At 43.5% G+C, this 144,179-nt stretch overlaps 1 protein-coding gene and 1 pseudogene across 3 annotated transcripts; one reads left to right on the forward strand and one right to left on the reverse strand.

Annotated features, from left to right (window-relative positions):
* Positions 1 to 7,107: 7,107 nt before the first annotated feature.
* WAPL (WAPL cohesin release factor) lies at positions 7,108 to 109,190 on the reverse strand. 2 transcript variants are annotated; one of them, XM_079793576.1, is made up of 19 exons: positions 109,060 to 109,190; positions 104,574 to 105,094; positions 84,454 to 85,497; positions 81,016 to 81,116; positions 43,242 to 43,337; positions 41,118 to 41,270; positions 40,729 to 40,865; positions 38,620 to 38,731; positions 34,327 to 34,554; positions 30,470 to 30,581; positions 30,012 to 30,109; positions 28,517 to 28,593; positions 25,024 to 25,199; positions 24,575 to 24,690; positions 23,042 to 23,206; positions 20,662 to 20,869; positions 17,024 to 17,112; positions 9,955 to 10,050; positions 7,108 to 9,410 (listed from the first exon to the last, which is right to left on the reverse strand). In XM_079793576.1, the coding sequence occupies exons 2-19, from the start codon at positions 105,070 to 105,072 to the stop codon at positions 9,345 to 9,347; spliced, it is 3,573 nt and encodes a 1,190-aa protein (XP_079649702.1). In that variant the 5' UTR covers positions 105,073 to 105,094; positions 109,060 to 109,190; the 3' UTR covers positions 7,108 to 9,344. The 2 variants fall into 2 exon arrangements, with proteins under 2 accessions (XP_079649702.1, XP_079649701.1); XM_079793575.1 differs by having other exon boundaries at positions 81,016 to 81,134.
* LOC307112929 (40S ribosomal protein S3a-like) lies at positions 11,543 to 17,013 on the forward strand (annotated as a pseudogene). The gene is made up of 2 exons: positions 11,543 to 11,591; positions 11,677 to 17,013. The product of its transcript is annotated as a 40S ribosomal protein S3a-like (transcript).
* Positions 109,191 to 144,179: the final 34,989 nt, after the last annotated feature.

The following is a 144,179-nucleotide window of genomic DNA, read 5'->3' on the forward strand; positions in this document are numbered from 1 at the left end:
CCTTAGCTCCGCCCCGCCGGCCTGGACCCGCCCCCGCTGGCCTGGACCCGCCCCTGCTGCCTTAGCTCTGCCCCGCCGGCCTGGACCCGCCCCCGCTGGCCTAGCTCCGCCCCCTCTGGCCTGGACCCGCCCCCGCTGGCCTGGACCCGCCCCCGATGGCCTGGACCCGCCCCCGATGGCCTGGACCCGCCCCCGATGGCCTGGACCCGTCCCTGCTGGCCTGGACCCACCCCCGCTGGCCTGGACCCGCCCCCGCTGGCCTGGACCCGCCCTCGCTGGCCTGGACCCGCCCCCGCTGGCCTGGACCCGCCCCCGCTGGCCTAGCTCCGCCCCCGCTGGCCTGGACCCGCCCCCGCTGGCCTGGACCCGCCCCCGCTGGCCTGGACCCGCCCTCGCTGGCCTGGACCCGCCCTCGCTGGCCTGGACCCGCCCCCGCTGGCCTGGACCCGCCCCCGCTGGCCTGGACCCGCCCCCGCTGGCCTAGCTCCGCCCCCGCTGGCCTGGACCCGCCCCCGCTGGCCTGGACCCGCCCCCGCTGGCCTGGACCCGCCCTCGCTGGCCTAGCTCCGCCCCTGCTGGCCTAGCTCCGCCCCCGCTGGCCTGGACCCGCCCCCGCTGGCCTGGACCCGCCCTCGCTGCCTCCGTTAGAGACTGGGCTCTTGCTCTGCCCAAGGCCTCACTGTTGATCCGCAAATGGTGGCCAAGTTCTCATCGCAGCTTTGCTCAGAGTTGCTTTGAGTTATACCCTGTTCCGATGTTTTAAAACACTTTACCTTAAACTTTGGAAATCGACCCTATTTCCAATACTATTGACTTTCCCAGGGTAGTTTTAGAGGATCAAGATATTCAGTAAAAAGTTCGAGAAGCACTTCCAGTTTTGCATTAGTCGTTCCTATGAAGCTTGGTGAAATGCACTTACCTGTTAAACCCTAAGAACGCTTTCCCCTCACCCGAGGCTGTGTTTATTGGGTGAGAGAGAGATCTCAGTATGTACCCTGACTGGAAATCAACCCGCAAGTTCTGTTGTTGTTAATCCTCACCGGAGGATATGTTTCCACTGATTTTTAGAGAGTGGTACGGAGGGGGAGAGACAGAGAGAGAGACACATTGATTGGTTGCCTCCGCATGCGCCCTGAGGAGGCATGGAACCCGGACCCTTCACTCCGAGGGCCAACGCTCCGCTCCATCCACGGAGGGAAACGGCAGAGCAACCGGAGACCTTTCGCTGCACAGAGGACGCTCCACCTAACTGAGCCCCAGCAGGGTGAGGCTCTTATTACAGGTGCCAGTTACTTACATCATGCCTGCCACTGTCAGTAAATAACGGTAATCCACTGAGCCATTAAAGCTGTTAATGGGGTTCGCTGAGCTCAGCGGGGTTCGCTGCAGCATTGTTGACTGTACCCAGATCAGCATTGGGCACAGCTACCCTGTGCAGGCAGCTACTTAGTAGAAATGCCAATAATGCCAACTTTTGTCTCTTCATTTGATTTTTCTGTCCTTTTAAATTTTTTAATACATATGAACGGAATAAATGTTTTCTCATTTAAGTGAAATCCAAATCAATACAGACTAAACAAAGTTCACCTTAACATCTCCCTTTATCTTTCCCCAGGCATAATCACTGGTATCAGTTTAATAGGTAACCTTCCAGAGTTTTCCTGTCTATGCACTCACAAGTACATGTATGTAACAGAATGCACTCTAGCTGATTATGACACACTGTGCAAGTTACTACACATCTTAAATTGCCCTCTACGCACAGCTCTGCGGAATATTCATACTCACGCTTGTACAGTGCACGTGTTTTCCTACAAGTCCATGTCTAGAAATAAAATGTCTGGGTCAAGAGACACCATTAAATTGATGTCTAAAAGGCTGTAACAATTTATACTCACACCCACAGTGTACCTGTGGCCCAACATCCTTACAAATTGCTATCACCCTTTAAGCTTTAGTGCTGTATGAAAAATTACTGTGGGTCCTTAACTGTAACAATACTGATTGGTGCCTCCCGTGTGTCAGGCGATGTCCCATCACTACTGAAACTTACTGCCTTCATGGGGTGGCATGCTAGTGAGGAAAAGATGATACACAGATAAATAATAAAAATATAATACCTGGTAAGGAGGTGGTGAGAAGTAATTGGATGGGGATGACGGATGAATTCAATGTAAAGAGGATGTGAGGGTCACAATCATACCAAGTTTGGAGCTCAGTAAAAGCCATGAGCTACGAGAGCCTGGTGGGTAAGTACAGGCTGTGGGTGGGAGGGACCGGACTCCCTGTAGACATGTCGGGTCGGACAGGCCTGTTAGACATCCAGGGGAGGGGGTAGGCACTGGGTTGCACACAGGTGACACTCGAAGCCATGCGTTTGGAAGACGGCTTTGGCGTGAGGCAGGCTGGAGGCGGGCGCGTCTGAGACCAGCCTCGGGAGCGCTTGCACAAACGCTGGCGTGGTTTTGTCCTGATGAGTGTTTGACCTGGTTGTCAGGATTCACATTTTTATACATTGCTGGAATCCACTCACTAATATTTTACCATTTCACATGTAAATCACAAAATACTGGATTATAATTTTTCTTTTTTATAATGTTCTTACCAGGTTTTGATATGATGGACAAACTGATCCCACAGAACGGGTTGGCTGGGAGGTGGTTCCCTTTTCCTATCCCCTTAAGAGTTTGTGTAGGACTGTTTTTATTCTTCTAAAAATGGAAAAGTCACCAGTAAAGGTAAATGGGCCTCGTATTTTCTCTATAGGAAGGTTTGTTATTATTATTATTTTAAACATATTTTTATTGATTTCAGAGAGGAAGGGAGGAGAGAGAAACATCAATGATGAGAGAGAATCATTGATTGGCTGCCTCCTGCACGCCCCCCACTGGGGATCGAGCCCGCAACCCGGGCATGTGCCCTTGACCAGAATCAAACCTGGGGCCCTTCATTCTGTAGGCCAACACTCTATCCACTGAGCCAACCCGGCAAGGGCAGGGACGGTTTTATTTTAACAGATTTATGAAGGTATAATTGACATGCAATAAACTACGTATATTTAAAATGTACGATTTTATGTTTTGACATGGATATAACAAATGAAACCATCACCACAAGCGAGTATATTTTACCCCCCAAAGTTTTCTCTTGACCCTTTGAATCCCTCCTTCCTGCAGTTCCCACCCACTGCAATCCACATAACCATTATGTGTATTGTATTTATTTGGTGAAGTGTCTGTTGAAATCTTTTGCCCATTTGTTATAGAGTTGTTTGTTTTCTTATTATTGAGCTTTGAGAGTTCTTTATATATATTCTGGATACAAGCACTTTTCCTGATAGACTTGCACATATTTCCTCCTACTCTGTGGTTTGTGTGTTCATTTTTTGAGCAGTGTCCTTCTAAGAAGTTCTTAATTTTGATAAAGTCCTGCTTATCAATGTATTTATCATTAGAATTCTGGAATTATTGCTTTATATATTTGAGGTCATATTATTAGATGAAGGCAATGTTTTAATATTTTTATCTTCCTGGTGAATTGACCATTTTATCATTAGGAAATTAAAGTGTAATGTTTATGCCCAGCTGGTGTGGTTCAGTGGTTGAGCATTTACCTATGAACCAGGAGGTCACAGTTCCATTCCTGGTCAGGGCATATGTCCGGGTTGTGCATTCGATGCAGGAGGCAGCTGATCGATGATTCTCTCATCATTGATGTTTCTATCTCTCTCTCTCTCTCCCTTCCTCTCTCTCTAAAAAAAATAAAAAAAGAATAATTTCTGTAGATTTTTACTAGATACCTTTAGCTGTTTCAAGGAAGTTCTTGTCCATTTCTACCTTGCTGAAAGATTTTTTTCTTTAATATAGTTGAATTTGTTTTACTAGTATTAATGTCAAATATTCAAATAAAAGATCTCAGCTAATATTTTTAATATTTCTTTCAATATTATTTGAATTGAATGCTTTTTGTGCATCCATTGAGAAGACACCATGGTTTTCTTCCTAGAATCTACACTAATAAAAGAGAAAGATGCAAATTGACTGTACCTTTGCGAGGCCACCAGCCAATCAGGAGTGAGTATGCAAATTAACCCAACAAAGATGCCAGGTTAATTTGCATATGCACCTGAGCGGCTGCGGGCTGGGCGGGACACAGGCATTCTGCACCGCCCCAGCAGCTCTGGGCCTCTGGGCAGCGTGGGAAGGCAGAAAGGTGGCTCCGGGGCCAGAGTAAAGGTGGTGCTGGCAGCCAGGGGAAGGAAGGCCCATTCTTGCACAAATCTTCGTGCATCGGGCCTCTAGGAACACCTGAAACTAAAGGAATAATTAATAGAATAAATTCATGTGTGGTGACTTACTAGTAGTTACTGATTTTTAAAAAATGTTTTTATTGATATTGGAGAGGGAGAAACATTGATGTGAGAGAGTAACATTGATACATTGCCTCCTGTACTCAGAGACTCAGGATGGAACCTAAAAGCTGGGCATATGCCTGACCAGGAATCAACCGGTGGTGACCTTTTGGTACACAGTCAATGCTCAACCAACAGCCACACCAGCCAGGGCTAATTACTGATTTTTCTCATGTTAATTGACCACTGCATTCCCATGATAAACCCAGTTTGGACATCTTGTATTCTCTTTTTATAAATTGCTGCACCCAATTTGCTAACATTTTAAAGGAATTTAGTGTCTATGTTTGAGTGGAATAACCCTGCAATTTTCTTTTTCCTGTTTTCCTTGTCTTAGTTTATATCCATTGTATAGACTTCAGACATGAGACACATGTCTTACTTTTTTTCAGTGCTCTAGAAGTTTATGATTGGAATTATTTCTTGAAAATTTAGTGGAAGTAACTTTCAAAACCATTACCTTTGTGTTATGAGAATTTTTTTCAATACTGAAAATTTTCCATTTCATTTTGTGTCAGTCTTTAACTCACTTTATTTTTCCAGTAAATTCATTAGCATTTATTTATTCAGAGTATTCAGCTAATGTCTTCTGAGGTCTGTCTCTGTACTTATGTATTTGTTTAATTTTAAAAATTGTACTTTATTTCTTCCTTCTTAGTCAGTGTCCCCAAAGTTAATCTTGACCAAAGAATCAATTTTTGCCAAATTGTTTTGTGTTACCTTCTTTCTACTTGTCAAAGGTTTATTCTGTAACTCTTAATCTACCTTTAAAATAGAGTTGGTATTTTAGAATTTTGTCACTTTGGTATTCAAATATAAACATTTAAGGTTAAACAGTTCTCCTTAGGTAGTTTGCTATATCCCACGATTTTTGATACATTTTACTTTTATCATTTAGTTGTAATTCTTAAAAAAAATTCCATTATAGATATGTGTGTGTATGTATGTGTGTGTGTGTGTGTATGTGTGTGTGTGTGTGTGTGTGTATATATATATATATATATATATATATATATATATATATATATATATATATTTCAGAGAGGGAGAGAGCTAGAGAGATAGAAACATCAACGTCCCTACAGGGGTGTGTGTGTGTGTGGCGGGGGGAGGGGGGATCGAGCCCGCAACCCAGGCATGTGCCATTGGCCGGAACCAAACCTGGGACCCTTTAACCCGCAGGCCAACGCTCTATCCACTGAGCCAAACTGGCTAGGGCCCATTATAATTTCTTTAACCCACGATTTACCAAGAGATGTGTTTTAAAATTTCTAAACGTAATGGAAATTTTCATCTGACTTTTGTTATTGTCTTTTAAATGAATTGTTGTGCTGGTTTTTCTCAGTGGTTAGAGCATCAGCCCACAATCTGCAGGGTCTCAGGTTTGAGTCCCAGTCAAGGGCATGTACCTCATTTGCAGGCTCAATCCCGGGCCCTGGCTGGGGCTCGAACAAGAGGCAGCCAATCATCGATGTGTCTCATGTCCATTTCTCTCTCACCCCTACTCCCCTCCCTTCTACTTTCTCTAAAAATCAATGCGAGAAAAATCTCTCTTCCTTTGATTAATTTCGCCTGTTCTACAATTTTTATCAGCTGATTCGTGTTATGTGTGTTTTTACTTGGCTTGTTCCACTCAGCATTATGAGATTCGTCCACACTGCTGATTGAGAGCCCATTCCTAGTTACTGCTAGGGAGTCTTCTATTGCATACATGTATCACAATTTGTTTACCCCATTGCCTGTTGGTGGATACCTGGGTTGTTTCCAGTGTCTGGATATTGTTAATGGCTATAATCAATTTTCCACAAGTTTTTCTGTTGAATGTTTTAGTTTCTCCGAGGTAAAATGGAAATGTAAACTAAACTCAATGGACTCAGCAATATGAAAGGCATTCTTCCAAGTAGTCACAGTAGTCTGTTTAGAACATTTAAAATTCCCAACAGAGTGAAAACAGAACTGTTTGCTAAAAGCTACCATTTACCATTCTAAGTTGGGAACCTCATGCTAATGCCTCACATGCAGTTTTACTTGACATTCACAACCCGAGGTCACACCACATACTATTTCCATCGTCTAGTGAGTACACAGGATAACAGTTCAGGAATTTGCTCAGCCAATAGAATAAACAGTACTATTACTTGAAATGTCTGTCTGTGATTTAGGTCTTTCTATGGTCATAGCCTGCACCATTCAACATGGCTGTACACTGTTGACATAGGAGGGGAGCAGACAGCAAATCCCAGGAGGTCCTCCAACCCAGGTTTGAAGTGAACGAGGTGAGGGAGGGAGAGGTTGAGGCCTCCACTTGTAGTAAAAATGCAGAAAACTAGAACTAAGGGCTGACAACTAAGAGACTGAAAAAACCAAAAAGCAGCTATAAAAACTAAAAAAGAAGAAGTCTTGGGTCATATTCAGAGACAAAAAGACTAAAGCAACTTAATAAGCAAACCAAGGACCCAACTACACCATCGGAAGACGCTGTACCTAAGGCAGCCCAGGTGCTGAGTTAGCATGGCATTCAGGTGAGTGCTACTAAACACATGGAGAAGTACATAATGCTTAGCCAACACTGGTTGTGAAATTTTTACGTGGAAGTTGAAAATGTGGAATTTAAGTGAGACATTAGGCAGCAACATCAAGTCCGTGAGACTTCTTCCTCCCAAACAGTTCAATAGAGTTATGTTAAAGACAACATGTGTATTGAAAGTAGCAATTTTATTTGAGTTAAAATTATTTACAAAAAACCCAAAGACATACTTCATGAAACTGGTACAAACTATTTTTTCCTGCCGTTGGCTTTTGCTCCAAAGATCACAGCTGAGAAATACTGTATAAAATAAGATTGGATTCAGAAAAGTATTCTACTGTTCTAATTTCCAACTGGTAGTATTTACAGAGATATTTACAATGGAAAAAAAGGTTACTTTAAAACTTTAATTTGTAAGTCAGCCTCAAGTACCCTAAAATGCAGAGTTCTCTGAGGGTTAAACACACAAATGTGCTGCAGCTGGTGAGGTGATGTCTCCCCCACCCCCACCAAAATCTGCATCTATCAGTGCTTGACAATTAGTTATTATTTAAATAACAAAACAAAAAACTGTTAAACACCGAGGTAAATCAATTCTCAAATGATTACCAGTGTAACAGAAAAATGTAGTTCGCCCTGATTGTTCTCATCCAAATGTTTTGTATTTCTTACCTGCCAGTCAGCTTTACCAAAAAAATCTGTTCCTTTTCCTAAATCAGTGATTAATAAATATCAATGTATTTTAAAATAATTAAACAAAATATATCTAATTCCATTTTCTGGGTATCATTTCCTGATATGCCTTTAAAATAGTTTGCTAAGCTAGCTTCTGTACTCAGGGCAAGTACAACCTGTCTTTCCCAAGTTACACTGGCACACTATGCTCTCAAAAGGTGATGGGTGGGGTCAGGGTAGGTGGGAGGGAGAAAACAATTTGTCCAGAACCAGTTACTTCCTTATAGATTTCCCAACAATCTGCATTATCAAAAATAGGAAGACATTAGAAGGCAGCCACTGCATTAAAAACATTACAGCTGGCACTGATACAAGAGCCCCGATTTGTCACTTTATACAAGGAAATAACAAAGTCTAAATGACTAAATATTAGACTTTTAGCTATTTTCCCCAGTACACACCAAACTAATATTTTTTATGGCTTCAAGTTTTACAAATCCAATGAAGAAACATGATATGACTACCTGAAAGGTATTTAAAAATATGAATGAAATAGATCTCTAAAAGCCTGTATTCAGGCCTGATCAATTAAAGAAAAAATGTATAACCGGTGGTCTGAACAATAATACAAGAAAAATTTGCAGTGTTGTGAAATTAAATGTGTGTTTTGTGTTCCATGACTGTTTTCCAAACAACACACTGCTCTGTGAAGTAAGAATCTAAATGGAAAAAAAGGGTCTTTTCTACACCAGCAATTTAAGGCTTTGCGTTTATGCATTTGATCCTGTCACTCTATAGAAGAATATACACGTTATCTGGAAACATGAATTCCACATTGGTGTTTTAGCTTCTTATATTTACTGTACTGAGCATTAGAAAATGTATCTAGAGAGTCCTCCCTCAAAACTTAATGTTTCAGGAGCCTCCCCAAACATGAAGCGTAAACTGCCCTGGGTTGTCAATTTTGCTTCAGCCTTTAACAGGGCGCATCATCTTAGATAACAGTCCCTTCAACTGTTACTTGTTTTCTTGCGTCTATAGTTATGTCTCACTATGGTATCATAATGAACATGGTCACGGTCTGAAAAGTGAAAAATAGTTTGACAACCTAAATCAAATCAAGAATAAAAAGTATGCTATTAATCCCTTGTGTCTTTGGATTCCATCTAATTTTAAATATAGACAGTAGTTCAGGGAACAACAAGAAAAAAATTCACAAAATTATTAAAAGCTTTATTTACGATCGGAATCATTCAACAAAAAAAGCAAAAGCAAATGAGCCTGAAAAAGGAACTACGCTGTTGTCTAGAATGTCCTCAGAACATTCGATGCCTCAGTAGCTAAGCTGCCTCTGCACCTGGCTGGCATGACAACAGTGGCTCAACATACACAGCAGTTGCACTAACAGCAGCACAAATTTCCCCCTAAATCTTGCCCAGAGTGAAGCAAGAGAACAAGGGGAGAGTATAAACTCTGCCAAAGTAAGTGTACTTAAATACTGCATGGAATTAACAGCCTGACCCTTTTCCCTCATTTTTGATAGTTGCAGATTGATGTAGTAACTGTCATTTCGCAAATGCAGAATGCATGACGAAGAAATCAGGAGGCCTTAGAAATCCAAACGTGAATGATACTGATGAACGTTCTTGGCATTCTTCAAGGAGGACTTTCATGACTTCTGTCTAAGAGCAGCTCCAGCATGGCCGAGCACCCGCGGCGGAGGTAAAGCAGCTAGCAATGTTCCAAGTACTCAATCACTCTAGAGATAGACTTCTGGCCCGTGGTTCCAACAGCACACTGAAAGCGGGGCAGTAGGATGGGGAGAGAGGAAGCAACAGTTACTAGTTCACAAATTTTAAAAAGTATTAGATTAAAGCATAAATTCTTTAGCTTTACTAAACTGAACACTGTGACTCAAACACACTGAGACTACATTATGGCTTTGATAATATATTTGGCCATTATAACAATTATCTCAAATAGAGCAAACTTATTAAAAGAAGATCCCTGTTGCCCTGGCTGGGTTGCCCAGACGGTTGGAGCATTGTCCCGTATCCCAAAAGGTTCAATTCCGCTCAGGGCACATGCCCAGGACGCGGGCCTGATTCCCAGTCAGGGCCTGTAGGTGGCAGACCCTTCATCGTTCTCATCTCATCGACGTTTCAATCTCTCTATCCCTCTCCCTTCCCCTCTCTCTCAAATCAATAAAAACATTTAAAAAATAATAACAAAGATCCAGTTTTCTTTCCACTCACTATGGCCACAGAATTTTTAGGTCTGCTGGCATTAATGTCTCATACTTATATTTAAAACCCCACAAGCTGCACTGGAAGCTACTTACAGTAAGATTCATAAAGCTCAGGAATTTTTTGAGCATCTCTGTCATTATTGAAAAGTCCCCTTCAGGCAGATACTCCCGCACAGTGGTCACATTGATCTGAGGAAACATCAAAGAAATACTGGTCAGCCCTGGTCAGTGTGGCTCAACTGATTGAGCATCATCCCATGCACTGTAAGGTTGCCAGTTTGATCCCAGTCAAGGTGCGGACGGGAGGCAACCGATTAATGTTTCTCTCTCACATCAATGTTTCTCTCTCCCCCACCCAGCTCTCTGAAATCAGTAAAAACATATTAAATATATATACACACACACACACACACACACATATATGTATGTATTTATGTATGTCAGGTGGTAGAAAACATGAGCTTGCACCTTGCACTGTGTTGATGGTTATGGGGCACATTGTTCCAAACCTCTCCAGTTCAGGGTCCCTGAACTCCTTGGTTAACATGCCATTTCCGCTCTTTCCTCGCTCAGCAGTGCTTGCATGCGTGTGTTCCCATTCCCCATCCCATCCTATCCACAGAAAGAAAGGAAAAAGGCAAAGCTGGCAAAGGCTACAAAAGAAATTTATGTGTGCATATTTACTTTTGTAACCGCACCGGAAAATGCTTAAAACAACTAAACATGCCCTAACTGGTTTGGCTCAGTGGATAGAGCGTTGGCCTGCGGACTCAAAGGTCCCAGGTTCAATTCCGGTCAAGGGCATGTACCTTGGTTGCAGGCACATCCCCAGTGGGGGGTGTGCAGGAGGCAGCTGATTGATGTTTCTCTCTCATCTCTCTCTCATCGATGTTTCAAGGTCTCTATCCCTCTCCCTTCCTCTCTGTAAGAAAAATCAATAAAATATATTAAAAAAAGAAAACACCCAAAAAACTAAACGTGCTGTTGATTATGTGTGTGTGTGTTGGGGTGGTCGGAGAGTGTTAGGAGAGGAGGAAGGAGTGCAGATTTAAAATGTTGCACTTCATGGACACAGACAATAAATAGGGTGGTGAAGGCTTGGGGTGGGAGATGGGGACAGACTAGAAGAGATCAATGGGGGGAGAAGGGGGACATATGTAATACTTTTAACAATAAAGATTTTTAAAAAATAAAATGTTACACTTCAGAATGTACTCAGAGCTGCTTATGTAACAAAAAGAAAAAGATCAAAGAAAATCCCTCGCCTTAGCTGGTTTGGCTCAGTGGATAGAGCGTCGGCCTTCGGACTGAAAGGTCCCAGGTTCAATTCTGGTCAAGGGCACGTGCCAGAGTTGCGGGCTCGATCCCCAGTAGGGGGCATGCAGGAAGCAGCCAATCAATGATTCTCTTCATCATTGATGTTTCTCTCTCTCTCTCCCTCTCCCTTCCTTTCTGAAATCAATAATAAAAATATATTATTTTAAAAAAAGAAAAGTCCTCATGTTCCACAGGTGAATTCAGCTAATTATGTAGGCTAAGAATTAAGTAGATCTTCCCAAAAGGCACGTAGCATAATCTATGCAAAGGAGCATGTCAGGAGCCAGGAGAGATTAAGGTGTTTCCTCCATTTACTGTTAGCAAGAGAGAGTCAAACTACTTATAAACCAGTCTGTTAGGGAAAATGTACGACTTGCTTTCCAAACTGTCTTTCATCTTTGGCTTTCGGGGCAGTGCCATGGGGCTGGCATGAACAAGCGTCTCATGAAAGGCGGCAAAAAAAGGAGCCGAGAAGGAGTGCCCAATCTACTCCCTAAGACAGACCAGTGTGGCTGGAGAGCACCAGCTCTGTCAATGTGAGATACTGGGAAACACTAGTCACCAGAACACAAGGAACCAAAGCCGCATCTGATGTCTCAAGGGCCGAGGTTGTGAAGTGAGCCTAGCTGATCTGCAGGAAGACAAAGTTGCATTTAGAAAATCCAAGCTAATTACTGAAGATGTTCTGGGCAAAAACTGCCTAACTTCCATGGCGTGGATCTTACCCAAGACAAAATGGGCTCCCTGGTCAAAAAAACATGGCAGACCGTCAACACTGCCGATGGTTGTTTGCTCGTCTATTCTGTGTCGGTTTTACTAAAAAGTGCAACCACCAGATTCAGAAGACCTCTTAGGCTCAGCATCAGCAGGTCTGCCAAACCCGGAAGATGATGGAAATCATGACCCAGAGATGCAGACAAACGACTTGAAAGAAGTGTCAATAAACAGATTCCAGACCCCATGGGGAAACACATGGAAAAGGCTTGCCACGCTCCTCATCCGCTCCACCATGTCTTTGTTAGAAAAGTCAGATGCTGAAGAAGCCCAAGTTTGAACTGGGAAAACTCATGGAGATTCACGGTGAAAGTCTCAGTTCTAGAAAAGCTACAGGTGCTAAAGGTGAACAAGCTGATGGATATGAGTCTGTTTAAAATTCAGACTTTTAAGGACTACAAATAAAAAATTTTATTTGTGGGGGAAAAACTGTTCTATTTCAGTATGCCTTTGAAATGCTTTAGATGTTCATAAAGAATAAAAGGAAACACTCTCCTTAAACCGTTCACCTATAACAAAACAACACAAAACAGATACGCTGTCCTGAGGATGGGGGCGGGTGTGCAGGGAGGGGCCCTTCTGGTTTGAGTTCTGTTGATGGGACAAGGGAGGAGAAATATAATTACTTTCTTTTGGGAAATCTGCTACCAGTCCCCTCTCCCTTTTTTAATATTCTTCTGTCCAGGTACTTTTGAAATTATAAAGAAGCAAAATAATGGCACTAAAACACTTTCAGAAAAGATCTAATAAAAAATACGTTGCTAAAACAGCTGTATGCTAAGGTATGCATATCAATTGATGTATTCTCCGTGAACCTCCCACCAAAAGCCACCATAGGCCCCCAGCACTAAGCACTTAAGAGGTTTTACAAAATATTTAAAAAATATACTGACGTTGAGAGCATAAGGGTTGGGGTTACAGTAAAGCTGGATTTAAGAATGTCTCTAGGGCTGAGGCATGACAGTCCAGCGGTGGGAAGAGCTGTGCAGTAGTTACAGAAAGGAAAGGTATGAGCAGCAAGGCCTATCTGGGGAACTTAGAAGTACCCAAGGGGTATGACAGATTGAGAAATTGCAGAAGCAGTTTTAGGTTTGGGGTCTTGTCGCAGTAAACAAAGTCATCATTCCCTAAATGATGTGAGCCAGGGAAGATTGGTAAGAGGAGTTATGTGATCAAATATGCTCTTAAGGAAGTTAGCTATGGTGGCAGTGTGCAAGACTTCAGGAATGGAGAGCGTCGAGAGAGCAGGAAGGACCGGCAGACCAGCAAGGAGACTGACCACTGTGTGCACCTGATGTTTGGTGGGCAATGGACAGTGACACCAAGTCTCCTGGGCATCCGCAGCATGAGGCCCTTCATAAACCAGCATCTACTATATGCAACTACCTGCTTTCTTGTCTCTCTCCCACCTAACACACGGGGCAGCCAACCAATTTCCTTCACATTTGTGCTAGCTTTTTCGGTTAATCATAATGATCCCCAAGGCAACATCTGTCTCTATGAATTCATAACATTCCCCATAATGCAGACACTCTTTAGAGATGAGAGAGAAAACAAATAGGAAAGATGTTCCAAGATAAACCCCACAGGGTAATAAAATAAGTTAATTTCAAGAACCATTATTTAAGAAAAAATATGATTAAAACTAGTGTTTAATAGAATCTCCTAAAATTTACATAGTATGTCCCCCTGCTTTTTTGAGATCCGCCTTCCCTTTGTTGGAAGGGCTGAGCTGAAGAGAGTCTCAGAAAGGAAGTAAAGATCTGGCAGGGCCTCCAGAGCCATGATGAGAAATTTGCTCTTGATCCGAAGAGCAGTTGTGCCAGCAAGGGCCACGAATGACGACATGGGCTAGTGTGCCTTTAGATCAGAGCTGGACGGCAATAAAAACATGGAGAGACAGACAAGAAAGATTCAGAAAAATACACAGGACTTCAGACACATGGACATGGTGGGGGTGGGGGATGGGAGGCAATACAGAAAGCTCGATAGCAAAAATGACAAAGTGTCTGTGGGTGGACAGACCACAGCATGAATGCCTCTCCTAATTAAGCCCTTCACACTATCACCGAGATCCTAACCTCCCGTCTCAGGAAAGGGAAGCGAACCTTCCCACTCCGCAACAGACCGCCAGGCTTCCTTGGCCCCTGAGCCTCCCTTTCATTTGGAAATGGGGCTGTTCTACGGGTGCCTATCCTCAAGAACAAAAAGACAGCCTGGCCAGTGTGGCTCCGTGATTGAGCATCTGTAGGAAGCGGTTATAGGGTTAAGCCTCGGACTGACCTGCTGGCAAAGTCACAAACAAGTCCCAAGCTTGGAAGGGCACAGTCCTCTCAGCATAATTAAGCTTGATCCTGTAACTGCTCCCTAGATCTTTCCTGGGTGGCTAGTGGGCTGTGGGAGAGGCAGCAAGTGCTGCCAAAACAAGTGAAACTTACAAGAACATTGTCAATTGCCTTGTTTGTCCCTGACTATAAATAAAGCCTCAGCTTTGCAGTCTGGATCGGTTCTGTGGCCTCAGCCAGGCACAGAAAGATCCACCCAGGCTCCCAGCTTCATGAATCTATTTCTGCCTCTTGTTTTCTTTTTTTTAAAATATATTTTATTGATTTTTTACAGAGAGGAATGGAGAGGGATAGAGAGCTAGAAACATCGATGAGAGAGAAACATCGACCAGCTGCCTCTTGCACACCCCCTACTGGGGATGTGCCTGCAATCAATGTACATGCCCCTGACCGGAATCGAACCTGGGACCCTTCAGTCCGCAGACCGACGCTCTATCCACTGAGCCAAACCGGTTTCGGCTTGTTTTCTTTATTTCTATTATTTTCTCAATCCCTGGCCGCCTCCATTTAGAACCGGTTCGTTCATCTGTCTTTCCGCCATGTCTGGCCCCCGCCGCATCAGGCCCCCGCAAGCATCGACCTATGAACCAGGAGTTCTTGGTTCAATTCCTGGTCAGGGCACATGCCCAGGTTGTGGGTTCAATCCCCAGAAGGAGGTGTGCAGGAGGCAGCTGATCCAAGATTCGCTCTCATCATTGATGTTTCTATCTCTCTCCCTTTCCCTTCCTCTCTAAAATCAATAAAAATATATTTAAAAAACAACAACAACCTCCATGTGTCCCGCTCTAAAAGCAGACTGTCCCAAAGGCCAGAACCATCCACTTCTGTGTTCCCTCAGCACAGAACTGTCTGGACATTCATACTTCTTATAATTCTATTACAATGATCTAAATCTCACATAGTAGCCCCATTTACCTGGCCAATGAGTAGTTCAAACAAAAGCATGTGGGCCAATATTGGCCAAGATGAGGGGAAGTCTACTTGGTATAGTGGGTGTGAAGGGGTTTTAGAGGGGGGGGAAGCAATGCTCTTAAAAAAAGAAACATACAGGAAGAGGCCACCTTTACCTGCTCGGTACAGGGCCCTGAGGGGAGCTAGCAAAAGAACGACAACATACAGAGGACAGTAGAGTCTAAAGACAGAAATTATCCAAGTCCGTGGTATCACTGAGGCCAGACTCTTCCACGTTGAGCCAGCTAAGCATGGGTTTTATATTATGCTCTTTTTTACTTCAACCAAAGATATGTGAATTGATTTATCATCCATTAGTCAAGAACGTTCTCATTAAACCCAATGTACTATCACTTGGAATGTACCTTTAAAAGTTCACCAAATATTCAAAATAGTCACGGGAATGTAAAGTACAGAATAGGGCCCTAGCTGGTTTGGCTCAGTGGCTTGTGACTGAAGGGTCCCAAGTTCAATTCCAGTCAAGGGTACGTACCAAGTTCCCTTAAGGAGCCTTAACGAGCAATCAGCAGGGACCTGAGGCTACACCCTCCCCCACCCCCATGGGGCTTGACAGGGGACCTCAGGCTGCACCCCCACCAGGTGGGGCTAGACAGGGGACCTTCAAGGTGCCCTTCCCGTCCTGGTGCTGGGCTAGAGGACCTCAGGCTGCTCCCCCAACTCCAGCACCAGGCCGGGGGATCTCAGGCCGCACCCCCCGCCCCAGCACCGGGCCAGGGGACCTGAGGCTGTGCCCCCCACCCAGTGGGGCTTGACAGGGAACCTCAAGGTGCACGCCCAGTGCTGGGTCGGGGGAACTCAGGCTGTGCCCCCGCCCAGCGGGGCTTGACGGGGGACCTGAGGTTGCGGCCCCCTCCCGGTGCTGGGCCGGGGGACCTGAGGCTGCGCCCCCCCGCCTGGCAGGGCGTGACGGGGGATCTCAGACAGTGTCCCCCACCAGGCGGGGCTTGATGGAGGACCTCAAGGTACGCCCCCTACCCTGGTCTGGGCTGGGGGACCTCAGGCCACACACCCCATCCTGGCACCGAGCCAGGGGACCTGAGGCTATGCCCCCTGCCCGGCAGGGCTTGACAAGGGTGGGACTGGCCGGGTCTGGATCTAGCCCAATGAGGGGGGGGAGTGGGGGGGGGCAGGGGCCAGCCAGGTCTGGATCTCACGTGATTTTGAGGTGCATGTGGGTGGGCGGGAACTTGACTCTGTATCCCATGGTGTGCCCCAGACTCTGACAGGAGGAAGGTTTTCATATATATTTTACTAATTTTCTTTCATCTCTGACACTTCTATTATAAAGAAAGGGCAAATAGTAATCTTAAATTATTTCCTCTAATTAATCCCCTTTTAATGTGCACGAATTTTGTGCACCGGGTCACTGGTCCATATATATAAAAGCCTAAGCAACCCAATGACCAGTCAACCAGTCGCTATGATGTGCACTGACCACCGGGGGACAGACGCTCAACGCACAGTATTGGGCTCTCTCCTGTCTATATTGGGCCTGCAGGGATCGGGAATAAACTGGCTATCCAACATTCCATTAGGAGTCTCAGATTGTGAGACCCCATCGGTGCACGAATCTGTGCACTGGGCCTCTAGTACAATATAATTGCAAAATAATGTTTTTAAAAAGTTCACCACATATTTGAAAGTTTTTAACATGAGGGGGAAAATAGAGTAATATATAAGCTAATTAAATAATGGTATGAAGCTGCCACAATGGAATCTTTTCAATACACATAAAACATCGAATTCTTACTTACGGGACTCTCCTGGCAGAGACACCCAAGAAGCAGTGCTGTGTACGAGGCCACAATGCAATCCTCCATATGTTTGCCAGCATGCTGAAGGGCTAAGAATAAACAAAACACTGTAACAGTATATCAAAAAATAAAACCCCACAAATCCAACAACTCAGTTATCATTTCTTCAAAACTATTAAACATTGATAAATGATGCTAGAAAAATGAGATATCCACACAAATTAACAAAAAATAATAACTCAAGTGGATGATAATATAAGAGCTAAAACCATAAAACTCTTAGAAGAAAACACAGACTAGTCCTGGCCAATGTGGGTCAGTGGTTGCAGTGCTGTCCAGTACACTGAAAGGCTGCAGGTTCGATCTCTGGTTAGGGCACATACAGGTTGAGGATTCCATCCCCAGACAGGGTGCATACAGGAGGCAACCAATAGATGTCTCTCTCTCTCCCCTTCCTCGCTCTCTAAAAATCAATTAAAAACATATCTTCAGGTGAGGATTAAACTCAAACAAACAAAAATCACAGACTAAATCTTTGTGACGTTAGGTTAGCAAATAGTTTCTTCAACATTAAAACCACAAATGATTAAGTAAAAAAATAGGTACTTTTGTATTTCAAGTTACCGTATACCATCAAGAAAGTGAAAAGACAACCCTCAGAATATATCTGCAAATCATATACCTAAGATCAGGGGCAAATATCCAGAATAAAGAATGTGTGCAGCAAAAAGACAAACTGATTTAAAACATGGACATTTGGCCCTAGCCGGTTTGGCCCAGTGGATAGAGTGTCAGCCTGCGGACTGAAAGGTCCCAGGTTCAATTCTGATCAAGGGCATATGCCAGAGTTGCAGGCTCGATCCCGTGTGTGTGTGTGCGCGCGCTCGCGTGCACGCGTGCGCACGGGAGGCAGCCAATCAATGATTCTCTCTCATCACTGATATTTCTTTCTCTCTCCCTCTCCCTTCCTCTCTGAAATCAATAAAAATGAATTAAAAAAACAAAACAAAACAAAAATACATGGGTATTTGGATAGATATTTCTCCAAAGATATATAAATGACCATTAAGCATGTGAAAAGATGCTCAACACCATTTCTTAACTAGGGAAGCGCAAATCAAGTGACATACACCTTTACTCCCACTCGAATGGCTGAAATAAGAGACACATAACTCTAAGAAACTGAAATCCTTACATGTTGCTGGTAGGAAATTAAAATGGTGCAGCCACTTTGGAAAACAATTTGGCAGTTCCTTAAAATGTTAAACATAGAATTAACAAATAATCTAGAAATTTCACACAAAAACTTGTACATGAATGTTTATAGTAGCATTACTTATAACAACCAAACATAAACACAAACCCAAATTTTGTCCATCAACTGACAACTAGATAAACAAAATGTGGTATACACATAAATGGAATACTATTTGTCTATAAAAATGAATTAGGGCCCTAGCAGGTTTGGCTCAGTGAATATAGTGTCAGCCTGTGGACTGAAGGGTCCCAGGTTCAATTCCGGTTAAGGGCACGTATTTAGGTTGCAGGCTCAATCGCCAGCCCTGGTCAGGGTGCAGCATGTGGGAGAGGCAACCAATCGCTGTCTTTCTCTCACATCAATTTTCTCTCTCTATCCTCCCCATCCCTTCCACTCTCTCTAAAAAAAAATCAATGGAAAAATATGCTCAGGTGAGGGATGAATGAATGAATAAATACAAAAATAAAAATGAATTAGGTACTGGCACATGCTATGACATGGATGACCACTAAAACATTATGCTAAGTGGAAGAAACCAGTAACAAAGGGCCATATTGTATGATTCCATTTATATAAAACTAGAGGCCTGATGCACGAAGACTCGTGCAAGAATGGGCCTTCCTTCCCCTGGCTGCCGGCATCGCCTTCGCTCCAGACAGGAGCCACCTTTCTGCCTTCCCATGCTGTCCAGAGGCCTGGAGCGGCTGGGGTGTCCTGCCCTAGCCCCAGCTGCTCGGTGCCTGTGTATGCAAATTAACCTGTCATCTTTGTTGGGTTAATTTGCATACCCACTCCTGATTGGCTGGTGGGCGTCGTGAAGGTACGGTCAACTTGCATCTTTTATTAGTGTAGATGTCCAAAATAAGCAAATACAAAGACAAAAATAGATTAATAATTTCCAGAGGCTATGGAGTGGAGAGTAAGGGGTAACTGCTGTTTGTAGGTATGGGATTTCTTTGGGGGGGCTGATGAAAATGTTCTGAAGTTAGACAACCTTATGAATATATTGAAAACTACTCAATTGTTTACTTTAAAAGGATGAATTTTTTTATATCCCCCTCCCAATTTATATGTTGACCTCGGGATATGACTGCACTTGGAAATAGGGTGTTTGGTTTAAAAGGTAGCTAATTTAATTGAGGGCATTAGGGTGGGACCATCTAATATGACTACTGTCCACATAAGGAGAAATTAGAACAAAGCACACACAGAGGGAAGATCATAAAGACATAGATCATCTAAAAGCCAGAAAAGAGAGGCCTCAGAAGACACCTTGATCGTGGGCTTCAGCCTCCAGAACTGTGAGGAAATAAATCCTGTTGTTTAAGACACCGAGTTTATGTTACTTTGTTATGGCAGCCCTCACAAGCTAATATTTATCCCAAATAAAGCAATTATTTAAAAAGACTGCTAAGTGCCCTATCTGGTTTGGCTCAGTGGATAGAGTGTCAGTCTGCAGACTGAAGGGTCCCGGGTTCGATTCCGGTCAAGGGCACATGCCCGGGCTATGGGCTCGATCTCCAGTAGGGGGCGTGCAGGAGGCAGCCAATCAATGATTCTCTTTCATCTCTGATGTTTCTATCTCTCTCCCCCTCTTCCTTGCTCTCTGAAATCAATAAAAACATATTTAAAAAATAAAAAATAAATAAAAAGACTGCTAAGCAATAAAAAATGTTATGCCAAAGGAAACACCAAAATTAATAAATGAGAAAATAAAACAGATTTCTTACAATATCAGAACTAATGACATTAGATTTGGAGAGCATGGGCACAAGAGAGAGAGAGTAGACTCAGAATCCAACATTGTGGTGCTTGCTTCCTAGCTGGGTGAAGATGAACATATTATTTAAATTTTGAAACTTGAGTGACATGAAATAACAACTGGCTATTTTGCAGAATTTGCATGAATCAAGTATCACAGTTCCTGACAACAGTAGATAATGTTTGATTAGTGAAGCCATTACCTTCAGTATATTCCTTACTGTGTTTGCCACCAACTACGTATACCATTTGAGAACAATAACTGTAATTTATGACAATAGATCTCAGTACATAAAGGGAGAACGATAAAATAATCTCAAAGTTTCAAAACTAAAAACTTTTAGGGGTCACATTGTTCAGCTGCTTCTCTTTACAGAGACGTAAGGCTGGCCCCGGAAGGAAAGGCACCATTCCTCACTGCACATGTGCCGTCCTCACTGCCAGCGTGCCAACCAACGCCTGTGCGCACTGAGACAGCAAAGCTGTGTGCACTGAACTAGAGAGGCCATGAAGTAGATTAAATAAAAGATCATGACAACACATGAATTAAAAGTATGTTCTGGAGAAAAAATAAGCCATCATTGAATTTTCTATGTCAATACACTCAAAATAAATGTACCTTTATTGAGGTCAAGTTCTTCCTCCTCCTCCTCCTTCTTATGTCTCTCTTCTGCACCATCAGTCTTTTCTGTTGATACCCACTGTATTTCTCCACTTGTTTCTTGCCACTCTCCACTCTTATCATGCTGAGTGGTGGGAGTATCTTTGATCAACTCATCTGTTTTACTTTCTGCCAACTGGGCTGCTCGCTCTCGCTCAAGGAATAGCTGACAAAAATTATTTTTGAAGAGATTAAAAAAGAGATCACCAACCAACATGTATGTAGCCAAGTATAAAGTTCTATTTGTTTTTCACCATCACTAATCCTGAAAAGCAAGTTGTATGATAAAAAGGTTAAGTATCAATAAAAGCCCTTGTTTGGTTATCCTTGCTCCACATCTTATGAAGGCCAAAATGAAAGTATAAATGCTGCCCTGGCTGGTTTGGCTCAGTGGATAGAGTGTCGGCCTGCGAACTGAGAGGTCCCAGGTTCGATTCTGGCCAAGGGCACATGCCTGGGATGCAGGCTCGATCCCCAGTGGGGAGTGTGCAAGAGGCAGCCAATCAATGATTTTCTCACATCATTGATGTTTCTATCTCTCCCTCTCCCTTCCTCTCTGAAATCAATAAAATATATATATTTTTTTTAAAAAAAGAAAGTATAAATGCTGTTGGAATTCAATCAAGTAAATTAAGTGTCTACTAATGATGCAGGCAGGCATTCTGTTTGTAAGAATGAAAATCTCAGTACTTCCTTTAATTTGAATAACAATGACAAAAAATTCAAGTAAAAAAAGCTATAAACTTGAATAATTAAAACAAAACAGCCCTAGCCAGTTTGGCTTAATGGATAGAACATCAGCCTACGAACTGGAAGGGTCCCAGGTTCAATTCTGGTCAAGGCGCATGCCCGGGTTGCGGGCTCGATCCCCAGTAGGGGGCATGCAGGAGGCAGCTGATCAATGATTCTCTCTCATCATTGATGTTTCTCTCTCTCCCTCCCTCCCACTTCCTTCCTCTCTGAACTCAATAAAAATATGTTTAAAAAACAATACAAAACAAAACCCCAAGCAGAATGGATGAATTAACTGAAAAGAAGAACAATGAATAAAACTACATCATACTAGGTAAAAGCAACATGGCTTCTTTAAAAGAATACAAAAACCAGTAAAAAGTAAAAAGTTTCAGAGAAAAACTCAGAGCTGGAACTCAACTAATCATATTAAAAATGAAGTGCAATTGTCAATGAAAGTGCACAGGGAAAATTCAAAAGGGAATACCCTGAACCTCCTTGCCTTCACTTACCTGATCTTCCCTGGGTGGGTACAGTACTGAACATGCAGAGAGCACTGAACATAATGGTATGATTTGGGGAAAACCCAAAGTTACTAAAGACAACTACCTGATAATCAAATGCAAAGTAGACCTCAGAGATTTGCTTAGTGTACAAAGAGTGGTCTATAAAATTTAATGCCTTAAAAAATAAAATTCAGGTTTTGTATAAAGCAGCATTTCTTAAAATTGGTTCAAGGATCCCCAAGATCCTTTCAGGGAGTCCATGAGGTCAGTGACATTAAGAGGTCAAGTGACTTCTTTCATTCTCTCTGAATATACAGTAGAGTTTTCCAGAATGCACATAAAAGCTCATGTACTTATATTATTGCTCTAGTGCCTAATGGTATGGGTGCCCATGTTTCACAATTTTCTTAGTTTTGATTTCTAAACCAGTAAGTTTGGAAAGACAGAGCACATATAAACAAAATACCTTTAATTTTTAAGAGTATAAAGATCAAAATGTTTGAGATGAGAATGATGGGCTCCTAACTGCAATTCAGGAAAAGATCAAATTGTTGTGGATTACTTTTGAGGGCACAGTTCAAACATTATTAGTTTCAAATAGGCCAAAAGAATTAACAGGTTAGTTAGCAAAGGCTTCAGAAACAATGAAAAGGATGGTTTATTATCACTTCTGCATATATGCAAACTATCATTTAAGGAAATGACAAAGGCAGCTAGGAATTTATGAGACTGGAAAAAAGTAAAAATTGTAATGTCCACTGTTGTCAAGAAACAAGAGGTGGGGCTGAAGGCTGATTCCTAATTTGTGATTAAAAATCTATTTTTGACTCATAAACAAATATGCCTTGTTTATGCTTTTCACTAACAATGCTTAAGGAGTGATTACAACTGTTGAAGACAGTCAGCAGAGAGAAAGTAAGTAAGGGTATTCATTCTGACCCAGTGTATCTCTCACTGAACTGGTGAGAGTGGGAGAGAAGTGGGGGAGAGGGGGCAGGGAAAAAAAGGAAAGAAGGGAGGGGAGACAAGACAGAGAGAAGTGCAACTGATAAGGAAGTTGGAAACATGCAACAAACTGAAGGTGTTAAGTTATTGCTTACCTGCACTAAAGCCTGAACGGCATGAACTTGTCCAGCTATCCTTAAACTATCATCTCCTTCTCCACTGCAGAAGGAAGAATCGAAAGAACACGACGTTTCCATGTTGACAAGACAGTGCCGATTCCGAGCACTATATTCTACTAAATTTATCAGTAGACCTAGGCCCTATAAAAATTAAAACATGCATATTACCACAGGTGAGAATTAAAAGCAAATGAACACAATATACATCACTTTTACTGGTAACTAGAAACCTAATCAGTGCCCTACCGTCTACAAAATAGTTAAAAACTAGTATGTAAGATAATGGTCTTCTCAAAAAATGATTTCACCATTTTAAAAAAAATCTTCACCTGAGGATGTTTTCCCATTGACCTTAGATAAGTTGAAGGGATGGAGGGAAGGAGAAACATGGATGTGAGAGACATATAAGACTGTTTGCCTCACACACACACACACCCCGACTGGGCCTGAAGATCGAACCTGCAACCCAGGTATGTGCCCTTGATGGTGAATCGAACCCCCGAGCCTTTGGTGTGGGGGCAGACACTCTAACCACTGACCCACATTGGCCAGGGCTTGATTTCACCACTTTTTTTAAAATCTCCATTTTTTAAATTCTTATATTTATTATTTGTACATAGGGCCCTTCACAGCTCTTTTGTACAATAAGATCATGTTCATAAGGAATCTACTGAAACCCACAATATCTATATACTAGAGGCCCATTGCAAGAAGAGATTCGTGCAATAGGCCTTCCTTCCCTTGGCTTCCAGCACCGGTTTTCCTCCGGCACCTGGGACTCAGGCCTTCGCTCCGGCCAGTCTGCCTTCTTCATCTTTGCTGCAGACTCCGGCCAGTTTGTCTTCACTGCTCTGCTGCAGACTCTGGCCAGAGTCTGCCATCTTCGTCTTCGCTACGGCACTCCGCCCCTGTAGATCCCTTCGCCCCCCGCCCACCCTCTCATAGCAGGCGTCCTGCCCCGCCTGGCCACTCCGCACCTGGAGCAGCTGAGTGGCCGCCATCTTTGGCCTTCTAATTTGCATACTCCCTCTGATTGGCTGTGGGCTTAGTGGAGGTACGGTCAATTTACATGTTTGTCTATTATTAGGTAAGATATAAAAGCCTAAGTGACTGAACGACTGGTCACTATGACGCACACTGACCACCAGGGAGGAGACGCTCAATGCAGGAGCTGCCCCCTGGTGGTCAGTGTGCTTCCGCCTCTGCAGCAGCACTACCAAGTGGCGGCGGCAGGCACGGCAGCATTGGGATGAACAGGAGCGGCGCCCAGCCAAGGCTTGGGCTCCTCCCCAGCCGCCTGCCACTTCGCACACTACTACATCCCCCGAGGGGTCCCGGATTGCGAGGGCACAGGCCAAGCTGAAGGACCCCACTGGTGCACGAATCCGTGCACCGGGCCTCTCGTATCCAATAATTGGTTCTAACCCCAAAACTAAGATGAAGTTTTCATTATCAACCAAGCACATAATCAACCAACTACTCATTTCTGAAATAGCTGCTTGGACTCACTAGCACTCGAATATCAAATCTCTGCTCCTGAGGTAGGTACTTTGGAACCTGAAGCACACAGTTCATCGCTGTGCCGATCAAGCCATCCTGTTCTCCTGTTTTGGTGCTGCCCCACTCTAAAACAGAAAACAGTGTGAAAGTGTTGCTGGTTCTTCTTCATGATACCAACAACCAACAAACATTAACAAGAATATGAAAAGTTAGAAATGTATAGCTCTTTCTTTTTTGAAACACATTAACTATAATATTTCCAAGCCAAGATACCAGGCTGGTTCTAAAATTACCAACTCCTAAAAGCAGTTGAATCTACTAGTATACATGAATAAGTGAATTACATGATAGCAATTAAAAAAAATCACTATATCAAAAAAAGAAACAAGGGTGTAACTTATTTTTACATGTAAATAAACAACCTTCCAGGGAGAATCTATGTAACACACATTACTTACCATTGTCGTTAGTTAAATTGAGCAGCACCCCAATAATGGCCCGCATGCAGTCTTCCACGGCTTTGCCCACATGGTTAGTGACATTCTGCTGAGGCAGAGGCTTGCTATCAGGCAAGCATATACTGTTCTCAGCACGGTTATACTGCTGAATCAATTCTTCACAATGTTGCAATGCTCTTAAGAGAAAACAAAATGTAGACTATTATTCTAAACAAAAAGAGTTAAATTTAAAACTTCTTACTTGGGCCTTAATGTTTCAAAATCTGTCATACATGCTGCCATATTAACTTACTTTCCTATCCCTATGTTATACTGTATTACCTAGTCAATCATGTACCAAGTATGTCTGGTATCACAATAGCTGCTACAGTTGATTTATTTTGGGAAAATTTGATAATTTAAATTTTTCTAGGCCAAGTTAAATTATAAATTCTATACAGAAGTTTTTATCTCTATTACTTAACAGTTGTCCCCCATTTTACCATTCTCTCCAACACAAATGACTACAACCCTTCTCCAAACAAGCTAAAGTTTTTAAGAGTTAACACTAGACACTTCTGAATTTCACTCAGATGTTTTTTAATGCATGTTCTTAGCAGATAGAGAGTATTATTTATATTAATACTGCACAATAAAATGACCTTGTATAGATGGGTATTAAATACTTCATAAATATTAGAGCAAATGACAGGTCATTTAACTGATGTGTCTCCTGGCAGAATCAAGGTATCAGCTGTACCCAAGGATTCTCAAGATGCTACCCAAAATAACAAGTACATTGAATGTTTACGCAGGTATAATATTTATGAATACTCTCCTTAAATCACAAAGTCCATTAAAAAAAAAAGTCCATGATGACAGATGATGTAAGCTGTCTGCTGATATGCCATGCATTATATATCACACAACACCCTTGAAGAAAACTGTACTATATCTGTTCCCCCTCTAGCTGCCTTTGGTTAGGACGGTATTCCTCATGCCTGATTTATAATAATGTCTTACGTAGATGTTTAGGGATGTTAGCCAGAACTACTATGCTGTTACGGTTCACTCAACTGCCTTAAGTAGTACTGAGCTAAATCACAGTTTGAATTGAGAGGTGGGTGAAGAAAAGTAAGGTATATTATTTAATTTTTCAATATATTATCCCTGCATTTATCAGGGTTTTACAGAAAAGTTTAAAAAGCCAGATTAACTGTAATATTTGTTGGATCTTTCACAAATATCCAACTCTGACCTCTACCTCTACTTCTAAGACATTTGACACAAAGGTCCTAATTACAACAAAAGAGCTAAAACCTGTCCTTATCAGGAGGCATGAAACATATAAGAGACATTTTAAAAGCAACAGATTTAACTTGCAAGAAGACTCCCTTTTTAACAGAGTAAAAAAAACTAGAATACATGCCTTAATGGTATGAAGTGTGATACAAAATTTACAAAATACAAGAGAGATGGAGAAGAAATTTACAGATTAAGAAAATCGATTAGAAAATACTGGAAATTGAATACTGACTGGACATATTAATATTAGGCAATTAATAATTTGTGGGGTATGAAAATAATAATGTGGCTATATTTTAAAGAGTCCTCTTGTATATACTTAAGTATTTATGAATGAAATGATAAATTTGCGGTATGCTTCCAGATAATCTAGAAGGGGGAATGATAGGGTTACAGATGGAAACTGGCCAGGATTGATGATGACTCAACCTCAATGATATGTACATCAAGGTTTATATACTATTTTGTCTCCTTTTGTCATGTGTGATATTCTCCCAAATAAGAGGTTAAAAAACAGATAAACTTGAGTCAGGTAGTAAGTGGGACTTTGTTATTATACTAAGGACTTTGAATATATGTGCAAAACCAGTAAGTAACTACAGAGATTTGCAGTTTGAGATTATTTTTACAAAGCATATATATATATATATATATATATATATATATATATATATATATGCATGCTTTGTAAAATATATATTTTGTAAAAAAAAAATATATATATATATTTTTAAATATATTTTTATTGATTTCAGAGAGGAAGGGAGAGGAAGAGAGAGATATAGAAACATCAATGATGAGAGAATCATCGATCGGCCGCCTCCTGCACACCCCCTACTGGGGATCAAAACCCTGGAACCCAGGAAGGTGCCCTTGTCTGGAATCGAACCTAGGACCCTTCAATCCGCAAGCTGACACTCTGTCCACTTAGCCAAACCAGCCAGGGCAAAAGCAGAGATTTGAGGACAGTTAACCCCCTGTGGTGTTATACTGGACAGGCTAGAATATCAAGAGTTAGGACAGAGAGAGCAGGGAGAGGCTGCTGCACTGGGGAGACAGCATTAGCCTAATGTCATGAAGTGGGGCTGAGTGTGTGTGGAATGGGGGAAGAGGCTACATACAGATCTGGGGGGGAAGATAAAAACAAAAGGGAAGAGGAGGGATAGTGATGTTTATTCATAATAAAAATAAGGCTGATACTTAGTATATGCCAATAATTGTTCTAGGCCAGTGGTCGGCAAACTCATTAGTCAACAAAGCCAAATATCAACAGCACAACGATTGAAATTTCTTTTGAGAGCAAAATTTTGAAAACTTAAACTTCTTCTAACGCCACTTCTTCAAAATAGACTTGTCCAGGCCGTGGTATTTTGTAGAAGAGCCACACTCAAGGGGCCAAAGAGCCGCATGTGGCTCGTGAGCCGCAGTTTGCCGACCACGGTTCTAGGCTTTATGCATATATATTAACTTTTTAAAAAATTAATCTTATTGTTCAAAGTGTTACAGATATCCCCTTTTTCCTCTATTGACTCCCCCTTCTTCCTCTCCCCTATATTAACTCTTTTAACATATATTGTTCATAATATATACAACATACAAGAGACATTTAAAAATCATTTTTAAAGTTTAGAAATATATTTTATACATACTAATAAACATTTTAAATGTTATAATTTAACATATAACATGTATATTATTATTTTTTTAAAATATATTTTATTGACTTTTTATAGAGAGGAAGGGAGAAGGATAGAGAGCCAGAAACATCGATGAGAGAGAAACATCGATCAGCTGCCTCCTGCACACCCCCCACCGGGGATGTGCCCGCAACCAAGGCACATGCCCTTTGACTGGAATCGAACCCGGGACCTTTGAGTCCGCAGGCCGACGCTCTAACCACTGAGCCAAACCGGTTTCGGCCATGTATATTATTATTTTTATTATAACAACAACCTTGAGTAAGTAGATACAATTATTAACCCCCCTCTGAAGAACTTGTAGCAAGGATCCACTTGTAAAAAGCTAGGATCCACACTCCAGTCACTCTGGCTCCAGAATCTGCACGCCTAACTTTTACTGGACTGTACTGCTTCTGGTACACAGAATTCGACAGACGAGGTGTTTTATGGAGGAAGATCATACAACAGTATTTTCTTTAAGCCAATCTAAATGCTTTAAATAAAAAGTGTGATATTTCAGAAAAACTTACTTAGCTGATGAAACAATGAGTTGTGAATCTTTATATGCTATCAAGTAGCTTTGATTCTCTGGATTATGCACTGTTACCTAAAAGGAAAAAATTTGAAATGATTGTGTCAATCCATAACTTCAGTCATTCACATACAACACACTTATAACTAGTGCTCTAAAAGACAAAGATGAGAAAATTCAGCCCTTGTCATGTAAGTAAATAACAACCCACATGTTCCTGCTTTCAAATAATAAAGCTATCGCTTTATTACAAAGTTAAAACATTACCGTTACAATTGCTTGCTCATAATGTATTCTGTGCTATACATTCACTGTAATGACTTACCAAGCACACTGAATGTCAGAAAAGAGCAGTCTCTAACTTATACACAAACTAATCAAGTTCTTAAATGGATTCATTTAGAATTAAAAAAATATATACAGGACTGGGCAAAAGTAGGATTACAGTTGTGAGTACACAAAATAGTTTATTCTTGTATTATTATTAGTTGCATTTTTATTTCCATACAAACAACTGTAAACCTAGCTTTGCCTACCTCTGTATATCTGTTTATCAAATGTACTTGAAGTACTCTAGAACAGAGAAGGTACAATTTCAACTATGCCAAAATTTTTTTTTAAAGATTTTATTTATTGATGAGAGAGAGGGGGGAAAGGAAGAGGAACATTGATTTGTTATTCCACTTATTTATGCATTCATTGGTCGATTCTTGTATGTGCCCTGACCAGAGATCAAACCCAAAACCTTGGTGTATTAGGATGGTGCTCTAACAACTGAACTATCTGGTCAGGGCCAAAAAGTTTTAACTACACTAGATTATGTCCCCACTGATGGTTCAAAAAGAACTGGCTACTCCAATCTGATCAATACACAATCTATGCATCCTGCACTTCACTGGCAGCATAATTTCTCTGAACTGGGTTAAGTTATTCATTAAAGGGAAAGAACAAATATACTTATTATGGCACACAGTTCAATAGTACCATTCTTCAACACCAAATATTAAGAAAATTCTTATTAATTAAAAGAACAAATGAACACCTGACTGCTTTTTACTATCATTTTCCCTAAAGAAGTTAACATAAAGGGTGTCCCAAAACAATGTGTACACACTTTAATAGCTGATAGTTCAATTTTGAAAATGAAATGTATTTTAACAAACACTGCCTTTATTCAAAGTGTGTGAATACAGTTTTTTGGACACCCTATATGTAAGTAGAATTCCACATTAAGGAAAGAACAATAACATTTGGCAATATAAACAAAACCAACATGCAAGGTTTTGTATGGAGCAGCAATATACATATTCTTAAAAGACTAAACTGCTCATTTAACTTGTTCATTAACAATGGTTGCTCAAAGAATGCATCACAATTACAATTTGGACTTTTTAAAAAGTGAAACTCTAGAGATACATAATATAAATTATTTGGCAGTCTCATACACATAATTGAGATTAAATAATTTTCTCCAAACAGTTGTCTATACTTACACTTTCTAGAACTCGTAAACATCTCTCTGCTCCCCATAATGAGGCTACTAGTTTCTCTTCATCCTCATCTCTACTGAGATGATCCACACATTCTTTCACTAGAAGAAAAGAAATGGATGTGTACCAATTAGCACGTCTCAGCACCTAAGTACCTGCCCCCTTCACGAACATTAAAAGCCAACTGTACACATGCTGTGGATATGCTGGAACCTCTCTGACATGAATTATTCTAAGTTTTATACTATGAGATGTTGAAATGTATGAGACTCTAATTTATTGTAATTATTTTCTTTCCATTACTTTCCAAGCATTAATGGCATTTCCTATGAAAGAGATTTGCAAAATCTACTAAAAGGACAGATCTTTTCAAGTGATGAAATTATTTTCAAAATATGTAAATAAAATATATTTTTCATCCTTTTAAATATATGAAAAGGCTATGAGTATATTTATCATACCTTTATCTACAATATGATCCAGACCACCCAAAAGCCGGAGTTCTTCTTTAAACCAGTCTCCTGCTCGTTTAGAAGTAAGGGATAGTAACGTCTCCATAGCTAAATGCCCAGTCTAAAAATCAGAAGTACCATTAATGAATCTTTACTTTTAACAATGATTCTGAGGCAACAATTCCAGAGGTTTTCTTTAGAAAAGTTCACTGCATGCCCATAAAGTTCACTGTATTCTTTTTCTTTTTTCAGAAATTTTTATTGATCTGAGAGAGAAAGAAACATCTACCGGCTGTCTCCCACATGCACCAGACCAGGGACCAGACCACAGCCTGGCCATGTGCCCTGACAGGGAATGGAACCAGGGCCCTTTCAATGTGTGGACGGTACTCGACCACTGAGCCAGACTGGCCAGGGCCATGGTGTTATTTACAATGCAGTAAGTGCTTTTATAAGTGAAACTGGAGTGATTTTAATTTTTATCTGAATAGTCATCAGCTGAAGAAATGGTTTTAACCAATGGTTTGCTTTCATGGAAGAGGAATCTCATTTATCAGTTCAATGAAATAGATACTGGTGGTATTTCCCAGGTATATGCTCAAAAGTGGGAGTGTTGAATTAAACGGTGCCTGTATTTTGACTGCAAATCAATATATACCAGATTAATTTACCACGAAGGCTAAAACAAGTAACACTCTAAGTGTGGGCATATCAGTTGTTCTGAATCCTCAAAATCTTACCATTTTAAATTTTTTTCCTGAGGGTAAAAAATTGTATCTTATTGCTTTGGTTTGTATTGTTCTAATTACAGTAAACTTCAGCATCTTTTCACATATTGTTTCTCTTGTCAATTCTTCTTTCCTTATTTACCTGCTAGGTTGCTTATCCTTTGCTTATTGTTATATATATTTTCTTATTTATTAGATTTACCAGGCTTAAACTTTATACTGCAGTTAGCAGCTTGGATACACATTGTCTGGTTACCATGACAAAACTATATATAATTTCAGGACCACCACTAAAGGAAGCACAGAATAGTAAGTCATATTTATAACAAGACTGAAGTTTTTCTTTATTTGCCTTTAATTATTATTTTTCTTTTCTATTGTATTTCATTCTAAAAGCATATAGCTATCCCCCGCCAAAGAGCAGTCTGAATCTTGTTGCAATAGGAACTTCAGCATAAAAAATTAGCAAAGCTAAAAAGACCTGGTTTTCTTTCCAAACCTTCTTTCCTTTGTAATTTGCAAGTCTACATTAAGTCCTCCTGAACAATTTGGAAATGAATATAAATTGGGTATATAAAAATGCAAAAAAACACACATCTTACCATCAAATTTCAGTATTACAGATTTAGAAGAGATCTAGAACATTTTAGTCTAATCTCTAACAAAGCTGATGTCAAGGTGAAAATATAGAACTGAATTCAATGCTATAAAAACAGATTCATTTCCCCCCATTCCCAGTCTAAGCCCCTGAAAGAATAATTTAATGAGATTGGTTCCGGTATATTAGGCTCATGAGTCACATAGTGAATCTGAAGCCTAATGAGACTTTATTTAGGAAGAAAGGGGACAGTAATTTGATGTTAATATCGCAAAAGCTGGTGAGTTTTTATGCTAAAAAGGGACTTTATCATTTCCTTCTATTGGCATAAAAAGGATTGTGGATATTTTAGGCTATTTTCAATATATTATATGCTAGCATTTTAACACAGCCTACACAATCCAAATATTTTACTTGAAAACTGAAATAGTCCTCAGAGTTAAAGCACAGCCAAATCATTAATCAGAGTATTATATCCAGCTACTGTTAGCTCTGTTATTTAAATTGTACCTGAAAACATTATAATATTAATATTTTAAATTATCTTTCCAGGGCACATCAGGAGTAGCAGTATATTTCAAGGAAGAAATTAAGCAATTAATAAAACAAACAAAAATTATGCACAGGGAGAGTCAATGTACCAACAATGTCTACTTAAGATTTAAAACAATCAGATATTAAGAGAGAAACAAAGACATTCTAAAATCAGCAACTCTGTTCTGGTTTTAATCATGTGAGTAAACTAGTTAACACAATATAAGAAAATTATTATGCTGGTATTTACCACCCTAATAAATTCAACAAACCATGGAGGAAAATCAATAAACAAGTTTATCATGTTATTTAATATCAAATACCTGGAAAGAATTTAATATTGAACAATATGGGAGATAGAACAAACACATAAAGGTATGCAGCAAATAAAAATTATAGGCTCAAATTTATTCTTTACATGATTAAAAGTTTGTATATATTATAAAAATATAAAAAAATAAAGAAAAATTATGAATACACTTTACAAGTAGTATAAAAATAGTTTGGTGAGGTAGAGGGATTGTTTATCCACTATCTGAGCATAAAACAATTCTCTGTCCAACTTTAATACATGAAAGTACTCTTTAGTAGTACATGTCAATTTTATATCCTGCCTTTAAATGTTAACTTGCTTTCCCTTATCAACCCCCACTTTATTCAAATTCCATACTCTACCTTCACCAAAAAGTGCAATATCCCTAAGTCATAGCTAGCTAGCTCAACAATTTTTGAGGCAATTGCTGCAGTCTTCAGTTTAGTAAGCAGTTGGAAAAAAAAACAAAAACTGCTTATGTAGTTTTGATGTTGGAAATACCTGAAAGTCAAGTTACATATAAACAAATAATTTTATTTTTTCAAAATGACAAGGCGAAGTATTTTCTACTAGCCTGGTAATCTTGAGGAGTATTATTGATTATACAAGTAAAAGATAAAAAAAGAACTGGAATTAACCAAAAGCAACACAGTCATTTTAAACTTGGAGATATGTATTGAGCATAAGGGTAGCAGTTAATGGGACACCCTGACAAACTCTAGAACGAGTGAATGCTCATTGAAAATGACCTTGTAGCTTTAGCCGGTTTGGCTCAGTGGATAGAGCGTCGGCCAGCGGACCACAGGGTCCCAGGTTCAATTCCGGTCAAGGGCACGTACCTTGGTTGCAAGCTCCTCCCCAGCACCGGCCCTGGTGAGGGCTCATGCAGGAGGCAACCAAGGGATGTGTTTCTCTCACATTGATGTTTCTCTCTCTGTCTTTCCCTCTCTCTTCCACTCTCCCTAAAAATCAATGGAAAAATACCCTTGGTGAGAATTAACAACAACAACAAAATAATAATTAAAAAAAGAAAAACATTAGAAAAAGAAAATGACCTTGTAAAAATCTCTGAATTCTTATTCCCAAAACCCACAGAGAATAAGTATTCAAATTCCTAATAGCTTAAAAGTAATTTCTACATTAAAAAAAAAAAAAATCGAGCCCGACCGGCGTGGCTCAGTGGTTGAGCATTGACCTATGAACCAGGAGGTCAGGGTTCGATTCCCAGTTAGGGCACATGCCTGGTTGCAGGCTCGATCCCCAGTGTGGGGTGTGCAGGAGGCAGCTGATCCATGATTCTCTCTCATCATGGATGTTTCTCTCTCTCTTCCTCTCTGAAATCAATAAAAATATATATTTTTTAAAAATCGAGAAAAGAATTAATGTGCTGGGGGGTGGGAGAGGTCAATGGGGAAAAAAGGAGACGACATATGTAAAACTTTTAACAATAAAGAATTTAAAAAGAGAGAGAAAAGAATTAGGCAAAATGCAATAAAAATTTTACTGGCAAAAAAATATATAGATGGGCTATAGTTTAGGAATTTCAGGCAGGGAACAGAATTATTCTCAGAACTAAACCTTCAGAAAATCTGCTATATTGTAAACCAAGAGGCTAAATGTCACACACTTGCTGTGACTAAAAACTTTCTGGAAGTAATTTTCATTTTATAATGGAAAGAAGGAAGAAACCCACCGTTATGTTTTCTAGATCAAGATGCTTGTTGTGTACAGTTTCACAGAGCCTTCGAATTTTTTCCTTGATTTTGTTCATGTCTTTTTCATTCAGTAGCTTAGCTGAAGAAGCATCTTGTTCCAGTTCTAGAAGTCGAATCATTAGGTCTAGACTAGCTCTATCAAGATCCATGTTCAAACGATCTCTACTCAATATGTACATGAGGGCAGCTGTACAAAGGGACAGATTCTTCAATGGACAAAAAAAAAAAAATTATGTAATCAATTAGTGGCAATTTCAGGAAATAAGACCATTTTGACATTTATTCACATGGTGGAAACCTTGAAAATGTTTGACTCATTGAAACCCCCACCCCTTAAAATATTCTATAGAAATGTGAATTAAATAAAGTACTGCTGCATGAAGTTGTGCTTTCTGAAGACCTCCCTACATGAATGCTCTAAAGCAAGAATATAAGTGAAAGTACATATTTCTTTAGCTATTCCGTGTTTAATAAGAAGTTTCAGTACATTTTTTCAGCTCTCTCTATGTAATCCTATTTTACAGTACACTTCACTATCATTCTTTATGATTAAATAAAGTCAAATTTCAAAAAATAGATTTCAATAAGTAAAATCAATAATCTGTACCCAGATGCTCAGTGGTTGAGAATCAACCCATGAACCAAAGAGGTCACCGGTTAGATTCCTGGTCAGGGCACATGCCCGGCGTTTTGAGCTCGATCCTCAGTTGGGAGCCTGCAGGAGGAAGTCATCAATGTTTCTCTCTCATCAATGTTTCTAATTCTCGCCCTTCCCCTCTCTCTAAAAATCAATAAAAACATTTTTTTTAAAGTGAATGTGTGTTTTAAAATCTGTACTAGAAACTTAGCTATGTTTTTCTGTAAAATAAACACAACCACGTTTGTGTCAATATATAAAAGTAAAATACCCAAACAAACACATTTAGACTCATTTCTTTAAAATAAACCAATTAGGTCTGGCTGAACCAAGTATCCTACCTAATAATAGACAAATATGCAAATTGACCGTACCTTTGCTATGCCTGCGATTGGCCAGGAGGCGCGGGGGGGGGGGGGGGGGCTCGGGGTGACAATTGGGCCGGCGGGACGCTGAGCTTGTGTCGCCAGCGGCAGCTCGAGCGCAGCGTCTGTGCCATGGCTGTGCTGCGGCACAGAAGGGGCCTCTGGGGCAGCGAGCTCACGTCCCACCGCGGACCATCAAAAGCAGGGGAGCTGGGTGCCTGTCTGCTGGTGCACCAGGCCTTTCAGAAGCCTCCGCCGGGCCGCCGGGGCAGAGGCTTCTGAAAGGCCTGGTGCACCAGCGGACAGGCACCCAGCTCCCCCGTGATCGAAAGCGAAAGCGTGTAGGGGACCCTACATGTGCATGATTCAATCATACACTGGGCTTCTAGTTTAAAAATAAAATCATGTGTTCTCAAAATCATTCAAATCAGGTAGCTGGCATACTTTGCTTATAATAGGTACTAAAACCTATAAGTAATGCAAGGGATATAGTTTAGGTCAGCATTATTTCAACATTTAAGATATACTGTAGTACACTTATTTCAATGCATAAAAACACAACTATGTAAACATTTAAACTTTAAATCCCCCAAAGCAAAGAAATTTCAGACTAAGTGACTAATTAAATGCTTACACAGAAAATTAATTTTGGAAATTAGGATGACACAGTATAGGCTTTGGGAGTCCAATGCCCCCAAGAACACAAATTAATGCTTTAGTCCTCTTATCTACATCTACATCTATAAAACCCTAATATGCAAATAGAACGGTGAACCGGTCGCTATGATGTGCACTGATGACCAGGGGGCGCGCGTGGAACATGGCGGGCATCAGCTGCTGCGGGATGGTGGAGCAGGTGAGCTAAGGCGCCAGACCAAAGCAGGGCGCCAGTCGCTGTCATCAAGGCGATCCTCTGGTGGTTACTGAAAATTCTTTGCTCCTGCGCGTCGCAGTCTTGCCCGGCGCTTCCACCCGCTGCCAGCGCTGGTCCCGCTTGCACCAGCTGGCGGCCTCAATTACTCGACGCCATCAGCGGGTGCAAGTGGTGGCTGTCAGCCCCGATCGCCTCTGAGGGCTTCTCCATCTCCCCCTGCTCTTGAGGGGCAATTGGGGCAGCAGCTGCTGCTTGCACCTGCTGCTGGCACCAGCCCCAATCACTCTGCGCTGTCAGTAGGTACGAGCAGGGCCGGCACCGTCAGTGTGTGGGAGCAGCGGTGGCAGGAACGGGGCTTCTGGCAGATAGGGCACCAGAGGCCAGGCGGGGGTGTGGAGGATGGGCCGAGACCCACTCCAGTGCCCACCGCAGCCTCGCGGCCCTCAGTTCCTTTCAAGGTGCACAAATTCGTGCACTGGGCCCCTAGTAACTGCATAACAAAACAAATTAACAGGTCTCTTCTCTTCCCCCTCATTTTGTATCTGCTACAACTTGGTAATGGAGTTATCCTCACAGAGGGATAAGTACAATGCTTTCAGTTTCGGAAGACTCAAGAATGTCTTCCTTATTCTGCATTTGAAACATAATTTCCCTGAACAAAAATATATAATAAAGTCATCTCAAAATACCACTATTGATAATGATTAGCAATGATTATTTTTTAACTTCAAAAATGTTAAACCTGACTTTATCACATATTTTTAAGAGGAAATGTCAAAGTCAAAATGAAAATGAGGAATTCTTTTTCACAATGAGCTATGTCCCAATTCAACATCCAGACAAAATGCTTTTTAAAAAAGTTCAAAACCTTTTTTGTCATGCTACTGATATCAAAGATTAGTAAAAGATTTTTTTTCTAGTACTTCCTGGTTAGAGGAAATCTATGCTTATAGAATTAAATACAGTGGAACCTTGGTTTTCAAACTTAATTCGTTCCGGAAGGCTGTTTGAGAAGTGATTTGTTTGAAAACCGAATCACTTTTTTTCATTAGAAATAATGTAAATTGAATTAATCCATTCCAGACCCCCAAATGATTCCCTGCTTTAACCTTTCTTATATACAGTGCATGTCTAATGTACTGTTTAATTTATAAATACTTTTTTTAAAATCCTCACATCCGAGGATATTTTTCCATTGATTTTTAGAGTGTGGAAGAGAGAGGGAAAGACAGAAAGAAATATCGGCGTGAGAGAAGCACATCAATTGGTTGCCTCCTGCATAAGCCCCAGCAGTACTTGCCCTTGACCGGAATCAAACCTGGGATCCTTCAGTCTGCAGGCCGATGCTTTATCCACTAAGCAAAACTGGCTAGGGCAACACTTCTTTTCTTAAATTTATCGAACCACCTTAAACGAATCACTTTTAGCATTCGGTCCAGGTAAGTCTTTCAGGTCTGCATGAAACTTTGCTCGTTTATATATCACTGCCAAAATGGCTATCACTGGCTAACTGCTTTTTATTTATCCAAATCAACAAGTTTTTCTACTTCTTCAATTGTCTGTGATCATTGTTTCTTTCGCACCCTTAGCAATATTAGGAATTTTGATGGCCGCTTTGCTTTAAAATTGTGCTAATCATTGGTTTGATTTTGCCAGCAACAAAAGCATTCTCTCCTTTGTTGCCTGAGAGACACTTTTTGTCATGCTGCGGCAGCAGCCCAAAAGGATTGTCAGGTGGAAAACCAAAGTTTGGTTGACAAATGAGACCTTTCTTTCTGTGAACAACTTGGTGGAGAACTGAATTGTTTGAGATGGGGTATCCAGTATGCTATAACTGAATAATGTTTTGTTTTGTTTTGTTTTTGTTAATCCTCACCAGAGGATATTTTTTCCCCATTAATTCTTAGAGAGAGTGGGAGGGCGGGAGGGAGGGAGGGAGGGAGGGAGGGAGGGAGGGAGGGAGAGAGGGAGAGAGAGAGAGAGAGAGAGAGAGAGAGAGAGAGAAACATCAATGTGAGAGACACATCCATTGCTAGCCTCCCACATGCATCTGGGTCTCAGGATCTGGCCTGCAACCAAGGTACATGCCCCTGACCAGAATCAAATCTGCGACCCTCCAGTGTTGGTGGGCCAACGCTCTAACCACTGAGCAAAACAGGCAAGGGCCTGAATAATGTGTAAACAGTATAAACTGACCAGAGGAAAAAATGTCCTGAGAAAATAATCTTAAATGCTTAAGCAAAAACTTCTAGCATGAAACTTTATATTTAGCTAATAAAACTCAACCCATATTTAGGAAATATTTATATCTGAATATACATAAATATATTTGTCAATAACCAAACAGAATAGAATTTTTAAATAATGCTTCTCAAACCCAGAAACTTAAAAATACCTGATGGTGCTGGGAATCATCCAAGGTTTTAAAGACCATTGCTACCATTCCGTGTGCTCTCAGGTGCATTCGAAAACTGGGCATGGCGCATTTAGTAGCCAAGCTAATAACACTAGAAGAAAATAGACTAGTTAGGGAGGCTAAAAATAGCTAGTGCATTGGTATTATATTTGCACAGTACCAAAACAAGGTCATGGGGTGGGATGTCAAAGCGTTGCCTGCACAGATCACAATATAAAAAGCATGGGCAAACCAAATTATTAAAGATTTACTGATATATATGTGATTAGGTATGTTATATAAAACTATATAAATAACAAATGATCATCCTTAGTTTACTTCTTACAGTACTTACTACCATGAAAAGCAAAAAGCCTCAGCTACTTTTCATAATGGCTCCAATACATAAACTTTATATTTGATTGAATATATTCTGATTGGATAATTCAATCAAATCAAGATAGTCAATCCTATATAATAAAAGCGTAGTATGCAAATTGTCCCCTCAACTGGGAGGTGTCTGGGAGTTCGACCAGGGGGCGGGGCCAGCCAGGAGAAGGGAGTACCTGGCTGGCGGCCAGCAGCCGCTAGGGACACTACCAGTGCACAAATTTTGTGCACTGGGCCTCTAGTCTATACTAATAAAAGGGTAATATGCTAATTAGACTGGATAGACCAGACGTCTTCTGGATGTCATTTCGGATGTCCTTCCTGACAAAGCCAGGGTCTAGGTGAAGCTGCCCGGGGTCCCGGGTGCCTGAGGTCAGCCCAGGTGAAGCCGCCTGGAGGTCCCAGCGCCGCGGCCCCCTTCCGCAGAGGTGGTGGGAGAGGGGGCTGCGCAGTCTCGCCCCTTCCACAGAGGCAGCAGTGTGGGCCCGGTCCTGGCGCCACGCCTCCACAGAGGCGGGGGGTTGGGGAGAGGGATGGGTGGGCGGGGAGGGAAGGGAGCGGCGTGATCCCAGAGCCTCCACAGAGGCTGGACAGGGTGTGACTGTGGTTCCTCAACCTCCCACAGCCCCTCGCCCAACCAACTTGGTCCCAGATCACGCCCCCCCCCACACCAGTGGGCGGGGTCAGTGCTAAGAAGCAGCGAGCCTGGTTTCTGGTTGAGCCACACTCCCCCTCACCCTCACACCTGCTCAACCAGAAGCCGGGCTCATGGCCGGTGAGCACAGCAGAGGTGATGTGAGCCTCTCCTGCCTCCGCGGCAGGTGGGCGGTAAGAAGCAAGGGGTCCTGGACTGCGAAAGCCCCGGACTGCAAGAAGGATGTCCGAGTTCCAGCTTAGGCCCAATCCCCGGGAGGTCCTGGACTGTGAGAGGGCACAGGCTGGGCTGAGCCCTGTGCACAGGGCCTCTAGTATATATATAAAAGCCTAAGCGACCACTCAGGTCGCTGTGACACGCACTGACCACCAGGGGGCAGATGCTTAACGCAGGAGCTGTTCCCTGGTGGTCAGTGCACTCCCACAGTGGGAGCGCCACTCAGCTGACTGACGGGTGCCAGACACCGGACTCACGGCTGGCAAGCGCAGCTGCGGTGGCACAAGCCTCTCCTGCCTCCACGGCAGTGCTACCAAGCGGTGGCAGGCGAAGTAGGAGTGGTGTGGCACCTGGCCCGGGCTCAGGGCTCCTCCCTGGCTGTCTGCCACTTCTCGCACTACTACATCGCCCGATTAGTAGGGGTCCTAGATTGCGAGGGCGCAGGCCAGGTTGAGGGACCCCAACGGTGCATGAATCCGTGCACTGGGCCTCTAGTATAGTATGCAGAAGATTATCCAAATTAAAAGATGCTTGGATTTATCAAATTTACTACTTGCATGTTTAAAATATTGGGCTGTAAAAGAACATAGGGATTCTTTAGCATAACACTTCTTTCAAGAATCTGGAAATTGAAGCCTAGATTATGCTAAAAAGATATAAACATCCAACTTTCCTTCCTCCATAGAATAAAATCCCTTATAAGAAATCAATCACATTTTAACATTATTATCACCGACTATAAACTACATCCATAACAAAATCACAAATGTTTAGCTCCATCCATCTGAAAAACTTTAATGAGCTATATAGCATGTATACAATTATCAAAAGTAAAAGTAAGAGCTTACCTAAGGCAACGTGTGTTTAGAGGCTGAGTGCTCTTTAAGCCACTTAACAAATACTCAATGTCATCAGTGAACTCTTGATTTTCACCAAATTCCACCACATCATTGAAGTGCTTCACGTGCTGAACAACAGTATATAACTGCCAAGAAAATAAGTCCATCTCTTTGGTAACTATGAACTGGTATATTTAGTTAAATCTATAGGCTTGCTGCACTGTATTTATTACATGGCCACTGACAGTTGCTTTTAAAACACTGGTAGTACCAGGACAATATAAGTTCGTGACTCAAAGCTGTGAGTATCAGTGTACTGTATTTGTTCAAGACACTAAAATGCTAAACGTTAGACACAAAAACCTATCCATACATAGGAAAACTACAGGACTGCTTACTTCTTTGTCTTCTTTTCTGCATTTTAGTGCGGTAACTATATCTTGGTAGGGCTGAGTAGGTATTGTCACAGTTTTTATCACTTTGGGTGGTGGTGCAGGAGCCTTAAAAACTCCATCATCTTTTTGATTTGGTTCCTTTGAAGACAGTCTCACCTATTAAAAAGGGTATTAAGTTAGTTATTCTAAAAAACATATACATATACATAAAAATAGTAACATGTCCTCTACCTAGCAAATGTATAGCTTAAGATAAAAAGATGGGAGGAAGCCTCTAAAAGGTCATAAGGGACATTTAAAAATTCCATTTACTCCAAGGTAAAATTAATAATATGTTTTACTTACAAAAGATTGCCTCTAGGACTATTAGAAGGAATAAAGAACCACAATTCTATATATAAGCAGCATTGATAAGAAGCTAGGAATTGGATAGATAAACTACAACAGATAGACAAAAGAATTTTTAAGTACAGAAAGCTGTACTTCAGGGTAGAAATAAATAGCAAAGCATATAATTACTAATATGTACAATGATGATTTTATACTGTAAAAGTTTAATGTATTCAACTTAAGAAGAGAGGGAACTAATTATACATTATATTTTAGAAAGATCTCTATGGCTAACTTTTGTTGTTATAAAGAACTCACTCCTTAAAAACAAAAAAGAACTCACTCCTTGATAGCTCCAGATGACTGAGGAGTTACCATTATCTAGAACAGCCATGCCCACCTAAGCATCTCTAAAATCCTGATGCCCCCCGTGACACAGAATTCTTATTATTCAAAAAGTGAACTCTTATTCACGTGGAGGAAGCCTAAAAGATCATTAACTTGGTCAAAACAAGCTTTCAAAGAACCTGGCATCCATGAAAGAGAAAAATAAAAGAATGAAAGGATTAGCTGAAGTACTGAGGAAGAAATCACAAAGAAATTGTTAAAATAATAATGATAATATGAAGTGATATGAAAAAAAGCAAGTTTCAAAACATATAATAGAGAACTGAAATGCATAAATGTCATAATATATATTTATATACTGTACATGAGGCCCCTAGAATCATAAGAAATGCAAAAAATTCAGTTAATAACTCATTCTCGAATTGCCCCCTTAAAAATCAAACTGCCCCTCTGTTGGGAACCACTGATCTAGAAATATTACTGTATATGGTCCTACCAGTTATTCTGAAGAAATTAATTTGATAAGAATATTTTTCAAATGCGTTCTGAATTGAATACTGGAATGCAGGAAAAAGTTCTCTAAAAAGTGAATTAACCACTCAAAGCCACTTTATCATCTATGTAGGATATAATGTATAACACAATTCTAAATACACATTTCAAAGACAGACTAATTTGCCCTTTAAAACGGAACACTATCCTATACAATAAAAGCCTAAAATGCAAATTGTCCCCTTGACCGAGAGTTCGACTGGGAGTTCAACCGCTCGCTATGACGTGCGCTGTCCACGAGGGTGTGGTGTGGAAGATGACGGGCGTCGGCAACGCGACGCTGGCAGTGGGCGGCAGTGGAAGCACTGCCAGCCCCGATGGGCCGTGATGAGCGCGGGATGGTAGAGCAGTTAAGTGGGCGGCGCCAGGCCAAGGGGGTTTCGAGCGGGGCCCAATCGCCCTGCAGATAGCAAGCAGCGGCAGCGGGGCCGCCACCCGGCTCCCAGGTGCTGAGGGAGCTGGGCGGGGGCCTGATGACTCAGGCGGAGGTGGGTGCGCAGGGGCCGGGGGGCCCAGGTGCTGCCCAGTGCCCAGAAGTCAGCTGGGACCTGCCCTTCCATGCCAGACGCTCACACTTTGATTGCTGGCCAGGCCTAGGCACCGCACCTGTGCATGAATTTCGTGCACCAGGCCTCTAGTAATTCCATAAAATGTGGGTCTGAAGTAAAAAAAAATTTTAAGGCTTTTATTTATAACCTAGTAGGACCTGAATTTCTGTAATCCCATCCACAATCCTCACTTTTCCAATGAATTAAACTAAATTTTTATTAGGAAGCCACTAAATTTTAGTTAAGAAGTCCAAAATAAACTGGTAAAGAGGAAAGTCAGAGACATCCAAATTATGAATAAAGATAGCAAATAAAACAAACATGAAATTAAAAAGTACAGTTCACTTACTGTAACACTCTGAGGTTTTGCTACTGGTGGCCCAGGTAGTTCTTCTGAGTCTGGATGGTTCCAATGTCTGGCATTATACACAGCTTTTGTAGGAGACTATAGAAATGAGAAAAAGGTCAACTGTTTCCATATTTTGCATCCTTATGAAACTGTCTCATTTCATAAAATAAAAATCATAATGAATAATTTAAATGCATAAACATATACCCTAGACCAGCTGTTGCCAACCTTTTGGACCTCCGCGGACTACTGGTTGGCGACCCCTGCCCTAGACAGAGCAGATAAACAGTATCTAGCTCATATTCCCACCATGTACCCATGCCTATGGCAGACATGGAGTCACTGTGATATTCTCCCATGAAATTGACAATCAGTGCTCTAGAGGACAACTATTAACAACCAGGAGAAGAAAGTAAACCTCTCGCCAGGCTTGTACTAACTTATTAATCAATGTAAGTAATTCAATATGAATTTTATTGAATTTTATTCCTCATGCTACTGATTCATGCCCCACATTCTTCCAACCATAGGAATCAGGCAGCATAAGTGATAAAGGCCCATATTCATTTAAGTGAAACTGTCAGGGTCAGATGAGTATCATCATTCAAAAGTTTTCAAATTTTATAAAGGTAAATTTTGTACATATGCCTGTTACAAAACATAGAGGGGTCTAAAGCAGTACTATGTAATAACATCCATGATTTCTACAGCAAAATTTATACATATTTACACTAAATAGGATATTGCCCCAACTCAGTTTAGGGTAGTTCACTGGCAAATCAATTTACTATAAACAATGAGAAAAAAACCTTTCAGTTTAACATTCTTTATTTCAGAAATGAGAATAAAGAACTGTGAACCTGTATAATCAAATCCATAGGATAAAACCTGTATAAAATGAACATATTAATTATTCCAAAGGAGACTGATTACAAAGACCAACATTTTGTCCATCCTTTATAAATGATGTTAAATTTTGTTCTTTAACCTTCAAATAAGTGGTTTTAATCTCATTAGAGATTATAGGAGTATGATAATTTACGTATTTTCAGCACTAATACAAAAAAAATAAGAGTACAAGAGGAGAAACATACTTCAAGATTGGCCAAATATCTACATAAAAATATTACCCATCTTCCCTTACAAGCTGCAATGAACTAACATAATTGAAATTAAGCATCATACAAAGGTATCTTTTTATACAAATATTATCTTCAAAATAACCATGTTATAACATCAAGATTGCAGTGTAAACTGCACAAGAACTGTCTGCTTTTTAAGATTTTTTTTTTTTTTTTAATAGAGAAAGAGAAAAGGAGAGGTTGTTCTGCTGCCTCCTACATGTCCCCTATGGAGAACTGAGCCTGCAATCTGGACATGTACCATGACTGGGAAGCAAGTTGGCAACCGTTCAGTGCTCAGGACAATGCCCAACCAACTGAGCCACACCAGCCAGGGCAACAACTGGTTTTTAGAAGATAAAGTTTAAATTGATTCACATATTAAATGTGTTAGAAAATCTTAATGGTAAAAGAAATTCTGTGAAACTTACATCAAGTAGAAAGTCTCTCATTTATAAACAGACCCATTATTCTTACATAACATGTTTGTATAAAGTGATGGTGCATTAGTAATCTAAAAGGCAGTTTATGTACTCACACAATGACTTAATTAGGCCTCTTGAGGCACAACAACACAGGCACTCAAGCATCCACCATATAATCTACATGCTACTAGTTGATAGATCCCTCTTTTAAACAACCTCTAATACACAAACCACTGACCTGTGGAAAGAATAGGTGCCTCAAAGCTCAAGAACTTTCTTTTTAAAACTCACTGATTTCAGCTCAGTTAGTAGGAGTGTCGTCCTTAGCACCAAAAAGGTTGCAGGCTCAATCACTGGTTGGGGCCCATATGGAAGGCAACTGGTCGATGTTTCCCTCACATTGGTATTTCTCTTTCTCTCTCCCTTCCTCTCTCTCTAAAAATCAATAAAAATATATATTTAAACATGAAAGAAAGAAAGAAAGAAAGAAAGAAAGAAAGAAAGAAAGAAAGAAAGAAAGAAAGAGAGAGAGAGAGAGAGAGAGAGAGAGAGAGGGAGGGAGGGAGGGAGGGAGGGAGGGAGGGAGGGAGGGAGGGAGGGAGGGAGGGAGGAAGGAAGGAAGGAAGGAAGGAAGGAAGGAAGGAAGGAAGGAAGGAAGGAAGGAAGGAAGGAAGGAAGGTTGGTTGGTTATCTGGTTCCAGAAGTAACACAATAGCATGTCAGGTCGAAGTTCTAAATTAAATTGACACCCTCCTAGTTAATTGTAAGTGGCAACACACTGAACAGTTAACAAAGTAGACTTAGGAACCATATGGTCTGGATTAAAAGCCAGATAAATAGTAAGCTCTACTACTACTTATTACTCAACATTTTTCTCATCTCTAAAATGTGGTTAATAACAGTACCTACTGCAATGAGTTGTGAAGATTAAATAAATATATGTAAGACACTCAAGAGAGTGCCTGAAACAATATGTGGTATACAAATATTATTATTGATAATACTAATGATAGTTATTATGTAATCATGTGCAATTCCATCTGAGTCCAGCATCTTCATAAGATTATTAGAATATAATGGTCTACCCATCTAACAGAGAGACTTCAATAGACAAATGGAATAACTGACATGAAAACACTAACATTTATAAAAAAGCAGACTGGGCTACATCGATCTAACTCATCTCAAAAGCCGTTGAATAATATCCCTGATGGATATAAATGCAAAATCCTCAGCAAAATACTAGAGAAACAAATTCAAGAACACATTAAAGGATCATACTGCTTTTATTCAAAACAGTACTGTACATACTAGTAAAAGCAATTAGATAAGAAAAAGAAATAAAAAGCATCCAAAATAGAAAGAAATAAAAGGTTCTCTATTCACAGATGACATGATCTTAGATGCAGAAAACTCTAAAGATTACACATATAAAAATAACTTTCGAACTAATAAATGTATTCATCAGGAAAAGTTGTACAATACCAAGTCAAGACACAAAAATCAGGTTCATTTCTAATACAACTAACAAAAAACAATCGAAAAGATAAAATGAAATAAATCCCATTATAACAGCATCAAAAACAAAAAATACTTAGGAATAAACTTAACCAAACAAGGCCAAAGATCTGTATACTGACACCTACAAAACAATGTTGAAAAGAAACTAAAGACACAAATAAAAGGAAAGATATCCTGGATTGGAAGACAATATTGCTCAAAAGTCCATACTACCCAGAGTAATCTACAGATTCAATGTATTCCTACCAATGATATTTTTTACAGTAATAAGAAAAACAAACTTAAAATTCATATGGAACCACAAGCAACCTTAAATAGCCAAAACAGTCTTGAGAAAACAAAAAAACTTGGAGGACTCACATTTCCTGATTTCAAAACATATCACAAAGCTACAGTAATCAAAACAGTAGGATACTGAGATAAAGATAGATATATAGACCAATGAAACAGGATGGAGAGCCCAGAATCTACAGGCATATGGTCAATTGATCTTCATCAAGGGCACCAAAACAACACACTGCAGACAGTCCCTTCAACAAATGGTGCTGGGAAACTGGATTATACAAAAATCAACTCAAAATGGATTCAAGACTTACACATAAGATCTAAAACGGTAAAACTCCTAGAAAAAAATGCAAGAAAAGATACAGAACACTGGTTCTGGCAATAACTTCCTAGATATGACACCAAAAGCCCGAGCAACATAAACAACCATAGAAAAGTAGGACTACATCAAACTAAAAGGCTTCTGCGCTTCTGCACAGCAAAGAAAACAATTGAAAGCGTGAAGAGGCAGCCCAGCCAGTATGGCTCAGTGGTTGAGTATCAACCCAGGAACCAAGATTCCTGGTCAGAGCACACGATGTCTCTCTCATCAATGTTTCTATCCCTTTCCTTTCCTCTCACTCCAACAATCAATAAAACATTTTTTTAAGAGGCAACCTACAGAATAGGAGAAAATACTTGCAGATGATATATTTGATAAGTGTTTACTATAGAAAATAGTTGACCCTAGGGGGACATCTATAATACTCTCAACAATAAAGATAAAATTTTAAAAACATATTTTTATTGATTTCAGAGAGAAAGGGAGAGGGAGAGAGAGAGAAAAACATCAATGATGTGAGAGAATCATTGACTGGCTGCCTCCAGCATGCCCTCCAATGGAGACTGAGCCCACAACCTGGGCATGTGCCCTGACTGGGAATAGAACTGTAACCTCCTCATTCACAGGTAAATGCTCAATCACTGAGCATAAAGATAATTTTTTTAAGCCCTAGCCAGTCAGTCTGTCTGTCAGTCCTGCACCAGGGAGGTCCCCGTGTGTCCACATCCTGCACCCCCATGCAGGAACAGTGATAACTGTGAGCACCTCTGAGAGAAAGCCACTCTCGCATTCCGGCCCGATGCCAGACAGTCCAGTTTCTTCCCGTACGAGTCTGGGTCCCCAGAGTCTCACCTGGAAATGGAGTTCAGAGCAATCGGGAGCTGTATCTCGCTCCCGATTAAAAAAGCCTAGCCAGCGTGGCTAAGCGAATAGAGCTTCAGACTGCAGACTGAAGAGTCCTGGGTTCAATTCTGATCAAGGGCACATGCCCAGTAGGGGGCAAGCAGGAGGTAGCCGATCAATGATTCTCATCACTGATGTTTCTCTCTCTCTCCCCCTTCCTCTCTGAAATCAATGAAAATATATTTATAGGTAAATTGTTTAAAAAGAAAGAAAACATAGCTGACCCTTAAACCATGTGGGTTTGAACTGCACAGGTGTTAATACATGATGTTTTTCAATAAACACAGTTTGCCCTTCATATCTGAGGGTCTTACATTTGCAGATCCAGCCAATAGCATATTCAACCTATGGTGGATAAAAAAAACAGTATTTTTGGATTCCCAACTGAAGATCACAATATTGTCTTTAACCCGCAGTTAGCTGAATCCACGGATGCAAAATACTGACTGTAGTTTTTTTTGGAGAGTTAAAAGTTATACACAGATTTCTGACTGGGGGATAAAGGGATGCAGTTAGCACTCCTAACTCCCGTATTGATCAAGGGTCAACTATAAAAGGAATTCTTAGAATTCAACAGCAAAACAAATAAGAAATGGGCAAAGAACTTGAATTTCTCCCAAAGAAGACATACAAAGGGCCAGTAAGATTTATGAAAATATGCTCAACATCATTAGTCATTAAGAAAAATTCAGGAGGAACCAAGATGGTGGCATAGGTAAACACCTGTACTTGCTGTTTCTCACAACCACATCAAAACAACAACTAAAAGACAAAACAAATGTCATCCAGAACCACGGGAAAGCTGGCTGAGTGGAAGTTCTACAACTAGAAGGAAAGAAAAAAGTGCATTGAGACTGGTAGAAGGTGCGGAGGCGCACGTGAAATGGGCTGACAACTGGGTACGCTGTTGTCTTTTTCAATCGGGAGCGAGATACAGCTCCCGATTGCTCTGAACTCCATTTCCAGGCGAGACTCTGGGGACCCAGACTCGTACGGGAAGTAACTGGACTGTCTGGCATCGGGCCGGAACGCGAGAGTGGCTTTCTCTCAGAGGTGCTCACAGTTATCACTGTTCCTGCATGGGGGTGCAGGATGCGGACACACGGGGACCTCCATGGTGCAGGACTGACAGGCAGCCATTGCTGTTTGCTCTGCCCTGGTGATTCCCTGAGACCCGACCCACCCAATTTACAACCCCACCCAAGCTGTGCATAGCAGCTTTTGAATATGAATGGCCTGTCCTTTAGCAGCCTAAAACCTAACCAACTGCAGGTGGGTCAGAGAGCTCCAAAGCTTCCAAAAGAAGGCCCAAGGCCTGGCAGCAGCAGCCTGGCTTGCTTTACAGCTAGACCTCATCTGGGTACCTCCAAACCCCAAACAAAGAGGAGGAATCTGCAGATCTTTCTGTAGCTCTTGCTGGGTGGCCTCAGGCAGTGACTGACTTTGCACCTCCTTGGAGATCCAAGAGTCAGTGTACCCCAGTGGTCAGTGTGAGACCATACCAGATTACAACTCTCCACATCCATAAGCGACACACTCAAGGGGTAGTAGACTCAGTGAGCACCAAAGCCCCACTGAAGCAAGTTCTGCCCCATAAGGGTGTCTCCAGCACAGCAGGTCTTCCATTGTTGACACAGCTGGTCCTCACAGCCAATTGGCCTGGAGGTCAATTCCTCCCAGTGATACCAATAGCAATCAAGGCTTAACTACAAGACTGTGCACTCAGCCCACAAAGGGGTGCACCAAGAGTGTCCACCTCAGGTGATTGGGGAGGCTGAGCCACTGGGCCCTATAGCACACCTAGCACACAAGGCCACTCTATCAACACAGGGAAGCAGCCAAAATGTGGAGACAAAGAAACATGTCACAAATTAAAGAAATGGAGGAAAGCAAACTACTGGATATGAAGTTCAAATCCACAGATATAAGGTTACTCAAGAATCTTCTAGAAACCTCTGAGGAACTTAGTGAGACCTTCAAGGACCTTAGTGAGAATGCCAAAAAAATGGAAAAGGACCAGTCAGAAATTAAGCATACACTGACTAAAATAAAGAATAATATACAGAAATTCAACATTAGACTAGAGGATCCCAAAAATCAAGTCAAAGATTTGAAATACGAGGAAGCATATAATACCCAACCACAAAAGCAAAAATAAAAAAGAATCCAAAAATATGAAGATAGTGTAAGGAGCCTCTGGGACAACTTCAAACGTCCCAACATCCGAATTATGGGGGTGCCAGAAGAAGAGAGAGAGCAAGATATTGAAAGAAAACTTCCCCTACCTGGTGAAAGAAATAGACTTACAAGTCCAGAAAGTGCAGAGAACCCCAAACAAAAGGAATCCAAAGAGGACCACACCAAGACACATAATAATTAAAATGCCAAGAGCAAAAGACAGAGAGAGAATATTAAAAGCAGCAAGAGAAAAACAGTTAGTTACCTACAAGGGAGTACCCATACGACTGTCAGCTGATTTCTCAACAGAAACTATGCAGGCCAGAAGGGAGTGGCAAGAAATATTCAAAGTGATGAATAGCAAGAACCTACAACCAAGATTACCCAGCAAAGCTCTCATTTAGAATTGAAGGTCAGATAAAGAGCTTCACAGACAAGAAAAAGCTAAAGGAGTTCATCACCACCAAAACAGTATTATATGAAATGCTGAAAGGTATTATTTAAGAAGAGGAGTAGAAGAAGAAGGTAAAGATAAAAATTATGAACAACAAAGTGACAACAAATGCATATCTATCAACAAGTGAATCTAAAAATCAAGTGAATAAAAAATCTGATGAACAGAATAAACTGATGAATATAATAGGATCAGGGGCATAGAAAGGGAGTGGACTGACAATTCTCGGAGGAGAGGGGGTTTGGAGGGTGCGGGAAGAAATTGGACAAAAATCTTACACCTATGGATGAGGACAGTGGGGTGGGGGTAAGGGCATGAGGTGGGGTGGGAACTGGGTGGAGGGGAGCTATGGGGGGGGGGAAAGAGGAACATCTGTAATAATCTGAAAAATAAAGATTAAAAAAAAAAGAAAAATGCAAATCAGAATCACAATGAGTTATCACATCACATCCATTAAGATAGCCAATGTCAAAAGAACAGAAAAAAGCCGAAACCGGTTTGGCTCAGTGGATAGAGCGCCGGCCTGCGGACTGGAGGGTCCCAGGTTCGATTCCGGTCAAGGGCATGTACTGTGGTTGCAGGCACATCCCCTGTGGTGGGTGTGCGGGAGGCAGCTGGTCGATGTTTCTCTCTCATCGATGTTTCTGGCTCTCTATCCCTCTCCCTTCCTCTGTGAAAAATCAATAAAATATATTAAAAAAAAAAAAAAAAGAACAGAAAAAAAACAAATGGTGGCAGACAAATTGGAACCATTTCCTTAAACACTGTTAGTGGGATTTTTTTTAAATGGCTGAATGACATTCCATTATCCACTTGGACTTTGGATTATTGGAGCTGTTCCTGGCTCCTATCTTGAACCTACATTTCTTTTTTTTTTTTTTAAATATATTTTTATTGATTTCAGAGAGGAAGGGAGAGGGAGAGATAGAAACATCAATGATGAGAGAGAAATCATTGATCAGCTGCCTCCTGCATGTCCCCCCACAGGGAATCGAACCCGAAACCCGGGCATGTGCCCTTGACCGAAATCAAAGCTGGGATCTCTCAGTCCGCAAACAGACACTCCATCCACTGAACCAAACAGGCTAGGGCTGTTAGTGGGAATTTAAATAGTGTAGCCATTATGGAACACAGTATGGAGATACCAAAAAATTTAAAAACAGAACTACTACGTGATCCTGCAATTCCACTTTGGGATATTTATACAAAAGAATTGAAATCAGGAGCTTCAAGAAATACATGCACTCCCATGTTCATTGCAGCATTTAATCACAATAGCCAAGAAGTGGAAACAACCTAACTGGCTATCAACAGATGAATCCTACCTAATAAAATAGTAATATGCAAATTGACCGCACCTTTGCTACGCCCAAGCCACGCCCACCAGCCAATCAGGGTGAGTATGCAAACTACCAAAGATGGCGGTTAATTTGCATACACTGAGGGAGGGAGGAGTGAAGGCTGAAGGAAGAGGGAGGAAAAGTGGAAAGCAAGGTGGCTGCCAGAGGGAAAGCCCGGGCGGGGCAGAGCGGGGCGGGCGGCAGCAGAGCGCGGGTGCAGGCGCATCGGCCACAGTGGCGGCGGCCGCAGCGGCCGCTTGCAGGATTCTTCCTGCAAATGGGCTACTAGTGGATAAAGAAAATGTTAGATACATCCATACACCAGAATATTATTCAACCATAAAATTCAATCGCATGCAATAATATGTATGAGCCCTGTGAACCTGGGGGTGCGGGGGGGGGGGGGGGGTGCGGGGTGCGGGGGGCGAGGGGAGGAAGGGGGGAAGACACCTACTAAGAAAGGCTCCTCATGGCTATCTGGGCTCAAATAAAAAATCAGAAGCCGCCCAAGCCAGTTTGGCTCAGCAGATAAGATCGTCAGCCTGTGGACCAAAGGGTCCCAAGTTCCGGTCAAGGGCACATACCTTGATTGCAGGCTCCTCCCAGGCCGGGCCCTGGTTCGCGCACTAGCAAGAGGCAACCAATCAATGTGTTTCTCTCTCATTGATGTTTCTCCTCTCTCTTACACTCTCCCTAAAAGACCATGGAAAATTATCCTCGGGTGAGGATTTAAAAATAAATAAATAAATTATAAGGCTAAACAGCCATTTCTTTCTTTTTTTTAGTAACTCTTTAATATTTTTAGTTAAATTGGCTCATTCTTTAAATCTAAATAAATTTATTTTTTAAAATTTATATGATGGCCATAAATTGAAAAATCAGTATGATTTAATGCTAATAGAAGATAACCATAGAATAAGCAGAATGAAAATACCACGTTATTATGAAATTCTGTCCAGGTGCTTGAGCCTTCAGCCTGCCTGGTCTTTTTTTTTTTAAACAGCCATTTCTGCACAAGGGCCTCACATGCAAATTGCACTTTGTGGAGAAGCCTCTGTGCTAACCTGCCTGCCCCTACACTGACTGCCTGCAGTTTCTGTCATCTGAGCCAGTCCTTAAATGGTTTCTTGGAATCCTATTTCAACCAACAGGATTGAAGCTTTCCTCATTCAATCAGCTACATAGCTCTGACCAATCAGCATGGCTCTATTGGACCAATCAAACTGTAAGGATTTGGCATCCTTATTTGCATGAGGATGGACAGGTCAGGAACCAGGGGTGGGTACTTTTGTCCATATAAGCCAACTCTCCTCTGGCTGGGGAAGCACCTTCTCCACTGAAGATTGAAGACTATAAGACACCAAAAATGAAAATGTCTCACTGGCGCACGGTCACAGAGCAGAGCAGCCTAGCCGAACAAGGGCCTGGCACCAGGGCTGCCTGGCCAGGGAGCAACCTTAGTCATGCTCTTTTCACAGCAGCTCTGCATCACTACTGAGCTGTTCACAGCAGTGCTATATCACTGTTTGCACTGAATACAGTTTCCTTCACCTCACCCCAAATTGGGGATTCATGCTGGCTCTGAATTGGTGTCAACTACCATCATCTGACACTCTTAGGATGTTGTGCTAAATAAGCAAGTCTCAGAGGGACTAATACCGCATGTTACCATTTGTGTAAAATATCTAAAGTTGTCAAACTCATTAAAACATAAAGAATGGTGGTTGGCAAGGGCTGGTGGAAGAAATGGGGTGTTGCTGTTCAATGGGTATAGAGTTTGTTATGCAAGATGAAAAAGTTTGAGATATCTGTTGTACAACATTGTGCTCACAGCTAATAATACTGTATGGTACATTAAGAGTTTCTTAAGAGGGCAGATCTCATGTTGTGGTTTTAACCACAACGAACCATTTTTCAAAAAGCCCTTGAAAACTAGCTATGTAGAGAATAACTGAAAAAGTTATATTAAAAGAACCCACTCACCCCCTGGTGTGGCACAGTGGTTGAGCGTTGATGTATGACCCAGGAGGTCACATGCCCAGGTTGCGGGTTCAATTCTCAGTATGGGGCATACAGAAGGCAGCGGATTAATGATTCTCAATCATTACTGATGTCTCTATCTCTCTCTCCCTTCCTCTCTAAAATCAATAAAAAGATTTTTTTAAAACGTGGGTTTATTATAGGGTTTACTATAGGAAGGGGGAAGAGATGAAGATACATCCTACTTTCTAAAAATTAGTGAGATAAACAACATCTGAATGTAATTATTGCACACTGGGAGGAGAGGACCCAAAGTGCATGACAATGACTGACTGAGGTCTTCACATGATTCCAATATGATATAATTCACATGCACTGAAATGATTTGTATCTGAAAATTACACAACACTATATCACATGCTAATGTCACTCAGTAAAAGTGACTGTGTACAGTATCTGCAAAAAATGTAACAACCAACTTTTCATGGAAAATGAAAGTCATCCTTACCATACCATTTAGCAACCTAGCTAAGTTTTATCTGGATCATTCTGACTGCACCACCAGGCTCATCTTTAATCTTGTTAATTTTATTCTGGTTTGTGAGGCAGACAAAACATATTAACCAGATTCCTCAACCGTTCTCTGTTAAAATATCTGTGAATTGTTTGTTCTGCAATCTATATAAGAAGAATATTTAGAATAAATTAAGTAGAAAGCTCTTTAGAAATATTCTAAGATTGAAATCATTTTAATACAGTTCAGTTCTAGTCATCTTAAATATACTATTCTTTACTATTCAATTATCCAGGGCACAACAAACAAAGAGAACCTCAAATGTAACACACTATTACAGTGAAGGAAAAAATATGCCAAAGACAGGCCTATGAAGGAATCACATATTCATGAGAGAGAATCCAGTTTCTATCAAGATAATGGATAAAAATCTGTTTTTACAATTATAATGCCAAGGCTATGGTTAAACAGAATGGTGTGTTGAATCACAATTATAAGGAAAGAAAATTTCCTTCATGAAAAGCTAAGAAGAAATGACAGTATTATGCTATCCTTCATTAAACTGGTTCCCAAAAGGGGAAAAAATTAGAATAACTGCTTTTAAGTCATATGAACTTTCAAAATAGTACCTGAGTTTTCAAAGAAGACTATGTACTAAATGAGGACAAATACAGTAACCTGATCAGAATTCATCCAGCCTGCTCTGGCTGAGAGTTCAGCTGGCTGGAACATTGTCGGGTTCACCAAAAGGTTGCAAGTTTAATGGGAGGCAGCCGATAAATGTTTCTCTCTCACACTGATATTTCTCTCTCTCTCTCCTTTCCCACCTCCCCTCCCTCTCTCTCAAATCAGTAAACATATCCTCCATTGAAGATTAAAAAAAAAATTCATCCTTCCAGAAAGAAACTCACTACAGACTGATTCATTTGCCTGTCAGCATAACTATTATTGCTCGTCTCACATTCAGTTCTTATAAGTATATCTCTAGTGACACATGATCTCGCTCATCTAGGGGAAATGATGAACAACATAGACTGATGAACAAGAACAGAACCAGAAACAAGGAGGCATCGATCAGACTATTGGGCCTCAGAGGGAGGATAGGGGAGGGTGGGGGGAGGGGGGAAGAGATCAACCAAAGGACTTGTGTGCATGCATATGAGCCTAACCAATGGTTAAGTTCAACAGGGGGTTGGGGCATCCGTGGGGAGGGGTGTGGGATGGGAATGGGGGGGGGGATGAGGACAAATATGTGACACCTTAATCAATAAAGAAATTTAAAAAAAAAATTCATCCAGCTGTTCCCACTCAAGAATATCAGACCAGAATCACACCAATCAGCACGCTCTAAACTAAGTTCTGCCAAAACCAAGAGCTGCAATGCACAAGTGTGTATAGTGTGTGTGTGTGTGTGTGTGTGTGTGTGTGTGTGTGTGTGTGTGTGGATGTGTGGATGTGTGAGGCGGAGGGGTACTTTGGTGGCAATTCAAACAGGAAAATCTGGATTTGGCCTTTTAAAAAACTGTTAAGGATATATATTTTTTTAAAGATGAGTATTAGAAGCTGAGGAAATTTGACGGAGAAAGGTTTACAAAGATTAGGATACCTTTTAGCTCTTCAGAACTTTTAGGCATAACATATAATCTCAAATTGTTCTAAACTATGATAAACTTAAAATAAAATTTCATAGTTTGTTCAGTATTCAGATGATTAAATTGTTTGAGGGAAAACTGCAGATATCTCTAAAGTAAAACCAAGAATGACTGTACTGCTTTAGACATTTAGAATATGTTAAGACAGAGCATTATGAACAGAATATAATACACGGGTAAAAAGGAGGAGTAGAACTGAAAAGTGTCTTTCCTGACTGATGCACTTAAGTTTCACAGATAAACTGTTTAAAGATACAGCTGCTATTTTTAAGAGAAAACTGTCAACTCATACCTACCTGAAAAACAATACATATTACTACTCAGTTGTGAGTACAACTTCAAAAGTGTAATTGGTAATGAAAGTTTTATAAAAGCAAGCCATTGTCACATCAGAATATCACCTTGAAATAGAATCCTACATAATAAAAAGGCAATATGCAAATTGCATCACTCCCCTACGCCCAAGATTGGGCCGGCTGGAGGTGTCGGGGGCGGGGACTCGCGAGTCCCCGACCCCTGCTCCTCCCGCCGGCCTAAACGGCCGATGCTGCAGAAGGACCCATGGGGCCGGCAGAAGACGCTGGTGGCGGAACTCGGGGTGGCCGATTGCGTGGCTGCCAGCACCAGTTTTCCGCCAACAGCAGTTTTCCTCTGGCCACCCCCTGATCGGAGCGCCTCCCGGATCGGAGTTCCTCTCGGGGTAGCCGATTGCGCTGGCGGGAGGTGCTCTGATCAGCGGGTGGCCAGAGGAAAACTGTTGCTGGCGGAAAACTGGTGCTGGCAGCCACGTGAAAGTCTATTGCACGAAACTTCGTGCAATGGGCTTCTAGTATAAACATAAACACTTAACTTCCAGATAATAAAAAAATTTACTTTGTGAAATACAACTTAGCTTTTTATTCAACTAGAGGCCTGGTGTACAAATTAATGTACCGGTGGGGTCCCTCTGACATGCCTGCAGGGATTGGGCCGAAACCGGCAGTCCGACATCCTACGAGGGGTCCCAAATTGTGAGAGGCAGCAGGCCAGGCCGAGGGGCCCCACCAGTGCACCGGGCCTCTAGTATGCATATAAGATCTTTGGTTAATCTCTTCTAGCCCTCCCCGCTTCCTTCTGAGATTCATTAGTCTGCTCCATGTTTCCATGCTGTGCGTTAAGCGTCTGCCCCCTGGTGGTCAGTGTGCATCATAGCTACCGGTTGAATGGTCGCTTAGGCTTTTATATATATAGACTAGAGGCCCAGTGCATGAAATTTGTGCACGGGGGGGGGGGGTGTCCCTCAGCCCAGCCTGCACCCTCTCCTATCTGGGAACCCTCGAGGGATGTCTGACTGCACAGTGCAGTCGGACATCCCTCTCATAATCCAGGACTGCTGACTCCCAACTGCTCGCCTGCCTGCCTTCCTGATTGCCCCTAACAGCTTCTGCCTTCCAGCCTGATCACACCCTAACCACTCCCCTGCCAGCCTGGTTGATGCCTAACTGCTCCCCTGCCAGCCTGATTGCCCCTAATTGCCTCCCCTGTTGGCCTGGTCAACCCTAACTGCCCTCCCCTGCTGGCCATCTTGTGGCGGCCATCTTGTGTCCACATGGAGGCAGCCATCTTTGACCACATGGGGCAGCCATCTTGTGTGTTGGAGTGATGGTCAATTTGCATATTAATCTTTTATTAGATAGGATTACAAAAGATATTAGAATAAGCCATGATGAAAATTATCAGCTGAAAAGGGTTTCAGCATTTTACAATTAAAAATACCATTCAATACTAGTATATAATGAACCAGTTATATTGGGAAGATGACTAACATACTTAGAAATATGAAAAGAGAAACTAAACACATTGAGACACCTGTGCTTAAAGAATATTTATTTTCCTTTAAAAATATTTAGCTGGACACATGCTTGTCCCAATTTTCCAACATCTCTTGCGGTTTGGGTACATGACTAAGTTCTAGTCAATGATGTATGAACAGAAGTGAGGTAGCCTCCTGGCTCCTGGCCTTCTAGATTGCCTCCCCCTTTTCATTCCTTCTGTTTTTAAATCCTCTAGAAATGGTAGAACACCACACAGAGGAAGCTGGTTTCCAACAATACAGCAACTTGAAAATAGTCCAGAGATAAACACCTAAAAACTGGTTAAGCCAGAGAAAAACGACCTATTTAAAAACTAATTTGAAATTTCTTTTACAGCAACTGAACCAAATCTTAACCACATCAGAATAATTTCCCATTGAAACTAGGACCAAATAATAGGGATGTGCGGACTATACAAAATTCTACCAACACTGAATTTGTATACAGCAGGTCCTCTAATAACATCGTTTCGTTATAACATTGATGAAATGTCTATATCAATTAACCTATGGTAAAATTGGTTGTTATACGTCTTTTCACTTAAAGTTGCAGAATCCTACCTAATAAAATAGTAATATGCAAATTGCCCGCACCTTCGCTATACCCAAGCCACGACCACCAGCCAAAGCCATGCCCACCAGCCAATCAGGGCGAGTATGCAAATTACCCAACAAAGATGACGGTTAATTTGCATACGCTGAGGGAGGGAGGAGTGAAGACAGAAGACAACTTAGAAGGAAGAGGGAGGAAAAGCGGAAAGCAAGGTGGCTGCCAGAGGGAAAGCCCGGGCGGGGCGGGGCGGAGCGGGGTGGAACGGGGCGGAGCAGGGCGGGCGGCAGCTGCCCGCGGGTGCAGGAGCAGCGGCTGCAACGGCGGTGGCAGCGGTAGCGCATGCGGCCGCAGCGGCCGCTTGCAGGATTCTTCCTGCAAATGAGCTACTAGTCTATTAATGATGTTAAGTGAAGACTTAGTGTATATACATAACCTATCCACATATAACCTTAAGGAGAAACAATTTAAAGGATATAAACAACATGTAAGAGAATGGAGAAACTAAAGAAAAAATACAGTCTAAGCCAACTTTTTAAAAAACTGTAAATAAACACACTCTAAAAAACCTAAGAGAGTGATTTCCAAGAGTTATTACTAAAGAGTGCAAAAGAGCATGAGGGAAAGTGAGAACATTTGTAGTAATTTTTATTAAAAAAACCAAAAAGGATAAAGCAGAAAACGGTGAAGTTGATTTAGGGGTGGATGATGAACTGGCATATACCTCAGTGAAGTGACCCTTCACTGAACGTAACTTTTTGTATGGTTTTGACTTTTGGAAGCATGTTAATGTTGTAATATTAAAAAAAAAAAATCAATTAAGATGGAAGGGAGGGAACTAAAGCTGAAAGCAAACCAGAACAAATAAACCTATCCATAATTCAAATGAGTAATAAACACAACGAAGGGAAGACAAAAAAAGACAAACCAAGAGGCAGGCAGATAACTAATCTAAGTAACTATGAACACAGTATTTAACTTTGGACCCTCAGTCAGGGACATGGTTCAAGTGTGGCATGTGCAGGATTGCAAAAAAAATCTTGAATACATTAAATGTATTTATTGTAGAGAAATAGACAAGTTCTGTAACTATTTCAAATGTATGATAGGTTTGAGTCAGGGTTAAGACAGAAGGCAAGAAAGAACCCTGTGGGGATGGATTAGTATTTGAGATAGCGTGAATTCATGATTTCTGGAACAAAGATGTACATAAGCAGGAATCTATATGCATGTGTGAATATATGTGAATGTATATGTTTCCTATCGCCATCTGCTAAATGGGCCAAGGAATAATGAGTACATCTAAAGCCCAGAACTTGATCTCTACTACCATATCCCACTAAATGGAACCAAGACTCCTCAGAGAATAGGCCTGATTCCAGGGTTGGAGCAGAATAGGTACAAGATGAACCTGGAACATTGTATTATGCCCGAAAAAGTAATTAAATGCTCATATAATAATGAAGGCATGTCACAGGGATGAAACAGCCAGCTTGAAGAGGCCCCACTAGCCAAACCAAGACAAATTTAACTCCAAAATAACTAATGAATTATGAACCTTAAAAAACAGAACAAAACAGGGATTCATGAGTTCATACTAATAGAAGAAAAATAATAAATAAATAATGGGTGAAGGGTGGGTTCATGAGTATAGCAGTGCTGAGAACTGATGAATATAGAAGGAAAGTGAGAGATGGAAAATAATTATTTTGAATGCAGCATAGTAAACAATACAACAGGAAATGTATACTAAATCCACAGCCCAAAAACAGAAGGGTTGTGGATTCAATTCCCCAGTCATATAACTGGGTTGCAGGTTCAATTCCTGCCCCAGTCAGGGCACTTCTGGAGGCAACCAATTGATGTGTCTCTCTCACATTAATGTTTTTCTGTGTCTCTCTCTTTCTCCCTCCCATCCACTCTCTCTAAAAATCAATGGGAAAAAAATATCCTCAGGTGAGGATTAACGAGAGAGAGAGAGAGAGAGAGAGAGAGAGAGAGAGAGAGAGGAAGGGAGGGAGGGAGAGGTTAACAGCTAAATACCCCACTCTAGACTGAATCCTGTATCAAGAGAAGAGAAATGCTAAAGGACATGTTAAGTTTACTGAAGTTAATTACTGTGATGGGAACATGTAATTGGACTAGGAAATACAGTGTATTTAGGGTTAAAGGATTATGATATTTATAACTTACCAGTAAATATTCAGAAAAAAATACAAAACACACAAATACCGAGAAAAATAACATAAGAAAGCAAATGTTAAGCAGAACCCTCTTATAGTTAGTGGGATTATAACCCAGTACTGTCACTATGGAAAATAGTATGAAGATTCTTCAAATATTAAAAAGAGAACTATTGGCCCTGCCTGGTGTGTCTCAATTGGTTGAGTGTCTTCCCACGCACCAGGAGTCACCAGTTCCATTCCTGGTCGGGCACATGCCTGGGTTGCTGGCTTGATCTTCGGTAGGGAGTATGTAAGAGGCAGTTGATTGATGTTTCTCTCACATTAACGTTTCATTCTTTCTTGCTCCCTCTCCCTTCCTCTCTCTCTAAAAATCAATTAAAAAATATTTTTTTTAAAAATAGAGAACACAGTACTGAGGCTGATGGCAAATGTCGGTTAAAAAAAAAACCACAGAACTGCTGTACAACCCAGAAATTCCACTTCAGGGTATAATTTAAACTGTAACTTAAAAAGATATATGCACTCTGCCCTGGCTGGTTTGGCTCAGCAGATGGAGCGTCGGCCTGCATACTGAAGGGTCCTGGGTTTGATTCCCGTCAAGGGCACATGTCCGGGTTGCAGGCTCGATCCCCAGCAGTGGGTGTGCAGGAGGCAGCTTATCAATAATTCTCTCATCATTGATATTTCTATCTCTCTCTCCTTCTCCCTTCCTCTCTGAAATCAATAAAAATACTTATATTTTTAAGAAGATGTATATACATCTTTTTCATATATATATATATATAATGTGTGTGTTTATATAAATAGAATATTACTCAACAATGAAAAAGAGACCTAACTGGTTTGGCTCACTGGATACAGCATTGGCCTGAGGACTGAAAGGTCCCAGGTTCGATTCCGGTCAAGGGCATGTACCTTGGTTGCAAGCACATCCTCAGTAGGAGGTGTGCAGGAGGCAGCTGATTGATGTTTCTCTCCTATCGATGTTTGTAACTTGCTATCCCTCTCCCTTCCTCTCTGTAAAAAAACTCAATAAAATATATTTTAAAAAAAGAAAAATAAAAAAGAATGAAATCTTGCCATTTGTGATAACATGGATGGAGCCACAGAGTATTACATTAAGTGAAATAAGAGAGACAAGAGGAAGAGAAAGACCTTATGACTTTATTTATATGTGAAATCTAAAATACAAAACATATGAACAAACAAAATGAAACAGAAATAAGCTCGTAGATACAGAGAACAAACTGATGGTTAGGGGGAGGAGATGGGCAGAAAAGGGAAAGGGGATTAAGTACAAACTTCCAGTTATAAAATAAGTCACAGGGATGTAATGTGCTGCATAAGGAATAGTTATTAACTTTGTAATAACTATATATGGTGGCAAATGGTTACTAGACTAACTGTGGTGATCACTTCACAAGGTATGTAAATGTTGACTCACTATGTTATAGACCTGAAACTAACATAATATTGTATGTCAACTATAATTAAAAATAAAATTTAAAAAAATAATCAGAATAAGAAGTGTTCTTTGTACTATTTTACTTTTGTAACTCTTTATAATTTTGATATATTTCCAAAGTAACTTTTTAAAAAATATATTTTATTTATTTTTTAGAGAGAGGAAGGGAGAGGGATAGAGAATTAGAACCATCGATGAGAGAGAAACATCAATCAACTGCCTCCTGCACAACCCCTACTGGGGATGTGCCCACAACCAAGGTACATGCCCTTGACCAGAACCGAACCTGGGACCTTTCAGTCCGCAGGCCGACGCTCTATCCACTGAGCCAAACCAGTCAGGGCCCAAAGTAACTTTTTCAATCTTATATTATTTCCAAATAAAAAATCTTTTTAAAAATTTAAGTTCTCTCAAAAAGACTTGTAAAATATAGAGTATAAGTCATGTATTATTCTATCAGTTAATATAGTTTTAATTTCCATGAAGCAACTTGAGCAAATGCAGACAAGAGTAAAAGTAAAAGAAAGTAAGAAGTAAAAAAGTAATAAAAGATGAATATAACCTTTATACAGGCAATTTTACAAAGTGGGAAGGGATAAAGATATCCTTCATTTATATTCTGACATTAAATATTGTTAATTAAATAACCCACCAATAACAATACTTCCTTGTTTGAGGTATAGAAAAACATTAAAATATAACACATAGTTGGCCCAAGGATAGTAACGAGTTTTGTTTTTTCTTTTTCTTTTTTTTTTGTTAATCCTCACGGGAGGATTTTTTTCCCATTGATTCTGAGGAGTGGAAGGGAAGGGGGGAGAGAGAGAGAAATATCAACACATTGATTGGTTGCCTCCTGTACATACCTAACTGGGACCTGTGGATCGAGAATGCAACCCAGGTACATGCCCTTGACCAGGAATCAAACCCAAGACCCTTCAGTGCACTAGCCAACAATCTAACCATTGAGCTCACCAGCCGGGCCAAAAGTTTTCTATTTTTAACTAGTGGCCCGGTGCACAAATTCATGCACAATTTGAAAATAGAAGTGTCAACCAAATTCATGATCGACAATGACAGATCAAAACACACATGTGCGACTAGCGCCAGCCTAGAGCTTTATATGTATCACGAATGCACGAGTCAACTTACCCTTTTATATATATAAACTTCCTTAATTAGACCTGCTTTCTGATTTAGCTAAATCAGAAAGCAGGTCTAATTTTTTCTAGCCCAGTGAAGCACCCCAACTTCTCTTTCAGGTAATTGTCAGCAACACAGCAGTAAATATCAACACGAAGCAAATTATTATTGTAGATCACGCAGGGAGGACAAAGGATAAAATATTTTTATTTATTTATTTATTGACTTTTTACAGAGAGGAAGAGAGAGGGATAGAGAGCTAGAAACATCGATCAGCCGCCTCCTGCACACCCCCCACTGGGGATGTGCCCACAACCAAGGTACGTGCCCTTGACCGGAATCGAATCTGGGACCCTTGAGTCCGCAGGCCGATGCTCTATCCACTGAGCCAAACTGGTTTCGGCAAAGGATAAAATATTTAACTGAGCAGTGTTTGATTATATTCTGCACAGTGAGAAAAGCTGAAGTCATTTTCAAGGTCCACCATTTCTTACTTCTTTTCAGTTGGGTCAAGTTTCTAAGCTTTCTAAATCTCCGTTTTCCAGCTAATGAAAAGAAAATAGAATTCCACTGAGTCTCCTATCTACCTACTCCAGGACTTCTGTGAGGATCAAATGAGATGAGGCACGGGAAAAGGCTTCATAGACATTTGGTTAAAGTGTAAAATGTTTCCACCTGGCTATAAAGCAAGTCATGTTCCCAGGCTGAAGAACCTGCAAGGAGGCTAGTCACTAGGGAGAGGAAGCTGAGTGTTGCTATGTGATGTCATTACCCGGCGCCCACAGCCACCGTTTCCAGGCTGGGCTGGGCTGTGGGCCAAATTTTGAGTCATGGGGTCTTAGGATCGGCTGTGATTTGGTGGGATGTCACTCCAGGGTGGTGGCGGGGCCTGTGTCCCACTTGGGGAAAGCCGAGTGTTGTTTTGTCAGCTCCAGGTCCACAGTGCCATTTCTCTGTAAATGGCCAGTGCGCGTCATGTCAGCTCCTGCGTTGAGCATCTGCCCCCTGGTGGTCAGTGCGTGTCATAGCGACCAGTCGGACACTTAGCATATTAGCCTTTTATTTATTTAGATAGATAGATAGATAGATAGATAGATAGATAGATAGATATAGATATAGATGATTCTTCCTAAAAAGCAAAGAGATACACTGACAACCTCTGCTCTGGCTTTTAAGAAACTCACAGTTATATTTCTGGAAATGTATCAAGACAAAAAGGCCTGAATTTAAACTTCCTCTCATTCTATTCCTTACTTTTTAAAACAATTTCCTCATTTATTTTCAACCTGGTTCTACCAAATTTACATATGTGCGCTATTCTAAAATATTTTTTATACAGGCAGCATATAAATCATAACTATGCATGAAAGGATACAACTGTAGTTCAACTTTATATGAAATTCCAGATCAAGTCAAAAGCAAGGCGAGAAGAGAAAAAAAAACCCAACAAGAATGGGTTAATTTTGGAGATAATCATTATATTCTTAAGTCCTCATGAAAGAAAAAACAACACTTTATAGACTACAAAGGTATAGAACATAGCGATTATCCTAACATATGAACCTAGGCTTTCCATTTCTAGACAAGATGAAATAACAGAGACCAAATTCACCTTTCCACCTAAAACTAACTAACTGGACAAAAATCTCAGAAATGGTTTCAGACAACGGACATCAGGCAACTCTATGATACCCGAGGAGGGGGAACACTTGAGGTAAGCACTAATCTTGCCGAGGGAGATGAAGGTGGCTGGAGTTCCTCCGAGAGCTGCATAAAGAACTTTGGAGATTTACAGAGGGTCTTGCTCAACTATGTAGCTAAATACTGTGGGGAAAAAACACAAAAAACACCTGAAGCAAGGAAAGGGACTTGCCCCACAACAGCAAAGGAAACAATCCCTAGACCTTTTCCCCCCAGGGACAAAAAAGCTCACGTTTCTACTAGCCACAGTAGAAAATCTTGTAATTTCAGGGGAACCGGGTAATATATTTTGGGGGATAGAGGAGGTGAACCCTAAAGGCTCCTCTCCCACTTACAATTGAAAAGCCTCATAAGGATCAAACAGCATTGATGCATCTCAGAATAAGCCAAAACTTAACATGGAAATATCCAGTATCAAACAAAGTAAAAGTTTAAATGACCGGCATCCAATAAAAAATTATCAAGCATACAAAGAAGAAAACATGGCCCACAATAAGAAGAAAAACCAATCCATACAAACAGACCCAGGAACTAAAAAGATGATAGAATTAGTAGACAAGGGCATTAAAATAACTAACTATACCAGTTTGGTTCAGTTGGTTGGACAACATCCTGTACATGGAAAGGTCTCCGTCCAATTCCTGGCCCAGGCATGTGCCTAGGTTGCGGGTTCGGTCCCAGGTTGGGGCATGTGCAAGAAGCAACCAACGAAAGTTTCTCTCTCTCCCCTTTCCTCTCACTAAAATCAATAAGCATGTCCTCAGGTGAGGATTAAGAAAAACTAACTATATCCTATACAGTATTCAAGAAGGCAGAGGAAACAATGAATATGTTAAATAGACAAGAAAACTATATAGACCCAAACTAAACTTTCAGAGATGAAAATTATAATGGCTGGAATTAATAGCTGATAAGACACTGCAGAACATCTTGAAAATGTAGCAACAAAAAATGATCTAAAGTGAAACAGGAAAAAAACTAAAAAAATAAAAATGATGGACAGTATATCCATGCACACTGGGGAAGTTCACCCAGTCCAATAAATGTATTTGACAAGGCAACAATTAACTATAACTGTTCAACTCTGCTCTGCCATTCATGAAGCTAGAAAAACAAGCAGGAAAAACCAGCTAGAAAGTGAACAGGAAACAATACTGTTCCAAGGCCATGCTACAGCTGGGTGGTTATAGAAGCACTCTTCTGTGACTACTATTACTGCTTGCTTACTCACAGTGCCACTGTTTACTAAAACCATAAGCTGTCAGAAACTTTGCTGTTTCAAATCATATCTGTAAGATTAACATATCCCACTCTCTCTTGGAGAATCTAAGCCACTTTGGAGGGATGCAGAGCTTCAAATAAAGGGTTTCTGAACACAACATTCCACAATTACTTTAACATCATAGTTCCCAAGTAAACAGGACTCCTGGGCCCATTTTGCAGCCCTGACCTGATTGGAGCCCTTCACAGATAGCACCACTCTGCTCTGAGCCTCTCAAACAATTTCACTTAAATTTCATCTAAAATCCCCGTTACCCCCAAATCCTACAAAATCTTTTTTTCTTTGGTAAGATTCCCTGAGGTTCCTCTGGTATATAGAATCCTTTATTGCAATAAGCAGCCTGATTTGATCAGACTATAGATTTTGCCTGTTAATCTTGAGCTGACTGAGAGAGGTAGGACAAGTGCAAACTGGAATTTCCAAAGGGAGACAGAGACAAAAAACATTTGAAGAATATTGTCTGAAATCTTTCAAAATTTGATAGGCTTACCAATTTTCAAATATACATATAAAATATTTAGTACCAAATGACAACTCTTAGCTGAAAGATACTTCCAAAAATCCCAGAAATGAACATTTATGAACTCCTTGTATATCTCAGATACTGAGAATTTAAAGATGAAAAAAATACAGTTACCATCCTCTAAACTCCTAGTATTATACATCTTATGTTAATTTGTGGTCATCATTAGCATGAAGTCATCAGAGTATCAGTAACAGTTGAGCAAAGAGTTTGCTGAATGTTTGAATCCCAATGAACCATAAATATTACTAACTGGAAAAACAAATTTCAAACTATAAACACTGTAATACACACATGTACATACACAGTCTTTGGCTAAGTGTCAAATGTATGTCAAAGTTCTCAGGCTCTTGATTAACGTAGGACTATATTTTCTCATTTCAAACTCCATTCAACTTTCAAACTTTAAAGGCACTTGAACTAAAGGAAATAAAAACATTACTAGTACTTTTATTCCACATTAAAATCCTTCCAGAATAAAATATTACAGGAAAAGACCCCCACAAGATTTAGACTATATAGAATGAATAATATACATTTTCCTAAGTCTCTAGGTAATACAGATCAATGATTTAAGTACCTGGCTTAATACTTAATTTGAATGCTATGTATATAAAAAGAAGATGGATGCTTCTGCTTTGGAACAAACACACTGTGGAAATACTAAGACTACTCAAACATTTTCATAGAGGAAAAATATTCTACTTCACCAGACACCCTTTTTAAGACAATTATCTATTCCTTTTTGTATCCCCAGCACCTGGTACAGTGAAAGGCAGGTAATATCCTATCTAATAAAGAGGGAATATGCTAATTGACCATCACTCTGTCACAAAGATGGCTGCACCCACAGCTGAGGCCAAGTTCCCATAAGGAGCCTTAACGAGCAATCAGCAGGGACCTGAGGCTACGCCCTCCCCCACCCCTGTGGGGCTTGACAGGGGACCTCAGGCCATGCCCCTCACCCAGCAGGGCTTGACAGGGGATCTCAGGCCACGCCCCCCACCCAGTAAGGCTTGACAGGGGACCTCAAGGTGCCCTTCCTGTCCTGGTGCTGGGCTAGGGGACCTCAGGCCGCTCCCCCCGCCCCAGCACCAGGCCGGGGGACCTCAGACTGCACCCCCCACCCGGCAGGGCTTGACAGGGGACCTCAGGCCGCACCTCCCGCCCCAGCGCCAGGCCAGAGGACCTGAGGCTGCGCCCCCCTGCCTGGCTGGGCTTGACAGGGGACCTCAGGCCATGCCCCCCACCCAGAGGAGCCTGACGGGGGATCTCAAGGTGCACCCCCAGTGCAGGGCTGGAGAAACTCAGGCCACGCCCCTGCCCAGCGGGGCTTGATGGGGGACCTGAGGCTGCGCCCCCCTCCCGGTGCTGGGCTTGACAGGGGAGGATCTCAGGCCGTGTCCCCCACCTGGTGGGGCTTTATGGAGGATCTCAAGGCACGCCCTCCGCCCCGGTCTGGGCTGGGGGATCTCAGGCCACGCCCTCCATCCTGGCGCTGGGCCAGGGGACCTGAGGCTACGCCCCCTGCCCGGCAGGGCTTGACAAGGGTGGGAATGGCCGGGTCTGGATCTAGCCCAATGCGGGGGGTGCTGGCCGGGTCTGGGTCTTACTCGATTTTGAGGTGCATGTGGGTGGGCAGGGACTTGACTCCCGTGGTGTGCCCCAAACTCTGACAAGAGGAAGGTTTTCATATACATTTTACTAATTTTCTTTCATTTCTGACACTTCTCTTATAGAGAAAGGGCAAATAGCAATATTAAATTATTTCCTCTAATTAATCCCCTTTTAATATGCACAAATTTCGTGCACCGGGTCAATGACAAAAAACAGCCAACTAAAATGAACCCTCTTCCTACCCAGACTCTGCCAGAACACGCTCAGTTTCAACAATTCTTTGGATCACCCAACTAGGAGTTATAAATGGGGAGCTGTGGCTTTTTACTTTTACACTTTGGCCAGTATTATCATCAGCAAACCAATGGCTAGAGTCTCTTTTCCTCCAACTTCACAACCATGTTTTAGGTTTCTATCTAGTATGTGAGAATACAGTGAATCTCACACTGCCATCTTGATGACTAGATTCCAGATGGACAGTAAATCCCAGATACAGAACAATTTTTTTTAAGTTTTTCTTTTTTATTGATTTCAGAGAAGAAGGGAGAGGGGAGAGAGAGATAAAAACATCAATGTTGAGAGAAAATCATTGATCGGCTGCCTCCTGCACGCCCCCCTCTGGGGATCAAGCCCACAACCTGGGCATGTGCCCTTAACCGGAATTGAACCCCGGGCCCCTCAGTCCACAGGCCAACACTCTATCCACTGAGCCAAACCAGCTAGGGCAGTAGAACAATTTCACAGAAAAATTAGGTGCTTCATGAGTGTGAATCCTAACTGCTAGAGAAGGATACTACGAGGAAACATCTGTTCTTGGGTGGGAAGAGGGACTACTTACCCTTTAAAATCTCTTCAACTGTAAGATTCTGTTTTTAAGTTGACAATCTCTATAAACTCATTTTATAAAACAAAAAAAATGAGTTTATATATAAAGCTACACTTAAAACCTCAGCTTTATGCAATTTTTAAATACAACTAAATCTGTAATTATGTTACATTAACAATCAAATTTTAATTATCCAGGAACACACTATCCAGTGTCATACTGCATGACAGAAGGGAAGAAAAAAATAAAGTCCAGAATGTTCCTTTGAGAGTCAAACAAAAGATAGTGCCAGACAGGCCCAGCATTAAATCACAGGGAAATTATGAAAGTGAAGATACAATATATTTGAGAATTGAAACTAAGATTGACATTATGGTTAGTTTCATCTATGACCCAGCAGCAGTCTTAACTGACAAAATAAGATGGCCAAAGTCCCATGTAAAATATAACCCTCCTTCAAACAGTAAAGATTAGTTAGGATGATTATACAAGTAATGCCTTATAAAGAGGGCAGACACAGCAGCTGAACGAAAAGCTAGAAATTAAACGAAAAGCAGGGCAGACAGAAGAAATGACCTAAGTAGATCAGCACGTATATGGCAACTGCAAATAACAGAATACAGAGAAACTGTAGCCAGTGATCAGAAAGAGGACGGTATTTTTTAAAGCATTAAAATTGCCAAATTACCAATAAAACTGTATGTAGAAACATGTAATTATATCCAGGTATGTCCCAACCTAATCTCTCAAACTTTTCACTTTTCTCCCCAGCAAGTGACTTTTCTGAGTAATCATTTCAACTATGTTCTTATCAGAAGTTTTCTTCACCCTCATCTTCCTGCCTCATGTGTTCCTAGCCAGTCCTCAATACTGTAATGAACAACAGACCCCCCACCCCCCACCCCCCGTGAGGTGTTGGGAGAAAATCCTCACACCGGGCATACTTAGAAAGGTAATGTTTTCTAACATGAGGAGGTGGGAAGAGGGAACTCTTGGCTAGTGCACTAAAGCTAAGAAGATGGCCTGTGTGGTCAGGAAATTGGTTTTATGTGAGGATTGAGCAAATACGTAAACATGGTGAGCATAATGGGAACCAGATTTCTCACTGTTGGCAAAGCAAAATGCGGAACGTGGAAAGGTTAGAATAAAATATGTGCGGCTGAACTAGAAATGGAGGTATCATATTGAACTCATGGTTCTAAACATATATAGAAACACAAGTGTATGTGTGTGAGAGAGAGAATATGCATGTAATTTTCCTACCTCTATCAACTCAAAAATAGGCCCAGAAACAATGACACCCCATAAAAAATGACCACACCTCGTGACTAGATCTTTTCTAAATAACATTCTCCCACTAAAAGAAGACAGGGGTCCTTGGAGAAATGGCTGAATACAGGGCATGTATATGACAAGTCTTGAACATCTCAGTATGTCAGTAAGAAAATGCAAAATGGTGGAGCATACTAAAAGTCAGTTTAAAGAAACATCTACAAGCCAAATCATAAAAAATATCTTATTATCTAACTATTGTTAGTACTACCAGTTAAATTACAGTAACAAATGATTGAATAAAACAAATCTGCCGAGGCCGGTTTGGCTCAGTGGATGGAGCGTCGGTCTGCGGACTGAAGGGTCCCAGGTTCGATTCCGGTCAGGGGCATGTACATTGGTTGCGGGTACATCCCCGGTGGGGGGTGTGCGGGAGGCAGCTGGTCGGTGTTTCTCTCTCATTGATGTTTCTGGCTCTCTGTCCCTCTCCCTTCCTCTCTGTAGAAAATCAATAAAATATATTAAAAAAAAAAAACAAACAGAAATCTATGTTCACACTGACATAAAGGCATAGATATATGAATATATAATGTTTATATATTGTATAATGAATACATAAACACAAACTGAGGGATACTCCACAAATAACTGATCTTAACTCTTCAAATATGTCAAAGACATGAAAAGAACAGGAAAGACACAGTTGCTCCAGATTGAAGGAGAGTAGGGACTTGTGACAACTAAATACACATGATTCTGGACTGGATCCTGGGCTCTTTAGGATATTATTTTGCTATAAAGGTCACTATTGAGACAGTTGATGAAATTTGACATCTGTGGATTAGACTGTATTACTGTATTAATGTTATTAACTTCTGGATTTTGATGGGTATATTGAGATACTGAGATACTGTGTTTACAAACTACCGTACAGTATTTAGGAGAAATAGGCATCAAGTCTGCAACTTACTCTCAAGTCATTCATAACCCCTAGATGGGAGGGGCTTCCATTTTGACCCCCATAAGACTTTTTGGTTGAAACAAAAAGTGGGGGAGGGATGTTGCTACTAGCACTTAGTGGGTAGAGGCCAGGGCCACACTTCACAACATCTCCAGTGTTGAGGGAAAGCCTGATAGGTAGGGAAGAAAGCTCCTGCCACTATAAGGACGGGCTACCTCTTTACCATTAAAAAATAAAGTCATTAGTGTCTTAAAGACCCAGATATTGCCACTGATCTATCAGCTCCCTGATGGTGTTTCTACTGTAATAGAGAACTGGAACAACTGCTGAGAATATTTTCTACACCCACTTACCTAGCACCCTCCACCACCAACTTTCTTTTTTCTCTGGAGATTTGGGAGATAGCCTACATAAAAATTCCTTGGGAAATTAAGCTGAGTTTTGCACAGAAAACATGAATCTTAATTTCTTATATATAAAACAAATCTATCATTTCCACCATATTAATTTATGCCATCTAACTTAATGCTTAAAACTGGATCCCATTTATTTCCTCTATTCCTTTACACTCTTCAAAAATCAAAAGGGCCCAGCCGTGTGGCTCAGTGGTTGAGCACAGACCCAGGAACCACACAGCTGATTCCCAGTCAGGGCACATGCTGGGATTGCGGGCTTGATCCCCAGAGTAGGGGGCGTGCAAGAGGCAGCCAACTGATGATGTTCCTCTCTCATGGATGTTTCTTTCTATCTCTCTATCCCTCTCTTGCCCTCTTTCTAAAAAATAAAAAATTTAAGTCAAAAGGTACAATTTCCCCTTATTTCTGTTTCTCAATGTTCTCTTCTTTTTAACACCTTTTAAGTAGTCTTTTAATGTCTTGAAGGCAAATGGATGACCTATTTCTTATAAGCGCTAGGGATTTTATACTGCACTCTTCCTGAAGTAGGCTTCTACATTCCTTGCCTACATATTTCCATAAAGATACATAACTTCCCTGGGGTCTAAAATATTTTTAATTCCTTCTTATTAAAGAACTATAACACTAAGGATCAAAATTTCATTTTTAGAGCTTACTGGTCCATCTAAAATTTAAAATTCAGATATAATTCCACTTAAAATTAAAAGGGTCTTGAAAAAACATTTCAGTTGGAGGTTTAAAAGGAAATTAAAACCTTTAATAAAGCAAGCCTCTTCAGAGAATAAAATGTTGTTTGGCACTATTGTTTTAAGACAGGGCTTTACCCACATTACATCTTTCAATGAATTCAATCCCACAGCTCTTTTGGTTTTATAAATAAGCACTATTTCTTCTGACATTATCTATCAACAATAAATAGGTCTTCTGCTTACTAGGTTGCACGACCTGATTTACTTTAGGCCAGAGAGATTCCTTCAAAATCAGGTCAAGTACATGTACACTGCTGCCTTCTATGCCATTTAGTAGAAAAAAAAAACAAAAAACTCCAATATTAAGTTTAAAACAAAGTTAAAAAACTTAAGATAAATAAGTACAAATGAACTCAAATGATTATTGAATTAACATAAGTATATATGATAAAATTAGTTCAAATCTTTGGAACAAACACATCACTATTACTTCATCCTTAAGTGAAATAATAGAAAGACAAAAAGAACTGGAAAGAAATTTTTATTCTTCAACGTAATATTGATATTATAATAATCTTAGCTTATTTTTCAACATATTCCATAGCTCTGTTCAGTGAAAGAGCCGATAAGCAATGAATACACCCAGCACTCAGATCTGGTGTCTAAGTACTAATCCACATAAAAAACACAAGGACCCTTGATTAAATAGATGATTCCATGATTGAAACAGGTAAAGTACAAGATGAATCTGGGTAATCTTATATGCAGAAAGCAAGGGAAGTGCTCAAAGATGATGGGGTTATATCAAAGGACACAAGAGATAGCTGGAAATGGTTCATACTAGCTAAATCTATTGTAAGCATAGTTACTAAGTAAAAATTATTGAGTCTATAGTGATCGAGAGGGTGGGGGGAAGGGAGAGAATTCTTTTTTATAGAATTCAAGTTATTAAATGTGGAAGAAATAGCAATTAGAAAACTCCATTCTCCAACTGTCAGTGTAATAAATGATACAGGCAAAAATCAACAATGGCTGCTAAATTGAACAGTGGGAGAAGGATATTCACATGGTAGCAGAGCAGCACCCAGAAGCTTACTGACAAATTAAATTGTAAAAGGAAAAATGTACCTATATTTTGGAGAAAGCTGGTGATCACAACCTTCACTAGGTGGTCAAGGCAATAATAAGAGTAGAATAGCAATGTGTTGTGTAGTTTCTGATGTGAAGCAACATATACAATATCACTTTGAAGCATTCTTGCCAAATTATGTTTAACCTGAACCTAATCAAGCTTATCAGACTTAGCTTCTAGTGTTCTCTGACACTGTATTACTTTAATGGTGTAACAGCTTACATGACATCATCAGGAAACTAGAGGCCCATGAAATTTGTGCACTGGGGCGGGGGTGGGGGGCCCCTCAGCCCGGCCCCCGCCCTCTCACAGTCTGGAACCCCTCGCTTATTACCGCCCGCTTGCTCACTGCTCCTTAGCGCTGCCACAGAGGCAGGAGAGGCTTCCACTACCACCACTGCGCTCGCCAGCCGTGAGCCCGGCTTCTGGGAGCGCACTGACTACCAGGGGACAGCTCCTGCGTTGAGCATCTGCCCCCTAGTGGTCAGTGCGCATCATAGTGACCGGTCATTCCACCATTCAGTCAATTTGCATATTAGGCTTTTATTATATAGGACTAGAAGCACAGTACACAAAATTTGTGTGTGGGGGGGGGAGGGGAGGAGGAGGCAGGGGGTGTCCCTCAGCCCGGTCTGCACCCTCTCTAATCTGGGACCCCCTCGGGGGATGTCCGACGTCCTTGCAGGATCGGGCCTAAACCAGCAGTTGGACATCCCTCTCACAATCCGGGACTGCTGGCTCCTAACCGCTCGCCTGCCTGCCTGATTGCCCCTAACCGCTTCTGCCTAATCACATAAATTCTGTCAGTTCGATCGCTCCCCTGCCGGCCCGATCGCCCCCAACTGCCCTCCCCTGCCGGCCCAATCGCCCCCAACTGCCCTCCCCTGCTGGTCTGATCGACCCCAACTGCCCTCACCTGCCAACCTGATTGCCCCTAACTGCCCTCCCCTGCAGGCCAACTTTGTGGCAGCCATCTTGTGATGACATGACGGCGTTGCGTGAGGGCGCGAAAACCACCTAGGATTTTATTAGTGTAGATAATCACATAAATTCTGAATATGGAACATTCTACAAGACAAATATCCTGGGCCCTTAAAAAAAATCAGTTCCATGCGAAATTTTTAAAAGATGAGGAGAGTGCTCAAGACTAAAAAGTACTATAATCCTATCACCAGTTAGGTATGAGACTGTCCTTTTTCTTAAGAAAAGTATACTATCATACATACATACATACACAAATACACATACACACACACACACACACACACACACACACACACACACACGGAGAGAGAGGAGCCATATGTGTGCAATTATGTAAAAACTAGTAGCCCGTTTGCACGAAGATTCGTACAATAGACCTTCATTCACCTGGCTGCCTGCACCAGTTTTCTGCCGGCACCGGGGACCCAGGCCTTGGCTGTGGCCACCACCTTCTGCCTTTTTCAGGGTCGGGGCTTGGCCCCGGGCGGTGGCCTTGGGCTCAGCGGCACCCAGCATCCCTGCTACTGATCGCAGGAGCTTACCCCCAGTGGTTTCCTGCGATCGGTGCAGGCTCCCCGCTGGTGCCCAAGGCCGGGAAAGCCTCCGCCCCAGGCTTTCCTGGCCTTGGGCTCGGCGGCACCCAGCATCCCTGCTACCGATCGCAGGAGCTGACCCCCAGTGGTTTCCTGCGATGGGTGCAGGCTCCCCGCTGGTGCCCAAGGCCCGGAAAGCCTCCGCCCCAGGCTTTCCTGGCCTTGGGCTCGGCCGCACCCAGCATCCCTGCTACCGATCGCAGGAGCCGACCCCCAGTGGTTTCCTGCGATCGGTGCAGGCTCCCCACTGGTGCCCAAGGCCCAACGTCCCTGCAACTGTTTCCTGGTGGGCGTGGTTGGTGGGCGTGGCTTGGGCGTAGCGACGGTGAGGTCAATTTGCATATTTGTCTATTATAAGGTAAGATGTTAATTGAAAATCAATCTAGATAGAGAGGTATGGGTATTCATTGCACTGCTCTTTCACGCTTTCTATATATTTTAACTTATTCATAATAAAAGGTTGAGAGTGAGGAAAATAAGTAGAATGTTATAAATCAGGATCCACAAAACTTTCAGAGTGTCTACAAAACCAAAACCATTTTCACAATAATAATGTTAATTTGCCTTTTTCACAATGTTGACATTTGTACAGATAGTAAAAGCATGGTGGGCAAAGCTGGTGCCTTACCACATACCAGGGTAGGGACGCCAAAGGGTATTAAGTAGTCATATTCTTCACTGCCACATACTTCACAGTTAAAAAATGACAGTTTCACATTAGAAAAAGCCCTTGATGAAAGATGAAAAATTATTAATTTTATCATATCACAACCCTCGAAGGCTCTAATATGCTGTGTGACAACATAAGTATGATTCAACACTTCTGCTGTATACAAAAGTATCTGTTGTGTTAAAGAGAAAACATTACTGCTCAAATTGCCAGATAAACTAGCCACTTTTTTTCCTGGAATACTACTCCTTACTTGAAAGACTGACAAACTATGCTTACATAGACTTGAGTATTAGGCAGATCATTTTTTTCAAAAATGAACAAAGTGGGCCCCCCTCACCATCAGTCATTTTTCTTAAAGTCATTTCTACCAACGAAAAATTTCAACTTTTAAGCAAAAACTGAAATCCTGGAGAACGTTTTTATCTACCACTGTGAACTTGATAGCTTCCCAATACCTAAAGGCTTTTCAGATGAATTTGGCAGTGATAGTATTGTGATATTTTGATACTGTATAATGAGGTGTGAGCCCTTTTGCATGAATCAGTGTAACTAGAATTTTCCAAATGACAAATGTATGATGTTACAAAGCGGGCATATGTAAAAGGTCCATTCAAAGTGCAAGACAAATAAATAGATTTTAATGTAACAGCTTGGAAAGGTCATTAGAATGGTGTTAGATTTCAAGCTGCAACTAATCTATACATATAAAAGCCTAAGCGACCATTACGGCAGAACGACTAGAACGACTGGTCGTTATGATGTGCACTGACCACCAAGAGGCAGACGTTCATCGCAGGAGTTGCCCCCTAGTGGTCGGTTCACTCTCACCAGGGGAGCGCCCTCAGCAGAAGCCAGGCTCACAGCTGGTGAGCGCAGCTGCCACAGTGGGAGCCTCTCCTGACTCCATGGCAGCACTATCAAGCGGCAGCAGGCATAACGGGCTGGGATGAGCGTGAGCAGCATGGGTGCCCGGCCCCGATTCGGCTCTTCCCTGGCCGTCTGCCATTTGGCACACTGTTACATCCCCCAAGGAGTCCCGGGTTGCAAGAGGGATGTCCGACTGCCAGCTTAGGCCTGATCAAAGTGCCGTTCTCTGTAAAAGGCAGTCAGTCTGAACAACTCAGTGACTCAGGGAAGCACAGGGAACTCAGAGTGAGCCTGCCTCCACGCTTGACTCACCCACTCAATGGTGTTCACAGGACAGACCGCGGTGACCCAACCCGTGCATGTGCAGCGGCTGCTGAAATTCAAGCAGCAGGCTGTGCAGCAGCAAAAGGCCATCCAGCCACAAACCAGCAGTTGGACATCCCCTGAGGGGTCCCGGACTAGGGACCCCCCTCTCCCAGTGCATGACTTTCATGCACTGGGCCTCTAGTCTTTAATAAACTCCCATTTGTTGAGTTTACAATTATGTGGAAAAAATCTATTGAAAATACCACATAGCTGTGTAAGGCTGAATTTCTTCATATATTTCAACCAAAACAACATAATGAAATATACTTAATTCAGGGGATATGAGAATTCAGCTATCTTTTTATTAAGCCTAACTATTATTTTCTTTTCCTTTCTTATTTTTTTGTTTTTAGAGAAAAGGAAGGGAGAGGAAGAGGGAGGGAACATCAATTTGTTGTTCCACTTATTTATGCATTCTTTGGCTGATTCTTGTATGTGCTCTGACCAGAATCAAACCTGAAAACTTGGCATATCAGGACGATGCTCTAACTAAGCTACCCGGTTAGGGCCTATTAAGCCAAACGTTAAAGAAAGTTGCAAAAAATGGAAAACAATGTTATTCTACTCACTATTTTTTAAAGAATATTTATTTCATAAAAATATTGTTAACATGTAATGGGTTGTTGTTATTTTTAATTTAGAGAAGGTAGGAGAGGGAGAGGAGGAGGGGGAGGTAGAGAAACACTGCTGTGATCAACTAACATAGATTGGTTGCCTCCCACATGAACCCCAATCGGGGACCGTACCTGTAACCTGGGCATGTGCCTTGACTGGGAATTGAACAAGAGACCTTTCTGTGCATGGGACAACACTCAACCAACTGAGCCACACCAGCCAGGGCAGGTTATTGTTACTTTAAAGTGACATACTAGTAAGTATTTTTGAAATATTTCACGTCTCTAATTTGATAAATATTGATATAACATATAATCAAAAGCTCTTTGGGATTCTCAATAATTTTTTTAAGATTGTAAAGTAGTCCTAAGACTAAAAAAATGATTTAACTGTTTCTCTGGAAATCAATACATGCCATATACAACTTTCAATAAACCAAAAACGTCACCTAAACATTAATGACTGTGGTCTTTACACTACACTACCTTGGCCCCTGGCAAGTTAGCTCTGTTGAAATTAACTTAATCACCTTTTTTATTTCTTGTGGGAGTTGGGCACCTGGAGTATAGCACAATTACTTTGACAAGATTCCCAGCTCTTTACAAAGGTAAAAGAAAAAAATAAAATGAAGCCATAAAAAACCAGACACACTCATTCTTTAGTTGCTTAAAATTGGCCAATCTACAAAGATTAGACAATTTCAAACTGATTTTCAGTAACAAATACATTTACCACTCTAACTAGCTATTTAAGTAAAGAAACCTGTATATATAAAAGCCTAAGCAACCGTTACGATCAGTTGACCAAACGACCGGTCGACCAAACAACCAGTCAACTGATCACTATGACGTGTGCTCAGCCAACCTCCTGCGGTCCCTCCCTGCCGGCTGGCCAGATGGTCAGTGCGCTCCCACAACCAACCTCCTGCGGCCAGCCCTGATCGCTAGCCAGGCCGAGGGACCCCACCCATGTAAAAGGTCCATTCGTGCACTGGGCCTCTAGTTTTTAATAAAAAGGCAAAGCCAAGCAAATTATTCTCAAAATCTATGCTGAACTACATTAAAATGACTTATATAATGCATTAAGAATGAAGTTGAACCCTTAACTTACACCATATACACAAATTAACTCAAAATGAATCAAAGACTTCAATGTAAGATTTAAAACTATAAAACTCTTAGAACAGTTGAAAAGCTACATGACATTCAATTTGGCAGTGATTTCTTGGATATGACACTAAAAGCACAGATAAGAAAAAATAAATTGGAGTTTGCTGAAATAACTTTTGTACATTTAAGCACACTATCAAGTGAGTAAAGAGAGAATTCACAGGATGGGGGAATCTATGTGAAAAATTATATATCTAATAAGGGGTTAATATCAATAATATATAAAGGACTCCTCAACAATAAAAACAAACAACTCAATTCAAAAATAAGCAAAGTACCTGCATAGACATTTCTCCAAAACAGATATAGAAATGACCAGTAAGTACACGAAAAGAGGCTGAACAGCACTAGTTAGCAAAACAAACCACAAGCAGATACCATTTCACAGCCTTTAGAATAGTTATTATAAAAAAACCTCAGGTCCAGCTGGTGTTGCTCAGTGGTTAAGTATCAATCCATGCACCAAGATGTCACCATTTTGATTCCTGGTCAGGGCACATGTCCAGTTTTCAGGCTGGATCACCAGTAGGGGGTGTGCAGGAGCCAGCCAATTGCTGTTTCTCTCACTGATGTTTCTCTCTCCCTCCCCCTCTCACAAATCAATAAAAATGTATTAAAGACAAAACAAAACTCAGAAAAGGTGTGCTGGTGGTGATGTGAAGAAATTAGAACCCTTGTGCATTGCTGATAGGAGTGTAAATGGTACAGCCAAGGTGGAAAACAGTTGGGACAGTTCAACAAAGATCTACCATATGTCCCCAAAATTCTACTCCAAGGACAAATCCAAAAGAATTAAAAACAGGGACTCAAATAGCCAAAAGGTAAAAACAACCCAAGTGTTCACCAACAGATGAATGGCTAAACAATGGGATGTTATCTATACTAATAAAAGAGTAAGATGCAAATTGACCGTACCTTCATGACACCCACCAGCCAATCAGGAGTATGCAAATTAACCCAACAAAGATGGCAAGTTAATTTGCATACACAGGCGTCGAGCAGCTGGGGGCAGGGCGGGACGCTTGCATCATCACCATGGCGATGGTGCAGGCATTCCGCACCCCCACAGCCGCTCCAGGCCTCTGGGCAGCGTGGGAAGGCAGAAAGGCGGCTCCGGCCAGAGCGAAGGTGGTGACGAAAGCCAGGGGAAGGAAGGCCCATTCTCGCACGAATCTTCGTGCATCGGGCCTCTAGTTCAGCTATAAAAAGGAATGGAATTTTGATATAGGCTACAACATGGATGGACCTTGACAAGATTATACATAATAAAATAACTCACTTACACGAGATACCTACAATAGGCAAGTTCATCCTATATAATAAAGAGGTAATATGCAAATTGACCATCACAACCTCACACAAGATGGCCTCCCCGTGTGGTTACAAGATGGCCGACACAAGATGGCCGGCAGGGGAGGGCAGTTGTGGGCGATCAGGCAAGCAGGGGAGGGCAGGTAGGGGTGATCGGGCCAGCAGAGGAGGGCAGTTGGGGGCGACCGGGCCTGCAGGGGAGGACAGTTGGGGGCGACCAGGCTGGCAGGGGAGGACAGTTGGGGTGACCAGGCCTGTAGGGGAGGGCAGTTAGGCATCGATCAGGCTGGCAGGGGAGTGGTTAGGGGTGATCAGGCTGGCAGGCAGAAGCAATTAGGGGCAATCAGGCAAGCAGGCAGGTGAGCGGTTGCGAGCCATTGTGAGAGGGATGTCCGACTGCCGGTTTAGGCCCAATCCCACAGGGACATCCAGCAGTCGGACATCCCCCTAGGAGTCCCAGATTGGAGAGGGTGCAGGCTGGGCAGAGGGACAACCCCCCACCCCGCCCCAGTGCAAGAATTTCGTGCACTGGGCCTCTAGTAGAAACAGAAAGTAGAATAGCATTTACTAGGACTGGAAGGAGTAAAGGAAGAGTCATGAGTTATTGTTTAATGGGTACAGAGTTTTTGTTGGAGATGATTAAAATATTTTGGATTACACAACATTGTGAATGTATTTAATGTCACTAAATTGTATATTTGTATATAATAAATATATATTATATGTTTATTGAAAAAATGGTTACTTTTTTAAAAAAATGACTTACATTTATTTTTTGCAAGAAAATTTAATTGCCTTAATGTTTGTTAGTATTTTTCAAATAAAAATATTAAGAGTTGAGCCCTCTAATAAAAATAATGCGAGTCACTGATAATGCTTTACTTACCCGTTTGGGGCCACTAAAAATCTTTCTGGTATTTTCCTTTGATTTATCTCCTTGTTTACTTGGGGGCTTCTTCACACTTTCAGGAACACCAGGCAAGTCCTCTGTAAAATCCAAGTTTTCTGAAATGGTAATCAAAACTATCTAGCTTTCTAAGATTTCAAATTATCTACCAAACAATCTATGGACATTTGGTGGGGAGGGGAGAGGGGCAAAAACAATAAAGGAATAAAAGCACCACACGGTTAATAAAATACTGCCAAAAATATTATCTCATTCTCCCATTCTCACCATACTTGTCACTTGTCCCACCCCCACCATCAAGAAAAAATTCAGAAACCTACTTGCTCCAGTTTTTATTTTGTATAAATGGCAAAATCAATTCTTTTACAAAGTAACTGCTGGATATCTATGAACACTGACATTGGTATGATCTAGTTTAAACACACACACAATATCAAGTGGTATCTATCTTAAACATTTTCCTAGAATTTAAGGACACAATCATGTTGGGCTTCAAAGAAGGCCCACTTACATCTACAAAAATACATTTAAAAATAAAATTTTTAGCCCTAGCCAATTTGGCTCAGTGGATAGAGCGTCGGCCTGTGGACTCAAGGGTCCCAGGTTCGATTCCGGTCAAGGGCATGTACCTTGGTTGTGGGCACATCCCCAGTAGGGGGTGTGAAGGAGGCAGCTGAATGATGTTTCTAACTCTCCCTCTCCCTTCTTCTCTGTAAAAAATCAATAAAATATATTTTAAAAATAAAATAAAATTTTTAAAGGATTACTATCTTTGGCAAAAGATACAAAATGACCAAATACAATGTACTTAAATGATTTGGGGGGGGGGGGGGGTCACACAAACTTAACCAAAAGATCAGATGAATTCCCAGATAGCTATAAATTTTTATTTTCAAGCTTAAAAAAAAACACAAAAATAGACTTTTCTCCAGGCCAAAATTTTAAAATGTTTGCTACTCCTGTATAATTATATGAAGACTCAAATTTCAACTCAAATGGTCTCTAATTTAAAATGGTCTCTAATTTGATTTTTGAATCAACCTGAAGTTTTTGAAAGGGAGCCTAATGGTTTCTCATTTTAAAGTTGAAAAAATTACATATCCCAAGATGTAAACTTCAGCCACAGATGTTCAATTGCAGATTAAGATAATTTGCTATCAAGGTTAGCAGACATTGTTACTTATCACCCCCACGCCACCCTCCCAGAGAACAACTTTAAAGCTTATTGTCCAGTCAGCTCTCAGAAACTAGCAAGGTTCCTGCAATCATCAGTTCTCCAGAAGAGATTCAAGACAAAATTAATAATTCTGACAATACCTTTATTTTATTGCAGTGGGTGAGTCAGGAGTGAACCCTTAGATACTACTCCTGTATAATTCTAGTTTTAAAGATAAGAGTGACTCAAATCTAGCAAAACTATTTTTAGGCCAAATAAAGCAAAAAGATGGGTAGTCTCAAGTATGACTATGAGAAAACCTATGTGGGAGAATACGATTAGAATTCTAATTTACCATGACACCTTCTCTATGACCCTAACAGGACAAAAGCTTTATTTAAGAAGTGAACGGATACAGAAAAACTATATTTAGTCAAATACAAATAAATATAGCTCCTGTAACCCAGAGGCTTTCACATACTCTTTCTCACTCAGCAGTCAATCCACTTCACAAAACCCTTGTCAGGTAATGACTTAATTATAGCAAAGCTAACCTACTTCTTGTGTCTCTCACAGTAGAGGCTATCAACTCCTTGAGGACCTCTAGTCATTACTGGTCCTGCTATCTTAAAAGATAAATTAAATTTTCACCATTGAGGATGAAAAAATACTTAACTATCACTTTTTAATTTTATGAAATCAATTTAAGAGGGTAATTTTTTACAAAAATTTTATGAAGTTTGTTTTTAATGTTTTCATTACTGATCTTAAGAGAGCGAGGAAGGAAGAGGAAAGAGAAACATCTATGTGACAGGATAATAACATCGACTGGCTGCCTCTATACACCCTCTATTGGGGATCCAGCCCACAACCCAGGCATGTGCCCTGACAGGGAGTCAAACTTGCAGCATTTTGGTGCCTGGGACAAACTCAACCAACTGAGCCACACCAGCAGGGGCTAAGAGGATAATTGTTAAGATTAAGATTTAATCTTAATTTTAAATTTAATATTTCTTTAGAATGTTTTAAACATTTATTAGTTGATTAGTTTTGAGCCAAATGCAAAGGGTTTTTATCAATTTTAATTTTCTAATATTTCCCTCATTACAACCATCCACTACAAGCATGTCAAACTCAAAGGCTAAGACGGGACAAATAAACAAGATTTAAGTTTATGTGGCCACAAAAAACAAAAGCTTCAATTTTCATAGAAATGTAGAGACATGCTGAATACAAAGAGCTGAAATGAATGAGTAATTATTAACATAAAATAGACCATTTTAATAAAAATATTTTTTCTTGAACATTAACTTACCCAACACTGAATAACTGCATAAATTAATAAGTGTAATGCAAATAAACCTATTTTTCTTGTTTTCCAAAAGCGAAATATTTCCTGTTGCGTACACCCAACAAGTCAGTCCAAGACCAATGACATGGCAATCGGCTGCTAAAATATTCGCTGCTAGTATTAGTGGAGAGAAATGGTGCTACTGCGCATAAGGCGCATAAGGGAAATGAATGCAACACGATTATAGTCATCAGTCATTAGCAAACGTTGTAGTTCCTTATCAATAATTATGTATAACAGGATATTGTAAAAATTAAGTTACGAAATTTTTATTCAAACATTTCTTACATACTGTTATATTGGCTGGGCCGCAAAAATATTTGTTGTGGGCCACATGCAGCCCATGGGCTGCGAGTTTGACATGCTTGATCTACTATCAGTGTAATTCTAAATGTCCAAAATCTATCCTTATGTCTCAAATGCCGAACACACACTTTCTTTAAAATTCTCAAGTGCTAATAGTAGAATTAAAAAACAAATATGGCGCTAGCTAGTGTGGCTCACTTGGTTGGGCATCCTCCCATGCACTGAAAAGGGTGCGGATTCAATTCCCGATCAGGTCATAAGCCCAGGTTGCAACTCAATCCCCAATAGGGGGTGTGCAAGGAGGCAGCCGATTGAAGTTCCAGGTGTTTCACTCTCTCATAAAATGTTTCTCTCTCTCCCGCTCAAAATCAATAAAATAAATAATAATGAAAAGATTCCACAATCTACAAATTGGCTCCTTACAATATGAAACTTGATTATTAACATTTAAAATGTTATACCTTTGAATAAGCTAATCTGTAGTTCTAAATAGTACTTATATTAAAATTAAACATGTTAAAATTGAGTATCTAGGAGGAAACTAAGTAGCTGCTGATTTAAGCCTGAAAAGCACTTAATACAAAAAAATTTTTTAAAGTCTTACCTGCGTTATTAGTAATAGACTGACTGTCCTGGGAATTATCATTACTTTCTGGAGCAGGATGCAAGGAGGATGGAGCTGTTTTAGTTCTTTTTTTGCTTGTCTTTCTTTCCACTTGACAGTCATCATCTTCATCATCTTCACTTTCACTGAGATCATCAAAACCAAAATACTTAATTTTGTAATTAGAACTCCCTGAACCTCCTTCATCACCTCCTGTCTCATCATGAGCTTCAAAACCAAAAAATTCAAGTTTAACATCCTTTTTGGATTTAGTATTACTAGGTCGAAATCTAGTAGTGGTCTTAGAAGTTGCAATATCTGCCTTTTTTCTTAGGCGGCCAGCTTCTCCCAAATCGGCAGGAGTTGATACAGTGAACTCATCCATGCTGCGTTCCATAGTATCCTGTATGGTAACATTACAAACTGACAAGCAAGATGGATGTAAAACAGTGTAATCTCTAGTCCGTCCAACTGTCCCTCTAAAACTGGTCCCACAACTTACACTGCCTTTCTTTGCCTGATTCAGGCCATCTTTACTTGACTCACTGTTTGCTTTGGCTAAGGCCTGACTGGTGCCGTCTAATAGCTTATCAAAATTGGATGTTCCTTGTGAAGATTTTGCTTTATTGACCCTACAGTACGTCCTACAATTGCTTGGCCTAAGAACACTTTGCATGATGTCTTCTTCCTCAATGGCTTCGTTCAGATTTTCCAACCGACTTTTTAAATCCTCATCCTTCATTTCCAAAAGAGGATCGCTATCCAAATTTAAGATACAATCTTCTGATCTGACATCTTCGAAATCATTATCCCACTCATACAAACCAGTTCTTACAGATCCCTTAATCAGAGATATTTCTGAAGGAGATTCTGACCTTCTTCCAAGTTGGGAGTTCCATGTATCATTTGTTTCCTTGATTTCATCAGCTTTGTATCCAGAAGCCACTATAGTTTCTGCATTGGGTTTCTTAGTACTGTCTTCAGCATTTTTGTAAATATGGTGACTATCCTTTTCATATTCGTCACTAAAATTCTCCACTTTATCTATAAAAATTAAATAAATCAAGGATTAAAAGCGAGTGACATCAAAGTAAAAGTTAACAAGTAACAGTATATGTGGCTAATTAATACCACAGAATCAATTAATCTTGAAATGATTGCAATAATTTTAAATTGAGACATTAATGTTTACATAGATGACATTTCTCCTTACACCTTTTATATATATCATGTCTTCTAGTGACCTCTTCCTAGGCAACCAAGTCCCTTAAAATTATTACCCTAAATTCATGAGATTTCAGTTGCTAAGCAACTGGATCAATTCAAAATGACACTTAAATGACTCAGCCAAACCTCCGAGGTATAAAGGGTTTTTCAAATTAAAACATGCTTAAATTAAAATGTATTTAGAATAAAAGTAGGATAGCACAATAAGTGAAAACATTCCAGTGTGTCTGTATTTCTCTGGGATAAGACTGCCCATAGACTGATCAGCTCTGTCTAGAAAATTGTCCCAAGATCAGGCTTCTTTAACTATTTCGGCTTTCCATTCTTTCTTCAAATCTTAAAAGCCATATGACTTCAATAGTTTTTTGGGTTTTTTAAACAGTGGTTCTGAGGCCCAAATTAAGTGACTACAGTAAGTTATTTATGCATATCAGTCAGGAGTAAATCTTAAACTCCCTATTCATTTTGTGCTTGAGGAATTCATTATTGTTGTCTTTAGTTTTTATCATCAGAGACATTTTTGCTAACCTTTCTAAATGAGAGACAGAAGTATGATTCAAACTGGTATTATGATTAATTCTCCCAGGACTCACTGGTAGAAAAACACCGGCAAATATCTATGCCAAAAAATAAAACTCGTCCTGGCTCGTGGGTTAGATTCCTGGTCAAGGACATGTACCTAGGTTGCAGGTTAGATCCCCAGCCCCCATCAGGATGTGTGTGGTAAGAAACCAATCAATGTGTCTCTTTTATAATGATCTTTCTTTCTTTCTCTCTCTCATCCCCCCTTCCCTCCCTCCCTTTCATACTCTTTCTAAAAATCAACAGAAAAAATATCCTCGGGTGAGGATTAGGAACAAAAAAAGGTACCTACAATTGTTAATGCTATCCAATGGGTTTAAATATAATTTAAGATTTGTATTTACTTACCTTTAGAAGGCATCTAATTTACAGGTATATCTGTTTTATTCTTAGACTAGAAGCCCGGTGCACGAAATTCGTGCACGGCGGGGGGTTGTCCCTCAGCCCAGCCTGTACCCTCTCCAATCTCGGACTCCTGGAGGGATGTCCGACTGCCTGTTTAGGCCCGACCCACCAGGATCGGGCCTAAACAGGCAGTCGGACATCCCTCTCAAAATCCAGGACTGCTGGCTCCCAACTGCTTGCCTGCCTGCCTTCCTGACTGCCCCTAACCGCTTCTGCCTGCCAGCCTGATCACCCCCTAACCACTCCCCTGCCAGCCTGGTTGATGCTTAACTGCTCCCCTGCCAGCCTGTTTGCCCCCAACTTCCCTCCTCTGCCAGCCTGGTCACCCCTAACTGCCCTCTCCTGCAGGGTTGATCACCTCCAACTGCCCTCCCTTGCAAGCCTGGTCCCTCACAACTGCCCTCCCTTGCAGGCCGGGTGCCTCCCAACTGCCCTCTCCTGCTGGCCATCTTGTAGTGGCCATCTTGTGTCCACATGGGGGCAGGATCTTTGACCACATGGGGCAGCTATATTGTGTGTTGCAGTGATGATCAATCTGCATATTACTCTTTTATTAGATAGGATAGAGGCCTGGTGCACGGGTGGGGGCCAGCTGGTTTGCCCTGAAGGGTGTCACAGATAAGGGTGGGGGTTCCCTTGGGGTGTGGGGCGGCCTGAGCGAGGGGCCTGTGGTGGTTTGCAGGCCGGTCACGCCCCCTGGCAACCCAAGCGGAGGCCCTGGTATCTGGAATTTATTTTCCTTCTACAATTGAAACTTTGTAGCCTGGGGCGGAGCCAAGCCTGCTGCTCCCTCCGGGGTGGCAGCCATTTATGTGGCAGTTAATTCACCTTCTACAATTGAAACTTTGTAGCCTTAAGCGGGTGAGCCCGGCCAGGGTGTGCGGAAAGCTTTGCTTCCCCTGTTGCCGCCGGCAACCCTGGCCTGCTCTCTCAAGCTCCATTCTGCCGCCATTTGTTTGAATTTGTTTACCTTCTATAACTGAAACTTTGTAGCTTGAGTGGAGGCTTAGGCCTGCAACGGCTATGGAAAGCTTGGCTTCCTCTGTTACCTGGGAAACCTTGCTCTCTGTGGCTGTAGCCATCTTGGATTGGGGTTAATTTGCATACTCGCCCTGATTGGCTGATGGGCGTGGCTTGGCTGGTGGGTGTGGCTTATGTAGCGGAGTGATGGTTAATTTGCATATTACCATTTTATTAGAGAGGATATTTCCTAGCTGAAGGCAAAAGGAACTATAGTTTTCATAATCTCAGAAGTACCAATCATTTAAGTATAAAATACTAAAAAACAAAAATTAAAAGCTGACTATGACATCTCTTACTTTTAAAAGGCATGGAAGCAAAACTAAGTATAAAAATCAAACCTAATAATAACTGCTTTTATAACAAGTGGAAAGAGCACTGATAGCTGAGACTGGAAACTAGTATTGCCCTGGTTAAACTAGTTCTTTAGAGCTCAGGCAATACCCCTAACTTTGGGAGTTTTCCTGAAGGCTCCAATTTTCTCACCTGTTCAAAAAGGAAGCCACTGACCCAAACTACCTTATACTGTTACTGAAGGAATTATTTATAAATAAATGCCTATGGGAATGCTTAGTATTTAGCTATACAAAGGCCTATGAGATGTCACTGAATTCCATACTACATCATATTTGTAACTATATAGCATCTCACTGTATTAATGTCACAAATTTATTGAGGCTGCTTATGATTATTTTATGAAATAAACACCTCTGACTTAAAAAATTTAAGTGAATAATAAACTTTATTATCCATGTTTTTAAAAATTACTATTCCCATTTCCCTTAAAATCAGAAAGAAGAATCCATATTATGTTTTAACAGTAACTACTCTCATAACCAGGCTACCTTACATATAAGTATTGTGAGCCTCTCATAAATTTGTTTTAAATGCAAAGAATAATAAAGAGCCCTACATAATTAAGTTGTATTAATAAATATAATTCAATTATATAGCATAAACAGTCCTACAAATGAAATACTGAAGTACATTACATATTTAAACATCTAAAATACACAGATAAAAGCCAATTTAATCAACAAAAGTTCTGCATAAGAAAAGCGTCCAAGTTCTCCACAAGAGTATTTCAACATAAAAATAAATGCTTTCTACAGTCCTTGATCCTTTAGCTCTCCAGTATTGGTAACTATACCTTCACAAGATAAGGCAAGGCTATCTTACCCTAAAATGCAGACCAACAATTCCTTTCAACTGCCCTCCTCCCTTAAACATGCCAGCTTCTCGGTCAGATAAACCCATTTAACATCTCAAAACATCAAGTATTTTAAAAAGAGGTAAATAAAGATGTTTTTTTAAAAGAGAGGCTAAGTATTACTCTTTTTAAATCTAAACTATATACATATATATAATACATGTATATGTTTATAAACAAAATGCACTTCTAGCTCCAATAACATTTTAGGAATTAAGTGGATAGTGTCAGCTCTACCATTTAGTGGCAAAAATGAGGTCTTAAGTTCAGACAGTTCCTTCACCTAATGAAACCAACTAATAAAATCCATCTCAGGGCAGGTTGAACAGATAAAAGAATGTAACAACCCTGGCCAGTGTTCCCAGTGGTAAGAGCATGAATCTGGAGGTCATGGTTCAACTCCTGGTTCAATTCCAGTTCAGGGCACATACCCAGGTTTCAGGCTCTGTCCCGAGTAGGGGGCGTGTGGGAGGCAGACAATCAATGATTCACTCTCATTGTTGATGTTTTTTTCTCTCTCCCTTCTTCTCTGAACTCAATAAATATTTATAAAAAGAGGTTTTTCTTAAAAAATAAAAAAAGAATGTAATACTAGAGCATCACACAAATGCACATTATCATAACTATTACAACTTTGCCAGAATACAGGATATATTTTTAATAATCTATTAATAAGACTTAGTGGAATTTAGCCTGTAAGTTCACCAATATTCCCTTATGTTCTGTATCTATCAGCTTCATGCAAGGAATCCAAAACCACATTCTAAAGCCTACTGTTTTTCCTCAGGCTAGAGGATGAAGACTGGATGTATAGAAAGTTCAGTACAAGACTTAGCCAAGCACCATCTGCAATCAGATACTTAATGCCTTTTAACATCACTACATTTTAGCATCACTAGTTACTCAATATTTAATATATTAGGTAACACATAGGGAGGGAATTGATCTTAATGAAGACTACATGTAATCTGGAAATTCTGAGTAGCATGGGGTTGAACCACACAGCTAAGCCAATAACTAGATGTGTAAATATTTGACAAGTCATATTGCTTCACTAGGCCCTATTCCTGCTTACCTAAAAAACAGTGAGCAACTTCTAAAAGATTAATTAAATGCCCATTATTTTCTTAAGGATTCTTAAGTTTGAAGGAAAACAGATGATTCCCTTAAAATAAAAACACAAACATATCAGTACTTGCAGTAATAGGAGTGTGTATACATAGTTTTATACAGGAAATTAAACGGTGAGATTATTTCAGGCTTCCATGAGTGAAGTGAATTCTCTGAAGTATTTTAAAAAGTGGGAAGGGAAGAGAGGCTCTCCCTCCCTGTAGAGTACCCTTGCCTTTCCCTTCCCTCTCCCTCCCCTAGGCACTTTACCATCGGCACATACATTTATAAAGCTGTATGCATCTTTGTGTGTGTGTGTGGGGGGGGGGGCGGGGGGCGGGGAAGCACGAATCCAGCTTCAATTCATAGCCAATCTTATTTTATTTGATCCCCACTTATTTTCCTTTTACAATGGGTTATTTTGAAGCAAATTCCAGACATTGTATTTTATACATAAACTAGTGACCCAGTGCACGGATTCATGCACATTGAAAGGAAATTAATTAGAAGGTGGCCTGGTCGCCCCTAACTGCCCTCCCCTGCCGGCGTGGTCACCCCTAACTGCTCTCCCCTGCGGACCTGATCACCCCTAACTGCCTCTGTCTCAGCCCCTGCCACCATGGCTTTGTCCAGAAGGATGTCCGGAAGATGTCCGGTCTAATTAGCATGTTACCCTTTTATTAGTATAGACTAGTGATGGCTGCTAAAAAACTGAATAACTACAGTAGATAAACCATATTCTTTTATTGCTAACCTTCATTTTTACTTAAATAAAGTGATTTTTTTTTAATCCTCACCCAAAGATATTTTTTCCATTGATTTCCAGAGAGAATGGAAGGGAGGGAGGAGGGTGAGAGAGAAAGAAATATCTACGTAAGAGGACACATCAATTGGTTGCCTCCTGCAAAACCTGACCTCACCTAAGTGAGGCTACTGACAGTATTTATTCTAACATTTTAGAGAGAAAGGAAGAGAGAAACATTGATTGGTTGCCTCCCATACGTGTTCTGACCTGGGATTGAACCTGAAACCTAGGTATGTGACCAGACCAAGAATCAAACCTGTAACATTTTGGTGTTTGGGATGACGCCCCGGACAGGGTGGCATTTATTTTTATTAAGAAACACTGTCTTTGAGTGCCAACTCAAGACCCTGATTGGTTGTTAATATAAAATATACAGTATACACTGTCTATATTCCAAAATAATCCTAAATTGCAAGACAAGTCTGGCCCCAAATGTTTCAGATAAGGAAATGTGAACCTGTCCCATTCTGCAGACAAGGGACAACAGACCTAAGTTACTGGCTGACAGTCAAAAGTGGTGTTTTCCTGGAAAAAATAAAGCAACTTAAAAATAAAACATTAGAAGCAACTCAAAAGTCTAAAATCAACAAGGGCCTGGTTAAGGAATTTATAGCACACATAGAAACTGACATACCATGCAGCAGTATTTTAAGTAAAAAAGGAGGGAATGTCAGAAAAAAACTTTTGAATTATCCCTTTAGATACATTAAGTGAGAGAGCAAGATACAAAACAGTATGTTATCATTTTGTGAATTTAAATACACACACATGTAATTGCTTGTATGTACACAGCATATATCAGAAAAGCTGAAACAAGTAACAATAAACAGTCACTCCGGGGTGAGTGGGAAAAAGGGCTGGGAAGCTATAAACAAAAATTTTAAGTTAAACAAAAATAAAGATATACATATCCTAAAACTTTTTAAAAAATTAAACCCCCCAAATAAACATTTTTCTACCTTGCAGTTGGCAAAGTCCAGTCTGATAGGAGGAGTATGCAAATAAAACAAAAAGTTGCACTGGTAGTGGGAAATTTGGCAATATCAACTGAAAATTTAAATGAATGCCCTTTCAATTCCACTTCTAGAAACATCTCTTACACTGAGACATGATACTCAAAAACATAAGTAGAAAGATGATCAACGTAGCATTTATTTGTAATAGGAAAGGACTAAAAGCAGCCAAAATATCCCTGAGACTAAAGTAATGTATATCCATAAAATGAAAAACCATGAAGCTGCTAAAAAAGAACGATAGATCTAAAAATATAGGTAAGTGCACATCTTAAATATCTTTCCTTTCCTAAGTGTTTGTAAAGGCACAATACTCTATATACATATATTAAATATGTATCACACACACAATCATGCTCCCATTTGTGTGATGTGTGTAAGTTTTTTTTAAGACTAAGATGTGACTGGCCAGCATGGCTAAGTGGTTAAGCATCAACCTATGAACCAGGAGGTCATGGTTCAATTCCCGGTCAGGGCACATGCCCAGGTTACGGGCTCCATCCCCCAGTGTGGGTGTGCAGGAAGCAATCAATGATTCTCTCTCATCATTGATGTTTATGTCTCACTCTTCCTCTCTGAAATCAATAATAAAAATATCCTCTCTAATAAAATGGTAATATGCAAATTAACCATCACTCTGCTACATAAGCCACACCCACCAGCCAAGCCACACCCACCAGCCAATCAGGGCGAGTATGCAAATTAACCCCAATCCAAGATGGCTACAGCCACAGAGAGCAAGGTTTCCCAGGTAACAGAGGAAGCCAAGCTTTCCATAGCCATTGCAGGCCTAAGCCTCCACTCAAGCTACAAAGTTTCAATTACAGAAGGTAAACAAATTCAAACAAATGGCAGCAGAATGGAGCTTGAGAGAGCAGGCCAGGGTTGCCGGCAGCAACAGGGGAAGCAAAGCTTTCCGCACACCCTGGCCGGGCCCACCCGCTTAAGGCTACAAAGTTTCAATTGTAGAAGGTGAATTAACTGCCACAGAAATGGCTGCCGCCCCAGGGAGCAGCAGGCTTGGCTCCGCTCCAGGCTACAAAGTTTCAATTGTAGAAGGAAAATAAATTCCAGATACCAGGGCCTCCCCTTGGGTTGCCAGGGGGCGTGGCCGGCCTGCAAACCACCACAGGCCCCTAGCTCAGGCCGCCCCATGCCCAAAGGGAACCCCACCCTGATCCGGGACACCCTTCAGGGCAAACCAGCTGGCCCCCACCCGTGCACCAGGCCTCTATCCTATCTAATAAAAGAGTAATATACAGATTGATCATCACTGCAACACACAATATAGCTGCCCCCATGTGGTCAAAGATCCTGCCCCCATGTGGACACAAGATGGCCACTACAAGATGGCCAGCAGGAGAGGGCAGTTGGGAGGCACCCGGCCTGCAAGGGAGGGCAGTTGTGAGGGACCAGGCCTGCAAGGGAGGGCAGTTGAGAGGGAACAGGCTTGCAAGGGAGGGCAGTTGGAGGTGATCAACCCTGCAGGAGAGGGCAGTTAGGGGTGACCAGGCTGGCAGAGGAGGGAAGTTGGGGGCAAACAGGCTGGCAGGGGAGCAGTTAAGCATCAACCAGGCTGGCAGCGGAGTGGTTAGGGGGTGATCAGGCTGGCAGGCAGAAGCGGTGAGGGGCAATCAGGAAGGCAGGCAGGCAAGCAGTTGGGAGCCAGCAGTCCTGGATTGTGAGAGGGATGTCCGACTGCCCGTTTAGGCCCGATCCCAGTGGGATCGGGCCTAAACGGGCAGTCGGACATCCCTCCAGGAGTCCCAGATTGGAGAGGGTACAGGCTGGGCTGAGGGACAACCCCCCGCCGTGCACGAATTTCGTGCACCGGGCTTCTAGTATTTTTTAAAAAGACAAAACAAAACAAAAATATATTTTTTTAAAGTTTCCTTACTCTGCCCTGCTGGGTGGCTCAGTTCATTGGAGCATCATCCTATATACCAAAAGATTGCAGGTTTGAGTCCTGGTAAGGGCACATACCTAGGTTGCGGGTTCAATCCCTAGTCAGGGTGCGTATAGGAGGGCAACCGATCAATGTTTCTCTCACATCAATGTTTCTTTTTCTCCTCTCTCTAAAATCAATTATAAAAACAAACACACACACACACAATATTTTCGGGTAAGGATTACTAAAAAGAAAAGTTTCCTGATGCTTCCCCTCCCGGGAGCACGCCTGTGCCTCTCCCTTTTCCTTCCCCCTCTCCACCCGCCAAGTACGTTACCATTAGCTTCCACACTCCCAGGCTGCAAGGGCCCTGCCTTTACCTCTATCACTTGTTTCCTAGGCCCATTTCTTTTAGAAATACTTTTCCTACCTCTGTAATTTACCCAATAAATGTTCTCTTACAAAAAAGAAAAAGCAAAGAAGAAAGAAAAGAAGTTTCCTTACTCTCAGGCTTCCATGGGTCCAATCCATGAGGAGCCCAGCAGGACAAAGAGCCGCCAGTGCCTTCCTTAGGAAGCCCTTCCTCAGAAGGTAGCTTCCTGTCTGACTCAGACCATCCTTTGGTCCCTGTGAAATGGGTGACAGCTTCACTGCAGCTAACCTGGCCAGGGTACATCCCTTCTGCTTTCCCTAATATTCTTCCCACATCTTTGTAAATAACCCGTATATAAAAAACCTTACTGATATTACATTAATTGGGGCATAACTTCTGTTTCCAGTTGGGACCTTGACTGAGAAATCAAAATGAAAACTTTAAAAATTTATTGGGGAAGGGGGGGAAATGTCTGAAGTGGGATCAGTTTTCAAAAACTGTTCAGATGATTTATGAGCCCAGGTTTGAAAACTGCTCTAGGAAAATTTGGTTCTAGAACCACCATGCCTTTCACCATTTCTCTGGGTCATAATCCAAAATGTAAACACATCTTGTCATCTACCTTCTCCTATACTCTAATACTCAAAATGTATCTGTACTTCTTTTCAATCTCATAATCCAACAACCCACCACCACCACCACCCACCCCAGAACCCCAGAGTATCCAGCCCTGAGTGATCCGCATACTCACATATATATGGGAGTTCATTCCCACTACCATTTCTTGTCCTAGCTGAAAACTTAACTAAGAATGCTCTCCTCCCCCGCCCTCCCCCCCCCGACACACACACACACACACACACACACACACACACACACACACACACACAGCCCTAGCCGGTTTTGCTCAGTGGATAGAGCATCGGCCTGAGGACTGAAGGGTCTCTGGTTCGATTTTGGTCAAGGGCACATACCTTTGCTGCAAGCTGCAGGCTGGATCCCCTTCCCTGGTCAGGGCGCGTACAGGAAGCAACCAAGAGATGTGTTCTCTCACATCAATGTTTCTCTCTATGTCTCTCCCCCTCCCTTCCACTCTTTCAAAAAAAATGAATGGAAAAATATCCTTGGGTGAGGATTAACAACAACAACAACAAAAAATGTCTCCTGAGTATCTCAGAGTGGGATGGTTTTAGGGTCACTGGTATGCTGGCTCTCCAGAGCATCTTTATAAAACTACTAGAGGCCCAGTGCATGATTGAATCATGCACGTGTAGGGTCCCCTACACGCTTTCGCTTTTCACGGTGGAGCTGGGTGCCTGGTGCCGGAGCAGACAGGCACCCAGCTCCCCCACTTTTGATGGTCCATGGCCGCTGAGGGGGGCAACCCTGCTGTTGAGAGGCGCAGGGGGCGGGACTCCTGCCCCCTGCGCCTCTCAAGGGCCAGATCCGTGGCCGCTGAGGGGGCCTGCCGGGGACACCCAGCTGCGCCTCTCAACGGCTGCTGAGGGGGGCTGCCGCGGACACCTGGCTACCCTGCTGTTGAGAGGTGCAGCTGGGTGTCCGCGGCAGGGTAGCCCCCCTCAGTGGCAGCGGATCCGTGCCTCTCAATGGCCGGATAGGCCACCCTGAGTCCCGCCCCCCAGCCTCCCGCCGCCCAATTGTGGGCGTAGCGGAGTGATGGTAATTTACAAGTTACTCTATTATTAGATAGGATTACTCCACTATCCTTATAAAAGCCAATTCTTTTGAGTCTTGTGCCACCTAGGTGGTTACCCTCCAATCTTCTCCATACCTGTCATCTAACAACCTCTAATTCATTTAAGAATTTTACACAAGATTTATAATCTACCTCTTCATGCCAGTTTTGCTATCATCCTGAATTCCACCAAATCCAAACTCCCCTAACCTCCCAGTTCTTTAACTTCCTATCAACAGTCTTCTATATTCCATCTCAGCCACTAGTTCTCATTTTCATCAGAACCTTCTGTCCTAAAAGGCTTTATTTCTTAAGTATTAAAATCAAAGAACCCACTTTTAAATCACAACCTACCTACTATCCAACTTGACTGTTCCAGTAATCCCATTCTTGTTTTTATTTAACAAGACTCTCAGTATACTGACCCCTCTTTCTCTCCTTCCTCTTATCTACCAGGCTTGTTCAGTTACTAAACATTTTAAATCCCCCAGTCCATCACTTCAATCACTTTCTGGGCAATATCCTAAATTCTCTTTCTTCTGTATCTGTTCATTCCACATCTTGTCAGATAAAAATGCCAATTTGGGATAATTCTAATTATCCTACCCAATATTCTATATTCTGTGTAAGTTCTAACTAATAGGACCTACTGAGGGGATGGGAGGGAGAAGGGAACACTTTCACTCATACAACAGGTAGATTAGTGACCATGAATTTTTAGTGGCAAACTTCAACTGAGACCCCAATAATGTCCAGACATCCTCTGGGCAGTTTCTTCTCCCCTTTCTGCAATGTTTGAACTCTTTGCTTTTCCCTTCCAGCCCCCACATTACTCCTGCCCTCCCTTCTCCCTTTCCAAGACAACTTCTGGCATTGTATGGGAGGAAAAAAATGCTTCTGTCCATAAACCACCTTATATTCCATCCTCCCACTAAGCTCACATTTTCACCCATCTTTCCTCCTGTCCAGGAAATGCAGCGTCCCTTCTCCCAAGACCACTTTCCCCCTATGCTTCCAGGGTCTTTCATACAATCAAATCTTCCAGAACCCCTCATATATCTCTAGCTGCCCTTTTGTTGTTGTTAAGCCTCACCAGAGGATATTTTCTTTTTCTTTCTTTCTTTCTTTCTTTCTTTCTTCTTTCTCTCTCTCTCTCTCTCTCTCTCTCTCTCTCTCTCTCTCTCTCTCTTTCTTTCTTTTGAGAGAGTGGAAGGGAGGGAGGGAGGGATAGAGAGAGACAGGAGAAACATCCACTGGTTGTCTCCCGCACTTGCCCATTGGGCAGGGGATCAAACCTGCAACCCAGGCACATGCCCTTGAGCAGGAATCAAACTCTGACTATTCAGTCCAGTCCATGGGCCGATGCTCCAACCATTGAGCCACGCTCACCAGGACTTTAGCTGCCCTTTTAATTCTCCCCTCCAAGCATCTTTAACAACTGCATATACTTGTTACCTCTATTTCCTCACTGTGCTCTCACTACGCAGGCAGCTTCAATCCAGTATCCACACTCCCATGCCTACTTTGCAGTCTCTGGTTCATTGACTTTGCAGAAGCATTACAATTCAGCTGATCCTCCATGACACAACTGTCTGCTGGCCTCCATAAAATATCACTTGCTTGATTTTCCTTCGTGTTCTAGCTGCTCCTATTCAATTTCTTTCTAGTTTTTCTCCCTCTTCTCTCCATCCATTAACTATTACAAGTTCTTCACAGCTCAGTTGTTTTTCCTCTCATGTTCTCCTTAATGACTAGATCTAACCCTATACTTTCAAGTAACATTTATACACTTAAACTCAAATTTATCATCTCCAACCAAGATTTCTTACGAGTTCCACACCAGCAGATCCTAGTAAGAAAATCTTCTACAAGAAATTAAAGTTCTACTTTAAAACAAAATGAATTTAATTAAAATTACAGCGCCTCCTTCAAGATTTATATACTGTTGAATTTTCATTTGTACACAGAACAAAAATTAGAAAAGATGATACTTATTACTTGTAAAAATAAGGTCAGTTACAAGTAGTTTGAACATCATTCTTATTATTTTTAAAAATAACTTAGAGGCAAGACAGAATCTATATTTTGTTCTTTGTCAAAATAAAGTTATTTCCAACATCAAGTCAAAACTGATCATACTGTGACAGGCTGTTAGTTGAAATATAAGGCTTTAAATATAATAAAATTAAGATTATTCACATCAGAATACAGCAGCACTTTGCATGTTTCTCAGATCTTGCATTTAATAGTCCAAGTTAGTTAGCCTCTCTAAACTGTACTTTAATAAAATGGGAGTAAAGCCTGCCTTACATAGTTGTGATTAAGGATCAATCCTATATAATAAAAGCCTAATATGCAAATCAACCAAACGGTAGAACGACCGACTGGTAACTATGACACACACTGACCATCAGGGTGCAGACACTCAATACAGGAGCAGCCCCCAGCCTGCACGCCTAGGCCAGCCAAGACGGGTGACAGCGGGGAGCCCCCAATTACCCCACAGATTGGCCTTGATTGCTGGACAGGCCTAGGGACCCTACCCATGCACGAATATCATGCACTGGGCCTCTAGTTGATAGATAAAGAGCTCAGCACAAAATAGGAACTTAATAAATAATAGGAATCTTACCCACTTCTTTTTAAACCTTTTTATTAATAGTTTACATTCTCAATATCATTCTGTATTAGTTTCAGTTATACGGCACAATGGTCAGACAATCATAAACTTCACACAGTGCTTTCCCCAATATTTCCAATACCCACCTGGCACCATATATTGACTATATTCCCTATTTTACATCCCTCTATTTGTAACTACCAATTGGTACTTCTTTTTTTTAATACTTTTTTTATTGATTTCAGAAAGGAAGGGAGAGGGAGAGATAGAAACATCCATGATGAGAATCATTGATTGGCTGCCTCCTGCACGCCCCCTACTGGGGACCAAACCTGCAACTCAGGCATGTGCCCTTGACCAGAATCAAATCCAGGATCCTTCAGTCCATAGGCCGATGCTCTATCCACTGAGCCAAACCAGCTAGGGCCAATTGGTACTTCTTAATGCCTTCACCTCTCACCCAGCCCCTCAACCTCCCTCCTCTCTGGCAACTATTAGTCAGTCTGTATCTATAAGTCTATTTCAATTTTGTTTGTTCATTTATTTTGTTCTATATTCCACAGATAAGTGAAATAATATGACATTTGTCTTTCTCTAACTGAAGTATTCCATTTAGCATAATACGCTCTGGGTCTATCCATGCTGTCGAAAGGGTAAGACTTCTTTTTTCGTTTTTATGGCCGAGACTTAGGCACTTCTCTTAAGAGAACTTGATTTTAGTTATGACTTAAGTATAGTTTATTCAACAAATACACTCACTATCTAAATTGAGGCAAGTAACTCTTGCTGATACTATACTTTCAGAATTCTTTAATAATTGTCATTAATCACCTGTACTTTATCCAATGAGCAGATGACAATCTTATTCCAGGTCACAAGTTCCTGGCCTACTTTAAGCTTTCAGAATAGAACAATCATTTCCCTTTCTAAAAATCATCTCAGTTCTAAATCAAAGTTAACTTCCTGACAGTAACATCCCTCTAACTTACACATATTTTCAGTACAGCTTTAGCAAATGGAAGAGATTTTACTGGCTACAAAACCAGTCATGCAAATTAGAAGCCTATGCAGTAGTTATCTCAATATTTGGCAGGAGGTGTAGACTGAATCCCAGCTGGCTGGCAAGTAAAGTGTGCCAAAGTAGAAATATAAGTCTTTGCATACTTTATTCTAGACTCCAGATTAAAAACCTAGAGTAGATAGCACAGATGGAAAATGGAAGTAGCCTCATATAAAAGGCAAGAGAAGCTTTCTTTCACCCTTAATGCACACAGCTCTGGATTCTACACTAAAGAATATTCCAAGATCTCTTAAAAGGGCAAACCTTTAAGTCCTATTAACAGTCATTTTTAAGTGGCACACTTGTTTGAGAACTCACTAGTTTTAATAGCAACTGCAACTAAGTATTTGCAAATGAAATAGGAAATCCTAAATCTGCTTTTAAATAATGCAGGGGTAGAGGATAAAAGATGGAAAGAGTAGTGTATAAAATAGATGAAACAAGATTTGCCATACACTGGTAAGTTTTTAGTTTAGTTTTTTAAAATCAAGAACTAGGACATTTTACCAATTGAATTGTTTTTTGCAGTTCTCATTCAGTTTGTAATTTTGCTTCTTGTTCCCTTACCCATCAAGCATCTATTAGGAAAATGGCAACCATTATGTTTTACCATGACCATTCTGAGTTACCTCTTCAAATAAGCCACAATTTTTAATATACTATCCAGTATAAAATATTTAAAACGAATTTTAATAGCACCTAAAAATTAACCACAAACTCCCCTAAAGAGCAAGAGATCACTAATGTCAAGAGAAATGATATAATAAGTTTAAGCTTGAATAAGCCCTTTACACTGATATGATGTACAACGGTCCCCCCACCCTTATATGCAGTTCCATTTTCCAGTTTCAACTGTCCACAATTCACCAGAATCTGAAATTATTAAATGGAAAATTACACAAATAAACAACTCCTAAGTTTTATATTGTGTACCACTCTGAGCAGTGTGGTGAAATATCTCGCCGCTCCAGCCTGCCAGGACATAAATTATCCCTTTGTCCAGCATATATATCCACACTATATATGCTACCCATCTATTAGTCACTTAGTAGCCTTTTCGGTGATAAGATGAATGTCATGGTATCACAGTGCTTGTTTCAAGTAAACCTTACTTCCAAAGCAATTCACGTAACTTTTATTACAGTATATTGTAATAATTGTCTTATTTTATTGTTGTTGTTAATCTCTTACTGTGACTTAATTTACAAATTAACCTTTACCATAGGTAGGCATGTATAGGAAAAAAACAATATATAGGGTTCAGTACTATCTATGATTTAAGGCATCCACGGGAGGTCTGAGAATGTATCCCCTGCAGATAAGGGGGGACTACTCTAATTATACAGTGAAAAATGATCTCAATGAACAGGAACATTTTACTGGAAGGATGCTATGGAACTTAACTTGTACATTCTAAATATGCTTGATCATAAAATTTCTCAAAAATTCTTGAATAAAACGCCTGAAGCCTATGTCTTTAACATGACCTGCAAAGGATTTCAGAGATTCCTGAGACCTAAGTAGGTGTACAAACACTTTTATCTGAAATCCAAAATTTTATTCTCAAAAGGATCTCTAATTCAAAAAAGTTAGGATCCACTTTAGACTTAGGATTCCTTTTATCAAAAACTTAGGTTTGGCCCTGGCTGGCGTGGCTCAGTGGTAGAGCGTGGGTTTGCACACTGGAGGGTCTCAGGTCTCGGTTTCGATTCTCGGTCAAGAGTACATACCTGATTTGCAGGTTAGATCCCGGTCCTGGTGGGGGTGCATGCGGGAGGCAACCAATTGAAGTATCTTTCTCACATCTATGTTCTCTCCCCTCCCTCTTCCTTTTCACTCTCTCTAAAAATCAATGGAAAAAATATCCTCAGATGAGGACTAATAAAAAACAAAAAAGAAAAAAAACTTAGGTTGGAGTTTCTAAACTTCTACAAAATCAGAAGGCTTTCTGAATGAGAATAAAGGCAATGACAACCTGACAGGCATAATGCAAGAAAAGAGTTTAGATACATGGGGAATTAAAAACACACACACACAAAAAAAACTGATACATGGGGAATCCAAACTTTACAGGGGAGAGGCAAAGGAAAAAAAGGTCATAACATGTAATATTCCCAGAACTATAACCAACTTGTAAACATACGAACTTATAAATCTTTTATATAAAAACAACTTAGGCTAAGACTACCATGAGACTTAAAAGCACTCCCTCAAAGTTCCCCTCTTATTGTACAGGGGCTGCCAGTGTTGCTGCAGCTCTGGATGGCCCAAGGAGAGGAGGAAACAAAAATGAAATATTCACAGTATTACACCCCATAAGGGTGCCTTGTAAAGGAAGAAGATGGACAAGATGTTCGTGAACATCTATTCATGTGTATTTTAGTACACATTTTCTTCTCACAAACCCATTATAATGGAGTTTGGATTCCCAGTCAGGCCACAAAGTGTCAACACCAAAACTACAATTCAGCAACATGAGCCTAGGAAGATAATATTTCACTTTTACAGAAAACTGTTTCTAGTTCCCACCAAACAACTTCACATGGCAGTTTGGACATATACACAATACAGATGTAACACCAGCAAAGCTATATATGCAGTTGCTGCCTTTGAATATTTAACTTTCAGTTCCTGTTCTGCCTCTACATCGGGGTGGAGAATCTTTCTCTGCCAACGACCATTTGAATATTTATAACATCATTCAATAAAATTCACTTAATATAAATTTATGTTGCTATGAAAAAGCTCCTAGATTTATTGAATTTCGAGTCCCACCTGCAGTTGCCTTGGCAGGGCCAGACCCAATGATTTTGAGGGCCGTATACAGCCCACCCGCAGGCTGGACAGTCCCTAGTCCTACTCTACATAAACATTCATCCTCTTGCTACCCCTCTGCCTGCCAGTGATGCCCTATTCTCCAAAAGACAGCACTTGGAGAAAGAAGCCTATGTCAGCCTTCCATGACCAGTTTTACCACTTCCCAAGCCTCACCTTCCTTCCTCCAGCCTATCTGCCCCATGTGGATCAACTATCAGAGGAGAGAAAGATATGACTGTAAAAACACTATACAACTGAAGTGAAACAGCATTCCCAGAGCCTTAGCACAGTGGAGGACACACAGTAGCTGCTCAACATATTGAAAACGAATAAATTAATCTCATCCCAATTCTGCCACTAGCTCAGTGATGGCGAACCTATGACACGCGTGTCAGCACTGACACGCGTGGCCATTTTTGATGACACGCGGCCGCTGAGGCGGCCGGATGCCAAGGATGAAACATTTGCTGCTCCTGAGGATGAAACATTTGTGAAATAATGTTTTTTCCTCAAAGTGACACACTACCCGAGTTATGCTCAGTTTGTTGGCGAAGTTTGACACACCAAGCTCAAAAGGTTGCCCATCACTGCACTAGCTGATCTAGACCTCTTCATCTTGGCTCAATTATAATACATTTTTAAGAGCTGATCTGGGAAAGTTTTTATGCTCTGCCGTTTTCTGAAAAGTTATGAACAATGCTTCAGGGGAAATGTGAGCAAAGCATAAAGACAGCCAAATGAGAATGAACCAGGAGGATCAAGGGAATGACAATAACAGCTGGCTCATCCTCTAATCCAGCAGCCGCCAACCTTTCGGACCTCACAGGCCACCGGTTGATGACCACTGCTCTAATCCAAGGGTGAGAAAAAAGTGAAAAAGGAAAACTATTCAAGGCAAAGACTTTTATCATATTGTTTGAGACCCCCGATATTAAAAGCCTCAAAAAACAAATTCTTCTCAAGAACTGAATACTAAGAAAATTTTATCTTTAACTTTTCAAAATATGAGATCTACATAACCTTTCATATTATATTACTAAACTTTGCCAGTAAGTCAAGAACTAAGGTTGGCCATCCTTGTCCTATTGCTGATAAGGTGCATGCTGTCTCCCCTGCCACCTCCAATCTTAGCTCTTCAGCCTTTTTTTTTAAATCCTCACCAGAGGATATGCTTAAAGAGAGAAAAGGAGGGAGGGAGGAGGGAGGGAGACATCGATGGGGTTATTTCCTCCACCAGGGACCTAACCTGCAACCCAGGTATGTTCCCTGACCAGGAATTGAACCAGCAACCTTTCGGTGCACAGGATGACACACTCAACCAACTGAGCTACTCCGACCAGGCAGCTCTACAATCTTTTAGTTAACTGCACTTTTATCATTTACTGTAAGTCTCAATTCCTTTACAAAAGGAGTAGGGATACACAACTGATAAAACATACTGTTTTAGGAATGAACACTAGATGCCAGATTTACAAATTAACATTTTAAAAACACATCTGATTTTATGGATTAAAATTTATTAATAGAAGTTGCTACCTGTGCCAAACAGACTACAAACTAGTCTCAATTTGCAATGAAGTTTACTTCTTCAATGTTTGTACTCAGTACCTCCTTAATCTAAATTAATTTAGAAAGCCTAACACTCCTAAACCTAATAGTCGTTGTAAATGCTCATCTCATTTTCATTATCAATAACCATCCAAATCCTCCACAGTAATAAAAATTAGATATTGTATAATCCTAACCCAACAAAAAGAGATGTTTCTGCCCAGCTGGTGTGGCTCAGTGGTTGAGTGTTGATCTATGAACCAGGAGGTCAATGTTCAGTTCCCGGTCAGGGCACATGCCGACGTTGCAGGCTCAATCCCCAGTGTGGGGGCGTGCAGGAGGCAGCCAATCAATGATTCTCTTTCCTCTCTCCCTCTACTTTCCTCTCTGAAATCAATATATATATATACACACACACACACACATATATAAGGTTATATGAGTGTAATCATGTAATTTGAAACAAACAAACAAAAAGAGATGTTTCTTATTGGAACTGGAGTTAGGGATTTATGAAAGACTGTTCCCAAAATGAATAAGTCTGGAAACATTACCCAAGTTGTTGAAGTAAAATTTCAACCCCCAATTGGTTTCTTTAAAGTTTTTAAATCTCTTCTATGAAATTATTTGTAGTCCCCATTAATCATAAAAGTAGAAAGAAAACCCAAGTATAAAGAATTTAAATCCTTTAACTAAATGGCTTACATGAAGCTCTTTAGCTCACAATAAAGAAAATCAAAACTTACCTAAAGTCATTAATTTAGCACAACTACTTTTGCTTGCATCGTCTTCTAAGACTCGGTTTGTGCTCTTTTCTTTCTCAAGCAAAGTATCCTCCAAATGTAAGCATTTATCAGCTACAACACTGTCTTCATCCACCACATGACTAATTTTGCTATTAGCTTCAAGTACAGAAGTGAAGTCTTCCAGCTGAGCAGCTTCACTAGTTTCTGAATGAGAGGAACCCTTACCCTGGGCTAAATTCTTTGAAGAAACTGGTAGAGATTCATCATCGCTATCAAATCCAAAAGGATCGCCAGTATTTTCTTCTTCCACCTTAGGTTTCTTCGGAATTTCTTGGATATCTGATTTGAAATTGGGCCTCTTCTGCCCTAATTTAGCCATAAACGTGGTCTCTCCCCATTTTGTGCTAAGGGTGGTCCGTTTGTTGGAAAAGACTTCATCAAATTTTGAACTGCCATTTCCGCCTTTCCTACTGTATGTTTTCCCAAATCTGGATGTCATTTTGACACCTGTTTCATATTCTCTGTGAGAAAAAATAAAGAAGAATATATATAATCACCAAATACTTAAATGTTAACATTGAAAATAAAATTAAGAACCCAGGGATTCTCCCCATGTGACTTTTCAACATTCAAGATACAAATCTTGCCCTAGCCGGTTTGGCTCGGTACATACAGCCTGTGAACTGAAAGGTCCCAGGTTCGATTCTGGTCAAGGGCACATGCCCTGGTTGTGGGCTCGATCCTCACTGGGGGGGCTTGCAGGAGGCAGCCGATCAATGATTCTCTCTCATCATTGATGTTTCTCTCTCTCCCTCTTCCTTCTTCTCTGAAATCAATAAAAAAATATTTTTAAAAAAGATGCAAATCTTTAAAAATTGTTAAATACGGGGGGGGGGGGGGAGTTTGAAAGAGAGGCTAATTTTTTACTCTGATTTCCATGTCAAATTTTTTGTTTTTAATCTTTACCCGACCATATTTTTTCATTGATTTTAGAGTTGCTGAGAGAGGGAAAGACAGAGAGAAATATCGATGTGAGAGAAACACATCGATTGGTTGCCTCCTGCATGTGCCCTGACCAGGGCCAGGGCTGGTGAGGAGCCTGCAATGGAGGTACGTGCCCTAGACCAGAATTGAACCCTTCAGTCCACAGGCCAACACTCGATCCACTGAGCCAAACTGGCTAGGGCCCATGTCAATTTTTTATATTCATATGCTGTTTACAAAGTAAGACTATCCATCTTATAATACAGCATACACAAAACCAACTTCTAGTGGAACATCAATTTTATTTTGTTTCAAATGAATCTACTTACTATTCTTAACAGCACTTTTACCTTTAAAAGGTGATCTTAAGGGTGATTTTCCCTAATATAAAATCTTAAGCACAAAATATTTACATTTTTCACCCAGCTGGCCTGGCTCAGTGGTTGAGTGTCCAGTGGCTCAGGGGTTGAACACCAACCTATAAATCAGGAGGTCATGGTTCCCAGTCAGGGTACATGCCCAGTTTGTGTGCTTGATCCCATCCCTAGCGTGGGGCGTGCAGGAAGCAGCCGATCAATGATACCCTCTCATCATTGATGTTTCTATCTCTCTCTCCCTCTCCCTTCCTCTCTGCAATCAATAAAAATATATTAAATATACATATTTACATTTTTCAGGATTTCAGAAATATCAAATAACTGACTAAATTTAGTTCTTTGAAATTTCAGAACACTTACTAACATGAGGGAGAAAATCGGGAAAATTGTGCAATTTTCTCATATATTAAAACATGCAGCCTTTAACCCAACCTTAAATTCTAATTCTTGGTCTAATATAATTTTGAAGTGACTTGAAAAATACTCATTAGCCCTGGCCAGTGTAACTCAGTGGTTAGAGTACCACACAGAAGGGTCTCGAGGGTTCAATTCCCAGTTAAGGACAAGGACCTGGCTTACAGGTTCCATTCCCAGCCCTAGTCAGGGTGAGTAGGAAAGGCAGTCAATCGATGTGACAAGCAAGTTTCTCTCTCTCCCCCCTTCTCCTTCCCTCCCTTCCACTTGCTATAAAAATGAATGGAAACGATATCCTCTGGTTAAGAATAACTATATATGTATATGTGTATGTATATGTATATGTATATGTATATCTATTATTTAGTTGGTCATTTCCCTAAGCACAAGTAACCATACTTATTCTCTCATTCTTAACCCTATAGGCCTGTGATCATTGCTGAGCTACATTTTTTGGAGCTGGTGAACTCCAGCATATTACAATGGTCCTTGGATTATTAAACGAAGCAACAGAAACATGTAACTTTATTTTCCTCTTCGCTTTATAAAAAATAAATGGTTTCATCTGAATTATCTACATTTTAATAACAAATCTAAAAAAAATTTCAGGACAGTAAATCAGAAGAGTCAAACATTTTTAAAAAGAAGTTACCATACAGTACTCTTTAAACTCTACCAACTCTTTTCCATTTCTTTGACATTCTAAAGTTTAAATATAATACTTAAATATAACTAGAAAAAAATGAACAATTGCCTAGGGGCTTGAAAAAAATCTTCATCCTGGAATGATATCATTCAACTGGAATGATATCTGACTTACATATTTTTGTTTTGATTTTTCTTTTCTGGCATATTTTTAAATATACTTGATCTATCCTTTAAATGTTTTCCCTGTATTAACTTAATCACTATAAACTTAGTTTTCTATATATTCAGTAGAGAATTTCCCCCTCTCATGTTTGATTAGAGGCCAATTCTAATTTGGCAAAATAATAATTTAGTCATCATACACACCTGAACTAAGAGTCCATAAATTATTTGAAAACCCTTTAACATATCACAAAACTTTTTACTAGGGGAGATCTTTTTTCCCTTCTACTGGAGATTTAGACTAAAGAATCTTATCGTCTTTTTTAAGTACTGCCTAAACAAAATTAAGTATATTTGGCAGCTACAAGAATTACAAACTGAGGTGATTTTGATTTATTTTCATTCCTCCAAGAATGTAAAGCCTTGATCTACAGACCTACATTTACACACAGATCCCAACAAAGCTGGAATGTTCTGGATACACTTACACGGTAATGACCTAAAAATGTTAACTGAAGGCCAAACCAAAAATCTAGACTTGAGATCCTTTAGGCCCATACCAGAAAAACTCATTGCAAAAATGGTCCTGGAACTACAAAGCATTCAATGGTCCTCGAATCAGCTGCAAGCTGAAAGTCTGAAGGTAAATATTTAATGTTAAGGAGTTACTTTAAAGGTAAGAAAAATCATGCTTGTATCTTTAAAAATAATTTGTCTTTTAGAAAGATATACTAAAACACTGATGAAATGATGTCAAGGATTCTCTCACTTCAAGGGGTGTGGAATGTAAAGTGTGTAAATGAGAAAATTTCAGTGGAGTTAATAACTGTTAAATCTGAGAGTACATGAGAGTTCATTATATAATATCCCCTACTTTTCATTTCCTTTACAGTTTTCCATAATGTCTTTTTTTAAAAAGACACTAGACAGCCCTGGCTGGTTTGGCTCAGTGGATAAAATGCCTGCGGACTGAAGAGTCCCAGGTTCGATTCCAGTCCAGGGCACATGCCTGGGTAGTGGGCTCCGTCCCCGGTGGGGGGTTGTGCAGGAGGCAGCCAATCAGTGATTCTCTCTCATCATTGATTTTTCTATCTCCCTCTCCCTTCCTCTCTGAATTCAATAAAAATAATATTTTTTAAAAGGCACTAGGCAGATTATCGTCATGGCATTACGTAAGCCTACAGTGTAAAGTGTGTATACATTAAAAAATAAGTATGCGGACATACCTGACACTATTTTAAGTACATTTCAAGTACACAGGCTATGTTGCTCAGGCTTCCACTTCCAAAGAAGGAATGATTCAAAACTAAGTCTTTTCGGTCGCTGGGCCTTTTCCTTCCTTAGCCAAAGTCAATTTTCAGGGAAGTACGCTAAGTCCTCACACTTGCCCCCGTCCAAATCTAGAGTCTTTCGGCTCCCCAAGGTTTTAGGGGAGTCCCTTTAGGAAATGACGCCGGAAGGGGCAAAGCTAGCCCCCCAGAAACCCTCACCTGCGGCTGCCGGTGCGCCAGGGGGCAGCGCGAGCGGCGGCCCCACTCCGGCCGGAGCTCACGCAACTTTCCTGCTCCCCGCCCCCACCGCCCAGGAAAGACGTCGCTCCCGACGCCCCGGAAGCCTCGGCCACAGAATCCCGGGCCGCCGAGGCCTCGGAGGCGCCCGGGCGGAGGGAGAGGGCCAGGACTCGGGCTGAAACGGCACACTCGGCGCGGCTAGGGCGGGAAGTAAATCAGCAGCCACCCGGAAAGAACTCAGAAAGGGGACAAATAACAGGGAGTTCGGGTGTCCCTGCCCAACTTCCTCCGACCCGGGCGGGGAGACAGCCAGCCTCCCGTCACCCGCCGGAGCCAGCCTCCCGCCCGCCGGCTCGCTCCGGCCCAGGCAGCCGCCCAGACCGCACTCACCCTCGGCGCCTGGCGGGTGCTTTAGCCTCGGGCCGCCTCCGCCTCTCCCAGCCGCAACGGCCCACGGCGGGCGCCGGAGTCCCGCGCGGAAGGACAGGGCCCGCTGGTGCGCGAGGAGCGGCGAGGGCTCCGCCGCCGTCAGACCCCGCGACTCCGCTCGCGGTAAATAGGAAACCGGTGAAGGGGGGAGGAGCGGCGGCACCGCAACTTCCCTCCGGGCCTCGAGCGTCCCAGCCGGGCCTGGGCCTGGGCCTCCCGGGCCGCCGAGCCCGCTACGTGCCGCCGCTGGGCCGCCGCCGCCTCCTGCGCCGCCGCTTCCGCCGGTGAATGGTCAGCGCAGGAGTTTGAACAGGGCCCTGAACCATCTCAACGCCATTTGCGCTCCGGCCCCCACCTCCTTCCTCCAACAGCCGCTCGCTCCGTCACTCGCTTCCCACAGGCCCCGCGCGGCGCCCGACCCCGCAGCCAATCGCGCGGCCGCTTACTCAAACCGCCGCGCAGGCGCCGCGCCGTGCCCCGCACGCGCCCGCGCCCGCCATTGGTTGGGCCGCGGGGCCCGACGGGAATTGTAGTCCCGGTCCGCGAGGTGGCCGGGTGCGGAGAGCCCCGCGCGGGAGCGGGATCGGCGGCGGGCGGAGCAGCTCTCGCGGTCGTGGCCCGCCCGGCTCGGGAGCCAGTTCCAACCCCGGCCCGCCGGAGACGCACGTGGTGCGGGAGGGCCGGGCGCGGTGCAGGCAGCTGTGTCAATCGTTTCCCCTCCGGGGACCGCCGGTGTCTGGGGACGGTGGGTTGTGCAGCTGCGCCGGGCCTGCTGCGGCCGCGGCTCGGGGCGGGGAGGCGGGGTGGGGGGAGCTCGCGTCTCAGCTGCCTCGCGGGTCCGGTCGGCGCAGGTAACGACCGCGGGGCCGGGAGGCTGGGTGCTGGGCACCCGACGGCCGCTTTTTACTGCGCGGCCCTTACCTTCGCAGTTCTCCCTCCGTCTGCCCCGCGCCCTTGCAGTGAATGAGAATATTGGGTGGTATTAAGGAATTATCGTTAACCTTTTTGGGTGTGATAACGATAATGTGGTTATGTGGTTTGTTTGTTTTTTTAAAAAAAAGGCGTACTAAAATGTTGACGGGTAAAATGATACGGTGCTGGTGCCTAGAATGCACTTTAAAATAATTCCTACAAAAACTGAGGAGGCCCGGCGGGCGTGGCTCAGCGGTTGAGTGTGGACCTATGAACCTGGGGTCCCGGTTGGATTCCCTGTCGGGCACATGCCCGGGTTGCGGGCTGGATCCCCGGTGTGGGGCGTGCAGGAGGCAGCCGATCCAGGATTCTCTTTCATCCCTTCCTCTCTGAAATTAAGGAGAAAAAAAAAAAACTGAGGAAGAATAAAATAAGCCAGCGGGAAGTTTTTCATTGTTGATGCTGCGTGATGTGTATACACGAGCTCATTATTTCGGTCTCTCTACCTGCATATCTGTAACTTTCCGTAATAAAAGGGTTAAAGAAATGAACGAGTGATTGCTGGGAAAACAGGGAGGTGGGGTAATGATTTTTCGCTGTTTAATCTTTTGTGCCACTTAAGGTTTTTCTGATCAATATATTACTTATTCAGAAAAGCAGAGAGAGTGTGTGCTGAAGAGCAACTCAGTTTCTCCTGAGCGGCATGACTCACCTGCTCCGCCCTGGGTCTGGTGGGTCTGGTGGGTCTGGTGGGTCTGGTGGGTCTGGTGGGGTGGCTAATGGAGATCCTCCTGGGAAATTAGAAACCTGCTTATTGCTTTCAGTGAAAGGCCTGGCTCCTCTTCCACAAACAGGTAATTGCTCTGAGGGCACCCAGAAGATACCAGGTTCCTCCGTTCTGTTCGGAAAACTACATGAAGAAGAAATCGTTCAGAGCTCCCGCAGCCCTTCCCAATGGGAATTTAAGGTGGATCTTAGCATGGTTGAAATGGTTTACCTTTCTGCTGCTGCTTACAAAGTTAATGTTCTGACATTTATAATTTCCCAAATGCTATATGGGTACTTTCTTTGGTTCAAAATAAATCAACTCAGGTAGCCCATGTGAATGAATGGCAGTTACAACAAGTCTGTACATTCCACTATGGTTGGTGTATACATAACTTTTTTATTTGGGTCAGTTTTGTCTTTTTAAAAAATAAGCATAGAATCTTGTTTTGTCAGTTTGTTTGAAGCTGCCCTTACTATAATTATTTAAATGACAAGTGGTGGGTGCTAATTAAGGGGTAATTATCAGAAGCGGAGGCTGAGATCAGAAAACCGGAAGTGGTGGTGACAGTTTGCAGATCTTCCTGAGAACCCTCCCGGGCCGAGGCCGGCCTGGCTGGTGCTGGGAACTTGGCTGGGGCAGTGAGTGCACAGCTGACGTGGAGAGTTAATTTTTGTAAAGAAGTAGACAATCTGTGGAGCCCTTTTGGGGCTTTTTGTGGTTATGTTAAGTAATGGAACTAGTGGTGTTAAATTCGTGTTACTCAAAGAAAGATCCCAGTCGGCAGCATGGGCTTAACCTGGGAGCTTGTTGGCAGCACAGCATTCCTGTCCCCACCAAACTCCACTGAGTCAGAACTGCCCTTCAGCGGGCTCCCGCAGGGGACTGGTCCCCAGTAAAGGCTGACAAGCACTGGTTTAAAGTGCACCCATAGCATCTGGCCACAGCCTGGACTTTGCATTTGGATGAGGGAAGGGAGAGGGAGAGCATTAGAGTTTACTAGGCATCAGGTATGATGCCAGCGCCTCTGGGAAGCCTCATTTGCATCCCTTCCTGAAGTTATCCCTGTTTTATGGGTGAGGAAATGGAGAGGTTGGCATTCGCTCGAGGTATTGCAACTACTGGGAGAATCAAACTTTTCCTTAAACATTTTATTTCCATTATTACTTGTACACATTCTTGAATCTGGTAGAAAATGGTACATGATTTGAAAAGTAAAAAATTGTGTGTGTTTAAGTATATGGAAGCTTAGTATATGAATTCCGAGCAGAGCTGTGCTCGGCCTCTCCACCCTTATATGCCCCCCGCCCTCTCCCCGGCTAGAGACAAGCGGAGAGCCTGCCCACGCTAGGGCTCCTCCTGGAGGAAGTCCAGACTCCAGACCTACAGGCTGTACCGGCACCTTTACCGTTTACCTCCTTGGCTCCAATGTAGCAAGCAAATGCCTTGAAGGCCCCACCCCCTTCCCTTGACTTGGCCCTGAGTTCCACACCGGAGTGAGTGAACTGGACTCCGGTGTGGATAACACCTAGGCAAACAGCTTTTTTATTTTTATTTTGCTTTTGTTTCTTAGTTCCCTCAGTTTATAATCCGCCACTTAGATTGGTTCTCTTAACCTCTTCAAATCTGCCTCACACACAAAGCAGATAGCCAGTAGGTGCTTCCTTCTTTGCTAGAATGGCTCTATGCAAACCCTCAAATATCTGATTTCCCCCTAGTAAATGCCATATTTATGCCATAAACAAGTCCTGGCTCTGAACCAAGCTTGTATGCTTTGATACAGCAGACTTCCCTCCTGTGTGCTGCGTGGAGCAGGGTAGAATCCCCATGACCTTGAGTTCCACTCAGGTGGATTCATACTTTGCTTTAGCTGAGAAAAGAAAATCCTGCAAACACAGCTAATAGGAGAATCTGTTCGCCATTATTGTGCCTTTGTTCTAGCCCAGACCTGGGGACTGTCAGAACTAAAGTTGCTAAATAGAGCTGTGTAGTCTTTTTCTGGCAATGTTAGTAAAATAAATTACATCTTAAAAACTCAGTTCAGAGAACTAGAAGTCAGAAATTACCACATTCGTTACCGAAATTCTTCCTTGTCATAGAAAGTGGAATAAAACTATAAGTCGTACACTTGGACGTTGTGGTTATGTTGCAAGACCCTCCAAGAGGTGGGCCAGACACTGCCCTTTCCCTGACACTCCCAGCTCCTCTGCTCTGCCCACAGTGGGCAGATGTGACTTCAATTAATTTCATCCTGACCAGCCTACACACACACACACACACACACACACACACACACACACCCTGTTCCCAAATGCTCACTACTCCTACTTTATTTCTCTCCAGGCCGTTTATGTTCTGGTGTAACATACCACATATTTTGTGTGTCTTACGTATTTATCTTCCCTAAGAGGGCAGGAATCTGCCTGTCTTTTCTGCTCTGGCCCTAGCACCTAGAAGAGTGTGTGGCACATGGTAGATGCTCAACAAGTATTTGTTGATAAATGCCCCCATTTGTTTTCTTTTTCATGTAAAATTGTAACTTAAAAGGAAAGTGACTTGAAACAGTAGTTTATTACATAACCTGTGACCCCATAAATTGTTGATGGTTTTCCCAATGGACAGGGGAAATGGAGTTACCTTTTGTTCTTGCTTTGGATAGGTTTTCGTTCTGAGAATTGAGAAAAGGAATACTACTATAATCCCAATTACCTTGTTTTTCAGGGTAACTGGAATGTGTTCTCTGGAGATGGTGATTTCCTTTGGGAAGTGAACTGTCTAGGTAGTTGAAAGACCAGGCTAGAGAAATTCCCTGGGGACATGTTGCCTGACAAGGTTTGGTACCCACAGATCTCTAAAGCTCCCAATACCTGACTTTTATCTTGGAACAGCTCCCTTTTCCCCAGGGTTTTCACCTCTTCCACCCTCCCCCCAAAAAAGCCCTCCATCACCAAGAGGAAAATCCAAAGTCCTTAGCAGTCTACAAGGGCCTACATGATCTGGCCCCTGCTACTCCCATCCCTTCCCACAGTGCCAAGCCTGCCCCTATCTACTTCCAGAACCTGCCAAACCAGCTCCTGTCAAGGCCATTGCTGTTCCCTCCACTCGCCCTGGAGACAGGCACATGACTCCTCACCTCTTTCAGGTCCTCGCTCCTGTCTGCGCAGCAGTGCCACCCTGACCGCGCTCTGTAAGCCCAGCTCCTCACCTTGCCATCCCAGTGCTGCATATCCCCTCTACCTGTCGTTTTTCTCCAGAGGAGTCATGTTTGTTTTGCATGTTAACTTGATGATTTTTTGTTTTTTTCCACTAGAATATAAACTATGAGAACAGAGATTGTTGGCTTTTGTTCATTGCTGTATGCCCAGCAGATCTAGAATAGTGTGCCTTAAATTGTTGACCGAAAACTTAAGTTGTGATAAACTCTTCTGTATCTGTGCGGATGTTTTTGTGTGCTTGACCTATCAATAATTGCAAAAGATAGGTTGAAACCTCCCACTATAAGAATCATTTTGTCAATTTCTCCCTGTAGTTCTATTTTTATATTTTGAGGACAATATAATGACACATATATTAGTAGTGTAAAATCGTTATAACTTCCTGGTGAAATTGAAAGCTTTTTAAGTAATAAGGGAGATTAATTGCAAAAAATGCCTGAATTTCCCATTCCTCCCTGTTTGCACATCTTTTGCATTGTGACTTTGCAGCTGCTCTGAGAATCTGGGCTGACCTTGTAACTGGTGTTGGCCAAAAGAATGTGGCAGAAATTACATAGTTCTGAGCCTGAGCCTTAAGAACCCTTGAACGCTTCCACACTCTCTCCTGGATCCCTGCTACGTGGAAAAGAGCTGAGGTCATCCAACACCGAGCCACAGCCAGCAGACCCCAACACGCAGGCCTCACCAGGATCAGCATGGCCGCCCACTGATGCACGTGTGAGTCCATCTGGGACCAGAAGAACTGCCCAGCTGACTTACAGACTCATGAGCAGTAATAACTAGTCATTATGTTAAGCCTCTGAATTTTGAAATGGTTTGTCCTACAGCATTATTGTGGCAATAGATAATTGATGGTTAATGCCTCCTCATTTGGATTTCAGCCTTGCAAAGGCTCTCCCAACTGCCCAGGCAACCTAACTCAGCTTCCCAGTCTCTGTATAATTTGGGTGCATTACTTTCTCCCTATTACTTATACTCTCTGAAATGACTATGCTTCTTTATTATCTGTCTCCCACCTGGACTGTAAACTGTGTGAGGGCAGAACCGATAGCCGCTCTGGTCCCTCTCTGTCCCCCGGGCTGCAGTGCCCACTGAGTGCTGGAAATGTGGCCAGTCCAGCTTGAGCTGTGCTAAAAATGCAACATGCCAACTGGGCTTCAAAGACTCAGTACAAAAAACACATAAAGTACCTCAATGTTTATACTGATTAAGTGTTGAAATATTTTCAATATATTAAGTAGAATATGTTATTGAAATTTCATCTCTTTTTACCTTTTTTATGCAGTTACTAGAAGAAGTAAATCTGGCTTACATTGTATTTCTATGGGAGAGTACTGTACTGATATAGGAGTTCAGTAAATATTTATTGAAGGAAAATATAAAATAGACTTACTGACATAAATGAGCTATCGAGCCAGGGGTCATGGGGCGGGAGGAGGAGTAGGAGTGGGCCAAGTGCCAAGAATGTTCAGGGTATTGAAATGATTCTGTCTGACACTATGATGGTGGGTCCATAATATTATTATGCATTTTTCAAAACCCGGAGAAAAGTACAACACAAAAGTGAACCCTCATGTAAACTATGGACTTTAGTTAATAATGTATCAATATTGGCTCATTAATTATAACAAGTATACCACACTAATGCTAGACATTAATAATAAGATGTGAGGGTGAGGATCGAGGCAGTTGGGAGCCCTCCATATTATCATATGCTCAATTTTTCTGTGAACTTAAAACTTTTTTAAAAAGTCTTTTAAAAAATGAATCCACTCATGCAAGCCACCAGAATTGTATTTCTAAACATAAATTTAATAAACCACTTCCCTCTTTAAAAACTTCAGTGGCTCCCCACTGTCTCCCAGAAACAAGTATGCATCCATTGGTATTTGCATTGGCATTTACAGCCTTTTGCCACCCTACTACACCCCTGCTTCCCACCACCTCTCCCCAGCTATAACAAGACGACTCAATCCAGGGTCTCAAGCCTCCATTGCTGGACTCAGGCAATCCCCTCTGCCTGGATCATCCTTGATCTCCACTTGGACCTTATCCTATCCTACACTCTCCCATATAAGTCAATCATGCTGTCTTTCTTAGTTCCATGGGTTCTAAATTAAAAGTAGATACAGAGCCCTAGCCAGTGGATAGAGCATCAGCCTGCGGACTGACGAGTCTAGTGTTTGATTCCGGTCGAGGGCACATGCCTGGATTGCGGGCTCGATCCCCCATGGCGGGGGGGGGGGGGGGGGGGGGGGGATGTAGGAGGTAGCCGATCAATGATTCTCATTGATGTTTCTATCTCCCTCTCCGTTCCCTTCTAAAGTTCATAAAAATATATTTTTAAAAGTAGATGCAGAAAACCAGGCATATGCCACTTTTTAGTAAGTTTGGAAAGTGAACAATATGAGTTTATATATTAATCTTGGAAATGTTAGAGAAGTCGGACAACCACGGGCGGGCTAGGTGCTAATATTCTTAGGATGGGGACAGGGGAAGCAGAACAAGGTACTGAATGTCAGTGAAGACCTGCCTGGGCTCAGCTCCTGTGCCGGAGGCAGTGGGATACCCTCTGGAAGCAAGATCCACCTGAGCAGTGCGGTGGTGTTGGCTCCCCTCCCGGCCACGATGGGGGAGGCCTCTGGGCTGTCACCTGCTCCGAAAGCCAATCTGCCTCTGAGCACGGCGCTCCCGAGCCAGGATGCCAGGGTGATTCGGTTTCAGGTATCACTTCCAGGGCCGGTGACGGTGTGCAGTGACGCTACCCTCGCTCCCAGCTTCACTGTGGAGCCGCAGGAGAGCTTGCAGGAACAGGTGAGCAGGCTGCCAGGCGCTGAGCTTACAGTGCAACCTCTCTGCATCTGTCAGGGTGTTACAATATCCCACCACTTTGCTGATGGGGAACTTAAGGAATACTGAACAAGTAGATGACCTGCTCGAGGTTACCCAGCCACTTTCCACGGGTTACGGCATGAAGCATGTGCTGTCCTTGGCCCTAAATATGCCAGGTAGAGGCGCCCCATCCTTCTGTCCTTTCAAGCAGGGGGTACAGACCTGTCCCAAGGGGTGAGGATCCAGTTGAGACCTTGGGGGTATTTAGAGGAAAATGGCCTCTTTTTTTCTCTAAAAAAGGAGGAGTTGGGAATGGCCTGGAGCCTGCGGGAAGGTATAGCAGACCTGGGAGACCATGTAGAGGGGCAGACCAATGTGTACAAAGCTAGGCTTAGTCACCAATGCAGGCCACAGTGCTTGTCTTGACCAGGTCACGTACAGTCTCTTCCTACCGTGCCCAGTGGGTTCCCTGACGGCACCCAGATGCCCTCACTGGATGGAGGGGGCGGGCTCCTCCGCTACAAGCTGTTCCTTGCGTATTCCTCAGCTGGCTCACGGCATCCACAGGGCCCTTGGCACAGGAGAAGGAAGAATTGGATTTCTAAGAAATGCTTATGAATAACCTAGGCTGGGACTGCTTTGGGTGCCAACTCCAGCCTTTGGGTGTAGGAGGGCTCCTCAGCGGGCCCCACCCCTCTGGGTGCACCCCAGCCTGGCCCATAGTTCGGGTGTTCGGCAGCTCTGAAGAGTCCCCGGGCTGAGGGGCTTCTCCCAGGAGAGCAGGAAAGAATCCCGTCCTTTGTGTGACTTGCTTCCTTATGTGTGAGTGGTTTGGGCTCCCATGGTAGAAAAATGATCATTCCTCTCTTGGGCTTCCCTAGCCTGAGGCACAAGCTTTCGGAAGGCCAGACACCACCTGCTTGGAGGAGGTAGTGGATTAGAGAACCTGGAAGCTGAGGAATTGTGGGGGCCTGGCAGCGTCTTGGGACCATGATGGTGCCTGGGAGGGCTGCAACCCTTCCCAGCACACAAACCCCGGGCTGGGAGTTATTCCTGCACAACTGGAACCCCATAAGCAACCGGGGAATCGCGTGTCCCACTCTGTTCTCGCCCCGTGAGAATGGATGGAGAACAGGTGGGGTGCCCTTTCTAGAAAGAATCGAGTCAGTGACACGTTTGATCACAGATTAATCCACGGGAAGGGCTTCGAAAGTGCCTGGCTTAGTGCCTGCGCTTCCAAAGCGAGCACTACCCTGCCGCCACTCCGCCCAGGAGCGGTGGGCGCTGGGGCCCGGGCTTGGCCCCGCCCACACGGCCAGGCCCGCCCTCCGCCCTTGACCTGGTTTCCTCCGGGCGAGGCGGGGCGGGGCTGCGCTGCCCCAGCCTCAGCCTGTGGGTGCCCACGAGGGCGGCTGCGTCTGCTGATGGGAAAACTTACCCGGCTCCTGGGCTCGGGCACGGGGAGTCTGGGAAGAGCGGCCGGCTGTGTAACCGTCCTCCCGCGTTTGTCTACGTGTCACCTGCCTCTCTTGACCCAACACATGTTTATCCGGTTCCCACCCAGCCCAAACGCGGGTTCGGTTTGTCTGCTAATCCAGAGCCGCTTTCAACTAGCCAGACCGGCCCCGGGGAGCTTCCTCTCCAGTGCACGTGCTCCTGCGTGGGTGGACGAGCGGAGCGGGCTCCCGGCGCCCAGGACTCGCTTTTCCCTGGGAAGCCTGCGTTCGTTTACCAGACGGTGGCGCCGCTAGAGGCTGCCTTGTGCTGGTGACCTTGCGGCCCCGTGCTGGGCAGGTCGGTGGCTCCCAGGCTGCGGGCTGAGCGCAGCCGAGGGCAGGCGGGTCTTGGGGCTCCCGCCGGCCCCGCCCTGGAGCTGCAGGGGACCGCCTGGTGGCTGCGAGACTGGCCTGCCCGCCTTCTGGGCTTCGATCTCCTCGTCTTACGCTTTTGAGCCCAAAAGTGCTTAGCCACGTGCACTGCACCAGCCCGAAGAGCGGACACCCGCGCCTCGGTGCCTCCGCCACCGCATCCCACCGAGGGCGGCCAGTGCGGCCGGAGGAGGTCCGTGTGGGCGCGCACCCGCCACGGGGAGCGGGCTCTGGCCCCCGCGGCGCTGAGCGGCGTGTCTCTGCATCGCCCACCCGGCGCGGCTTGGCTGCGCTCCGCGCTCTGGTCTCCGCGCTCCGCCCGCACCGCTTCCTCCGTCCTGCTGAGGCCGATGGACACGGAACCTCCTCTCGGCCCCAAACCCCTCGGCGAGCCCTGGGAGCACTCGACGAGGTTCCAGTCCTGCTAGCTGCGTGCGCCCTCGGCTTCCCTCCGGACCCGCCTCCCGGGAGAGGGAGTGTTTTCACTCGGGTCCCCGCTCGCCTCCGCCGTGCGCTCTGGTTCTCTGGGATCACAGAGACACTCCCAGAGTGCCCTTGGGACTGTGGGAAGGGAACTGGGTGTCGGTTCTGATGAAATGAGGACAACACCCGTCCTCGTCCTCTCCCCAGGGGTCTCGGAGGCACCGGTGCGGCCCGGCCCTGCTTCAGGCGGCGATAAGCTAAGATCAGGCGCCGGCAGCTTGGCAGGAGCCGCGGGCCGCGGGCGGTTACGGAGACTCCCGGGGTCTCGGCCATTGAGAGCGGATACCCACCCCCTTCAAACTCTGTGCCTTGAAAAATGCACGTGGTCTCCCAATTTTGCACCCAGTTTCAGGCTCCAGCCATGAAATTTGTCCAGGCCCAGCTACAAGGGTTCGGTTCCAGGACCTTCCAGACCGCGCTGCCCTGCTCACCCTCCTTTCCTCTGCCAGGCCGGCCCGGGCAGGCACCGGGGCTGCGCAGTGCAGGGTGCTGGTTACCAGGGCTGCCTAGTGGAATGCCCGCCCTTGAAGTGCTCTGCCTCACAGCCCTGCAGCCAGGGCTCCTGAGAAAGGGCTGTCGCCACAAGGACTATCAGAGACAGCGAGGCCAACCCCCACGGACTTAGGGCTTAGAACCCACAGAAAACCAGCTGATCCAACATGGCAACTAAGTTCACCTTGTGGTGACCCCGGCCTCATTTTACGCTCATTGTAGCACATTAGCACACCAGCCACACCCCCTCCCCAGCCACCATGACCCAGAAGGAAAGCCCATAAACGGACACAAAATGGCCAACAGGGCTCTTCTACCGAGTCTCCAATCCTTTCCCGGAAAAATCCTGAGTATGCCTCCCCTTTATAGAATGCCCTTCCCCTTATTAATTAAACCTCAATACGAGAATTAAGCCCCTCCAGGGAGGGCTGCTCTGTCTGTGGAGTTCCACTCTGTCACTTCACCAATAAGCTCTCTCTCACTGTAAACTCTGTGCTGGCTTGCATTTGAACCCACCGTGGGCCATGGACGCGAGGAGCCAGACCCCTGGGACGCCTGCACCACTGCAGCCTCTGGTTGAACCTTCTGTCCGGGAGCCTGCTGCCTCCTCGCCTGTGTCTTCATTGGATTCCGCTCGTCCCTGTGACTGACATGCTCTGGGACAGAGCTTCCACTTTGCTCTTCTCTGTCCCCGCCCCACCGTGAATCCAGGCATCAGTGAGCCACTGGGAGCTGAGCCCCAGCCTCTGCCGAAGAGGTCAGCCCTGTCCAAGGCTGCCAGCGGAGGCCCAGCCGCACAGAAGAGGTCAGCCCTGTCCAAGGCTGCCAGCGGAGGCCCAGCCGCACAGAAGAGGTCAGCCCTGTCCAAGGCTGCCAGCGGAGGCCCAGCCGCACAGAAGAGGTCAGCCCTGTCCAAGGCTGCCAGCGGAGGCCCAGCCGTCACAGAGCAGCAACAAGCCCTTCCCGCTGTGCCGTCTGAATTCCTGGCCCACAGAAACCGGGAGGCAGGAAAAGATTACGGTTCTAACCCACTAAGTTGGGGGTAACTTCTTATGCCACAGAGATGACTGACACACGATTGCCCCACTCAGGCCGTGACACCTCGCTGAGCAGCTCCTCTGGGTGCTGACCTCCTCGCCCTCTGGGGCTGTGACACCCGTGCCAGCCCAGCCCCGGTGTTAATGCCCCTCAGCCGGCTCAGGGTCTGACTCCATGCGCGGCAGCCCTCCCACACAGATGCTCTTGCACAATTCAGGTGCAATGCCCCACTCTGTGCCTCCTTAGCTCCTTCCTGTTCAGGCACAAACGCCTTCCTTGCTTTGTTCTATCTTATGTCTTCAGGATGGATTTTTAAGGAAGGCAACGGAAAAGAAGAGAAGAGAAGGGAAGAGTAAAAGTAAAGGAAGCAGAACAAGAAGAAGAACTTACAAGCTTGTGTTTCTCGATCTCTTTCCTCAAACTGTCCAGCTGAGTTCAAAGCAATGGAATCACGTATAGTCCTTGAATTCCTCATTTCCTACATGATGTGTTTGGTGGCAGCCACGGGTCCCCAAGAGCCTTGTTTCAATTTCATTATTGAAAAACCTACGGAATAGTTATATCACTAACTTCATCACCATGTGCCATTGAAAGTTCCACCCCTGAATAATTATTGTGTTAGTTACCTATTGGTGCATAACAAACTACAGTTTAGGGACTTAACACAACACATACTTATTATCTCACAGTGTCTAGGCAGGAATCTAGGCACAGTTTATCTGTTCTCTTTATGTCAAGGTAGCAATCAAGGTATCAGTAAAGGCGTGGCTGCTGAAGGACCCATGTTCAAGCTCACTCACGTGGTGGATGACAGGATTCAGTTCCTTAGAGCTATTGGGCAGAAATCACCCTCTGTTCTTGTCATTTTGACCTCTTCAACATGTCAGCTTACTTCATTAAAGTGTGCAAACATAGAAGGCAATAAGCAAGATGGAAGTCCTATCACGGTCTTTTGTAACCTAATCATGGAAGTGATATCTTTTGTTAGAAGCAAGTCACTAGGTCCAGGTTACACAATAGCCTGAATAGCAGGAGGGGAAAACCTTTGTGAGCCATCTTATTTTTTTTTTTGTTAATCCTCACATGAGGATATATTTTTTCCATTGATTTTTAGAAAGAGTGGTAGGGAAGGGGAGAGACAGAGAGAGATGAGCATTGATGTGAGAGAGAGACATGAATTGATTGCCTCCCACATGCACCCCTACTGGGGCCGGGGATTGAGCCTGCAACCGAGGTATGCGCCCTTGACTGGAACTGAACCTTTGACCCTTCAGTCCTGGGGCCAACGCTCTAACCACTGAGCGACCAGCTAGGGCTGGGAACCATCTTAAAGACTGCCTACCACAATTATCTTCAACTCTATCAAGGGACGATGACCAATCTCAGATTCTCTCCATTCCCCTGAGACTATTGCTTACACCTCACACCTCATATGAACACTGTTCTATTCAGGGTTCTTCATTGCAAGATTAAAAACCAATTTGGGTTGCCTAGCTGGTGTGATTCAGTGGTTGAGTGTCACCCATGAACAAAGAAGTCACTGGTTCAATTCCAGATCAGGGTATGTGCCTGGGTTGCAGACTCAATCCCCAGTAGGGGATGCGCAGGAGGTAGCCAATCGATGTATCTATTTCTTCAATGTGTCGGTCTCTGTATTCCTGTATTCCTCTCTCTTTCTCTCTAAAATCAATGAAAACATTTTTTTAAAGTTATATCTTTGACATATCTTACTTATCCATTAAAAGAAACTTGCCCAACTGGCATGGCTCAGTGGTTGAGCTTCGACCTATGAACCAGGAGGTCATGGTTCGATTCCCGGTCAGGGGAAATGCGCTGGTTGCAGGCTCATTCCCCAGTGGGGGGCGTGCAGGAGACAGCTGACCAGTGATTCTCTCTCATCATTGATGTTTCTGTCTCTCCTCCCTTCCTCCCTGAAATAAATAAAAATATTTTTAAAAAACAACACACACAAAAAAAACTCAATTTGGGTTAACTTAAGCAAACATTGTCCCTGTAAAATTAGGCTTAGAGTTTTAAAAAGTTCTTAATATTCTCAAAAACTATCACTTGACATGTAGGGAACACTTTATGGTGTTTTGAATGAGCAAATGAGAAAATTAATGTATAAATGAATGAATTAGCAATTTCTCTGGTAGTAGGTGGATGTTATCTGTGGCATATTCATCTTGGGAAACTTTTTAAAATGTTTGTTCTTAGTTGTTACTCTTACAAAATCTCGTTTTTGACTGGGCTCAGACTTTGAGCAGATGCTCTAGGAGAGGATGGCTACAACCCCCCCCCCCCCCAGCCCCGCCTTCTGACCCGGCACTTTCCTTTAGCCTCCTTCGTTCTCTTAGCCCAAAGTTCGGCACATTCTGCGGCCTCTTCATTCTTTTTCTTTTCTTTTTTTTAACAAGCAGCACTTATTTTTTTTTTTAATGTTTTTATTGATTTTTAGAGAGAGAGAAAGGGAGAGGGAGAGAGAGAGAGGAACATCAATGATGAGAGAGAAACATCATCAATCGCTGCCTCCTGCACACCCCCTACTCGGAATTGAGCGCTTAACCCAGGCATGTGCCCTGACCAGGAATCGAACCATGATCTCCAGGTTCATAGGTCAACGCTCAACCACTGAGCCATGTCAGCCAGGCAATTTTTAAAAATATTTTTAGAGAGAGAGAGAGAGAAACATCAATATGAGAGCAACATATTCATCAGCTTCCTTCTGCATGCCCCCTACTGGGGACCCATCCCACAAGCTGGTATGTACCCTGACCAGAATTGAAACTGTGACCTCCCGGTGCATGGGACAATATCCAACCAACTAAGCCCCTGGGCCGGGGTCAGGGTGTTTGTTGTTGTTTTAGGCAGGATGCCTATATTCACTCACTTGGAAAGTTGTCAACAATGTATTACTTAGTGGAAAAAAACCAAGTTACTTTTTCTGAAAAAGAATTCGGGTACATTTAATTCCAAGAAGTAAACTTTTAAAGTATCCAGGAGCAAAATCTTGGACTAGATCATGGTGGAGCTAAAAGTGGGGGAGTTGGGAGTTTGTTGAGAATGAGAGAAGAGCCGTCTCCCGGGACAACTGGACCCGCGGAAGAGAATCCATACCGGTGGCTCCACTACCGCTCAGACGGGAGGGTCTCGATGTCCTATTGCGGGGTCACACACGGGCCTACAACTCTGGGGCTGAAGATAACGGCCCTGGCTGTGTTAGCATTCGCTCTCTCTTCCTGGGTTCAGCCAGGCCGTTCCCATGCAGTTGTGGGCCAACCATGGCTGGGGTCCGAGGCTTTCCCCGGCCGGTGTCGCCGGGATTTCAGGAATGAGCCCCGGGAGGAGAGAGGCAGGCACAGCGGGTCCACGTCCCTCCCGCGGTCCGTAAGTGCTGGAGACCCAGGACCGGGCCAGCCGTGTGCGGGGGCAGGAGAGTAGACGCCTCTCCCGGTGGGAAGGGCCTCCAAGAACGTGTGCAGGTCCAAGAATATAAAACCGCCCCAGGAACCGTTAGAGGGATGCCCTGGGCACGGCAGCCAGCCCGCGGGACGGAGGCAGTGGCCGCGGGGGAGCGGAGTCCGGCCCAGCCCAGCGCCCGCCGGTCTCGGTGCCCAACCCGCCCACTCGCCGGGCGGGCTCCTCGGGGCGGCGCGGGCGGACTTGGCCAAGGACGCGGACTGACTGGTTTCCCGGCCGGCCCGCCCCTCACTGACCCCGGTGTGGGTGAGTTACTCCCGTCTCTTCGGGAAGGTGTGGGTCATGAAACAGGTCCGCCCCGGGGTCCGGAGGACAAACCCGGGGACAGAGAGCTGTGTGAGGCCCCAAGGGGGCGGCCCGGGGAGAACCTGGGGTGGGGCGCCCTGGGGTGCTCCCTCCGTGGGCGTCTCCTGCTGGGGCTCCTCCTGGGCCAGACCCCCGCGAAGCCAGGCGCGAGCTGCTGCCGTCTCGGCTGTCTCTGGGCCCACCGCGGGCGGAGCGGGTGGAAGGCGGAGACCGGAGACCCCCAGCTCAGGGATTCAGTAGAAAAATGTATGAAAACTGCCGGCCCCAGAGGAGGCACTCCGCAGACCTTATTCCAACGCCCAGCTTAAGATGCAGAAAAGGTGCGTGTCCAATTCACCGGGTTTGTGTGCTGTTAAAAATGCACACAAGCGCTGGCCAGGGTTGCTGAGTGGTTAGAGTGTCTGCCCGCACACCAAAGCGTCTGCGGTTTGACTCCCGATCAAGGGCAGGTACCTGGGTTGCAGGTTTGATCCCCAGCCGCACCAGGTAGACAACCAATTGATGTGTCTCACACTTATGTGTCTCTCCCCCCCACCTTCCTTTCACTCTCTCTAAAAAAATCAATGGGGAGGGGGAAAGGAGGGACCTCTGTAATGATTTCAGCAGTAAAGATAAATTTTTAAAATCAATGGAAAAAATATCCTCAGGTGAGGATTAACCAACATAAATAAATTAAATAAATAAAATACATACAAGTGCCCCTAACACAGACATTTAAAGTGCACGTTCCCATTCCCCCAGGAAGGAGGACAGGCCGGCAGTGCCTGGCGGGTGGCACACCACAGCCTGTGGCCGCACCTAGAGGCTGTGTAACACATGGGAAATGTGTGTGTGTGTGTGTGGGGGGGGATATTCCTCCCCAACCACGTGTTATAAACCTTAGTGATGGTTTTCAGCCAACTGTGACAGATTTGTCTAGGCCTCCTACAATTTGGACACCATATTTTTAATCACACCCTTCTCAGAACTCATCTGAGGATGGAACCAGGCAAAAAGCGCCAGCAGAGGATCCAGAATAAGTTTCAAAAGGATAGTAAGAGATGCTGCTTGACAGAAATGAAAACTGATATAGCAGAGATCCTGCACGCCCCCGTTATTGCAGCATTCCTCACAACAGCCAAGCTACGGAAACAACCTGGTGTGCACCCACAGAGTGTTCCCAGGCCTGGGTGCGGGGCGGGAGAGAAGTTGTTTAAGAGGACATATCTGTGCCCAGCAGGGGTGGCTCAGTGGCTGAGTGTTGACCTATGAACCAGGAGGTCACGGTTTGATTCCTAGTCAGGGCACATGCCCGGGTTGCAGGCTCAACTCCCAGTAGGGGGTGTGCAGGAGGCAGCCAATCAATGACATTTTTATTTCTCTCTCCCTCTCCCTTCTCTCTCTGAAATCAATATAAACATTTTTTTTAAAAAAAAGAGTACATATTTGCAACTAGCAGATAAATTGTCCTGGGGACCTCAACTCAGTGCAGTGATTATAGACAACTGAATTATAAACATTACACTTGCTAAGAGACTAGATCTTCATTGTTTCCACCACTAGAAGAAGTGGTAATTATGTGACATGCTAGCTAATGCTACAGTGGCAATCATATTGCAATATAAGTGTATCAAATCAATATGTTGTACAATGTTAAATGCAATTATGTATCAATTTAAAAAATGAGAACAGCCCTGGCTTGTGTGCTCAGTGGTTAAAACACTGGCCCTCACACCAAAGGGTCACTGATACAATTCCTAGATAAGGGCATGTACCTGGGTTGCAGGTTCAATTCCCAGCCGGGGTCAGGGAGCTTTCCAAGGCAACCATTTTTTCTCTCTCATCTCTCCCTCTTTCTCCTTCTCTCCCTCTTTCTCTTTCTCTCTTCTGCTCTTCCTCCCTCCCACTCTGTCTAAAATCGATGGGTGAGGATTAACAAAAAAACAAAAACAGAATGAGAACTGACATTTGGTTGTCACTCATCAGGCAACCTCAATGAAGTGTCTGGCTCACTGTGTCCTTCCCTTTGGTTACTGGAAACACAGTAAGAGCACATGCATAATGTTTTTTAAAATCACCTAGAATGCCACACCCCAACAGCAACTTTTGAGGGCGAGTGTGTTTCTGGCCTTTGTTCCTGCAACTTCATATTATTATGTAACTAAAGATCACTGTCTCCAGAAGGTCTTCAGGCCCTCTCTGTAATCACCTAGCACTTGAATTAGGGCCTTGCCCATAGGAGATGACCAGCAATAACTGACCCACCTCCGCGGCAGGCCAGCTTTTCTTGAGGAAGCATCTGCTCTTCTCAGCATCCTGCATGGACCTGTGAAGCCCCAAGGTGGTCCCCTCACCCCCAGCTCAGGGTGTCTGTGCCTCAGTCCTCCTTTCTGTCTCAGAACCTCTCATGTATGTGGGGTATATATGTATGTACATATGCATGTATTGAATGTGATTATTTTTCCTTGCTAATCTATTTCATGTCCATTTGATTATTAGACAGCCCGAGAACCTTGAGGGTAAAGGCAAGTTTGTTCCTTCCACACACTATTATTATTATTATTTGTTGTTGTTGTTAATTGTCAACATAAGAAACATTCAAACCCGTGAAGAATTTTTGTGAGTTTATTTGAGCCAAAACTGTCGATAATTGTCAGGAAGCCAAAGCTCAACGGATTGAGATGATGCTCCAGAGAATGGCAGTTTTGCACCTTGTTTTATACATCACAATCAAAGGAGACATAAGTGGGTTACATGAAGCCCATTGGTGATAGATTAGGGAGGCGGGAGAAGGTAAAGAAGGGAAACCTCTGGGATTGGATAAAAAGTAAAATGATAGACACATACTTATTTCACTTAGGTGGGTACAAGATAGTTAACCGTCAACAACTAACTCGATGATGAGGGGATTTGTAGTCTCTGCAGGGGTGCCTGTGCTTTGAGGGGTCTGAAAAAAGGAAAATTACTTGGACATTCCAAGGATATGTTATCGTGGATGCAAAAAGACAACAGACCGGCTCAGTTAAGGTAAAGGTTGACCTTTGTCAGGGATGGTCCTGGCCTAGGACATGACTACCCACCATCACTGCTTTTAGTTTCAGACCATCCTCTGTGGTTACTTTAGGCCTCTGAGTTTGTAAGAAGCCAGGCAGGCCTTCCTCAAGCTAATCATGTTAGCATGTGGCCCCTTTTCATCCACAAAATCCTCACCCAAGGATATTTTTTTCATTGCTTTTAAATTTATTTATTTATTTTTAAAATATATTTTTTTATTAATTTCAGAGAGGAAGGGAGAGGGAGAGAGAGAAACATCAATGATGAGAGAGAATCATTGGTTGGCTGCCTCCTGCGCGCCCCTGGAAGAGTGTGCCCCTTCAGCATCGCGGTCTCTCTCTGCCAAATGGTCGTTGTCAGGGCAGCGGGTATCAGTCACTGCAGCTGATCGCCCACCTGGTTTTGCTGCTGTTCTGGTCCCGGAGCTGAAATACAACTGAGGTCTAGATGTTCTCTCCAGGAAGGTGACCTCTGTGTGGGCTATAAATTACTCAGCCAGTTGTTTAGCTCTGTCTCCGTTTCTCCATTCCACCTGCCAAAGAATTTCCCTAGCTTCTTAGCATCCTGCTTCCCTCCCTCTTCCTCTCCCCCCTTCTCCCCCGTCCTCTGTCCTTTAAGATTGATAGGACGTCTGTACCCTCTTCTCTCTTTTCCACCAGAGGTACAGGCCTGGAGACCCCCACTGGGTTGTGGATTCCCTTATTTGGTCTGATTTCCAGCTAGAGAACACATGCACAGTCCAGATGCATGGATTGTCTTCTGTAGAGTATACCACTTATGAATACACAATCATTTGTTTATCCATTTTCCTGTTGATGGACATTTACATTGTTTCCATATTTTGACTCTTATAAACAAAGCTATTATGAATATTCACCTACAAGTCTTCGTGTGAGTACATAATTTTTTCTCTTGGAAGTGTAATTGCTGTATTTTATGGCAGAACTATGTTAAATTTAATTTTTTTAAAACTGCCAAACTCCCAGCCAGTGTGGCTCAGTTGGTTGAGCATTGTCCCATGTACCAGGAGGTCACTGGTTTGATTCCTAGTCAGAGCACATGCTGATTGGTGTTTCTCTCTCATTGATGTTTCCCTCCCCCCCCCCCCCCCCCGTCTCTCTCTCTCTCTCTCTCTCTCTCTCTCTCTCTCTCTCTCTTTCTTTCTCTGAAATCAATAAAAACATATTTTAAACACACACACACACACACACACACACACACACACACACAAAACACCGCCAAACTGTTTTTCGAATTGGGTTTAACAATCAACACTAATACCAGAAATATATGAGTTTTGCTTCACCTCCATCATCATAAACAACTGTCAGTCTTTTTCATTTCAGTTGGCCTAGCGGGTGTGTGGTGGATCTGGCCGTAGTGTTGATTTGCATGTCCCTGATGATAACAGGTGGTCATCTTTTCCTGTGTGCATTGGCCACTCTTGTATCTTCTTTGGTGAGGTTTTTGTTCATATTTCATTGGGATTTTCCCTTATCCCATTTTTCTTAAATCTGTCAGAGTTGGTTTCTGTTGCTGATAACTAGTAACCGTGAAAGAAGAATTTAGAATCCAAGAATAAACCCTTACATTTATGGTCAATTGATTTCAGCAAGATGCCAAGACAATTCAATGGGAGAGAAAGTGTTTTCAACAAATGATGTTGGGACAACTGAGTATCCACATGTAGAAAAATGATGTCAAATATCCACCTCACACCATATGGAAAAATTAACTCAAAATTAATGGTAAGAGCAAAAATCACAGAAAAAGAAAACACAACGAAACCTCCATGACCTTCACTAGTCATGGCACCAAATGCACATGAAAACAGGGGGAATGAAGAAAACTGGACATCATCAAAATTAAAGCTGTTGGGGATTCAAAGGACACCATTAAGAATGTGAAAAGAGCCAAAACCGGTTTGGCTCAGTGGATAGAGCGTCAGCCTGCGGACTGAAAGGTCCCAGGTTCGATTCTGGTCAAGGGCATGTACCTTGGTTGCAGGCACATTCCCAGTAGCGGGTGTGCAGGAGGCAGCTGATTGATGTTTCTCTCTCATCGATGTTTCTAACTCTCTATCCCTCTCCCTTCCTCTCTGTAAAAAATCAATAAAATATATTATTAAAAAAAAAAAAAGAATGTGAAAAGACAACCACAGAATGCCAAAAGGTAATTGCAAATTACATGTCTGATAAAGAACCAATTATATCCAGAATATATAAAGAATTCTTACAAATTAACAGCAAAACAATCTAATTTAAAAATGGGCAGTCCAGGCCAGGTAGCTCAGTTGATTAGAGCATCGTTCTGTTATACCAAAGTTTTGGGTTTTATTCTGGGCAGGGCACAGACAAAAATCAACCAAATAAGTGAACAAATCGAAGTTTCTCTTTCTCTCTCTCCCTCCCTCCCTTCTTCTCTCTCTCTCAGATAAATAAAAAATTAAATTTAAGAAGATGGCAGAAGGCTTGAATATACATTTCAGCAAAAGAGATGATGTTATGAATAAATATGGGGAGACTAGGTCCTAGTCACTAGGAGAACCAGGCCTGGAAAACAGGCAGCTCTGAGGAAAGCTAAGCAGCCAGAGTCACAGCAAAAATCATGCTGTAGCCCTAACCGGTTTGGCTCAGTGGATAGAGCGTCGGCCTATGGATCGAAGGGTCCCAGGTTCGATTCCGGTCAAGGGCATGTACCTTGGTTGCGGGCACATCCCCAGTAGGAGGTGTGCAGGAGGCAGCTGATCGATGTCTCTCTCTCATCAATGTTTCTGGCTCTCTATCCCTCTCCCTTCCTCTCTGTAAAAAATCAATAAAAATATTTTAAAAAATCATGCTGTAAAATGAAACCAGGATGAGAAATGAGGCCGCTGCTGCATCTACGTGGTCTGACAACATGGGCCTGAGACATCGCCACTGGCAGCCCTGACTCTGCTAACGCTGGTGCCAGGTCCCTCACTCTTCCAGGACCTGGATGGCACCCGGGTGCCGCCGATGACCCTAGAAAGGGTTCCTCAGACCAGACTCCCCTTCAGGTTCTGGAGAGGACGACGGATGGCCGAGCTGTGTCGTATGTGCCCATCCCGTTTGCAAAGGAAGCTGGGAGAGAGCGTATCTGGCCTTCGTGGCTTCCTCCGTGGAAGAGGGTGGTCGCAGACTTCCACCCGGACTCAGAGGTGGGCCCCAGTGGTTGGCAGCCTTGAAAGGAAGTCACAGCTCCAGTTTATGGCCTACTTTTCCTCCTACTTACAGAACACATGTTCTGGTTTGTTCAGTGTTTAGTAAGTTGGAATGGGTGCTGGATAAAGATTTATACTGTTGAGTGCCTACATTTTGTTGTCTTTCTTTACTAGGTGTTGGGCTTTGTTCTCTATTCCATGAGGTTACCTGCAGTTCAATTTGATCCTTTTGAGGCTTTTTAAAGAGTGTTGTTAAAGTTGTGAATATAGAGAGACAGACGATAACCTAGGTCTTTCACTGAGGCATGGCCCCTGAGGGCCTCTGCTGAATGCCAGTCACCGATCTCCACTCTGGCTGTCAGAACTCCAATGAGTTTCAGTCATCTGTGAATTTGGGAACCATTCAGCTCATCGCTTCCTGGCTGCTCTCTACCCAGCCTTGTGGAGTGTTATCCTATGTATTCCCACCTTAGTATTCAGCAAAGATTCATGGAGGTACCGATGGAGATTTCTGGAATTATTTTTCTGCATAATTCACTCCTCTGAACTCTGCCCTGCCATTCCCAGCCGCCCTGGCCTCTGTCTGCCTCTTCGTCTCAGCAAGATGGTTGGGCTCTGCTCCCCCTTCCTTACTCCACAGTCTGACACGTGCCTCCGGCAGAAAGCCGTGGTGATCGCAGGGCCCAGTCCTGTTTCCTTTCGCTCAGATATCATAGTTGCGTGTTGCCTGTAACTCAGTGTCTGAAAGCAACTGTTCCATATACTTTGTCGTTTTGTTTTTTGGTGGGATGCTAAACCTGGTGCTTTTTATTCCATCATGGCCTGACATGAAGGTGGCCTGACATGAAGATCTGCCATGAGTCCTGACAACTGTTTCTCAACTTTTTGTTTTGTTTTTTGCCATGCAGAAATGCCGGGATATTATATAATCCATCGATGGACTTCTTATTCTGACTTCTCAAGTTCGGAGGGCTTTGAAGTTAGAAATAACTTCTCCACTCCAAACGGAGGAGGCCTCTGGGCCATGTCTTCATGCCGGTTCTAACCCTGTTTGCCACGACAGTCCTGTCAGCGTGAGTTGAACCTTCTCACCTCTGATCAAGGTGTCTGCCCATCCCCAAGGCAGGGGAACTTTGACGCCATATGTGTGAAGTGGAGTTGATTTGGCATTTTGTCTGCATTTTATCATACAAGGTATCTGCCCTGAGTTCTTTTGTTTTATTTTTGTACTGTAGCCCTGGCCAGTTTTGCTCAGTGGTTAGAGTTGACCTGCTCACTGAAGGGTTTCTGGATTGATTCCTGGTCAATGGCACATTCCTGAGTTTCAGGTTCAATCCCCAGCCCTGGTGGGGCAAGTGCAGGAGGCAACCAATCAATGTGTCTCTCTCTCATCAATGTTTCACACACACACTCTCTCTCTCCCCCTTCTTCCCTTCCACTTTCTAAAAAAAATCAATAGAAAATCAGGTGAGGATTAACAAACAAGCAAACAAAAGCAGCCCGGCCAGTGTGGCTTGGTGCTTGAGTGTGGCCCTAAGAACCAGGCGGTCATGATTTGATTCCATTGTGGACTCGATCCCCAGGGGGGGTGTGCAGGAGGCAGCCAATTGATGATTCTCTCTCATCATTGACGTTTCTATCTCTCTCTCCCTTTCCCTTCCTCTCTCAGAAATCAACACAAATTAATGTACTGTGTAACTTTCCAGATTTTGGATGTGTATATAGATTTATATTTTTACATAGAAGAACTCATAAGGAACATACTAGTGTTTTTTATATATTTTTTTTTATTGATTTTTTTACAGAGAGGAAGGGAGAGGGAGAGTTAGAAACATCGATGAGAGAGAAACACTGATCAGCTGCCTCCTGCACACCTCCCACTGGGGATGTGCCCACAACCAAGGTACATGCCCTTGACTGGAATTGAACCTGGGACCTTTCAGTCCACAGGCCGACGCTCTATCCACTGAGCCAAACCGGTTAGGGCCTGTTGTTTGTTTTTTATCCTCACCTGAGGATACCCTTTCCACTGCTTTTCAGAGTAGAAGAGAGGGAGGGAGGAAGAGAGAGAAACATTGACTGGAGAGAGACACATCGACTGGCTGCCTCCAATATGCACCCAGACCAGGGGGGCAGGGAGCAAACTGCAATCCAGGTACGTATCCAGACCAGGAATCAAACCGGAGATCTTTTGGTTCGCAGGCCGATGCTCTAACTACTTAGTACACCGGCCAGGGCAGGAACATACTAGTTTTAATCAGTTTTTTTGAGGTCATATTGGCATACATCAAGAGGTATGGATCTTTCTTATTTTTTAAAAATAGCTAGGTGGTGTTCCATTGTATGGTTATACCATAGTTTAACTAACCTCTTTATTTTAATTTGTTGATTTTAGAGAGACAGAGGAAGGGGGGAAAGAGAGGGGAAGAGAGAGATCAATTTGTCATTCCACTTATTTATGCATTCATTGGTTGATTTTTGTATGTGCCCTGACCAGGGATCATACCCGCAGCTTTGGTGTATTGGGACGATGCTCTAACCAACTGAGCTACCCGGCCAGGGCTGACCAATCTACTCTTGATGTACTATCCCAGTGGTCGGCAAACTCATTAGTCAGCAGAGCCAAATATCAACAGTACAACGACTGAAATTTCTTTTGAGATGAAAACCGACTTCTGCGCATGGGCCACGAAGTTTCAATCGCACTGTACGTGCGTGCCCGCACGTGGTATTTTGTGGAAGAGCCACACTCAAGGGGCCAAAGAGCCGCATGTGGCTCGCGAGCCGCAGTATGCCGACCACTGTACTATCCTAATATATAAAAACCCTGGGTCCATCACTACCAGAGGCCGGACCAACCAGAAGTCAGTTCTGCAGTCAGCGCTGGGTTGCCGTGGTGACCCAGCACTGACTGCTGCTGCTACAAGCCGGTGACTACAGGGGCCTGTGAATCAGGCCCAGAGAGAGGCCTGAAGAGAGAAGCAGGGTCTGATCCGTAGCCTGTGTGGCAGCTGTTGATCAGCACTTGCCTCTCTCTTTCTCTCCAGGCCAGGCCAGCAGTGTGCCTCCATTTCTCTCCAGGCCTCCACAGGGGCTGCTGATCAGCCCCGCCTTTCTGATCAGGTCCTTTTGATAGGCCCAGAGACGCTGACTGGCATAGAAACTGACCAATCAGAACCAAATTGGCTGGCAGAGGAGGGCAGTTAGGGGTGATCAGGTCGGCAGGAAGAGCAGTTGGGGGCGAGATCAGGCCAGCAGGGGAGGGCAGTTGGGGGCAACCAGGCCGGCAGGGGAGGGCAGTTGGGGGCGAGATCAGGCTGGCAGGGGAGGGCTGTTGGGGGCAAGATCAGGCTGGCAGAGGAGAGCAGTTAGGGGTGATCAGGCAGGCAGGCAGAGAGGTTAGGGGTGATTAGGCAGGCAGGCAGGCAGAGGCAGTTAGGGGCGATCAAGCAGGCAGGCAGGCGAGCGGTTAGGAGCCAACAGTCTATCGCTTCTCGGCCTTTTGGCTAAGATCAAGTGTAGGAGCCAACAGTCCCAGATTGCGAGAAGGCAGTCGGACATCCCCCAAGGGGTCCCTGATTGGAGAGGGTGCAGGCTGGGGTGAGGGAAACCCCCCCTCCATGCACGAATTTCGTGCACTGGGCCACTAGTATAGTAAATAATGCCACAAGGAAGATCCTTGTACATATGTTTCTGTTTAGTTGGGTAGGTGCTTCCACAGGATACATTTCAAGAAGTGGATTTGCCTGATCAAAGAGTATACATATTCAATATTTTGAAACTACTGCCAGTTGAAAGGACTGTTTAAAACTATATGCGTAGTCATAGGAAGTGAGGGCCAGCTATCCCTCAGTAACCCTCAGCATTTCCTGACATTTTCTGAATTGTACTTTTCATGTGTTTTGCCCACTTTTCAATTGGGGTACTCATGTTTTATTTGATTTACATGAGCTCTTTATGTATTAAAGATAATGCACAACAAAGGTACTGACAACGCCAACAATACACTCTGAGGGAAAGATCAGGCGCAGCTCGCTGGCCTACGTTCACTTCTCAAATTCAACAGTAAATGTGTGTGTTGGGGGAACCCTCCCGCCCCTCCCGCCCCGGCCCACAGCTCCTTGTAGACTGGAGAACGCAGTGACAATCTGACTACAGTGTGTGGCACCTCAAAGCCCCAGCCAAGTGTGTTTCCTGGTTTACTGCTGAGGGCCCTTTCATCCATACGGGAGAAGTAACTGTTTAGGAACAAACAGGGCAAAGGCAGAGGGGGCGAAGGACCTGAAGAGTTTTATCTCCCTCCTCTGCCTCCGCTCCCCGCGGGCACCCTCCCCCCCCTTACCTGTAGTTCCCTGCGGGATGTGTAAATAAAAGCACTGTTTAAGGACAGGCTGTGCGTGCTGTGCCCTGTTGGCATCGTCATGGGTGGAGCGATCTCTAAAAGGTGAGCTGGGCACCCGGTGTGGGTGGAGGCGGGTGTGAAGAGGGGCCCCTCAGCGCCCGTGTCGGGTTGGACACACGCAGCGCCCCTTCCGGGGACGGGGAGGCCAGGCGCGGGGAGGCCCGCAGGAGGCCCGCGCCTTCAGCCGCCCAGCTCCCCTGCTTTGGTCCAGGAAGCGGATTTCAGTTCACGGGCAGGACGGGGTTTCCACGCCAGGATGGATTACCTTCTGAAAAGAACATCTGGAAACATCTTTGTTCTGCCTTTAAAAACGCAATTAGCATGTGTCTGTTCGGGGCAGAAATGGGATATTGGGGACGAGTGTTATTGGAATAAGCGCTCATATAGGATTCAACCCTGTCTCTGCTTACCCGGCGCAGGCGGGTCCCCGGGCGCAGCGGGGTCCCCGGGCGCAGGGGGGTCCCCGGGCGCAGGGGGGTCCCCGGGCGCAGGCGGGTCCCCCGGGCGCAGGCGGGTCCCCGGGCGCAGGCGGGTCCCCCAGCCGTAGGGGTGTCCCCGGGCGCAGGCGGGTCCCCCAGCCGCAGGGGGGTCCCCCGGGCGCAGGCGGGTCCCCCGGCCGCAGGGGGGTCCCCCGGGCGCAGGCGGGTCCCCCAGCCGCAGGGGGGTCCCCCGGGCGCAGGCGGGGACAGGCAGCGCGACCCGCTGGTTCCTTTCCCGCTGCGAAGCGCGGCTGCCAGAAGGTACAGGCCCCTGGGATGACCTGTTCCCCAAGGGCAAAGGCCCCGGCCCCTGGGGCCTGCCGGCCCGGGCCAGCGGAGGGTGCTCCTTCCCGCCCGCCGGAGCCCGGAGCCCCCGAGGCGGGCCAGGGCGGGCCTGCTGCGGGCGGTCACTGGGCCCAGCCCGGCTTCCGACCGGCCTTCGCTTCCTCCACGTCCGTGCGCAGGAAACGCCCACCGCGGCGTCACCGCCCGAGAGAGAGCTGCCGGGTCGGCCCGGGCCGCGAGCGAGGAGGCCGGAGCCTCCATCTCGGGCCCCTGCCTGCGCCCGTGCTTCCTGAGGCGGAGGCCAGCCCGGCCACCCCGCCCCCGGCTTCCCCGCGCCCTCCGGGACCCCGCCCCGCCCCGCCCCGCCCCGCCCCCAACTCCAGGCTCCAATGCCTCCTCCCCCCCGCCCCCCGTTGGGACCTGTGGTTGAAAGAATTAATTACGTCCATTATTGGAGCAATGAACTAGTTACCCGTGTGCCCACTTGACCTGCCGTGGAGGCGGCACCTATCCCTCGTGCCTCTTTCCACGCTAAAGGCCAGCGCGGGCCGGCTCGCGTGGCCGCCCCACTCCGCGTGGCCCGTGAGCGCTGCTCCCTTTGTGCGGAGCCGCAGCGCCGCCCAGCGGCAGGCAGCGGGACTGAGGCTCTCACCGAGGTCCCTCCGCCCTGCCCCCTGCTGGTGGTAGCCGCTTACTGCAGGAGTACAAGGCGACCAACTTCAACCCTAGGGCCGCCTGCGCCCCACAGCCAAGGTCAGAATGGGGAAGAACAACAGAGAGCCACGCCCAGTGCCTTTGGGATCCTTGGGCCAGAGACGTGGCTCCAAGTCGCTAAATCTGCCTGAGGCTCAGGTTCTCCTCCAGCCCGGCTGACCTTTCTCCCTTCCCAGCCTATCAGAGCTCCCAAAGCCAGCTCAGACCCGCCTTTCCGTCCCCCCTCCTATTTGCACACGCAGGTCTCTAGCTTACACAGCCTGGATGCACATCCCAGCTTTGCTGCTACCTGTTGTGAGGCTGCAGGCAAGTTACTTCACTACATTGGCCTCAGTTTGTTTATCTGTAAAATGGAGACGAATAATTGTACCTGCCTGGCCAGGTTGTGAGGAATAAATGAATCCATACAGGTGTGGACAGAAAAAAAAAGGCCACATATTAACTTGACAAGCTCAGGGAAGGCCTGCATGGCAGTCTTGCAAATTTAAAGACCTAAAGTAACCACAAAGATGGTTTGAAATTAAAACTTTAACTAAAAGCAGTTATGGTGGGTAGTCACGTCCTAGGCCAGTATTTTCCCTGGCAAGGTCAATTTTTACCTTAACTGAGCCCATTGTCTTTTGGCATCTAAGATAGCATACCTGTGAAATGTCAGGGTGACTTGTAGCTCCTCCCGCCCTCAAGCACAGTGGAAGGGATCCCTTCAGGGGGCAGCGCCCAAGCTGGGGGCCCTGAGCAGTTCAGGTGCCAGCCAGATGGTCACAGGAGCCTCTGAGACGGACTCACCCAACCCAGCGCTAGCGTGGAGACTCCTGCTGACCTTCGCCAGGTCCCTGGCCCTCTTCGGAGAGGCCGTCCCAACCGTCCATTGGGGCCACTCCCAGGAGGCTCTGTCACTCCTGCTTCTGTGGGAACCAGAGGAGCCCTTCGCTGAGCTGAGTGTTGTGGCTGCGCACGGTGGCCGGCACACCCAGGCCGTCAGACCCCACACGGTGTGCAGCGGGCACAAACCACTGCCAAGAAAGAAACCCAGAAGCCGTGTCTTCTGCGGGACAAAACAGCCAGTTTCCTCTATGCCTCCTGGGTTTACTGACATGTGAAGCTGCCAAGACTATGAAAATACTTTTCTATATATTTTCAAGGACTTTGCGTGGCAGTCAGCCTCCAAGATGGCCCCTATGATTCCTGGGCCTAATGTTCACAACCTAATAACATCCCCTTCATCGTGCCAGGGTTAGAACAATGTGGCGAAAAGAATATGGTAGAACTAGAGGTGTCACTGCTGAGAGGAGGCTGTAACCCGTGTGCCTTCCACCGGGGCTCTTTCTCTTTTGGGCCACAGTCTGGGTGACGTTAGCTGCCATTTCGTTAGGACTTCCAGAAAACCTACGAAGGTGCCCCAGTGAGGAGCAGGGTCTCCAGCCAACAGCCCCAGGAAGCGCGGCCTTCCAGCAGCCACCCGGGTGACCTTGGAAATGGTCCCTTTCCATGCGAACCTTCGGATGGCTGCAGCCTGCGCTTCTATCTTCACTGAAGTCTCCTGAGGCACTCTAAGCCAGGACTCACGTTGAGATTCTTTTCCTTTGCGCCTCTGATCAAGCCAGCACACACCTTCTCCAGGGACTTGACGGTGCGGCTGGTGAGCGTGATTCGAATGCGGTGACTCGCCACCTCTGGCTCCGTGGGTGTCGGCGAGAGCGAGCAGCGGTGAGTCAGGAGCGGGCGGGACAGAGCTGCACTGCAGCAACCAGGTCTTCCTCAAAGAGCTATGCTTACCTTTTTGGTAAATTGCCAAACTATTTTCTACGGTGGTTGTACCATTCTGTATTTCCCCCCAGCAATGCACAAGGTTCCAGTTCTTCCACATCTTTGCCAACATTTTAAAAAAATCTTTATCGTTGAGAGTATTATAGATGTTCCCCCTTGTCCCCCCATTGCCCCCCTCCCCCCTGTTCCCACCCCACCCCAGGCCTTCACCCTCCTATTGTCTGTGTTCATAGGTAAGATCTTTGGTTAATCTCTTCCCACCCCTCCCCCATCCCTTTCCCTCTGAGATTCATCAGTCTGTTCCATGCTTCCATGTCTCTGATTCTATTTTATTCACCTGTTTATTTTGGTCATTAGATTTCTTGTTTATTTTGACTTTTAGATTCAATTGTTGATATGTATGTAGTTATTGCCATTTTATTGCTCATACTAGAGGCCCAGTGCATGAATGGGTGGGGTTCCTCGGCCTGGCCGGTGATCGGGGCTGATTGGGGCCATCTCACCCAGTCCCAATTGGGGCCATCGGGCTGGCTGGGGGGAGGGACCGAGGGAGGTTGTCTAGTGGTGGGAGATTGGCTGTAGGAGCACAGTGACCACCAGGGGGCAGCTCCTGCATTGAGCACAGTGCGCATCATAACAACCGGTTAACTGGTCGTTCGGTCCCTCGGTCACTTAGGCTTTTATATCCATAGATTTTTTATTTCTTCCTCTCCTCCTCCTCCTCCTCCTCCTCCTCCTCCTCCTCCTCCTCCTCCTCCTTCCTCCTCCTCCTCCTCCTCCTCCTCCTCCTCCTCCTCCTTCTTCTTCTTCTTCTTCTTCTTCTTCTTCTTCTTCTTCTTCTTCTTCAAGAATCCTCTTCAGCATTTCATGTAATACTGGTTTGGTGGTGATGAACTCCTTTAGTTTCTTCTTGTCTATGAAGCTCTTTATCTGACCTTTAATTCTAAATGAGAGCTCTGCTGTGTAATCTTGCAGGTCCTTGCTATTTATTACTTTGAATATTTCTTACCACTCCCTTCTGGCCTTCAAAGTTTCTGTTGAGAAATCAGCTGACAGTCATATGGGTACTCTCTTATAGATAACTAGCTGCTTTTCTCTTGCTATTTTTAAGATTCTCTCTGTCCTTAGCCCTTGGCATTTTAGTTATGATGTGTCTTGGTGTGGGCCTCTTTGGGTTCCTCTTGTTTGGGATTCTCTGCGCTTCCTGGACACGTAAGTCTATATATTTTTTTTTCACCAGGTAGGGAAACTTTTCTGTCATTATTTCTTTTTTTTCTTTTTCTTTTTTTGGTTAATCTTCAACCAAGGATATTTTTCCATTGATTTTTAGAAAGCATAGAAGGAGGGGGAGAGACAGAGAGAGTGAAACATTGATCTGAGAGAGTCACATCAATTGATTGCCTCCTGCACATGCCCCTACCAGGGCCAGGGATTGAGCCTGCAACCAAGTTATGTGCCCTTGACTGGAATTGAACCAGGACCCTTCCCTCAGAGTGCCAACACTCTATCCACTGAGCCAAACTGGCTAGGGCTGTCATTATTTCTTCAAATATGTTTTCAATATCTTGCTCTCCCTCGTCCCCTTCTGGCACCCCCATGATGTGAATGTTGGTACACTTGAAGTTGTCCCAGAGGGTCCTTACACTATCTTCATATTTTTGGATTCTTTTTTCTTTTTGCTCTTCTATTTGGGTGTTTTTTGCTTCCTCATATTCCACATCATTGATTTGATTCTCGGAATCCTCTACTCTACTGTTGAATCCCTGTAAATTATTCTTTATTTTAGTTAGTGTATGCTTACTTTCTGACTGGTCCTTTTTCATGTCTTTGACTTTCTCACTAAGATCCTTAAAAGTCTCATGAAGATCCTTGAGTGACCTTATAACCATAGTTTTGAACTCTGTATCTAGTAGTTTGCTTGCTTCCATTTCTTTCATGTGTGACATGTTTCTTTGTCTCTGCATTTTGCTGCTTCCTTGTGTTTGTTTCTATGTATTAGAGCTGCTATGTCTCCTGGAATTGGTAGAGTGGCCTTGTGTAGTAGGTGTCCTTAGGGCTCAGTGGCTCAGCCTCCCCAGTCACCTTAGCTGGGCACTCTAGGTACACAGTCCTGTAGTTGAGCCTTGATTGTTGTTGGTATCACTGGCAGGAATTGACCCCCCAGGCCAATTGGCTGTGAGGACCAGCTGCAACTACAGTGAAAGAGCTGCTGTGCAGGAGACACCCTATGGAGCAGGACTTGCTTCACTAGGGCCTTGGTGCTCACTGAGTCTGCCTGCTGACTGTGCTGCTTGTGCATGTGTAGAGTTGTAACCTGCTCTGGTCTGAAGCTGTCCACGGGGTGCACTGACTCCAGGGCCTCCAGGGAGGTGCAAAGTCAGCCACTGCCTGGGGCCACCTGGCAGGAGCTATTTGTATTGGGCTTGGGGGTACCCAGGCGAGGCCCAGCTCTGAAGCAAGGCAGGCAGGTGCTAGTGCAGGGTCTTGGGCCTTTTATGGATAGGTTTGGGACACACTTGCCTAGCTGCAGCTTGTTAGATTTCACAGAGTCTGAAGCCTGAGCAAGGACAGGCCATTCATATGCAAAAGCTGCTGCAAACAGGTTGGGTGGGCTGAAAATTGCATGAGGTGGCATCTCAGGGAATCACTAGGGCAGAGCAAACCGATATGGCTGCCAGTCAGCCCTACAAACCTGGGGAGGTCCCAGGACAGGAACAATGACTCTGTGAGCCACTCCTGTGTTCCTGTCCTGATGCCAGACAATCCAGGTCCTTCTCGTATGTGTCTGGGTCCCCCAGAGCCTCGCCTTGGTGCTGGAGCTCAGAGGAAATGGGACCTTGTAAATTCAGTTCATGCCTGGCCCTTTAAAAGGAATACCTGGGTCTCCAGAAGCCTCCGTGTCACTGAGCCCCGATCCCCGCTGGTTTTTACAGCCTGTAGTTACGGGGACTTCTCTTCCAGCTCTGGGAGCCTGGGCTGGGGGTCGGGTGTGGGGCTGGGACCCCTTGCTCCTCTCGGGCGGCCTCTGCAGAGGTGACCTCCCGCCCTATTAAAAAAGGGGCCCATGTGGGTGTTGATCCAGCCCTCCTACCAGTCTCCCTGTGCTTTCTTCTTTACTTCTCTAGTTGTAGGACTTCCATCAGCCAGTTTCAGGCAGTTCTGGATGATGGTTGTTCTGTATTTTAGTTGTAATTTTGATGTGGTTGTGGGAGGCGGCGAGTACAGCAGTTACCTATGCCTCCATCTTGGTTCTGTCCTTGCCAACATTTCTTTTTCTTTTTTTTCACATTAATGGGTGTGAAGTGGCATCTCATTGTGGTTTTGATTTGAGTTTTCTCAGTAACTAATTATGTAGCCATTCTTTATCATTTATACATTCATTTTTTAAAAAGTCTCATTTGCAGAGTAATTTGAGGAGATGTTAACATGTTGACATTTGTGGCTTTGGGGATGGGTAGGGGCGAGGAGAGCTTTTCCCTTTCCGGCCCAGGGAGGAGGGGGATGCAAGAATATAGCCTTGAGAGTAGCCTTTCTGACAAACTACGGTCACAGCCCTTCAGGCTGGTAGAGGGTGGGTACTGGGCCTTGGCATCCCCCCCAGTTCTCAGGTGACTTTGATTGACACCCACCACAGTGTGAGGAGAGCTGAGGAGGCAACGGCTTTGCTGGCAGGTGAAGGGGAGAATGCTCATCCTGGGGCTGCCCACCGGAGCGAGGGCGCTGGAGAGATGCCGGCTCTGCCAGCACGGGGTTCGGGCCAAGCCCTGGGGCTCCTGTGGGGTTCATGGCTCTCTTTGTGGCTGGGAGTCCGGAGAGTTGCCGGGAGCAGGGTTGCGGGAGCAGGACCTGAGCCTCCTGCATGTGCAGGGCGCCCTCTCTGCCCTCCAGCGCTGCACCCCGCAATGGGCGCTCTCTGCGCCCGGCTGGTGAGGGTTCCAGTGTCCGGACCAGAACGTGTGCTGCTGGCTCGCCGCCTCCCACGCTGGCCGGGCCCTGGCTCAGAGTTGGGGTGCCCGGGCTGGGGCCCAGTGAGCCCTCGGGGTGCAGCGCCGGCGGCCCGGCCCGCTGTGCTGTCGTGACCCTGGCCATGAAAATGCAGGAGGCCACCGTCCCTCCTGGAGACGGCGCCCTCCCCCAGCCGCACGGCAGTGTGAGGTTCTTGCTCGCGGTGAGTGCAGGAGAGAGAAGTTTGCCTCCTGCGAGGCCCGCGGGCCTTCTGCCTTCCACCCCTGTCCTGTGATCCTCATCCCGTTCTGTGACCCTCACCCCCGTCCTGTGATCCTCACCCCGTCCTGTGACCCTCACCCCTGTCCTGTGATCTTCCATGGCCAAGCTTGTCTGCAAGCCAACTGATACAAAGCAGGGGAGATGAGCAGGGGAGTAGGTGGGCGCGGTCTGGAGGGCAAACGGAGGTGACCGAGCACGGACTGGGGCTGCAATAAGCAAATAGCGGGTGTACACCATTTAACGTATGCCACTGCCAAAGAGTTAGGGTCACATACTAGTACACTGAATATGTTGCTTTTTCACTTATATTTTACAAAACGATTTTGAAAGGTTTGCGACGCAGGAAACAAGACACAGAGTCCAGGCCATGGAAAGGGGGGAGGTTTTAATCTTGCGCTCCCGGGCGAAACTCACCGGTCCGAGAGTGAAGAAAAATATATTTTATTGATTTTTTACAGAGAGGAAGGGAGAGTGATAGAGAGCTAGAAACATCGATGAGAGAGAAACATCGATCAGCTGCCTCCTGCACACCTCCTACTGGGGATGTGCCCGCAACCAAGGTACATGCCCTTGACTGGAATTGAACCTGGGACCTTTCAGTTCTCAGGCCGACACTCTATCCACTGAGCCAAACCGGTTAGGGCCATAGCTGCTTTTTTTAAAAAAAAATATATAATTCTTTATTGATTTCAGAGAGGAAGAGAAAAGGAGAGATAGTGTTGCAGAAGACCAAGAAGACCAAGGACGCTCCTGAGGAAGTTGGAGGGACACTGTTTACTACGCCAGCGGACTCAGGGAACAGCCTTCCAAATCTGAGTGAAGGAACACGCATGGGCCCTCCCTTATATCCCCCTCCCTGTGCTCTTTTCCCACAAGCATGGCTTATGATTCCAGTCCTTTTCTCAGGCCTTGCAAGAAGGCCCCCAGGTGTTGGGGGTCTCCAGGCCATATCTGGTGGTCTGGCCCGGCGTCAGAGTTAGGAGCCCTCCCTCTGAGCAGTGTACTGTCCACAGTCCAATGGCCTCTGTAACCGGTTCTGCAAGACCAGTATCTGGGAAAGAGGTAGTGACTTAATTATAGGCTATCAGGAATGTACACTGAGCTTACTGGCCTGGATTCAGATCACTAGCCCCAAATATCAGGGCTACATTGGAATTAGCCCTTTTTGCCTCTTCAATAGAAACATCAATGATGAGAGAGAATCATTGATCAGCTGCCTCCTGCATGCCGCCTACTGGGGATAGAGCCTGAAACCCAGGCATGTGCCCTTGGCTGGAATCGAACCTGGAACCCTTCAGTCCGCAGGCTGACGCTTTATCCACTGAGCCAAGCTGGCTAGGGTTCATAACTGCTTTCAGTTAAAGTTTAATTTCAGACCATCCTTTGTGGTTACTTTAGGTTTCTAAGTTTGCAAGACCGCCATGCAGGCCTCCCCTGAGCCTGGCAGGTTAGCAAGTGGCCCCTTTTGTCCACAGGATCCAGAAGGAAATACAAAGTTAAAGGCCACAAAGAGGGACTAAGAGAAATACCACCTGCTTCTAGAAGGCATTTTAAAACAAAAGCAGGGTGTTTTAAATAGTTAATAGACCAATCTGTTTTTC

The sequence above is a fragment of the Cnephaeus nilssonii genome (genome assembly GCF_951640355.1).
Source record: "Cnephaeus nilssonii genome assembly, chromosome: 16".
Taxonomy (NCBI): Eukaryota; Metazoa; Chordata; class Mammalia; order Chiroptera; family Vespertilionidae; genus Cnephaeus; species Cnephaeus nilssonii.

What these genes read in the sequence shown, in the direction of transcription:
- WAPL (XM_079793575.1), bottom strand. Translation starts at nt 105,072, where the DNA reads ATGACATCCAGATTTGGGAAAACATACAGTAGGAAAGGCGGAAATGGC. An exon ending in ATGATTCCCAGCACCATCAG is followed by an intron (nt 34,555 to 38,619) that starts GTATTTTTAAGT and finishes TGTCCATTGAAG; the next exon opens with AATCTGTCCCTTTGTACAGC. An exon ending in GATTTGATATTCGAGTGCTA is followed by an intron (nt 23,207 to 24,574) that starts GTGAGTCCAAGC and finishes TAATTTTTATAG; the next exon opens with GGCCTAGGTCTACTGATAAA.